This window comes from Telmatherina bonti (assembly GCF_933228915.1).
Source record: "Telmatherina bonti genome assembly, chromosome: 20".
In the NCBI taxonomy this organism is placed as follows: domain Eukaryota; kingdom Metazoa; phylum Chordata; class Actinopteri; order Atheriniformes; family Telmatherinidae; genus Telmatherina; species Telmatherina bonti.
Genome location: NC_136618.1, coordinates 17,879,603 through 18,023,781, shown reverse-complemented (window position 1 = coordinate 18,023,781; position 144,179 = coordinate 17,879,603). Strand labels below are relative to the sequence as shown.

At 39.3% G+C, this 144,179-nt stretch overlaps 7 protein-coding genes across 11 annotated transcripts; 3 read left to right on the top strand and 4 right to left on the bottom strand.

Moving 5' to 3' along the window:
• Positions 1–18,118: 18,118 nt before the first annotated feature.
• On the top strand, positions 18,119–28,164 carry LOC306770902 (xin actin-binding repeat-containing protein 1). 3 transcript variants are annotated; one of them, XR_013771749.1, is made up of 7 exons: positions 18,119–18,238; positions 18,898–19,043; positions 19,734–19,781; positions 20,206–24,805; positions 25,132–25,262; positions 27,258–27,441; positions 27,557–28,164. XR_013771749.1 is itself a non-coding variant. In XM_079259922.1 (5 exons), exons 4-5 carry the CDS (start codon positions 20,206–20,208, stop codon positions 25,149–25,151), a joined length of 4,620 nt encoding a protein of 1,539 aa, XP_079116048.1. In that variant the 5' UTR covers positions 18,119–18,238; positions 18,898–19,043; positions 19,734–19,781; the 3' UTR covers positions 25,152–25,277. The 3 variants fall into 3 exon arrangements, 2 of the variants coding, with proteins under 2 accessions (XP_079116048.1, XP_079116047.1); XM_079259922.1 differs by lacking the exons at positions 27,258–27,441; positions 27,557–28,164 and having other exon boundaries at positions 25,132–25,277; XM_079259921.1 differs by lacking the exons at positions 25,132–25,262; positions 27,258–27,441; positions 27,557–28,164 and having other exon boundaries at positions 20,206–25,080.
• Positions 28,165–29,379: 1,215 nt separating this feature from the next.
• Positions 29,380–34,108, top strand: LOC306770927 (solute carrier family 22 member 13-like; the record flags this gene model as incomplete). The annotated part of the gene is made up of 11 exons (XM_079259947.1): positions 29,380–29,754; positions 31,154–31,257; positions 31,403–31,557; positions 31,757–31,928; positions 32,043–32,163; positions 32,241–32,335; positions 32,421–32,635; positions 32,775–32,883; positions 33,509–33,703; positions 33,788–33,849; positions 34,086–34,108. The coding sequence occupies 11 exons, from the start codon at positions 29,380–29,382 to the stop codon at positions 34,106–34,108; spliced, it is 1,626 nt and encodes a 541-aa protein (XP_079116073.1).
• Positions 34,109–38,675: 4,567 nt separating this feature from the next.
• LOC306770926 (solute carrier family 22 member 13-like) lies at positions 38,676–42,714 on the top strand (the record flags this gene model as incomplete). The annotated part of the gene is made up of 9 exons (XM_079259946.1): positions 38,676–39,050; positions 39,159–39,262; positions 39,498–39,607; positions 40,016–40,187; positions 40,868–40,985; positions 41,620–41,714; positions 41,913–41,983; positions 42,093–42,201; positions 42,516–42,714. 9 exons carry the CDS (start codon positions 38,676–38,678, stop codon positions 42,712–42,714), a joined length of 1,353 nt encoding a protein of 450 aa, XP_079116072.1.
• Positions 42,715–49,032: 6,318 nt separating this feature from the next.
• On the bottom strand, positions 49,033–86,211 carry oxsr1b (oxidative stress responsive kinase 1b). 3 transcript variants are annotated; one of them, XM_079259477.1, is made up of 19 exons: positions 85,969–86,211; positions 76,551–76,663; positions 70,869–70,977; positions 69,661–69,678; positions 65,795–65,936; positions 58,557–58,612; positions 58,248–58,357; positions 57,920–58,021; positions 57,707–57,840; positions 57,315–57,363; positions 56,245–56,310; positions 56,036–56,158; positions 53,200–53,235; positions 52,937–53,122; positions 52,803–52,858; positions 52,654–52,706; positions 52,136–52,204; positions 51,314–51,378; positions 49,033–51,130 (listed from the first exon to the last, which is right to left on the bottom strand). In XM_079259477.1, the coding sequence occupies exons 1-19, from the start codon at positions 86,036–86,038 to the stop codon at positions 51,056–51,058; spliced, it is 1,632 nt and encodes a 543-aa protein (XP_079115603.1). In that variant the 5' UTR covers positions 86,039–86,211; the 3' UTR covers positions 49,033–51,055. The 3 variants fall into 3 exon arrangements, with proteins under 3 accessions (XP_079115603.1, XP_079115605.1, XP_079115604.1); XM_079259479.1 differs by having other exon boundaries at positions 85,976–86,211; XM_079259478.1 differs by lacking the exon at positions 69,661–69,678.
• A 787-nt stretch (positions 86,212–86,998) lies between these two features.
• myd88 (MYD88 innate immune signal transduction adaptor) lies at positions 86,999–90,378 on the bottom strand. The gene is made up of 5 exons (XM_079259707.1): positions 90,002–90,378; positions 89,183–89,314; positions 88,226–88,403; positions 87,860–87,951; positions 86,999–87,769 (listed from the first exon to the last, which is right to left on the bottom strand). Exons 1-5 carry the CDS (start codon positions 90,309–90,311, stop codon positions 87,615–87,617), a joined length of 867 nt encoding a protein of 288 aa, XP_079115833.1. The 5' UTR covers positions 90,312–90,378; the 3' UTR covers positions 86,999–87,614.
• A 285-nt stretch (positions 90,379–90,663) lies between these two features.
• Positions 90,664–98,021, bottom strand: cry-dash (cryptochrome DASH). The gene is made up of 14 exons (XM_079259744.1): positions 97,884–98,021; positions 96,236–96,408; positions 95,780–95,873; positions 95,547–95,677; positions 95,250–95,398; positions 94,710–94,798; positions 94,508–94,581; positions 94,324–94,413; positions 94,151–94,230; positions 93,948–94,007; positions 93,700–93,857; positions 93,365–93,484; positions 93,004–93,180; positions 90,664–91,239 (listed from the first exon to the last, which is right to left on the bottom strand). The coding sequence occupies exons 1-14, from the start codon at positions 97,977–97,979 to the stop codon at positions 91,132–91,134; spliced, it is 1,599 nt and encodes a 532-aa protein (XP_079115870.1). The 5' UTR covers positions 97,980–98,021; the 3' UTR covers positions 90,664–91,131.
• A 1,310-nt stretch (positions 98,022–99,331) lies between these two features.
• Positions 99,332–136,221, bottom strand: map3k22 (mitogen-activated protein kinase kinase kinase 22). Its single transcript, XM_079260020.1, has 18 exons — positions 135,891–136,221; positions 127,078–127,157; positions 126,411–126,455; positions 119,570–119,679; positions 118,077–118,114; positions 113,936–114,035; positions 113,019–113,135; positions 112,621–112,735; positions 111,531–111,664; positions 110,989–111,062; positions 109,963–110,024; positions 108,406–108,477; positions 107,738–107,902; positions 106,342–106,490; positions 106,092–106,223; positions 105,024–105,153; positions 103,588–103,765; positions 99,332–101,427 (listed from the first exon to the last, which is right to left on the bottom strand). The coding sequence occupies exons 2-18, from the start codon at positions 127,094–127,096 to the stop codon at positions 101,199–101,201; spliced, it is 1,869 nt and encodes a 622-aa protein (XP_079116146.1). The 5' UTR covers positions 127,097–127,157; positions 135,891–136,221; the 3' UTR covers positions 99,332–101,198.
• Between the last annotated feature and the right edge of the window lie 7,958 nt (positions 136,222–144,179).

Genomic DNA, 144,179 nt, shown 5'->3' with positions numbered 1-144,179 from the left:
AGCGCATCGGCCCAGCTGTGGGTTGTCTTTGGCACACAGGAAAAAAGGACAACAGTGCTTTTTTGTTCTCACCTCTTGGGAATGCAAATGATCAGACAGAGACATACTCAGAGGCTACAAAGCATGTGTGTTTTAACATGCGATGCCTTGCAATGATATTGTTATGGAGGTCATATAATCCGTGCACGTGAACATAACTCCCTTTGTCTTAAATTCCTAAATGCTTCCATTCTTTAGGAGCTGCATGCGCACAGTGGGACGCTCACATTAAATCAGCTGTTAAATGGTGTTTAAAAACTTTACTGGTTCACATAATAGAACAAAGAGTCCTCATTAAAATCTTAGAGTTAAACTAGTTTGCTGAAATCCACAAAACACTATGAATTTAAAGCCCTAAAAGCATAAAGCTTTTTTTTTCTTCTTTCTTTTAAGGAACCTTCTATCCCCCTCAAACCCACTCTCTGTTCTCAAAATCCCCCGAGGAGGCTGGTGCAAAGTCTGCCGCTGTCTGGCTGTTCCCATGGCAACCACCAGGTGAGCAGACAGGCTTGGAAAGCACGGCGAAGAACATGTGACTCCCTCCACATGCTCAGGCAGCACACGCACTCAAATAACAGGAGGCAAAAAAAAAAAAAAAAAAAATCCCTTCTTTTCATTCAGACTCGCAGGTACTCTGGCAAGTGTGGGAGCTTAACAAGCAGATGACCCGTCTGCCAGTCCGCCTGCTAACTGCTCTCTGTCTGTCTCCCTATGTGGTGTCACACATGCACAAGCATATACATACACCGCGCTGTTTTGTGGAGGTCAGAAAAAGAGGAGGAGGCCACCCTTGAGGAGCGCAGCCAAGATGTGTCATAACTGCTGAACATCAAATGCAGTTGTGCTGCTGCCGCAAAGGGCGAAGAAGATGATGAAGCAGCAGGGGGAGTTGGGCAAATCCACATGAGTAGAGGAGGAGATGTGAGAAAGTTCCCAAACAAGAATGATAACAAGCACAGAACTCTGAGAATGAGATTAAATGAATGTGGCAAACTGATGTTAATGAATACTGACCCAACTTAAAACAAGATCAAACAATCCTAGTTTATGTTCTCAGAAAGTTTACTTGCTTTCTGTTTAGGAAAACAGTATGCTTAAACTGGGGGGATGGAGCCCTTATAACGCAAAATAAAGAGGGATTGGGAATCCTACATTTGTATGATTTAGCATTTAGTGCTAAACGGAGCCTAATATTTTACATCAACAAAGACTGTTGTGATTACTTGGAAAGCGTTTCGCTAAATGGTAAGACACTAATCTCATGATCAGTATTGTGGCATAATGTCAAATTATCTCTGAAAGGGCCTCTTAGAAACTGTAAATGGTATCAAGATGGTGTCATATCAATAGAGAAGTTAAAAAATAAACAGTTTCTAGGAACGTTATATCATCATGGCACAATATGGTTTCTAAAGACTCTGGAAAAAGATTATGAAACCCTGTTTCCCACCAAAACCTTTTAAAGTCTACACATATTTCACACACTGTATGTAGCATTGGCTTTATCAAAAATTTGTGTCACTTACTGTTATAAAGTCAGAAAACCCACATTTAATTTCAATGACAATATTTGACCAAACTGTATTTACTGTATATCTTACCTAAAGCTGAAGAACAACCCAAAATTTTCTACACAACAAAAGAAGAGAGAAAGGCCACATCACTTAAAAGTAATTACAATAAAACAATAAAAAGAAAAAGATTAAAAATTGACCATTATAAAAGTCTTCACACTCTCCAATGTCAGAGGATCAATGAATTTAAATAACCGTTATCAGGTTTGCACATGTCTTCCAGTTTGCCAGTATCGTCCCTTCATACTTGTAAAAGATGCATCTTATAATTTACTAAATCTTTCCTCTCTTGAAGAGGGTCTGTGGCCATTTCTCAGAATAACAGATCAATTGCTAAATATGGCCTGGAAAAGTGGTTAGCAAAAGTTTGTTTTTAGTTTTAGAGCAGACTGCTAGCAGCACATCTTAAGGACAAAGGACACTCTTTGTTAGCAGACACCACTTCTGTGATCCTTAACAGCAAAAGGCCAAATTACTGTAAACCTGAAACTCTTCAGTTCTTCATCTCAGTTTAGAAGAGAAGAAGCTTTTGAGATGGAGGGCTCAGTGTTTCAAAGGACATAAAGTTGTCCACGTGCCTTCATTTTAAGGTCTGATCGCTGCTAACAATGTTCCATCCCAACTGGAATCAGTCAACAGCAGGGACTGGAGCTATATGTCCTCAATGCAATTAAGAAAATGTGGATCACGCAGGTTGGTATAGTTGATAGTCTAGCAGTGTCCCGGTCATCCGAGGACCACAGCAAGTCCTTCCTCTACACTGGTCTATAAATTACACATTAACTTTAATTATACATTCTGAGGAAGACATTAATATCCATAACAATCTATCTAAATGTTGTCTCACTGAGGCACACTTATGAAAGTGTTGATACCAGTGTGGTTGCATTCTGGGAAAGGTTTATCCCCTTTTGGACACACAAAAAACCAATCTAATACCTAGCCATTGTTGGAATATTTAAGCTATTATTATTAGTAGTAGTATTATTTCTTTTATTATTATCATTTCATTCATTTTCTGCACTGCTTAATCCAATTCAGGGTCACAGGGGAGCTGGAGCCTATCCCAGCTGGCTTTGGGCAACAGGCAGGGTACACCCTGGACAGCTTGCCAGTCCACAGAGAGACAAAAAACCACTCATGCTCACATTTACTCCTACGGGCAATTTAGAGTAACCAATTAACCTAACATACATACAGTGGGAGGAAGCTGGAGTACCCAGAGAGAACCCATACATACACAGGGAGAACATGCAAACTCCACACAGAAAGGCCACTGACTGAACCCCTCCCCAGCCAAGGATTGAACCAGTGACCTTCTTGCTGTGAGGCCACAGCGCTAACCACTGTTCCACTGTGCAGCCTTATTATTGTTTGTTTATTTATTTATTTATTTATTATTTATTTATTTGTTTATTTATTCAATATGCTGAGCAGTATGATAATCAATCCTTCACATAATCTTTCTCCCTCTCCTGTTCTTACATAAACTCTACTTTGAAAGACAAATTCAAAATTAAAGTGCTATGAGGGAGATATTGTTCTGTTTCTGTTGTCAGGTGGTGAAACAGCAACACATTCATCAGTGTCCTCTTAAACAGTTGAGGGAATTAAGGTCATTAATGCAATGACCAGTTGTAAAACAACTACAAACTAGTTTGGAGCAAAAACATCATTTGTAGTTAAAGTGTGTTGTTGTCGTGCATGTGGGTTGTTTGCAAACGACCTACAGTGCCAACTGTAAAACGAGGCATTGCATGGCAGCATGTATGCAGACTGGAGTGTAGCTTTTTGTTTATTGCTATGATAGCTGTGTTTGAGTTTTCAACTTCAGCATTTTTTTACCAATACACAATGGCAGGCTTCAGCTTCTGGTTATTATCCAACAATGCAAAGTATCATCAGACTAAAAAGCTGTCAGCGGCAAAAATGAAAACCAATAACCTGCATGTAGTGTCTGGCAGCCTTGTGTGATTAGGATGGACGTGTTTTAGAATGGAAAGATTCCCAATTAACTAAATCAAATTGTTATGAAGGGACACAGCAGCAACCCCATCACAAGCACCTCTTATTAAAATGTCACTGCTGATGAATGAGGAAAAAATCAGCCCTGCTCAGGTCTCTGCTTGGGATCTGTGGAGGGTAGAAGATATTGTACTTCTCTTTGGTGTGGTGGACGCCAACATGAACCCATGTTGCTCTTCATCACTCATTTTATCCTCCTCTTTCTGTTCACGTCCTTGTCTTTTAACTAAACCAACACAAGATGCTCGGAGGCAAAATGAATAGCAATGTGTTTTTGGGTTTGTGCTCTTCTTAAACTATTTGTTTTACAACCGAAAAAGATGTGACTCTGGATTGTAAATAAAGTATTGATTTATGAGATTTGCAAATCATTACAGGCTGTATTTATTAACAGTTCACGCAGTGCTTCAGCTTTTTGGAATTATTTGTACGTAATCCTCAGCAAAGGTGTGTGTGTGTGTGTGTGTGTGTGTGTGTGTGTGTGTGTGTGTGTGTGTGTGTGTGTGTGTGTGTGTGTGTGAAATGTGCAGGAGAGTGACACAGAAAACGTGCCCACCTGCTTGAATATTACATGCGTTTTCACTCTAACAGTCACATGTGCTTCTTTCATCTCCACAACAGCTTTTATCATCTATAACTACCACCAGCGTTTTATGTAAAAAGAACAAAAAAAAGAAAAGAAGAAAGCAACTCTTTCCCTGTCGTGCCCAAATTGTGCTCCTGGCCCCAGGGTTTTCCAGCTTCTTTCTGCGGAGGTGATTTCTGTGGAACACGACTCCAGAATGGGCTGGATCGAGTTGCTGTGGATTCCGCCTGTCCGCCTGCAGAGTCTATAAATAGTCTCTGTCAGATATTTTCACTCCTATGCTGAGCACACTCAGTGGCACAGTAGTGTATTAATATCCACAGTGACCAGAGTCGTGCCTCACGCGCACACCAGAGAGTTTGGTGCGGAGGTGTGTGTGTGTGCGGAGAGAGAGAGAGAGAGAGGAGGTGAAGGGACATACAGTCAGAAGCACACACAACCAGCAGGCTGTTAATCTTTCCTCCAGCCTCCCTCTGCAGACTCCAGCCCCAACAATGACGTTTCTTTGTCTCGCTCTTTGACATCTCTCCTGCAGACACTCGCACATCCAAATGTGGACGTAATCTGAGCCACCTTTTCACCCAGATTATCTTCTGCTGTAACTATAAACAATGACGCTCTTACGCAATCGGATACGATGAAGCCTGCAACTGAAAGAGGAATCAGCTGCACATGCATAGCACGACAGTGCACCAGCATCCCAGGTGCATGTTGACAATCAAAACTGAGAAAGTACAGATGTGCAGCTAAATTCCAAGATCTTTCCACTGGAGGAGAAAAATAAATCAGAATAACAACACAGGGGGTTACGCAGAGGTCACAGAGGATTTCATAAGTTTGCGTTAAAGCAATAATCAAATGTGAAGTGAGCTGATATAAGTACCATTTTACCTCTTTCCACTGATTTTATTTTTATCTGAACTTCTGCTCAAGCGGCAGTAATTAATAATTTCTGTACCGGTCATGTGCTCCACTGCCTTCACAACTCTCTCTCTCTTACACACACACACACACACACACACACACACACACACAAAACACGCACACATCCAATGATTGCCTCGTGTAAGAGGGGGGTGTTCTGCATGTGCGCTTGCAAAGCATCACATGTGCAACAGAAAAATCTGAGTTCATGATACAATATTTATACAGCTACAGAAAATACAGTTCTGCATTTAAACTCTGGATGATTCATACACTACCCCCCCCCCCCCCCCCCCCCCACACACACACACACACACACACACACACACACACACACACTCCTTTTTTTTTCTTTTTTTTTTTTATATATAAACCACAACATGTTTCTGTTTGAAGTCAGCACTTATCTATCCTTATATTTCTGAGTACACAAAGGTGCCTGGCTAAACAGATACAGCAGTATTATGAGATAGTATTCACCACAGTTGCTTTGTGTGTCTCCAGCAGCATGTTGCTTTTAATGAAAAAGAACAGAGGACCTGAGCCCTGCCTCCAGTGGCGGGGGTTGGTATAACCAAAACAGATCCAAACGACAGTGTTACATTTAAAGCCACATAAAGGGAAGAAATAACTTGAACCCACTGAACATTTATAAAAATGAATCGATTGCAAAGCAAAAAAAAGGGAAAGAAAAATAAAGATGCACCTGTATATTGTGTGAATTTTATCTAGATTTTATGAGGTTGTGTTTTGTTTTGGTGATTAATCAAAATGATGCAAAACTGCAAGGTTGTTATGTTATTTTATCGGCTCCAGAATGTGATATGAGTAATGTAATGAAATTACATTTATGCTCATTTGTACCCTGTTCATGTGACTCTCACGGACAAAAAGTCTCCAACACAGCCATTTCCTTGTGAGAGGGACTTTTGTATGTGTGGTTTCACAATGATTAAAAAGAGGGGGGAAAAAAATCTTCCAACAAATCATCTTTTGCAAAATCCATGAAACCCAAGATTAACTCTTGATGTCATCAATAAGGGGGATATTTCTCAAAAGCTTAAACAGAGAGAAGCACAAGATATTACTGTTGTGGTAAAGCTAAACTGATCCAAATCTGAAAAATCACTGAGTTGTCTGTTTCATTCTCTTTTCTTTTTCTTTTTTTTTTTTTTTATCCACATTTGAAATGAGATATAAGAGCTGTGGATAAAATGCAGGCCACACGTAGGAAGAGTGCAAAACATGCAAGGTGTCACAAAGCTTCTCTTTGGCTATGAAATGTCAATATTGTGGCTTCTGATTGATAAGCGCTGCAAATTTGTGCTTATTTGACGGTATTGCAGAACAAAGTGTCACAGCCAGAGATAAGCGATAAGAGTTGGCCTCTGTTTGAGTTTGTTCTGTCTACGCAGGACATTCCAGGAGCCTCTGTGTGACGTCTCATGCAGAGGATCAAATTTCAAAAGGCAGCGCTCGGCTGGACCACAGTCACAGAGCTCCTTCCTGGTGCAGCTGATTACTTGCAAACATCAGTACTGGCTTATTAGATAAAGGCACGCATACACAGAGGAGCAGTTCATTTCTCAGAAATTATAGGGAAACTGAACAGTAACACCCTGCTTTTCCTTCCTCGCATTAAATGTGATTGCACCACTGTATTATATGTTATGTGTCATCTTTGTCTTCAGCTTTACAATATCCTTTTATGTTTGTGTCCTCTTTCCTCCTCTTCCTTCACCAGCCTCGACTGGCGCCGCAGGAGGGTCATCTGGGGCTCCACGGCTGAGGGGAATGTGTAGAAACAACAATCCTACATTTTTACAGAATGAAACCATGAATGAACCACATAGAAAGCTCAAAATGCTGCGGCCAGCAAAAGCACGGCAGCAAAGACCAAGAAAAACTCATTAAACACTTTTAGGATTCATTGTTGCTCACATGCTACCAATTATCCAGACACAGACAAAGGCTGTTTTAACCCCCCTGTGGTAATTATCTCCTGGCAACTCTAAATCCGCTGCTGACAGTGGTTGGGTTGGGTTATCCTCAGATAGCAGCAGAGAGTGGCCTGATGCAGTGCTGCTTAGTGCTGACAGAGGAGGAACAAAGGTGAAGCTGTGAGTACAAACTGTGCACACAGACTGGAAACCTGATATTCCTGCTCTCCACTTGCACTGAACCTACAAGGAGGGGTGGGGGGGGGTGGGGGGGGGGGGTGAGTGCGTATATGTGCTTGTGTGTGATATTGACAGCAGTGAACATTAAGTCTCGCACACACGATTACTGCACATGCTTGTGTGTGTGTTTGTGTGTGTGTACAGCACTTCTGCACCACAATTTATCATCCTCAACCAAACCGCGTCAGAGCAGAGCGGAACCTTTTTCTGCAGATCTGAGCACTAAATGCAACATTTCAACATTTTGCACTTCCAGACCTATTCTTTATGACTACAAAGCAGCTAGGGAAGATAAGCGGTCTCTTCGACTGGAGAGCATGCACAGTTCAGCAGAGCATCTGTGCACTGCTCCTGACCCGGCGCTGTCATGTGAAACCCTGGGCACCAAACTCCACTTCTCAGCTATGCTGTCACCCCCTCCTGGCGTGTTTGAGTGGCCAGTCAGCCTCTGCCCTCCTAAGCTTTGCACAGCAGCTTAGAAGCTCCGGCCTCCTCCATAGTGGTCACACGTGTTAAACATAGGCTACACTCTCACTGACACACAAACACATGCAGGCATGACAGTGCACGCTGCCATGCAGAGGTAGGCGGGGCTTGTCCAGACTCTCAGGGACAAAGGAAGGGATGGATCAGGTCGTAGTCACTCCCACTCAGCTGTACTAAAGCACGTTTTCTCTGGGGCACAGCACGCTGCTCACACACCTGCAGAACAGCATGCAGGACACAGAGGATACACACAATGTACTAGTCATCGCCACTAGTCATCCTCTTTTGGAAAGGATGAGGGCGACTGTTACAGCAAATCGAAGCCACATGTTGGGAGAAGCTGACACTGTGCTCCTGAACTTTGAAAATTGGAAAGAAAAAGGGTTTTTTTAGGTTTTTTTTTTTTTTTTTCTTTCTGGTGACACACAGATTCCCACGTAGATCCTTCCATCAGAGATGGAACAATAATGAGCAGAAAAGAACTTTTAGTTGTTTTTTTTTCCTAAACATGATAAAGCCAGGGGGAACTAATTCCAATCTATTACATGTGGGGAAAAAAGCATAAAAAGATCTCAGACAAGAAAACTAAAATGTACTTTTTTTTTTTTTCTTGAGAAAACACACTAGCATTGACTCAGTTGTTCCCTGCTATTAATTTCTTATAACCATGCATAACTAAACATTGAAGCTTTAAAAGCTGTTGTTTTGTTTTTTGTTTTGTTTTTTTAATACGAAGTAGGAGTCAGTAATGTTGCTTCTTGCACAAAGTAAGCTTGGTGATTTCCTTCAAGCCTCGGTTTCTCTGCGCCTCTCCCTTTGAATTGTGACTGAGCTAAAACATAAATATAAACACCTTTATCACACTCTTTTCATTCTTCCTCCCCTTATTCTTCATCCTTTTCATCCTCCTCACTTTTTCCTTTTTTTTTTTTTTGCTAAAAGAAGAGAGATTCATGAAAATGAAAGACATGGACTTATTCTCAAATGTGGATTTAAATGTGGTGTGAAACACTGAGCATGGCAAATGGCAGACATGGTGATGCTTTACATTTCCAGCACTGATCAGTGTCATTATCATCATCTCAAAAGTTTTTTCTGTTGTTTTTTTGCCTGCAAAACTTCATGAATGTTTACTGATTGTTCAGCATTAACTGTGTAATGCAACAAATTTGCAAACTCTTTCAAGTTTCAATATCAGCTCAGGGTGAAAGAAGAAGTTATACAAATTCACTGTCAGTTACTGATAATGTTACCACAATATCCCCTGAAACTTGCTCCCACACCAGCAGCTGTGTATTTATGCAAATCTGTGTCCACTGTTCAAATAGCACAAACGTTTTGAGAAATTAATATAATTTATAAATATAATATAAATTTAATATAATTTTGATCCAATTTCAGCTCATCTCACATCTTCTTACAAATTAAACTCTTCTAAATATTTCTTATTTTTAAGCTTTTTTTCCCCATCCTGTCTAACATCCTTGATATCACATTGCTGATCTGGCTGCTGTGTTGAGCCAAACACATTTGTAAACTTGGTGTTTAGGTAAATGTTGGTACTTACCGATGAAACAAAATGGGGCAGAAGTGAGGAAAGAAATGAAGAGGTAGACAGGAAAAGAAAAAGATACAAGATACAAAGGATAAAAAATATAAGCAACAACTGTATATATACACTATATTGCCAAAAGTATTTGCTCATCTGTCTTTACAAACATATGAACTCTAGTGACATCCTATTCTTAATACACAGCGAGTTTATATGATGTCGGCCCATCCTTTGACGTTATAACTGCTTCAGGTTTTCTGGGAAAACTTTCCACAAGGTTTGGGAGTGTGTTTATGGGAATTTTTTACCATTCTTTCAGAAGCACATTTGTGAGGTCAGACGCTGATGTTGAAGAAGAAGATCAGTCTCCTCTCTCGTTCATCCCAAAGGTGTTCTAGCCTGCTGAGGTCAGGACCCTGTGCCGACCAGTCAAGGTCTCACACACCAAACTGCCCCATCCATGTCTTTAAAGACTTTGTTTTGTGTCCTGGTGTGCAGTTATGTTGAAAGAGAACCATTCCCAAACTCTTCCAATGAGGTTAGGAACATGCAGTTGTCCAACATTCTTAGTACACTGAAGCACTAAAAGTTCCTTTCACTGGAACAATGGGGCCAATCCAGCTCCTGAAGAGCAACTTCACACCATAACCCCCCCTCCATCAAACTTCACATGGGCCCTGCAATGGACTGCCGACCTGTCCTGGGTATACCCAGCTATTCGCCCAAAGACTGCTGGGATAGACTCCAGCTTCCCCGCAACCCTTAATTGGATGAAGCGGTACGGATAATGAATAAATGAAACTTCACATGGCACAATGCAGTCAAACAGGTGCTATTGTCCTGGCAACAGCCAAACCCAGACTTGTCCATCAGATTGCCAGATGAAGAAGGGGGATTTGTCACTCCAGAAAACATGTTTCTACTACTCTAGAGTCCAGTGGTGTCAGATTTCACACCACTGTATCCGATGCTTTGCATTGCATTTGGTGATGTACGGTATGGATGCAGCAGCTCAGCCATGAAAACCCAACCACCAAGCTGTGCAGGGGGTTAATTCAAAGACCACATGAAGATTGAAGGTCTGTAGAGATTGAAAGTTAGCAACCCCTGCAACTATGCGCCTCAGTATCTGCTGACCCCATTCTAATTTTTCATGTTACCACCACATGGCTGAGCTGCTGCTGTTCTCGAGTGCTTCAGCTTTGTTATAATACTGCTGACTGTGGACTTTTTCACAACTTGGCTTGTTGGTCAGGTGGCATCCTGTCATGGTACCATGTAGGAATTCACTGGACTCCTGAGAATGACCCATTCTTTCACAAGAAAGAGACTGTAGAGGCAGCTATTAGAAGACAAACCAAAAACAAAGCTGCATCAAGACAAATACCACTGGTGCTATGAGCAGTTGTGTTTTTATTTTGTTTCGTTTTTTTTTTTTTTTATTTCAATATTGACCAAAAGTAATCTTGAATATGATTAGTTTTCCTCATAATTGAGCAACTCTACAAAAATGTAAAAGATAACACCAGTGTAATATATGAAAACATGATTGTGTGGCGCTGTGAAGCAACCGGGGCCATTGGAGATTAAACCTGCAGGACAATAAAGACTGTAAAAGTGAGTTTGTTGGTAAATAAGTTCAAATTTAAGGATTGATTTGTCTTCATCGATGATTGCGGTGTCGCAAATGCGACTGTGCCTCCTCAGGGGGTCAGAAGCAGAAGAAGCAGCCACCAGAAGCAAGGAGCCCTGGCAGACTTCAGTAAAAGCCCCCACTTTTTTTCCAAAACAGTAAATCATGACTTGATACATCCTTCACATATTGTAAACATTACTGAGCACAATTTGAGAGCACTCATCTCATGCCCTCCGTTTTGCACAGTGAATTGCTGTTTTGAAACGCTGTTGTTAGAAATACTATTTAAAATCTTGAAATCTGGGGAGTCATATGCAGCGTAAACATGCGTGGCAGTCGTGCGGACAAGTCGAGCATATGATATGCAGAGGGGAAGTGAGCAGTGATGGCACTCTAATGTCACTCTGATGCTTCTACAAAATGTGGAAACAATGAGTATTAGTCAGATCATGGCAAAAAGCAAGAATTAAAGATCATATTATTATTAAAAAGTATGAACAGTATATTGCTGTCTCTTTAAGGAAGACTGAGATCTGAACTACAGATGGGGCTTTTTTTTTTTTTTAACTAATTGGGCTTCCTCCTGGCATCAAAGCAACCTGGCAAAGACATGTCTGCTGAATAAATAAGATGTTCCTCGATGTGGCAGAAATCATTTAAACAAGTAAGCTAAGCAGACACAGTTAGCAGGAGGGAGCTTTTCGTTAACAATATTTTATCATCATAGTATTCAATTATTCAATGTAACGTGTTTTTCACCCACAGTCACCAACGCAGAGTCTGATTTTCTAAAAAGGCTTTGAATGAGCAACGACTAGATTACCTCAATTACATGTTGGGCAGTATCACAAGTAGCAGCATGAATCATAAACACACACACACACACACACAGCACTGCTGAGTCACATACACTCTGTGTGCACCCTGTGTCACGATGCAGGCGTATATCCATCTCAGACAAACTCATGACTACTGGCTGTGTGAGGTACATAGTGTGTGTCTGTCACTGTCCTCCAGCAACCAGTTTCACATGTTCTGTGGAGCCCCGCTGACCTCAGATCCACTTTTCTATGTCATCTGAAACTCCACAGACACACTTTGTTGTGAGTGTTTATCTTATACAGGATGAATTAACTCTGTCCTGGATATAACATCTTGGTCCTGTGTGTGGTAAACAAATATATTAATGAATTCATTGCTGGTCCAACTTGATTAAGCAGCAATGCCCTTATCTTCCCAAACTATCTCTTCTCTGTTCTGACTTGTCTATGTTCTGGGTTATTTTTAATAGCATAATTTGGCCTTGGATAGCCCCACTATCATGTTCCCATATAACCCCAATGTGGTTCAGACACTCAAAACTGTGTTGTAATGGTCTTTAGCGTCACCTGCTGGACAGCATTTGACGTGCAAATACTTAGAAACAAGGTCAATCCCTTGAGGTTTTTTTTTTTTTTTTTTTTTTTTTTGTAGAGAAATGAATGCTCACATTCAGACACAATCAGACAGACTGACACGTCCATGAATGGGTTTATGTTTTTCTCTTTGGAGTCAAATCTGTAGATATTCATTTTAAATTGCACTTAAACCAGCCACTGATCTTCCTCATAAATAGATGGCTAGTGTAATCTAACGAGTTTTAAACCCAGACAAGGCCAGTAAACTTCACTTAATAACACTGCACAGTTCACAGTCTTACGGCGGCACATTGCATATTCCCTTTCATCTCCCTGGTGCTTCTGAGACAGAGACAGGAGTGGGTTTAGAAGGATGAGGGCTTTAGTCAAGAGGAGGGGCAGAGGAGGGGAAGACAGCCAGGCTGAATCTCTCATTTTTGCCCCCGGGGTGTGTGCTACTGCTGTTGCTCTTTCTTTGTCTGAAGACTGATTAACACAAAGCAAGACTAAAGGGAGTAAATAGGAATTGTGTGCCCTGACAAAAGCAGAGAGGCCACTTGAAATGTTGCAACGCCTTTATGTCTTAGACAATCATAAAAATAAAAGTAACATCACATCAGTCTAACAAAATAATGTAAGAGTAATGTAATCCAAGTGTTTCATTAAATACAGTGCTTTGCAAATGTAAAACCAGTTTTTTATAACAGCATAAAATAAATTGTTATGTTCAAATGTTTCTCTGCCCTCAAGCGAAAAAATGATCAAGCACTGAAATTCCTCCTGAAGCGCAGCCCTTTTGGCTTTATTGTAGTGAGGGAGTATCCACTGGATGGCACTGTTATGCAAAATGCTTAATTCTAGCTGCAAACTCCACTTATGAGCCCATTGCAGGTGTGGATCTCAAGCTTTATGGTGGGTTGGTAATATGTGGAGTAGGTTTATACTGCTAACAAAACAAGTAGAAGAAGAAATGTGTGGCCATCGGACTGATTGTTGGTGGTGTAGATGTTGTTAGTGTGACCATGAGGTACCAGACCTTCCTTCTGCTCTTATTTCACCCATGTCACTAAAATGTTTTTGGAAATTCCTGGGTGGAGACAAACTTCTGCAACACTTGTTCCTGTCTTGCTGTTTCAGTCTATAAGACACTCAGGCATTTGAAATGTATTTTTAGGACATAAAAACCAATATAAGAAAAAACAAAAGGAATTTTAATAAAATAAATAAGCATTACAGTCAGATCTTTCAGATACTTTTCTTTCATCTTGCCTCTTTTCTGGATAAAGTAATCATCTATATAGGGGTGTGTGTGTGTGTGTGTGTGTGTGTGTGTGTGTGTGTGTGTGTGCGTATGTGTGTGTGTGTGCATATGTGTGTGTGTTTGTTGTATCCATGCATATTAACAATTATAAATAGTAAAGCAATCTGAGAGCCAAACAAGCATGCATCCAGATTCTTTTTAGACTTACTTTCAGCATTCAGCCTGAGATGAATCATTATAAACTATCAGGTTAAAGTCAACATAATCACCACGATTTGATCTGGTCACTTAATGTGAGTTGTTAAAATTCCTTTTGTAATGGCACAAAATACATCTGTAAGCCACACAGAATCGATCTCAGAAAATCATCCTGAGTCATGAAAGAATTTAAATTACACACACAGAAGAGTTTTATGGGAGTGAATTTTGCACTTAATAAAATAGGCTTTGTTGTAGAATGAACAACAATAACAGTTGTTGGTAAAATCAAACAACTGATTATACTGGTAAAACATAATATCATCCATCCATCCATTTCCTTAACCTCTTAGTCCAATTCAGGGTAATGGAGAAGCTGGAGCCTATCCTCACTGTCCATTTTTAAAACTCTTCTTAAAACCCATTTTTATTCCTTGGCCTTTAACCCAACGTAAGAAAGTTTCCGGTCAGTGTGCTTTGGTTTATTTTTATTATTGGTTTTATTCACTATTTATTCAGTTTGTTTTATTGTTTTAATTCCATATTTCTTGTATGACTTGTTGTTATATTGTGTTATTTATTTGCATTTGAACTGCTTTATTCTGTTTTTATTTTGGCCGATTGTGTACGGCACTTTGTTTCAACTCTGGTTGTTTTAAAGGGCTTTATAAATAAAGTTAAATTGAGTTGAGTTATCCCAGCAATCACTGGGCGAGAGAAAGGGTACACCATGACAGGTCGCCAGTCATGCTATCATTTTCAGCCAATTAGATATCTTTACCATCAATGAGTTCAGTCAATGTATTTTAATTAACTCAACGTCATTTAAACATTGTCTGTTCAACTTGTGTCTGTCTGGGTGAATGAATGGATAAACAAACTATTTAATTAAACCAAAACAATTACCTAATGTTTTTGTTGTTGTTGTTGTTTTGGGTTTTTTTTTTTTTTTTTTTTTAAAAAGGTTAAATAAGAATGTTTATTTAACAAGTTAATCAGTTTTTGAGTTGAGGTACATTTAACCAACAATAATGAATTATTTTAGAATCATGATCTTAATACATTTAGGTTATGTAAGCATATTCCTGTTTAGTTTTTCTTTCGTTTTCTCTTTTCTGCATGTAAGCAGTATTTATTAGACATGTGGAAAAATAATGGAATAGAATCAGAATGAGATATTACTGCCAATAAGTTTGCATGCACAGTTTTCCTGCAGTTTTGGCAACCTTGCAGGGATTTTAATGCACACGGCAGCGCACAACGTTGCACCGCAGAAAATTCGTAAAGCTGGTCTGTGAGTTAGATATGCTTTTGGGGCATTTGAATCTGTCTTGATCTGTTTATCAATAATTCAGTTACGCTGTATCTAATCGTGTAAAGGTTAATCATTATACCAAAAGGCTTCTTTAGCCAAAATAACTGAATTATTTGGGGGAAGTTATTTAGACTCTGTCCAGCTAAGATATCACCATGCAAACTTTGGACACTGACGGTTCAAATTAATTATTGTGAACTGAGTCTATATGACACAGTAAGTCTGTAAATCTGTAACTAAAAGGTTTCTGTTAATCTTTTCCAACCTGAAACTCGGCACACAAAATGTTTCTTACATTTCCAGTGTGTGCTGCAGTTTTTCTTTGTCCAGAGTCAAAGCTGAGGCTGGGATGACCCAATAGTCCTCAGGATCAATAAAGTTAATCTCATTTCATCTTAATGGATGGTGTGGTCCCGCTCAAAGATCAAGTAATTACATCTGAGGCTTAACCTGAAATGAAAAAAAAACATAAAAGATCAGCCATTACCCTGAAAGCTCAGGAGCCACAAAACACAATAATAATTATAGACACTTGATATGAAGATCATTAACCTCATTATTTTAGATGAACACAGGTTAACTTTGTGTTCCATAGCAATGAGGCATTTACACAATATCCAGTTGCTTTCTAGTCATACACCATTTTATATAGTTCAGGTAATGAGGAAGAAAAAGGACTTTGTTCTTCACACCGTGCGCCGGTCTTGTGATGCTGCGGAAGTGCATTCGGTTGCTGCAGCGAACAGAGACTGACTGACATCTGTAAGGTAACGATTCTAATGACAAAATATATCTTATCTCCAAACCGAGCAGCTAATTTCCTCTTCTGCACTGTCGATAAATAACATGACATCCACACTTATTTAATGCTGTTGATTTTTTACATTATTTACTCTTAAAAAATTAGGATACGTGGCTTATATGTGGGATTAAAATCATTGGTAAAGTAAATGAATTAGTACAGGACACGGACAGCTAATCAGATGCACAACAGTCGTATCAGTCCTAATGATTACCTATCATGAGTGCTGGCTAACATAATTATTTGCAAGCTGTGTGACATGACCATGGAGTGGAAAAGTGATCTGAGGCGCACACAGTCAGTGAAGAGCATCCCCTTGTCATGTGACAAACCGACCTGGACAGACACAGGACTGCGGGACAAGACGGCGTCTGTGTCACAGTTAGTGATCAGGTGTGAAGGAGACCTTATCTTTTTCAGTAATTTTCCATCTTTGACAACCACAATCCAGCCTTACAGTCACTTATCCCAGCATGGTGTTTGTGTGTGTGTGTGTGTGTGTGTGTGTGTGTGTGTGTGTGTGTGTGTGTGTGTGTGTGTGTGTGTGTGTGTGTGTGTGACAGGTATCAAACTGGAGTAAAAGTAAACAAAGTGAATCAAGCAACTCCAGGAGATAATGTGACGGGAAAGACAAAGCAAGTCCTGAATGAGGTGAACCCTGTTTTTGATCTGTTTGTAAACCATTCAGCCATACACTCATCCAAACTGCCTCGTTTTCAGATCACACCATCTCCACGAGAAAGTCCAGATACTCGCCTGGGGTCTCTGATGAGGAGGAATAAAGAGAGGGACATGAGCCTAACCAAAACCAATCTGAGCCGTAGTAAATCAGAGAGCAACCTTCCAAACAGCCCAAGGTCTATAGAGACCCTTAAAGCTCTGTTTGAAACGAAGGGAACGGCTCAGTACAAAGTTAAGAGCAATGTTAAAGCTGCAGGTGTCACATCAACTGTCCCTGCAAATATGTCGGAAATGAATGGAGAGGCTGAGGATGTGAAACGGGCTGCAGAGAAACAGAAAACTGCCCCGGAAAAAAACACAAAGAAAGACGCAAAAGAGGATCATGTGACTGAAAAGGTAAATGCATCACTTCTATTAGTTTAAAGGTCAATTTCAGATGATTTTTGATTCCAAGTTTTACTTCTTGCTTTTGTTTCCATATGAATAACGCAATATTATTGTTGGAATCCTTTCCTGTCACCTGAATCTTGAATCCATTTAATCTAAACAAAGCTGACTGATTAAAATAGATCAATTCTTTTCAGTAAAACTTAGTTTTATTCAGAGGCTAACATATATAGACAACATTTCTCTAGCAGTCTCTTAAAGCCAAACTTGGGGGAGTTTTCATGTTTCAAATGTACATTTTAAATATCCATTTTCTGCTGTAGCAGTTTCAACATTATTTTTCACTGTGTAAAATAAAATGCACTTTCTCCTTGGGGTGAATACAACCGCACCATCATGCCGAAAAGCAAACTGTAAGTTTACTTAGTAGCAGTGCCGGTTTGTTATTTCTTTCCCCAGGTGATGAATCAGACCTCAGTGGAACGGGGAAAAACAATCGGGGGCATTGATTTTGAGAAAATAGCAGCATCTCAAGCTGGTGAGTTACACACAGTGTTTCCCTCTTCATGCATCACCAGTTATCAAAGTCTGCTCTGTGATGAACGGATCTTTGATCAATGCATTTTATAGTTTGCAAATGGAAATTTCATTGCCACTAAAAGCAAATAACAAAAATCCAAGAGATAAACTGCAAGCAATCATTATGAATATAAATGGATGCATCATCTGCACACTCGGGTCAAAATCCAGTTGATAAGGCCAAGAAATACTGCACTGCAGACAAAGGCTCAGGTAATAAAGAAACTGCAAATGGGATCAACTTCTCAAACAGGATTCAGTTGTGAAATGTGCACAAGACATTCAACAGTCAGATGAAATAAAACACAATCAAATGAAACAGTTTGTACGGTGACTGTGCAAAGAGCTGTGATTGACTCAGACTGGTGTAGGCACTCAGGCCACTTTCGAGTGGGACAAAAATAGCTGCCAGGCCTCAAGTCCTGAATAAGAGCTGGAATGGGGGGGGGGGGGGGTGAAGGGGTCAGCTGTCTCTGGTGCAGGGATGACACAGAAAGAGGGAGCAAACAGGAGAGGCACAGGCTTCGCTACAGGACTCAAACAAACAGGAAATAAGTCTCATTTCACACAGATCTGAAGCAGCTAAGAGGAAGGAACAGGGAATTATTCATTTTCTGTAAGTAAAGCTCAGTGTTCTGACTGCAGAGAATATACATGTTCTTGAAAAACTGACTAGTACTTAAAACAAACAAAGATTAAAATGCAAAAAACTGTGGCAATTTATTACATAGTATTTAGATCTGTAGTGTTAACACTCCTGGATTATATCCATCAATGTGATCATTCTGTCAAAATTAAAGAACGTAAAGGTGTTTGTTTACCTAAAAGATAGCAGCTACTTCCACTGATTTGCTACTGTTTCTCCATAAACAATTTTGCGATGCGTCTCTTGTTTATGTTGCAGTTCTGCCTTAGTCAACTGTAGCTGCAGCGACTCTCTTGTCCTTTAAATACAGCATGTGTGTCAGTGGAGTCAGGTATCTTTCCTGCTCTACCACAAGAGTACATTTATAACCCAACCACATGACAGCTGTTGCATATTACCTCAGGAAATGCTTTTACTGGGAACCCACACTGGTGCTCATTAATAGTTTGTTGACATAGACATGAACATACAGTTTAAGTCGCCTGTATTGGTTGTATTATTTCTCAGCTGATTACAGCCCTCATTTCGAAATAATCAACATGGATCAGCTACAGCCCTAAATAAAACTTACACCATAGTTCAATGTGCATCTTGATCCTTGCAAAATTGTTTGTGTGGTGTCTCGGCAGAGGACAAGAGAAGGTCGATCGCTGACTTCAGAGAGAACTCCTTCCTCCAAACCAAGGAGACCCTGTCTATCTCTGTCAAAGCCATATCTGCACTCTATTTGTCTAAAGTGACAAACCAGGAATCGACACGCAGTGTTTACAAGCCGGTAAAAATCTCTCTTCCTGTTACACACTGTTCCTTTTTCAGGTCAGACATAAAGGCTCATGAAAGATTATCTTTTAATTACTATTGGAATAATATTTATGTTCATTTATAACGCCGAATGCATCTTGTTTCTCAAAAAGGGGAGAATTATTTAAAAGATGCTATAGTTTAATTCAAGGTAGACAAGTGTTGGGCATAAAAAGCAGTTTAAATACAAAGCAAACATACTATGTTGACATGGAAACTGCTAAATGTTTCAGATATCGCAAGCTCACATTTTACAGTTATTGGTACAATCCTATATCCATAAAATGCTGTAAATTGATGAACAAAAACAGAAACGGAATAAATGAATTTACATATAATCAAAACCCTATAACTCTAAATCCTAGGTGTGAAAGTAAGCGTAAATGGTTGTTTGTCCTTCTGTGTTTGTCCTGCAATGGACTGGCGACCTGTCCAGGGTGCACCTTGCCTCTCGCCTGCTAAGTGCTGGGATAGGCTACAGCTTCCCTGCAACCATAAATTTGAATAATAAATGAATGAACAAACAAAAAAACAAACAAATGTATTGAAACCTCACATATAATTAGAAATGACAAATGTAAACAGTCCTTATAAAAAGAAATCAGGAAATAAAACTGTCTGTGTAACCATAACTTGATATGAATTCATTGTTATTTCCATCCAGGGGCCAGATCAGTCACGTGAATCTGGAAAAAGACTAAAACTCACAAAGGTAAAGCAGCATGCCACTAGATGGTTTGCATGATGATGTGGTTTTTGCGAATGTGTTATGCAGGCTTGAAATGCATTTTCACAACAACACAAACCTTTGCCATAGTGTCATGTTCCATATAACTCAAAAACAAAAATAAAGCATTCACCTGAGAGTAGCTTTGAAACAACTAAACAAATATTAATTGTCTCTGGCTCCACACAAACATGTTTGTGGCCACATTTGCAGTTGATGGTTGTATTGGAGTGTAGCTAACTCACTTAACCTGGCATGTGGAAAGCAAATCAGCCGGCATGAGTCAGAGGGTGAAACACTGGCCCCATTCCTGTAAGTACTCTGGCCATCCTGGAGCATGGTGTACGGTGGATAGATAACTACTGACAAAATGGATGAAATATTAAGAGCATTACTTTGTTCTTCTAAGATGGCAGAAGACTCCCAACAAAGGAAAGATGACCTCCCTCCACTTCCCTCAGAAAGTCATCAACCAGGACTGAAAGACGTCTCAGGGGCACATTCTCAGCAGTCAACACCACCCCAACTTTCCAAAGAAACGCTATATCAGCAACGGCAGAAATGTGAGCTGAGGCGGCTTCTGAAGCACACTCACCCAGAGCTGAAGATGCTGGATGATGTTGTGGATGAGGAGTTTGCTGAGGTTTTGAGCTCAGAAAGTGTGACAGCTGGTGAAACTGGATATGAGGGAGAGGTCCTTTCAAGACGCTTGATATTTGAGAACTGTGGTCTCAGCAACAAAGTCCCTCCTTTCAACCCCAAGATCCATCTGGCAAAGGGAGCAGTAGAAAGATGGGATATCAGTAAAACATCAGCTGTTTCTGAGACATCAAGAGCAGAGCCTCACACAGAGATGGACAAAGGGATCTTAGAGGATAATAAAGGTGTTGATTTAAGACTAGATCTTAACAGAGAGTGTGAGGATGAGATGATAAGAATAGATGTTCAGGCTACCAGAAGGATATTTGAGAATCAGTCTACACCAGATCAGAAAAAGTCTGGAGATGAAACAAAAGCAGTCAAAGCAGAAGGTAAACCATGTGAAGTGTCTTACAGAGAGAATCCAAGCAAAAGAGGCTGCATTGAATTGGAAAAACCACCTCAGATGCCTTGCATTACCGCTGTTGGTCAAAGTACTAAACATGACTTAGCTGGTCGCGAGGAGGCGTCTGCTCACAAAATACTCTTTGAGGAGGAATCTGAAAGCTTTTCTGATTCAGAAAAACACAGTGACATGATAAAAACAAGCGCAGCTCTTTTCAAAAACAACCCTTTCATTTCAGCAAACATGGAAAAAGAGCATTCCCGTGGGTGTACATCAAAAACCTCCAGTGAAGTAGAAGACCATCTGACTGCTAATGTAAAGAACAGAACCCATCTTTTTGAGTCAATGCCATTTGACAAGATCAGGCATCAGAACAAGGATGACATTGAAACGCTGGTGGAAAATATCAAGGAAACTTTGAATTTCCTTTACTGTGTTAACGTTATACATTCAGCTGGGGCAATCATTGAGGTGAATGAGACGATGATCGCCAAAAGGGCCAAATTCGTGCTGTCAGGGAGCGGGCCTGAGATAAGATTTGATGAGGTGGCTGAAGGTGGTGCACAAAACTTCATACTCCAGCTTCTACCGCGGTCAAACCTAAAACCTCAGATCACTTATTTAAAGGAGGATAGTAAAGAGTCTATGGAAGCCATGGTGGTGGATGTGCCGGTTCAACAGCATCACTTCAATACAAACAAAGACAGTGAGTTCAAAACTGCCAATGTGGCACAGCTTGTTGAGGATATTCTAAATCAAGATAATTCTCTCAGAAAAGGAGTTATCATTCAAGAAGATTCAAACAACTGTGCTGATGTCATTGTTTACTCCCTCTACAAGTATTTCGACAAGAAAGATGTGAAGAGTTACAGCCCTCCACAAGTTGTGGAGTATGGCCAAGCTGAGTCAGAAGATGCTGGCATGAGAACCAAAAGCAACCCTGATGAAGCTTCTCAAGACCAAACCCACCTTCTTGTGAGGCCTGAAATGAAAGGGAATGTAAAACTGTTCAAGAATTGTATCGAAAAGGGTGACTTGGAGTATTTAAAAACACTTCATGCTGAGCCAACAGTTCAAACACCTGAACTTCCTCAAAAGCAAACAGAGGCTGAGTGTGCTCATGAACAGAAAGGAGATCCTAATGGAGAAGTCAACACAGAGTGGGTCCCAGTGGATGTAAAGAGACTGAAAAACATGTTCTCTGGAGACAAAAGTCATATCCAGGAAAGTTGTGTCCATTCTGCCAAGATTCCCCACGTGTCCCATCGAAAAGGCCAGCCTTCTACAGAATGTAATACTGATGCATTCTCCCCTCAGCAGGTAAAAGATAGTGCCACAGAGTGTGGAGGCCAAGCAGTAGGGGTATGTAACTTCCAACATGTTGAAGCAGAAGATAAAAAGCTCCACCAGGCTGAGCTAGAAGAGGTTGTGGATAAAACAAATGAGATTTCTGACGTTCAAACTGTAATCCATAACCTCCAACAGACCACAATGGAGGCCAAATCATTTTGTCTTTCATTACAAGAGAAGCAAAAAACCCTTCCTCAAGAATCATCTGACAAATCCATTGTCTCAGTCAAAGCAGGTAATGTAACACATTCAAGAACCAAAGCAGTGTTACCTCAAGAAAAGTTGGACCAAACTGCAGAATCATCCTCAGAGTTGAAGTGGAACAAGTTCTCTTCAGCCTCAGATGTTCCTTTGGGACAGAAATGTGACCATGCAGAGGCACACCACAAAGACAGCAATTCTGAGAAAATGCAAACTGCAGACACTTGTAGTAAAGAGGGTGGAGACTGCACAGAGTTTGTCCAAGAACAAAATATTCAAACTTCCTCGGTGTCTGCACACAGTTCAGATGTAACACCTGGACAAGAAGAGGGTGAGGACGTTGTTTTACAGGGTTCTGTTCAAGCAGCGTTGAAGTCTTTGGAAAGATCCAATATTAATGTCACACAAGGAGATTTTAAAGCAGCTATGCTTTACAGAAACTCTAACAAATCTCATCGAGAAAGATCACAAAATGTGGATGCAATTTGTGCACAAAAGCCAAACACTGAGGAGTCTTGTCAAGTGGCTGAATCTGAATCAACTCAAGGATCACAAAGGCAAGAAGTGACTTCAGAAAATATAGGTGCCATTTCAAAGAAAAGCAAAAGACAGAGAGGTCCAAAACCAGCCATTCCAGCTAAGCCGAAACATTTGATGGTAAAACAGGAGGATAAGGAGAGCAATCAACAAGCACAGAGAAATCCTCCACACATTAGAAAGAATTTAAATGCAACCCAACTAAAAACTACGAGAACCAAAGAAACAACTCAGGTTCCTCAGTCATCACCAGAAACATCAGATTCATACATAGATGAATATAGGCAACACCTGCCAGTGCATCAACAAAGAAATCAGCCTTTGGATGAAGAAAAGCAGATGTTGAAGGAAGCGGAAGCCTCCTTAGAAAGTTGTCAAAAAGACAGAAGCACGATTACAGGACAACAGGAGATAAGTGCTGCACAAGAAGAGAAAACACCCCAGAATGCACAAGGAAGAGACAACGTGGGTGAAACAGATGAAAGTCCTGTGGATTTCCACAAAGCCTGCCAGAAATTTGGAGGTAAAAAGGCAACTGCAAAGAAAATGGCCCCAGCAAAGCCAAAAAGAGTAAAACTTGCTCAGACAAGTGACATCAACCCGCTACATTTACCTGAAGACAACACCAGGGCTGTTTTTGCAAAAGTGGATCCAAAATCAGAACAAAACATCGCTGATGCGTCATTTAACACCTGCGGAATAACTGTGGATGCCAAAAACGAGACTGAAAACATCATGAAGCAAGAAAGCAAAGTTGAAATGAGGGAAAAGAAAGTTCGGACAGAAACAGAGGACGAGCGCCGACAGCGACTTTCGGTCCACATGGACGAGATCATGAGAGGAAACATTACGGCGGCCATGGAAATTTTCGATAACCTGCGAAAGCAGGAGCAACTCCAGAGCATACTCAGTCGAGTTGAAGAAATCGAGCAGGAAACGAGTGAAGTAGATGTCAAGTCTCTGAGGAAGGTTTTTGAGGACGTCCCTGACTGGGTTGTGATCCCTGAGAAAAAGAAACCAAAGAAAAATAGAGCCAAAAACAAAGAGAAAAGCAAGTTATTGCCAAGAGACAGAGCTGAAAACAGTCCTTCAATGGCACATGTTTATGGAGATCTTGAGCGAGCTAGTGAGGAAATAATTAATCTTAAAGAGCAGACATTAGCTAGACTGATGGATATAGAGGAAGCGATTAAGAAGGCCCTTTATTCTGTGTCTACGCTGAAATCTGACTCGGATATTGCAGGTTTATCATGTCTGTTCAAAGAGTCCTTGGGGGCTGTGAAAGGGTCATCATCAAATGGGAATGTTAACAGAATAAGTACCAAGCAGACCAAGCAAATAAACACAACTGCAAAAGCTGTGCAAGGCGCAGGCATCGAAGTGCTTCATGCAAAACAGCAGCCAAGTCCGCCATCCTCACCGGCTTTCATTTCCATTCAATCAGCAGCGAGAAAAACAGATCAAACTGCAGCCCTACCTACGGAAACATCAATCTGCCCAGCGTGTCAGCAGAGTCCGAAACTGGAGGCGAAGTTTCGGACAACAAAGACGCTGACATGCAACAGTCCAGCTCAGAACAGAAAAACAGGCTCCGGAAGAGGAAGGCATAAACAAACCAGTAAGAGCCCGCTGAACTGTAACCGAGAGCTCAGCGTGCTGGAAGTGCAAACTGACAGTGAGGGGAACAGTATCGCTGAGACAAAAACAATTACGGAAAATTATGAGAGGACTGATAACTTTGGAAATCAGTTTTACTCCTCCAAAACCTCCACTCATGTGGATGCTCAGCCAGAAACCATGACAACAGCGAGTCAGGCCGTATTCAGTCCGTCAACATATCAGGTCACAGCTTATCCAGGGATTCAGCTGCCAGGAGGTCAGATGGATACCTATCATCCAAAGTAGATAAATGCTGACTGTGTATTAATATTTGCAATGTCATAATTTTATTTGCTGATAAATCATTTGCATTAGCTGTTTAAGTTTGCTCATTTATAAGTAAAGTTTTAGATTTTCAATAGTTTTTTTTTATTGTCATTATTATTTTGATATAGTTGTTTTTGTTGGAGTTGTGTTTTATTTGTCCCACGAAGTTCATTTACATGTCATTCATTCTTTTCTATGCATTTGTAATGAACGGTTGTTGTGAAAATATATATTTTTTGGTTTTAGTTAAGCTCAGTCTCATTTTTCTCTCATCAGTTTCAACAAACAAGCCATGAGATGTGCTCAGCCTGTCTGAAGCCAGTTTATCGGATGGAAAAAACTGGAGCAGACAAATACATTTTTCACAAAGCTTGCTTCTGCTGTAAAGTGTGCAAAAAAACATTAAGGTGGGATATTAGAAATGTCTACATAAAATCACCAGAAATAATAAGTGATTCTAACTATCTGATTTTTTTCATGATTTATTTCCATTTCTGTCTTTGCCAAAATAGATCATTTACTGTGCTATTTCTCTGATATATATATATATATATATATATATATATATATATATATATATATATATATATATATATATATATATATATATATATATATATATATATATTGTGCTAAAATGGAAAAGAAAATACTAGTCTATTTTTATAGAATAGTTCTATTCTTTAGAGAATATATATTTAATTAAACTAAAATGAGAAGTATTAAAACAGATGAAGTGTATCTGTACATGTGTGTAGAAGTAAAATATTGTACACAAAAAATGTGGCATTAATTTTTTGATAATTAATGCTTTAGAAGGTTAAACCATGAACAGATTATAGGCAGATAAGGATTTCAGCACAGCCTGACCATCATGGTAACAGTAAGACAAATGTTGGGGGCGTGGGCCTACTTAGGAAAATACATTAAACAAGACTTACAACAATTAAAACACAATGAAATATTAGTACAATATCAAAACAAAGAAAACTTACCAAGCCCCAGCATACAGCAGATCATGCAGGAAAGCAGTGGCACCAATCCTGTCTCCCATCAACCGTCTGTGAGAAGAATTGTTGTTGCTGACAGGTGAAAAGTGCCATTAGTTACTAGCAGAAGCTGGGTTTTTTGCGTGGTAATATCACAGTTTTATATATAAATCACCTTAAGAGAGTACTGATGGCCCATCACAAATGGCTGTCTGACCCTTAAACTCTGAAAACCTTTAGAATTTAAAACACCTGTTAATAGTTAATTTACAAGTTTGTTTGTTTTTTCCCATGCAAGTTGCTCTTCATGCCTATAAAACCAACTTCAAACCTTTTTCTATAGGTATAGTACCCAGACTTGACGTAACCAAAGAAACCAGATTCTTTAACAACTCATTGAGCAGCGATCCCCAAGCCTGATCCTCAAAGCCCACTATCCACCTGGTATTAGATGTTTCCCTGCTGCAACACCTGAATCAAATTAAATGGATCTCGGACAAGCTCTGCATAAGTCTGCTATTGAGCCTTTTATGAGGCAGGTGTATTGAAGTAGAGAAAAAAGTCTGCAGGACAGTGGACCCTTAGGACCAGAGTTGGGGATCCCTAATCTAGAGCACAGGTATTATGCTCTGGTCCTTGAGGGCCTGTATCCTGCAGGTTTCTGTTGTTTCCCTGCTACAACACTAACTGAACTTAATGGATCACTGTGAGAACTTGACAACAAGCTGTTGGATCCATTTGATTTGAATTAGTTGTGTTGGAGCAACAAAACAACAAAAACCTGCAGGATACCGGCCCTTAAGGACCTGATTTTGACTCCCCTACAGCTTCTATCTTCACCTTTCTGAAAGAAGCTCAGTTATTGATCTTGTTGTCTCAGTTCCATCCTATTCGATCAGCAACAAAGTAACAGAAGCGTCCCCACTCAGACATCCATACATGCCTGTTAAAAAAGAATTTCTCTGGTATCTCTGCCTTGTGACAACAAAAAACTGACGTTGCTTACACCACTCAGGGCAAAAAAATTAATGTTCAACATAACGGCTCTTCTTAATGTACAAAACCTGTGAAGCTTGAAAGTATACAATTTATACATATACATATATATATATATATATATATATATATATATATATATATATATATATATATATATATATATATATATATATATATATATGTATATACAATGAACGGTTGTTGTGAAAATATATATTTTTTGGTTTTAGCTAAGCTCAGTCTCATTTTTCTCTCATCAGTTTCAACAAACAAGCCATGAGATGTGCTCAGTTCATATATATATATATATATATATATATATATATATATATATATATATATGTAGATATTCAGTTTCTGACCTGAAAAATTGGGGGATTATTTAACTGATATGAAATATTTGTGTCTTTGTAGCATGTACAATTATGCACCTCTGAATGGTGAGTTCTACTGCATATTTCACTACCAACAACTGTTCAAACAAAAGGGGAATTATGATGAGGGCTTTGGATTCACTCAACACAAGAACAGATGGCTTTTGAGGAATACAGCCAGTAAGGTGAATGATGAATCCGATGCCTAAACATACAAAATAAACGTAAGTAGCATCAAGTAATGCTAAATGATTACTGTCAGTATTTGTTGTCAAATTTATGGTTAACCATTTTGGCATCATGAACTTTTAAAAACTTGTTCTGTGATTGTATCCTTAGGTTATCTGGTGACAAAACAGACCATGAAGCTGTGTTCAAGGCACCATAAAACTGTCAGCACTGTCCAACCTGTACATTGTGTTCATGTACTAGCTGGTAATAAATGTAAATACTACTAGATTGCAACTATGTTTGAAAGCTTGGAAACCATGTAGGCAACGTAATGACTGCAGATCAATCACTAAGTTTAATAAAATCTCAATGTGTTTTAATGGTTTACAATTCTAGCAATAAAATTGTTGTAAAGACTTTGTACAATAATTGGATACAAAGTCAAATTGAAAAAGTGGTTGTAAATGTGATTTGAACTGCATAGTCAAGAGGAATCAGACTTTTTTTTAACCTGTCCTGTCCAGCATTCTGACAGCAGAATGATGGTCTGGCTGCCTTGTTGCGGTGAACAAATTTGCTCTTCCGAGAAGAGCCTTTGCTTCCCTTGATTTTTTTATTTTTATTCTTTATTTTATTATTCATATCATAAATTTGTTGGATCAGACATTTAAATTAATGTACAATGGATCAAGTCACTGACATTATATGGATTTTCTTCATGTTTGAAACTTTCCCTGAGAAATATTTTATGTAATTTAATTGACTAGAAAAAAGAGGATTGTACAAAGAGAAACAAGAAAACAATAAACTCTCTACTTCCCTTCATTTGTTTAACTCCAAACTTTTGTAACATTATTGTCTTATTCTTTTTCCTGCTAAGATTCAGCACTGTTTCAAATTGGATTTGTTCCTTTGTTCTTTGTCCCTTCAAGTTTGTCATCCTCATTTTCTTAAAACACAACTCATATGTAATTTCCAGCCATTTTGACTTGTGTTTGTGTCGCCTATGCCCGCTCAAAACAACCACTAATCCAATAATCTGTTCAAGGTATTTCAATCGACAGCCTATCTCTATGGGGGAAGGGGGTCCTGACTTACTCAGTGGTATTGATCAAACATAGAAAACACGTTTATACTGCACTGTATCCCATACGCCTCTTCAGGAGACCCTCTGGTCAATGCCCTTACCCATCAAACGTGCATGGTTAGCTGTTTGCTCTGTGAAAAGCAAAATGTGGTCTCAGATTTGAACACTGGAAGCTACACAGTGAGCAATGTGAAAGTTTAAACAAACATCCAGATTAACTTGCAATGTGACTGTTCAGAAACAACTCAGTATGACGTCTGCAATGTGACGGGAAGCCTATGTGTGGCATTTGAATGACTTAGAAGGAAAAGAAAGAATTATTTACATAAAATACCCATAAATAGTAAAAATGATTTCATTTTAGATTAATGTTTCGTTGTTTAAAATGTTGCAGAGCAGTAAGCTGTTAGAAGGAGATGTGGTTGATCTGCGAATGCGGAAACAGTTGAGGATAGTTTGAATGACTTTTGTAGGGCTGGGAAAATCTGGTGTTTTGCTTTGTTGGGTAATTGTAAGGGTTTCTCATCGCACGTTTGTGTTATGTCAGAGAAGGTCAGCTGTGAAGAGAAAACAGCAGCTGATAAGAGCCTGATAAAATGTCTTTACAATGTTTGAAATCTTAATTCTAAACTCATCAAAAGAAGAACAGAAGAAATTGTTTTCTCATGACTCTTACTGACAGTATCAGTAAAAGACAATGAGTTTAGTTATTTTTGAAGGATCCTGATGAGTCATGTCTAACATTGTAATTAACGGTAGTTTGTTAGTAATTCTACGTGTCATAAAAGGTCAGCGATTCACAGATTAAACATTAACTTGGAGAGATGACTGTAAACTGCTGAGGTTTGCTTAAACCCACATCTCTGTGTTTCACGCTTCACTCTGACAACAGTCAGCCAGGAATATGAGCAACTTTGGGCAGATCCTGAAGGAGATTGGAGAGTTTGGTTTGTTTCAGAAACGCTTACTGCTTGCATTATGTACCACCAGCATTTTTACGGCTTTCGATGTGATCGGCCAGGTGTTCACCGGCATGAACTTCCCTAACCACTGTAACACTGACTGGATCTTGGTGCAAGGACCAAACCTGACAGATGAAAGAAAAATGAATCTCACCATTCCTGTAAACAGCAAGGGAAGGTTTGAAAGCTGTATAATGTTCAAGCCTGTGGATCTGAGTCTGGAAACAATAGAAAAGTATGGACTTAACCTCACAACAAAATGTACAAACGGATCAGATTTTGAGACATCCAAAGGCGCCTCCAGCATTGTTACTGAGGTAAGATGATATAGAATGACCAGTTATAGTATCATAGTGTTTTTTTCAAGCTGAACCTCATTACTCCATATGTCTGACTTCATCACAGCCAGACAGATGTGCTGGCATTACATCAACGGTCAGCAGAAAGGCATGTGATTAAGTTACAAAGTAGCTGCAGCTATCATGCTCCTTAAACTGGTTTGATGGGATTACAGAGAGAATTGCTTCACAGTTGGAAGAGATTGGCTCCAGTCATGTTGTGTAAATAAACAAACAGAAACTCTTCCAAATAATATTTATTTTCAGGTGTTAAAGAAAAAAAAAAAGAAAAGAAGATGAGGGTCTTTCTTTTTTTCTATACCTACTAACGCCAAATCAATATCACATGCAGGCTGGAGCCTGTCCCTGCTGTTAGGTAAGAGGTGGAGGTACATCCAGGACAGGCCACCAGTCCATCACAGCCAACCAAGACAATAAGCTGAATTAACTGAATTTAGATTTACCACGTACCCTTACATTTATGTTTTTTCACTGAGGGAGGAAGTTGGAGTACTAACTAAGAGAACACACACATGCAAAGTCCATAACAGAAAATCCTCAGCTCAGTTTTGAAGTTATTAAACAACACTAGAGGTGCAACTTATAACCTTCACACCACCATCATGCAGACTCCTGTGTGTGCTCTAAAAGTGTGTCCTTTCCAACTGATATCTTCCTGTCTTGTGACTAATTGAGAAGTCTTTAAATACAGACAGTTTCTAGTTTAACTGTTGGCTGAACTGCTCCGAGCTTTATCCCTGATATGATAAGTTGGGAATGGTAGAATGACAGAGTGACTCTCATACTGATAGTGTTTCATTCATACAGTAAAAGGCTGAAATAGTGTCAGTCTTTTAGGGACAGAGCTACTTCTTGTTCTGCACACCGGTTTGCATCACTTTGCTCCAGTCAGCCAAAAACAGGCCGTGTTCCCTGCTGCTAGTAAAAAAAAGACACAAGTGATTATTTCCAACTATGTGAAAAACCTACAATTCTCGCACTCAGTGAATTAGTCGCACAATCTGACACTGTAAGCAAAAAATTACCTTGTCCAAACAATTAATATTTCTACAAGTTTTTCCAGTGCCAAAACCTCCTTTTGCAGATATGCAGAGAAAAAATTGCCTTTTTCAAAAGTGGACACAAGCTTGTGTTTGGTTTTCCAATTATATTCCAGATCTCCATCCAGGCATGAGCGGCTGCTGCTGGTTCCTTCAAATTATATAACACAGATTCTCTGACTTCACTTCTTAAAGGTTAAAGGTGGTCATGCAGATTCAGTGCAAAAATTTGGAATCTGCATCCATGCAAAGGTGTTGCTTAAAGTTTATTAATTAATTTCTGCCTTTTATTTGTACTTTCCTCTTCCTGTTGTCAGTTTGACCTGGTGTGTGACAGGAGCAGCTTTATTGAAGCATCACAGTCCATCTACATGGCCGGGTTACTGGTTGGAGCATTTGTGCTGGGACAGATGGCTGACAGGTACAGGAAACCAGCTTGATGTAACTGAATGAAGTCATTCATTATGACTATATATATATATATATATATATATATATATATATATATATATATATATATATATATATATAATTTTAAATATCAACATTTCTGTCTGTAACTGCAGGCTCGGTCGACGCTTCGTGGTCCTGCTTTCACTCCTTGTCCTGCTGGTGTTCGGTGTTGGAACTGCTTTCTCACCCAATGTCTACGTTTACATCACTCTCAAATTTTTTTGTGGCATCTCCATTTCTGGTATTATTGCCAATGCATTTGTTATAGGTAGGTACAGTGTTCACAGCTGAACTTGTTGCCATCACAAGCCACAGCATGCACTCTATCCTTGCATTAAGAAAACAGGAATTATATTAAGCAGATATGGAGACGTAATAGAAATCAGCTTTAAATTTTTTTGTCAAATCTATCTTGTATGACATTTAAAGTAAATAAAAACTTTCTTTTTGTGCTTTTGCTGTTCAAGGTGGAGAATGGAGTGATTCCTCAAAGTTTGCTCTCTGCACCATTATCTGCCATGCTTTTTATCCACTTGGGCTGATGATATTGTCTGGTGTTGCATATTTGATCCGCAACTGGCGGATCCTGCAGCTGGTGCTCTTCAGTCCTCTTGTCCTTGTTCTGGGAATATTTTACTGGTAGGCAGCCACTCTGGCCACATCAGATGCTTGATACCAAAATCATTGCCCCAGAAAAAATAAATGCAACATGTATATTACAGTTTTGTGATTTTAGGGTTATCTGTCAACTAGGATTCTTCCAGAGTCAGCTCGCTGGCTTATTACTCAGGGAAGGAAGAAGGAGGCCATAAAAGCAGTGAGGAGAGCAGCTAAAGTGAACAAGAGAGATGTACCAGAAGAACTACTAGAAAAAGTGAGTTGCATCAAACACAACTAAATCACAGACAGTAGAGGACCATCACTTATTAACGACACCCTTGAATTCTTTAGCTGGAAATGGAGGGAACAACCAACAAAGGAACCATGCTGGACATTTTCAGACTGTCATACCTGAGAAAACGTGCAATAATAATGAGCTCGGTCTGGTGAGCATTCATTTCCTTCATAAGCTGCTGCCACACATACACCATTATGTGTGGTTTGAATGAAGATTTTGCATCCGCTCAACAGGTTTGCGACGAGTCTGATGTATTATGGACTGAGCCTCAATGTTGGCAACTTTGGGCTGGATATTTACCTCACGCAGTTCATCTTTGGCGCAGTCGAATTTCCAGCACGGCTGGGCATTTTGCCTCTCCTCCAACACTTTGGAAGAAAAGTTTGTCAAGGAGGGGTGCTGTTGTTTGGAGGTTTCACTTGTCTCGGGATCCTGGTTATACCAAGAGGTGATTTATTCTCTTTCATCTAACATGAGGATATAATTTTGTTTTCTTTGCTTGATAACAGGAAACCTAAAAATACTGTAGCACTTCTTTTTTTTTTCCAAGTTTGACTGAGAAATATGCATTTTGCTTTGTTTCTTAGAGCTTCCCATTGTGGTGACAGTCATAGCAGTACTGGGTAAATTTGCTGCCACTGCAAGCTTTGCCACAGTCTATGTTTATACTGCAGAATTGTACCCCACCATTATCAGGTAAGACACGAGAGTACTAAAAAAAAAGGTTTATGTAAAATGTCAACAGATAGCATAGTTTCCAACATAGTCTCACAGCAGAAGATCAAACAGTCCTGTAAATCAAATCTATTCATTCTTATCCAAGTTTCTATTTTTATGGTGCACAATTAGTCCTCTGCAGAGTAACATGTTTGCAATGTTGTCACATTTAGAATGACGCATCCCATTTAATATTTCACTAAGTCTACATAGGGATATTACAAGGGTTTGGAGGGTGATTAACTTAACTTAAAATGTCATTATTGGAATCCATCGTTGTTTCCTTTAGTGTTTTCTACCCCTTTTTCATCAAAGTTTTTCTAATTTCAAACCACTTTGTTCAGGTTAAATATAAAAAAATTACTAAAAACTGAGCCTTTAGAACCCACCCTGTAAAAACTATTAATCACACTTTATTTTATATGCACAGAAATATACTTTCTATTAAACTACATAATAATAACATTTTGCTAAACAGCATTTGATGCAGATGTCTTATTCATTAACATGAATTTACATGAGTGTTGAATTGCTTTCTGTGAGAGGGTATTCTCCCCAGTTACATGCAGTGAAATAGCTGAAGGTTTCTTTTCTCTGCTGGCAGGCAGAATGGTGTAGGTCTGAACTCCATGTGTGCCCGTGTGGCGGGAATCCTTGCGCCTCTGATCCGACTCCTAGATGTTTACCATCACTCCATCCCCATGGTGATCTACGGCACTGTCCCCATCATCGCCGGGGGTCTTTGTATTCTACTGCCTGAAACTCGTAATGCTGAACTTCAAGACCTAGCAGAAATTATGTGAGTTTTCGAGTCATTTTGTGCAGAGAAAGCAAAACGAAAACAAAGGAAATGTAAAACTTTTTGTCTTGTTCACAATTTCAGAAAGCCTACAGAAGAAACTGCTGAGAAGGGATCGTCCGCTCTGGAAAGCACACCAGAAAAGAGTACAAAAATGTGATTACATTTACTATTGTGCTTCGTCACATGCACCAGTTACTGCCATTTGTATGCAGCAAAGTTTTATCATCTGTATGTATCACATCACATTTTATGTTTAGCTTTTCTGTTATATTTTACATTTTTGCCACTCCTACAAAAGTTGTATGCCGTTATGAAACATGGAATCTGTCTGTATAAAATTCTGTATGAGCTGTGAATTTGCTGTGCACTCTGTTTAAAGGCACAGTGTGGAGGAATGACTGAAATCTAGTAATAAAGATAGACATAGAAATGTCTCCAAAGGCCAAGCACAGTTGTGAAGGGACAGTAGTTGTCAGTGACAAAAAGATTTTTCAGGGGCCGAAATCTTCAGGCGTGGTGATGACATGATGACAGCACTGCAGGTAAAAACCTAAGCATTGTGTACTGTGTTCTGCTATGTGCCTTGTAAAGCACATATCCCAAACACACCTATCAAACAACGCTTGAAATGCAGTTTTAGAGCTCAGAGGGTTGTTTGTCCATTCAGAAACACCACAGTGAAAATAGTGGCACAAATATGGCAGCTTCAATCTATGTGGACATTTAGAAAGTAAATATGAATGCCTTATTGTAAGAAAAATGAAAACAAAGTTGTTTTTAGTAAAGTGATGAGATACCACCAGAAATGCTGTTTGTTTGTTTTTCATTTTGTTTGTTTTGTCCTTTAATTCTGTTATACATTGATACTGTAAATGGTCTTCCTTGTTTTATGTTAGATATCAGCCAATGTGTTTTTTTCCCCTATAAACTATACACTGAAAGAAAGCCTCACCAAACAGCAGCAAGTGACAAGATGTATGTATCATTTCATTTGGCTCATATTATCACCACTTTAAATAAGCAAATAACTTAAATTTCCTTTTTTCCCCCTTCACATTCATACACATGTCATCAAGATAATAATAAAAAATAAAAGAGATTTTTGACATTTCATTTATGGGTCTTTTTTTGTCTGAATGAGATCTTTTGGTCATTTGTAGGATATGTCAATACAACCCAAACTGTCAGTACAATGTGAAATCTGAAGGTAAAAAGAGACTAATTACATTTATAAACCGGACATATTAATGTTACATTAGTTAATACAGAGATTTTTACCTCGTTGGATTGAAAACCTACCAAAGTGCCATGATTTATATTACCATGAATTCCATACAAAATCATAGTGTGTAACTAACTATTTTGGTAAATTATAGAGGTTTTCTAGTCATTTTACATCCCATCCAGGTGACTTACAATCAAGTATGAAAATTTAAAGATCATGCCAAGACTCTATAAGGTAAATCCACAATAAATTTATTGTATAAACCCAATTTCTGATCATTTTTATAAAAGAAAAAAAAAGATTACAATGAAAACTATTTTGCCAAGATAAGTCCATTTTTACATCAAAATGATTATGGAGCCACATTAGGTCAACCTTTCAGCCAAGAAGATTTCAGTCTGAAAGAAACAAAAGTAATGAAATGATGTTACCAAATGATGTCAACAAATGGTAACCTGATAAACTAATGATACAAAGCTACTCAGTGTCAAGTATTCAACTGACTTTTACGAATTGATTCAGCCTTCGCAACATTTAAACACTTGAGCTCTGTATGACTCATTTTACTGCTTGACACTCCTGCTTAATCACATGACTTCCATAAACTTGACCCAGCAGCCTGCCTTATCCCCAGCCTTCATCTTTATCTAAACTTAACCTTAAAACATGTCTTCAGCTTAGCATTTAACAAATTGGGTGTGTAGGCTTACGTTGAATTTCACTGGTGCTTACAAGCTGATTTTTACAATTTAGTGACATAACTATATCTCACGTGTAATACTCATGTGATACTTATGGTTGCATTAAATCACGGTTAGTTTAAAAATGAGTCATTTGCTCGAGGGTTTAGAGAGGATAGCATGTCAACTAAAGTTGGATTGGTGGCTTGATATTTGTTAACTGCTGCTGATGCTAAAGTGGCCAAAACGAGTGTCCATAAGATGCTGTTTATTGGGGAACACCTTGCATCTCAGTTTACACTTGTGTTTTAGTGTGTGTATAAACGGCTTGGGAATGCTAAGTACTAGTCCACATACAAAAAATCCAGTCAATACAAACATGTATGTCAGAGCACATGACCTTAATTTGTTTGTCCATATTACACTGCACTTCATTCATGATGGTTTTTAGTGAAACTAATGTCAACTGAGCTGATGAGGAGTTGGGAAAGGATCCAAATCGAGCCCAAACCCAAATGACAGTCATAAAAATATGAACATGAAATGCATGTTAAATATTCTTTAATACATTTATTTAATCTGAATAGTTTTCTTTAGGTTATTTAACAATAACATGATGGAGCTTCATCAAACTACTGAAAGCCTGGCTATCATATAATGTAAGAATGTGATTTAAATTGTCTTCTTCTTGATTTCCAGTCTTCTTCTTACCTCTGTTATACCACTAGGAAATTTTGTTTCATGTTTTCATAAATAATCCTTTGATGTTCCTCCTCTTATCACTATCTCTGTACTCAATCAGATCAATCAGTCATTATTACCTGGTATGTTACTGTTAGAGAAAAATCTCCCAATGAACAATGACAACAGACACTCAGATCAGTGAGAAGGTATAAAAGTTTTACTTGCTGCAAGGAGTTCACACAAGCAAGCAGACCAAGTGACCCCAGCCTGTGGACAAGGTGAACCCACAATCAATTTAGGATTACACCCTTATATACTTTTCCTTCCCCCAACCCCATCTGGGAACATCATCATCACAGTTCTTGGTGTAGGACCCCTAGAGTGAGGTTTGTGACGCCAATCTCCAGCAGGGTGTTAATGTCCTTTGTAGATGTTTGCATTTCCAGAGACACTTTGAAGTAGATAAGAACTTCTCTACATAAACATTATTCTGACACTCTGTCCTCTGCAGAGGCTCACAATACCATAATTACAAGATTTTTCCAAGTTACACCCAAAAGAAGCCTCATGGCCTGTTTGTTTATATTAACATGATCTAGAACCACATTAAAAACTATGTACTCTCTTGAATTTTTTAAAGAAAGTGTCAAAATGGCTTTCATTAAGATGACAATAGTAAAATACAAAGGATTTTGGTCCTATATAATATGGTATTTAATCTTAACCACATCATTTTGATCTCTTGTCTCTTTGCTGGGCCTTTTCTCAGAGTTTCTCAGCGTTGCATTTAACAAAAACAAATCTCATTGCAGACTTGAGTATATAATATTTTTTTTTAAATGTTTTGGACTGGTTTAAGTTACACGATTCAGTTTGTACATGTGATGTGTCCTTGCTATATGGTTGGTTGTGGTATTCCACAGGGTGCTGAACTGAGACCACTGCTGTCCTCTTCATACATGTTTATTTCAGGCAACATTCTTAGGTAATTTGCAATAAATTTCTCTCATGTTGATGATACTCAAATATATCAAATAAACTTGAGTAAACTCATCAGCTCCTGAAGGAAAAGGCTTGTCTTGGAGAAACAGGGGCCCAAATGGCATCTCTTTTAGTTGTTTTTATCCTTTGAATTCACCCCCAAACAAAAGACATTGTTTGTCTCCGAATATATTAGATAGTCAAGCACCTACAGTAATACTGTGAAGCCAATGCCATTGCTTTCAGTATAATGTTGAGGAACGAAAAGCTTACTGCTGATGCTGTGAAACTGTTCCAAGCATTTAATACATCAGTTAGATTACATTGTATCTTGGCGAATGATTCACATAAAATGTTCCATGTTCCAGAGTCCTGCAGCCACAGCACTGACTGGACACACAAAGTGAGATCCCATTTACCTTCATTTAGCCACAGGAGCTCAAAGTAAAATTCACATTGAATCTAAAATAACTTCTATGATGAACAAACCCAGAGCCGGCTCTTGCAGTAGATCATATAGACACATCATGGGGGGGGACTGCAGTGAGACGTCAAAAAGTAAAAGAAGGAATAATAAATATCAGCAAAAGAAAATATCCTCCAGGCGACCTTTCCTCGTGCTCATTTTGGAAAAAAAAAAAAAAAAATAGGTACAGAGAGTTGTTAACAATACACCTTCTCGTTGATTTTCTTTTGATTGATCTGGCTGGAACCTGTCCTGAGACAAATTGTGGGACGAGTTATAGTGGGACGCATCTCAAGTAAGGTTGATACTGACTGAGATAAACAGGAGAATACAGTGTTTTTTGGTGGATTCAGGAGCAAGATCTTTTCCATGTCTTTGAAAACTTGAAAAAGCCTTATTGTTTATGTAACATTCTGCTTTCACAGCTGTTTTAATCTTTACATCTTACTGTAAATCACGTTTATCAAAGCTGTTAATCTTTAAATCTTACATCTTGTTTTACTTTGTCCTTGTTCGTTTCCAAGTTTTGCGCCTGGAAGCACTTCAGTTTCTACCTCTACTTAATAGTGTATGCACAAAACTAAGTTAGGTGGGTTTTGAAAATGGTACATTAGTTTTTACTGTATTGGAATCAAATATGAAAATAAGTGATTAATTTGTCTTTTTTATCATTTCCTCTGTGCTTATTTTAAACTGTAATCGGATTGAAAAAATATTATTGCTATTTTATGAACTGGGCTGATATATTTTATCATTGGTACAACAATGGTTATAGCTGTGGTTTCCTACTAAAAGATTAAGGCAAATACAATAGCTAACTGAATTATGCTTGGTTAAATATTAATTACTCAGATAAATTACAGGGATCTATTTTGGGTGTTTTCTCTCACACATATTAATGGCAAGCCTCTGCAAGTTCGGACACATCTAAAAATGAGCAACTTTGGGCAGATTCTGAGGGAGATTGGCGAGTTTGGTTTGTTTCAGAAGCGGTTACTGCTTGCATTATGCATTCCCAGCATATTGATAGCTTTTGATATCCTCGGCCAGGTGTTTACCGGCATGAGCTTCCCTCACAACTGTAACACTGACTGGATCTTGGAGATTGAACCAAACCTGACAGATGAGAGGCAAAGAAATCTCACCATCCCGGTGGATGTTGATGGAAAGTTTGAAAACTGTGAAATGTTCACACCTGTGGACCTGGATTTGGAGACCATTGAAGAGTATGGCATTAACAGTACAACAGGATGCATCAGTGGCTGGGACTTTGGGACTGGGCCTGGTGTTTCCAGCATTGTGACAGAGGTAAAAAAAAAAAAAAAAAGAAAAAGGATTTTTGTGAAATGTTCTGTGCTTTTGTTACAGTAAACATGTTTATGTCCCTTCTTCCATGTCGACTGTTTTTGTTTACAGTTTGTCCTGGTTTGTAACAATCGTGGTTTGACTGAGGTGTCCCAGTCGATCTTCATGGCAGGTCTTCTGGTTGGATGTTTGGTGTTTGGGCCCATTTCTGATCGGTAATAATACACCCACCTTTCTGCGTTTTTTTCTCTTGTGTGTTTTTCTCACATTTCACCTCAAAACAACATGCTTCACCATTGGGTCTGACTTTACAAACAGAACAAATAATACTGGTTTACTGAGGATTCAAACTCTGTTCATAAAGTACATACCGAGAAAAATCAACTGGGATATAAATGCAATGTTTCTACAATATTAAATGCATTTAATCTGAAACTGTCCTCTTTCTAGGTTTGGCCGGCGGTTTGCAATCCTGCTGTCAGTTCTGCTCCAGATGTTGTTTGCTGTGACCACTGCCTTTTCACCAAACATTTATGTTTATATGGTTCTCAAATTCTTAAGTGGGTTTTCAAATACTATCATAATGACCACATCTGTGATGGGTATGACAATTCTCCTTGTTTTTTTGTTGATTTTTTTTTCTTTTCTTTTCTTTTTGTCTGCCAGAAGTATTGAATATTAATCTATAATCATTCCGTATTTATTATAATTTTTTTCTTTTTCTTTATTTCTTACTGTTGTGTGGCAAAGTTTGAATATCATTTTTGCAACAAAAATTTAGATACTAAAAAATTAAGTGAATAGAAAGGGAGCTAATTTTCAAAAGCCCAAAATTTAAAATAAAAACTACTTAAACATATTCAATCCAATTTTTCAGTTCATATAACATTTTCTTTTTCATGTCTCAGACTGAAGAATGTGTAATCAGCTGCTATGAAACTAAACACTAATCCTGTCCTGTGTTGCAGGGGTGGAATGGACTGATCCGTCAAAGTCTGCTTTTTGCACCATATCCATCATAGTTTTCTTTTCACTTGGACAAATTCTGTTATCTGGCATTGCCTATTTATTTAAAAACTGGAGGATCCTACAACTGGTGCTTTTCAGTCCTCTGGTTGTTGTTCTGGCGGCCATGTACTGGTAAGTAGACACTGTTATGAAATAATAGTGACACATTTTCCATGGGTTATTTAGGACTGCAGTAAAGGGGTGGCTAGGGTTGACCATGACCACAACCTACCTAAACCTGGTAATCTCAGGCAACTGATAAGAAATTATTCATGTAGGCCAACTTAGAACAGGAGTTGCAGCTAGAAAAATCTTTTGTATTATTAAATCACACTTTATGCAAGGAAAGCATGATTTAACGATAGAATAAGAAATTAAAGGACCATAAAAACAGAAACAATGTTGATGGATGAAAAGAAAAACTTCCCAGCCCTCAGTTTCACACTGTGAATAGGCCTGATGGACATTAGACATAAATTTAATTTAACAGAATGTAAAGAAAACTGTATTTAATGAGCTGGATTACAGATAACATGAAGATCAACCATACAATAAAATAGATAATTAATAAATTAATAAATGAGTAAATAAATTCGCTCATGCAATTTCAGTTTTCATACCTCTCATGACTTTAATCAGTAATTCAGTGAGTGTAAGATTAGAAATAAGTCCAGCTAATTTTTAAAACAAGAAACAAGCTTTTCTACGCCACCCTGATGGCCACAGCCTGGCCACTCCATTTCTGGCTCTTTTCCTGATGCTTCCTCCCCAAAACTCTGCTGGAAAGGTCGTGACTGAACTTGTTTTAACAGGTTTCTCCCAGAGTCAGCACGCTGGCTCGTGACGCAGGGCAGGATGGAAGAAGCTCGAAAGGAGCTCAAACGGGCCACCAGAGTCAATGGAACTGAAGTCCCCAAAGATTTGATGGAGGTGAAAAATTCTACAAACCAGTCATGCAAACAATGAAGTGCCCTTTCTTTCAGTTTTAAGCACAAAATTAATTAATGCAAATAAGTAAATAACATATTACGCTGTGTCCTTACTGAGCCAAATTGCAGAAGCGTGTACTGTACATGTAAATTTACATGTAAATCCAGTGACAAACAAAACGTGTCTGTTTACCTTCTAATCCTTTTGGAAACAGTGACTGATATTTGTTTTCAGCTGACTTTGTTTCTAATTTGTTTCAAAATCAAAAGGACATGGTACACCTTATATACTGATCTCATAGATCTGTCAGTCTATGTATGTAACTTTTTCTTTATGTTTTATTTATGGCCTCTGTGTGTTTTGGTTTAAGTTACATGTACAGTATCACACATATAGTATCACACAGTATCATTTATGGTATCTGTGGATTATTAGCATACAGATTTTTAAATCCTGTCCCATTTAGATTAATAATTAATCAGTTATTCACGTATAAAGCATCTAACTACTTACTACTATCAACACATTTTTTATTGTATCCCCGTAGTTGAAATCCAGAGGTTAAAAATGTTTGTACCTTGTTTTTCACAGCAGCGTGACACCTTGTTTTGCAACTTGTCTTTTGCTTGTTCAGGTTAAAATGGAGAGCACACCAGACAGAGGGAACATGATAGACATCTTCCGAATACCATACTTGAGAAAGCACACTGCAATAATGGGCTTTAACTGGTGTGTCAACTTGAGCTAAGAAAATGTTCACAAGCTTGTCTTTTATGACTTCACATATGTATATATAACTAAACGCTACCTCTGATTCTAGGTTTGCTGCAAGCATTCTGTTCTATGGACTCAGCCTGAATGTTGGCAGCTTTGGCTTAAATATCTACCAAACATAAGCAGCTAGAGTCTGATTCAACGCTTTGGAAGGAGAAAATGTGAAGCCTGTTTTCTTTTCTTTGGTGGGGCTTCATGTCTATTAGTCCTTGCAGTTCCAAAAGGTATATTTCCAAATATTGAACATGTTTTTATTTATTTAAGTTCATTTTGAAAAGTTACGGCGACACTATTCCATTTTGTCAATTTGTTTTTGGTGTCATTACCTTTCAGATCTATCTGTAGTGGTGACAATCATAGCTGTACTGGAGAAATTTGCTGCGACAGCTGCTTTTAGTACAGCTTATGTATACACAGCAGAGTTATATCCAACCATTTTAAGGTAATGGATCTCTTTTATGTCCTCCTTGTAAACATAAAATCCATTTTAAATAGCATCTTTATATGTATATGTTGCTACTTCTCTTGTGGGCAACACAGTGATGTAATAGGTGAGTTTTCAGCATGTGTTCCTGATTTAGAAACACATTGCATTATGAAAATATTTAGTTGTCGCCTGTAATTCTGCAGTAAAGTCAAAACAGTAAATATGATATGAATTTAATGTATTTTTACTTAACAGTCATGCTGTAATTTACAGGTTTTAATATTAAGCGTCACCCAAACCAGTTCAGTCCTGACTGTGCATTCTTACAGGCATACCGGTGTGGGTCTGAACTCTATGTGTGCTCGTGTGGCGGGCATCCTCGCACCACTGATCAGGTTCCTGGAGGTGTACCATTACACTGTTCCCATGCTAATATATGGCATCATTCCCACTGCTGCTGGTGATTTCTGTCTGCTGCTGCCTGAAACCCTCAATGTTGAACTTGAGGACCACACAGAGCACAAGTAAACTTATTTTTAAAAAATCTATCTAGATGCAATTGTCACCATTTTATATATTAATGTTGTTGTGTTTGCTCTTCTTTTCCAAATTTAGAAAACCAAACAATGAACCAGAGGAGGACAGATGCTGTGCTAAGCAAGTCATCACAGACCAACTATAAATTGCAGTAAAATCCTGAATGTCTGTATTTATTTATTTTCAGGTTTTGAAATTATGAGATGAAATAAAATGCTTGCATATATTATTTTTACTTTAACAATGATTATCACTTAAATAGTTTTATTGAAATATTTTAAATCTTATTAGATTGTTAAGATTTTCTTTTAAAGCTTCTATTAGCTGTTGGTTTCTAACTAACTGAACCATTTCTATTATTTGTTCTGTGAAATCGGAAACATTCATCTGCAATAAAAGACTTAATTCTTTTTGTCTTAAGGCAATGTCAACCTGCGAGTCTGTCTGAAATTCTGCCTGGTTATAGCCCACATGTATGAAGATTTGTGGGGAAGTGAGAACCAAATTGTCCCATTTCATACCTGCATGTCTGGATTCATACTTTCAAAAACTAAAGCCTATATTCATTTTTTCATATTTTCAAATTTTCACTCAATGCCTCATTTTAAAGTCATCATTGTACCATATCATAACTGAGAAAACCCTGCCTTTACTTTGTAATCATGTAAAAAGAAAAAAACTCTTCTTTCTATAGAAATTATGGAAAATAAAAGTTTAAAAGGAAGCAAGCATGGGGAGTCATTAATGGTAGATTGGTAGAAGAGTATTCGTTCTGCCTGCCAGTAATAAAGCTTTTTCTTGTAAGTATCTGTCTGGCTTGGCAGTGGTGAGGACACAAGAGCTGGTTGAATTAGGAGGCAGACGGGATGCAGGAACATGTTTAATTTGGATTGAAAGACAAGCAGAATAACATTCTAATAAAAGCATTTTAGACATGTTGATGTTTAGATGCATCATTTTGTGACTTTTGAAATTCAAGATCAGGGTAATGGATCATTGATCAAGTGATCATTGATCAAGTGATCATTCACTTGATCAGTACATCACAGTGCATTTACCTTCATATGTTTTCCTTTTTAAACTAATTCATTATCAAGTGCCTTTTTATCCTTTTAGGTCCAATTGTGGATAAAAGAAAAGGAGTTATTTTTTCAGCAAATAGTTTTACCATCTAATATTTATTTGCTTTGTGTTTTAACAACAGCTATTTTATAACCATTACAATGGCAGCATCATATCTTTTTAAAGGGGTGACCCAGCAACAAATGGGTGGCAAAAAGTGGTACAAATAAGGACTTGGAGGAGGAGGAGCAACAATTTACGTTAATTAGTCCGTAACCTGATTGGGTAAGAAACAAAACACCTTAGAGAGCCAGAAATGAGGGGAAAATGCAGAGAAGTTCAGCAATCTGCCAAAATCAGCCTATACAAATCGTGAACTAATTCATAAGTATGTTCCTCATTATAGCATTGCAGCAACTTTAAACATGTCTCCTGCAGTAGAAAGGAAGTGGAGACATCTTTGTAAGCAGGGTACATAGCTGAAGACTAGTTGGGGATATTATTTGTTTGATCTCCAGCCCTTCAGGTAGTATTGCATAAATAAGAAGTAGGAATCTGCCTTGGAAATTCCTACAGGAGCTTAGGAACGCAGTGGAATTAATCTAGCAGTATTAACCTCTTTATTACCACTGAGTAACCAGTGATACATCACCATCCAGCGGTAATGAAGAGGTTAACCCTAAACAATGTATTCAATATGCTAAAATTACGACGAGACTGAACTGATGTTGTTTGTTGTGAGAGCTACAAATTTAGAGATGCAGATCTATAGAGCAACACTGAGATCCACTAAACTCTCTGGATACGTGACTTTGGTTTTGAATAACTTGAACTTAAGCAAGACCTCCTGTTAGTGGAGAGGTGGATGTTGTTAAGAAATTAGCACACAAACAGCTTAATTGGTTAATTTAGAGTCAAACCATGTCTCTGCAAAGCAGCACTAAATTCCAGTTGTTCTGACTACCTGATATTAGCAGAAAATCTGAAAGAAACAAGAAAAGAGCTGATAATTACCAAAATAAAAATAAGAAAATGTAAGATGCATGTGAGTAACTGAAAGGGAATATCTGATGGGAGGAAACAAAGACGCATGATGTACAGTCTAAATTATTGACAACCATTAAATCTAGAGTGCAAATAAGTTTGCTTAGTGTAACTAAAAAAAACAGGAGTACAAGAGGACTTTTTAAATTAAACAAGTAATACAACAAATGCCTGAAAATGATGACATTTCAAACCTTCAGGAGAATTTGCAGAGTAAGAAAAAGTCCACTTCACTAGTCAAAACAATGTGTTTATTCTTGAGCCTTCAGTGCGTCCGGACATCCAGCCTGCTGACTTCAGCTCATTTGTACGCTGTGTCTGAAAAGACAGGCCATGAGACACTGGTGTTCAAAGGTGAAACAAAATTTTTTCACTTGTTTTTAATTAAATATTAATCAGGATTCAACCATAAAAGTTAGTCATTTAAAAGAACATGTCTTGCTGTGAGGCAGCAATTATAACCACCAAAACACTGTGCAGCACTTAAGATGTAAAAATCAATGCTGCCACAAGGAAAACATTTAAACCAGATATGGTAAGGAGTTAACTAGCTTTTGCACCATTAGAAAGAAACATATAAGTATCACGTGAAAATGGCTTCAACTGGCATTTTCCTATGGTCATTTTATTTCAGTCCTGTGGGTCCACTTTCACAAATGCAGAGTGGACATTCTTCCATTCCTACACCTAAAACATTTAGTAATTATTGATGTTCAACATCACACGGTCATCAAACAGCTACAAAAAAACAATACCTTAGTCTTATCTAACACTGTTATATTAGTCAACATTTCAAAATTTAGGATTATGGTTGTTAAAAATCAAGGGAGAGCTTTAATTTAAGAAGGGAATTTACCCAGATATGTTGCTTTCATCTGCGAAGGGTCATTCACCTTTATAACAATATCATGATATCAAGTTCTTCTTCCCCTTTCTTGTTAGTGTGACCTGGTGTGTGACAGAAGCAGTTTTATGTTGATTTCACAGTCTGTCTACATGTGTGGTTTGTGCTGGGGCAGCCGGCTGACAGGGACTAAAATAAATCTCATCCCACGGTCTTTTGGATATAAAACAGGAATGAAATATCATTAAAAATGGTCAAATATTCACACTGATTCACAGAAAATGAAGTCTTAAAACTACCAGTCAAGGTTTAGTTGTTAGAGCTCTCAGTACAGATAATGCTTCTACGCCTGCCATTATGTAACTGTAGATACTTGTAGCTTCGTGATGTCAATCTGATGTTGTACCTTACAAACTTTATTTGTTAAGCACTTTAAAGCAGACACAGCTGAAACATAATGCTGCACATAATACTAAAAGTATGTTAAAATAAAATCAAACAGATAAAAACATCAGAAACCTGACATCAGTACAATAAAAATTTTATTTTAAAACCCTATATCCCGCTGATGCTATAAGCCAAAGAATGACTTGAACAAGCCACATTAGCAATATTTAAGATGTGTGAAACTCTGACGTTATCAGGTAGTTTAATTGAATGTCTTTGGACTGTCAGTTGTTGCAAATGAAGATAAGAGGAACAGACAGTTCATACATTCTGTAAATGAAAACCTGTTTTAGCACAGTGGCTTTCCATTCAGACAGCTCTAATAAACCAGTACACAAAGGTCTTCAAGCTTTTCAGAATCTGTTAGTGCTGAGAGCAGAAGGGGATGATGCACTTTCACAAGCTTTCTGTTTTCTACTAGAACCCAGAGCTTCTTAAACGCTCTGTTATTTCATGTGGTAGATACCAACTGTTTGCTATCTGATGTTTGTGCCTTGCAGACACAGCAGATGGTGCGTCCCAGGAGTACAGTGATGTTTCTATGCCTGCCATTATGTAACTATAAAGATGCTTGTGGCTTCATGATGTCAAACTGATATCGTGCCTTATAAACTTTATTTATTAAGCACTTTAAAGCAGACACAACTGAAACTTAATGCTGTACATGACTTAATACTAAAAGTATATATATATTAAAAAAAACCGGCCAATTAAAACTGAGGCAAAAAACAAAACGGTTAATTCAAATAGACCCACAACAAGATTCTAAAAATATTAAATAAACTATTTCATTAATTTACTGTGATATATCACAGTTTCTTTCTCAAATTCAGCATCTGTCAGAGGTACAGGCCTGATGATCTCGGGTTGTTTTGCAAATGCAGGGCCTGGATTCCTTGTAGTCACTGAGTTGACAATGAAAAAGCGACAGAATCATTCAGTGTAGCTTGTTTTTCACACAAAGTTTGTGCATTTTCTTTTTAGGTTTTAATTAATTATGATTATTAATAACAAGCAACTAGTAATGTTTACCAGCTGTGACAATGGGCATCATTGTGTGTGTATATCGTGTATGTAACGTATTAGTGAGAAATGAAAACCAGGGTCTGACTATATCTGTACTTCAATCAAAATACTGGATTATACTCAATTTGTAGTTTATTATTAGTTTTTATGTGAATTAATCCTTTGTTTTTAATTTAGATATTGTCTGTAAGCACATTATACCACCTGAGATTTGCATTTTAGCCATAGTTTTCTTTGTTGACCACTTGTAACTTCCTAAATGTAGTAATTGAATCTTGTGTTGAAGTCTGACATATTTTATATATGTGACAAAAAAAAGAGGACTTTAAATGTACATAAAAATGTATCTTTAACCATAGAACAAATATCTAGAAATAATGCCAAAGCAAAGAAGATTTGTTGAAATTCATATTAAACTATTTACATCCATATAGTTTCCTGTAAAAACAGGATAGTAAACCCTTAATTTCAAAGCCTCAATATTTGCATTTGTCAGTCAGAATTAGACAGGTGAGTAGTCATAAATACACATAAGTACAGCTACTGATGTTTTAGGTTTTTTTTTTCCACTTTGTGCTGGTGCTTTATTTAGACGTTAAAATATTGCTGTATTTATAAGCTAAATTTGGAGAGGGGATACACAAGGTTTACTCTTAGTCCCACACGAGGAAATTTGTCCTGGATGTTTACCTCAAACCGCAGATACAGACTGATGGCAAATAACATGAGTCCAAACAACTAAAACTCAACCATATAAACAGAACAACAGATTAAATATTACAAAATTTGATCAAATATAATACAATTAATCCTGCAGACTTACTAAATAAACTTTAAAGCAACAGAATCTTGCTCCAGCTTCCCAGCGATCCTTACCTAAGCTAAGTGGTTCAGAAAATGACTGACTTAATCAGGAAGCAATATTGTTTATAGGTGATTATAAGCAACTAAAAAAAACTTGAAACGTCTAGAAAGAATCATCGGATACTAATATCAAAAGTTTATACTCGTTTCCTTTATGGTTTTAATTAAAACAAGCTGCAGGTTTTGAGGTTTCTGGCTTCCATGTGTGTCTGCATGAGAAAAAAATATGAGTATATTCTTGATTGTTCATTCTGGACCACAAAGAGCCTCACTAAAAACCACCCTTCTTTTACTAGATTTCATTTTCCAGTTTAGATTTGCAACCGAGACTGAAGAAGCAAATCCAGCAGGAAACTTAAAGTTTACTTCTTTCTGCAGAAAAGCATTAAACTGCATGAGAGAAAAGAGCATTAGATGCACCAATCCTTTGGGATCCGTTCCTGTGTTATTTTCATAAAACCTTTGCAGTTGCTTTACTGTCCCACTTTTAAAGACCAGTTAGTCCAGATTGATAGTTTTAAAAAATCTAAGAGGCTGTTATGTTCATTCTTTATTGATTAAAAATAATTATGAGAAACATGCTTCGAACTCCAAACTAGTAAAAATAAAGAGCAAATGGAAAAAAAAAGAAGAAAAAAAAGGGAAAACCCTTAAAAAAAAAAAAAAATGTGGAAAACATTCAAACACGTTACAGCCTTGATTAGGTATTGCCTAGAGAACTGTGATCCGAGATCCATTCAGTTGCTGCAGTTCTGTTAGACTGCATGTAAGCAGCTCAGAGCAGACTGTTGGAAGCAGATAAAGCCATTAGATCTTCATCAGATCTGAAAGTTGAGATGAAACTAATAAATGTGCACACACACACCATTCCTCTCAGGCTTCATACACTCCGATCACGTCTATTATCTGCTGTCAGCTGCAAACTCCATCAGGAGAATGGCACCTAATATTGCATTTTCCAAAGTAAAGAGTAACATCAGGTGTCTGTCTTCGTTGCTCCTCTCAAGGAAAAAACACACTTTTCAATCTTTATTTAGGGTATCTTCAATACATTTCAAAGACAATAAAGGTCTCAATAAAAACCTTAAAGTCAGAAAAAAAAGAGAAAAACTTACACTTGGTCATTTTAATCTTAAGGCTTGCATAAATTTAACATCATCATAGTCAAAATACAAAGTTCTTCTTAACATTTTTTTTTTTTATCAGCAACCAAAGAAATGCATTCAGTTTAGTTTAATATGGCAACTGGAAGGTCATGACACTTTATCACATCACCAAATTAAATAATAAAACCTCGCTGGCATCTCATATCTTCACATTAAAGCCGACTGCTAGATGAGCGCCCCTCTCCGAGACGCACATCTATCATCAGACCGAGTCATGAATGCAGATGAATGCACGAAAAACAAGTCAATGAAAAGGGTGTGTAGCATCTGTGCTGATAACCGCCTTTTTTTGGTTTCTTTTTATATCTGAATTCAAAGCAAATCTTTGACTGAACTTTTCTCATTTGAACCATTTATCTAAAACATGGCAAAGCAGCTTCATCACCTGATGCGTTGGTTAGAACTAGCGACTGTAAACAGGCTCCACTTCGTAGTTCATAAGTGTTGGAGGCAATTTGGGGGGAAAGCTATGTGGCGCATCAGGACAGCTGTGTCTCTGCAGTAAAATATAATTGAAATCTTCAAGGGCAAAAAAAAAAAAAAAGAAAGAAAGAACAAAAAACAGTAAAAGCAGAAAAATATTCGAAGCGTAAAAGTGAATGAGCGTCATGTGACACACAGTCAGGAGGGAATTCAAAGCCAAATACGCAGCATCGTCTCGCTTCAACCCACAATCGTGTCATGAGACCAAAAAAAAAAAAAAAAAAAAGGCAGCGTGAAATACAGAGTATAAAACAAATCAAAGCCAAAAGTCATTATTTACATACTAGATGTCAAATCAAGTACTCATTTTTCATTCACATAAACAAATGTGCACTTAACTAATTTCTGTTTGTTTTTCTTAAAGAATTTGTGAAACTGATTTTAAAGACACAAACTAAGACAGACATGTGGTTTCAGCCGCTGGAAAACGGTTTACTTCATTAAATAATCATGAGAAGGAAAATCCTGTTAGATTTTCTTCGCAGGGCTTCGGCACCACTGGAACTGCAAAAATCAGACTGGGCTCATTTAAACTAATTTGTTTTTACTTTATTTTCTTTATTCAACACATTTGGTTCAGATTTTGATGTTTTCTCTCCATCAAATCACGCTAATAGTAGCAACACCTACCTGATGATATTGATGAGTGTTGTCTGTCTATTGTAAACTATTCTTTTGCTTCGTATCACTTTGTTAAAACTAATTTATAGCTTTTATTATGATTACCAAACCTGCTGTGGTTTGATTTAAGTCAATCTAAACAAACATCCTGCTGCTATAAAGCTCAAACGTGTATAAATCTGCTACTGAACATAGATCATGCCATTAGATTTGCTGATTTACTGAGAAAGGGGAAAAAAGAGAGAAAAGAATTTTATGTTTACTCGTTAAAAAAAAATATTTTTTTTAGCTTACCTCCTTGAAACCAGCAGCTGAAGCCACATTTGTGCATTTCAGACAACATAATGCTCCACATGGTAACAGGGGACTACCCCAAAAAACGTGCATTCAGTAGTTCTGATGAATATAAGGCATTGTTACACTTATCAAGGGTGTTAGTTCAGATTGTGCAAATGCATCACATATTAGATAAAAACTAACAGAATGAGGGAGATCCGAATGGTAAATGGAAACAGTTTGCTGTTTGCTCCTTCAGATACACTGTAAACTTTTGAGTGATTCTCAAACTTGGTGTTCTGATACTTCAGCAGACCACCTAAGTCAACAAGGCGGTATTATATAATCCTATAGGTGGCAAAATGGTTCTGTTTTCTTTGGCAGTAGTGGTTTCTTTACAGCCATTGAAAGAAAAAAACGCATGAAACTATTTTTTTTATTTTTTTTTTTAAATTTTCACATTTTTTAGGCAAGTCACGGTCCCAGGTAGAAGAACGGTTTAGCTAATGGTGAGCTGAGCAAAGCCCACCAACTTGACGTCATCTGCTATTTCAGATCCCTCGATTCCAGAAGCCTGCGAAGAGGAAATCACATGGACACAGACAAAATGCAGGTTTAATAAAAATGTTTGCAACAGAACTTAAATTATTTTTCCTATTTCAAAAGATTACTTATCAGATGAGATCCAGATGACAGAATTACACAGAGACTTAGTCTGGAGCTGGAAAAGAACTGAGTCACAAAGAATCGCACTCACCAGTTTGAATGTGACATTTTTGTTGGCTTGAGGCTCGTCAACTATCTTCTGCAAGTGTGCAGCAACTAGAAAAAGAAATTTGGTTTCAACCCAATGCAGAGGAAAATGAAAACAACAACAACAAAAAAAACCCAATCTGTTCAGAAGTCAATAAAAAAATAGAAGACATGCAAGCGGACCCCAATCCCCATTCCCCCTATTCCCCAATTATCCCAAACCTGGGAGACTAAACTGGTGTGAATACACACTAACTTTCTGCTGCACTGGGATGGATTATAACTCGCTTGCTGTAATCTGATACATATCAGTACCTTTATTCACCTGCCTGATGTCTTGTCATGCTGAAATGCTAAAATGTCTTCCATCTAAACTCTGCACAGACACTGATGTGCTGTTTTTTCCTGCATATTTCCACTTTTAGAAAAGGTGTTGTCCCAGCAGCTTGACGTTTGATTATTCATTTATTTATTTTGATGTTTCTTTTCTGTTTGGGTTATTTGCCTAAAAACGAAAGGAAATAAATTCCACTAACATTTTTAATATTTAACAGGAAAAAAAACCAGCTAAATAAATTTAAAAAAGAAAGACAAAGACAGACAGAAAGAAAATAAGAAAAACAAGATAGAAAAAGAAAAAAGAAAGAAAGAAAATGACATAAAGAAAGAAAGACAAAAAAAGGCAAAACTTCTGTACGGATTTTTCAAAGTTATAAAATCTATATTGGTAAGTTAAAAAGATCATCCTGTCCACCAGCTGATCCACGCAGGAAGCCCAGTGACAGTCTGTACTGTAATTCAGCTGGGGAAACTTCGTGCTACTGACCTATTACTAAGTCCCTCCCGTCCACCAGGCCTGCAGACACCAGTTCCTGGGACACACCGTCTGCTGTGTCTGCAAGGCACAAACATCAGATAGCAAACAGTTGGTATCTACCACATGAAATAACAGAGCGTTTAAGAAGCTCTGGGTTCTAGTAGAAAACAGAAAGCTTGTGAAAGTGCATCATCCCCTTCTGCTCTCAGCACTAACACATTCTGTAAAGCTTGAAGACCTTTGTGTACTGGTTTATTAGAGCTGTCTGAATAGAAAGCCACTGTGTTAAAACAAGTTTTAATTTACAGAATGTATGAACTGTCTGTTCCTCTTATCTTCATCCATAACTTTGCAACAACTGACAGTCCAAAGACATTCAATTAAATTACCTGATAACATCAGTTTCACACATCTTAAATATTGCTAATGTGGCTTGTTCAAGTCAGGGAACACAAAGCAATAACTTCAAAATTAAGCTTTGACTACAAGAAAATCTTTAATTTAAACATGATTAAAGATCAACTAACCTCTCCCGGGCATGAATTCAAAGCGGATGTCATTTAGCTCTTTCTTTGAATTTCTAAAGTGGAATAAGAACATCAAAAAGAAACACAACTGAGGTGCAGAATTCATCCAAATGATAAATAAATTTTCATATGCTGATAAAGAAACATACCTTAACCTTAATACCAAACTAATGGGAGCGTTAACATCGCCTGAGAACGCTGGAATCTGTTGAGGGGGGGATTTAATCAATTAATATGACCAAATTAAAGGTTTACATTTTGTTTGCATGCCTATAAGACTAGCCTGGGTGGGAGCAGCAGGAGCAGCAGGAGGAGGAGCAGCAGGTGAAAGACTTGCAGCCGGGGCAGTGGGTTGAGTGTTGACTGGTGTGGGCTGCAGAGGAACTTGGCCTGCAGCCTGAGGTAGTTCAGCCTGACCTGAAGCCATTGGCTGGTGTTGACTACTTAAAGGCTCAGGAGTCTGGAAAATCTGCAATTTTAACAGGTCGTTAGGTCCAACTTCTGGCAAAAACACATCCAAAGGTCGAAAGAAAGACCTGAACTCACCTCCGAATTCTGTGATGCTTCCTTCACTCGTGGTGACTGTTGGGGACAGAAGAAGAAGAAGAAAAGATCAGAGCGCCGCCTCGCTGTGACGACTTTCTCGAAGCAAAAACAGCACGCTTGGATGCCAACAACACAAAAAGGCGAAAGAAGTAAACAGATTTAAAAAGGGTCCACTCGTTTACTTCCCTCCCTTATCAACATAACTAGTGAAGCATGATTTCCTTTCAAAGATACAAGCAGTAAAGGAGAGATTTAATGCCAACACTTTCAACTCATTTGACTAGTTGTGATTAGAAATACATTATATCAATCAGTTGATATCAAAGGTATCTCGTTGTTCTCTCCGTTTGTATTGTGGCTATTTTAAAAAGAATGCCAACCTATGCATTTAGGCATTAAATTAACCGAAAAAGCATCAAAACAACTTCTACATATGAAAATTTCTTGTTTGATATTAGTTTAATTTATTGTTTCAGCACTGAATATACACTGAAGCAGTCACAAAATTAGAACCACCAGCATGAAGCAAAGTATGCTCGAACACAGATATTCTTTAAAAACAGGGCTCACAAGACAAACTAAGATTAAGGACAATATTAACTAAATTAAAACACCTCAACTCTCTTGTGTTTAAATAATTGCAAATTTGAGTGTGAAATGAGTCTGTAGCTCTCTGTAGCAAATCCTTACAATCCTCTGATAGCGCTACAATGAAAGGGTGCATATGGCCTGCTGCAAGGTTTAAATGTCTAAGAAGCATCCGCATGAATGTCAGTAGCACTGCTCAGAAAACTGCATTCTGAAGCCATATTTTCCCAGGTTAGTTATACTCAAAACCACCAGTGGACATAATTTATCAAACCCTTTATTTCTTTAGTGGGCCAATTCAGATGCTTGTACAAATTAGACATCATTTGCAATGGACAGGGAGGTTAGAACAGCCTCCGTGGTTAAGCTATAATGTTGAAACTCTGAATTTTTCCATTATCAATAACCTGTGGATGTACAAAGACATTTACTGATTCTTCTGCTTGGAGTTTGGTTTTTCCAAACTACAGCCTGCTGCTGAAGATGCTCTGATCTGTCCAACTAGCCACTGCAACCTGGTCAGAAGTTTCCTTCTTTTGATAAATCAACTCTGAGCTCCGTCCAGGTTTGAATTTCTAACTGGCTGCTTGAATTCTTCCACCTTATGACACATCCATTCACATATGAGTGGTGTAATGCTGTGACTGATCAGTGTAAATATAAAACTAAAAAAATAATTGAATCTGAGTTGTAAACGAGTGATGGCTCATATTCTACAGCGCCATTTGTTTTTAGTTGGAAAAGCAGAAAAGCAGAATTTCAAACTGGGTGAAAGTCGCAGTAATACGCAGTCAGTCTGATAAACTGAGGATTACAAAAAAAACAGTCCGTTTTATTGTGACAGGGAGGAGCACAGAGACAAACAGAGCAGAAGCGCTTCTGGCCAAATGCAGACAAACTGGCATGACTGACAGGACATGATGCAATGGCTGGTCAAATGTCAGGACCCATATCAGCGCAGGAATCTGCCTCCTGACTCATAACAACTGACTGGCCATGGAGTCTGCATCCAGGAGCTAAACCAGGCTCCCATCTGGAACAACAGGTTTCATTTCAAGACATAAAAAATTTATTTTGATAAATAAGTATGCATTACTTCCTTTAACATCGCTTCATGATGGTTTGGAAGTGTAATATCTGCTTTTAAGAGCAGGATTGAAGTCCAGTTTGCCAGCATGTAGCCAGTTACAATGCAGCATGAAAGGAGGCGAGAAACAGCTGAATTCTGAGTCTGATGAGAATGAATCTGTTGTGCAAAGACCATTACAAAGCTGATAAGTAAATCGTGTGTTTCTCTTCATTAAATGTGATTGGGTCAGTATAAACACAAAATATATGAGTTAGAAAGAGAAATGGAAATACAGATGGCTTCCAGGAAAAGGAACTCTCACTCCCTTAATGAAACAATATTTTATCAAAAGTTGGAAAAAAAAAACTGGAGATAATTTCTCTGTTATCCGATCAAACTGCCTTTCAATCTGCCAAATTGGACTCAAACTACATTCTTCCCATGGGATTTTTAAAACCTCATTATAAAAAGTAACAGCTAAGAGATAAAGATGAGGATGTTTTGTGGGTCAAACTCAACTCACATGACATTTTCCTCCCAACAGCTCTGTTGCATAATAATCTGGTAATTACTAGTCCTCACATCTTTTGTGTTAACTTATACAAAGTCTGTCGGAAGGATTGGAGCAATTACTCTGGGGGGAAAAAAAATTAATAAATAAAATTATTTCTGTTCACATTTCCAACATTTTCTTTTAAAATGAGAACCAATATGTTTTGTGATAACTCTAAGGAAAAATGTTAAGGTCTATATATACACACATGTCTAAAGTTTCCTCTGGGTTTTTCTACACTGATAGCAGGTTAACTGCCTATCATGCTCTCTCCAGCTGTCACTTGCTCCCTGCCCGACATGTGAGGGTCCTTCCTTGTTAAGGGAATGCCATCTGTATCATGGTGGCAAGTGAACAACCCTGGATGCAGGCAGCTCGAGTGGGTAGGAGAAGCGCACTTGTCGCCTGGGGGCACTAACAGGCTTCACCTGCTGCTCCTTGGCCGTCAGACAAAACATAGACACAGGGGAGACTCAGTGGAGAGACAATGGACAAACATGCTACTGCACAGACACGAGAATGACAATTTCAGCACAGTACAGTGACTACATTGACATGACAATGTGGCGTAATGATAAAGAGTTAATGTGTACGAGTGAGGGGCAAAACACGGCGCACCGTCTCACCCTTAAAGCCGCGACGGCTGCTTTGCCTTCTTCGCTTTCTTCATCGAGCTCATCGTCGCTCCATTCCCATTCGCCGTCTTCCGTTTTATGCAGCCGACCACTTGAGCCTGGCACTCGACGTACCTGATGGGCATACGCGTACACTGCTAAGCTCACCTTCTTACATAATCAGTAAATCATAATCACTAGATTTAAACGTGCCCACTTACCTTTTTTGATCTCTCTGTTATTGTGGGTGCCCTCTGAAGTAACTTTTCATGTAAGTACTCATGGGTCTGTCAAAAAAAACAAAAAAACAAACAAAACAGAAATACAATAAAATATGGGCGTCACTCAACAATCCTCTGCATATGCAAGTTTTTGCTTTATTTACAAGTTTAAGTCCTAATGGACTTTGCCATCCTTTAGCATTAAATTCAAACATTTTTCAGTGTTATGCAACTTGGCTGTTATACATATCCATGAGTTGCTGACCCCAAATAGGTCTGTGAGGCATTCGGGTGATCAAAACAAGGGTTTTTGCTTGTAATCTGCTCAAAGTGCAAGCACTGTGCTGACCAAGCTTTTGCAGGTCATCAAACTCCCTCTGAGTCAGCAAGTATTTTACCTTTTTTTCTTTTAATCATGCATTTATTTGTTTTTTTATTTCCTTGATTTTTCCCTTTCAGCTTTTCTGCTTCAATTTCTTGATTTCTTTGATTCAATTAATAAAACATCAAATAAATCCTATATCTATTTGACCAGATATTTCCATCACTCCTGCAGACTGGTGCAAGCCCTTATGTTTATTGCATTTATCTGAAATAACGATAAAGCCTGCCATCTGCTGCTTACACAAAGTGGTGCAGCTGTGGAGGAGCAGATCCAGCAAGCCAACCAGGTTGGATCTGGGTTGTGTGATTTGCTGAGCCTGCATTCTAGTCACTCCTGTTGCTATGGTAGTAGGCAGCCGGAGGCTGGTGTTAGACTGCTTATCCCTGCCTTTGTTAGAAACAGCTATGCATCTCCAATAATGAGAGGAATGCTGCAATGACCTCAGTTTAGGTCAGACACATTGTCCCATTGAAGAGAAACCTGAATCACACAAACCTAGTGGGGACAGAATTCATTCGTTTTATTTAATCAGTAGCAAACTGCTCATCAGTTCATTAAAAATGCCATAACAGCATGTTTTTCTTTGCATTATGAGGCACCATCTGTAGACAGTTTGTAACCTGCTCCCAAGAAGAAGGATGATGCGAACATACTGTCGAGCTGATTTCCTGTAAAGTTCCCCCACCTTTGCTTTCTGAAAGAATTTGTGTTTCAGCAGCTCTGAAGATGTTGGCCTGAAAAACAGCAACATGAGACAGAATCAGTTTTATTCCGAATGTAAAGAGGAAAAGTTGAGGATATTTGTTAAATGTAGCTCCAGTATTCACATCTGTTATACGCAAGTTATACTGCATGATGGAACAAAGTGAGCATGCTCAGCACAAAAATAGCTAAATGCTGCTTTCCTTCACATGTGTTGACATTGTAAGTCCACTTTGTACCATGCTTCTTTTTAATAATAATTATACAAAATCAGACAAAAACGATGATTTGGTCAATAACTACATATGTACTGGAAGCCAAATGAAAGACATTTGTGTAGCATAAAACTTAATGTAAGGGCAACAAGATCTGCACCTTTTCTCTGGGTCCTTCTGTAGACACAGAGAGATCATCTTCCTGAAGGACTTGCCGTATTTCTTTACCATCTCTTTGTCAGTGATGCCAGTTTCCAGAGTCGGTGGGTCATTTTGCAGTGTCAGCATCAAAACCTAAAGTCGAGCAGAAGCACTTTTATGAAAACACCAGAACTTTTGTAACTTCTGGTGGACTATCCGATGGTGCTCTTACCTTCATTGGTGGGTATTTGTGATAAGGTGCAGCTCCTGTGGCCAGCTCTATAGCTGTGATCCCAAAACTCCATATATCTGCTTTGAAATCATAACCCCTCACCTGCACAGGGGAAAATATAAGAGTTGCACAGACTCTCCCAAGGTAGAAGAGGCTATTTTCTCTTATTTGTCTTCTTTTAAAAGTAATTTACCAGCTTACAAACTCTAGCTGCACAGCACTGATTTCTAAACAAGAATCAGTATGCTGCAGGTGTAATGTTTACTGTTTCGGCTGCAAACAAAACGCTTTCAGAGCACCATCAGTCTTCATGCCAAAAACGACTGACCTGCTCCATGACCTCTGGAGCCATCCAGCATGGCGTTCCCACAAACGTCTTGCGCACTTTGTTTCTGGTGATGTCACCACCTGCAGCTAGAAAGGCACTGACGCCAAAGTCTGAGGGAAGACAAAAGGAGGTAAAGTTGAAGGACTCGACAATGGATTTGTCAAAAGTTTCAACAAACTGCAGTGAAACTGGAACAGTGCCAGCTGACTACAGTAACGGGGGCGGGCGTAGAGAATGAGCTTGCAGACAGGGAAGGGAAACATCTTAAATAATCTAGATGGTAGATGGTGTCAACGTTTGGATAAATACCTGCAATTTGCACTGAACCATCGTCTCCAAGGAGAATGTTTCCAGCTTTTAGATCTCTGTGAAACACATGAATATTTCAATTAAACAAATTTTTAATGAATGTCAATGAGGCCGATGTTTAGACGGAATAATTTAGAAAAGAGACAAGTTCCCATTTATTTTTAAATGTTACTTGAGTTAAAAGCCAAACATGCTCCAGCTCCCGTATTTCCCTTTATACTATATTACTAATGCAGAGTCTGTAGTTAATTTGTTCATCCTTGCTCAGCCTCCCCCGGTGGTGATAAGAGGATGCAGCAGGGACAGCTGTCTGCCTCCCTCCGTCTGCCACACAGAACAAATACTGCCACTTCGCCAGTCAGACAGAGTTGTCATAGCAACAGACTTTCAGAGAGAGAGAGAGATGCAGGGTCAAGCTAAAGGCAAGAACATAATGGTAAGGACAGCAGCTCTGTCACACAGGACCTTCGTTCTTTTCTTCAGCCTTTTGGTAAATTAATGCACGTTTTAACACAGAATGACATAAAACAAACAGAATGCACATCGAGCAAATTTAAATCACTGTCAGTCTTTACACCCCTTTCAGAGGGACGTAGCCGATTTGGTTTACACAAATTAATCTCAGACAGGTCTTAAAAACGTCCTGGCAGACAGTCACATAATTCAGTTGACGCAATCTAAACCACAGAGCAGTTCACGTTGCTGCCAGACGGGGGCGCTGCAGTTCTGCAGCTGTGGGATCATTCCAGCAAACAAACTGGTCTGAACAAATGTGAAACATAGAAGAGTCTTCTGTATACTGGTGTTAGACATGACACACTTTTAAAGAAACTCTAACACCTCATTGAGGATACTTTATAATTCAAGGGATATAGACTTGAATTAGACAACAAAAGTCATAGGGGGAGGAGGGGGGAGGGGGCAAATGCTACAGGAAGAACTGTGTTGGTTGGAAAGACTCGAGCAACCTCAAATGCATCATTAAACTTTCACCGGCTGCTTGAAATCTCGGTGTTCCTCAAATCTCATTAAGCAACAATTTAGAGGTGAAACCTTCACAAAGAAGCTACTGAAGACATAATCTGCTGAGGGGAGCTAAACGTGTTTGCAGACAGCAGTTCACGTCTTTGTGATGCATGCTTTACTGGAGAGGCCACTGCTAAGGAGTGATTCAGTAAATGATCACACACCCAACAGCTCTCATAGTGACCGCTGCAGGGAGTGGCAAACGCTGAGTCCCAGGAGAGCCAAAGCAGCATGTGGGACAAATTGGGACCATCGGTTGACAGCCGGAGACGGGGATTCCCAATGTACACTACACTGGATGGGGTTTGAGCAGCCCGTACAAACAGCTTCTGTAAATAGTGTGTGTGCTTTCTGTAATTGGCTCAGACAGAAACAGCTGTTTGTGTGCTGCGTGCGGTAAAACTTTGATGTGACTTCACGTCGAGACAAGTCTAATTACACAACTGTCATATTGGGGAGGATTCAGTGGATGGAAAATGACATTCAATGCAAACAGGTTTGTAACCACAACCAGAACGGTCTTATGGACGTGAGAGCTCTTCGTCTTGCAGTGATGTGGTGATTTTACAAGCTGAAAAGATGCAACCAGCTCACACCATCTTCCAGGTTTCAGCACTCGCTCTTCCACTAATTGTTGTGCAACGTGTGGGAAAGCGATACTTTATGTCAGGTCATCTGAGATGTTGCTTTTTAAGGGTTGAAGGGAAGGTGGTGACTGACACTTGAAGTTTATAGGCAAGGTTATGGAGGGCCCAAAATACCTCCCCTCATTTACTCCATCATGTCTTCTGCTGATCTAGTGACTCAGGGTTTGGCTTGAGCCAGTGACATGCAGCATTTGTATTGTGGGTTCAACAGAGATTAATTAAGGCCCAAGTTCTGCCACAAAATGTCTCAATGTCTTTGAATGGAAAAAAAGAGTAGCTTTAGGTGAGATTAGGGGGAAAAACTAGGTGGTTAAACTGTACAAAATGAAAGAAACTAACACTGGTTGTGAGCAAAGTCCTCGCTTTGGCTAAATTGGACGGTATCCTGCTTCATGGGCTTCATGTTTGTACCCAATTGCCATAAATCTCTAAGGCTTATTTGCAGTTTACCACCTATTAATAAATGCTTAAGAGTAATCAAATTAAAACTCCTGAATTAAAACATTTGCAATTTACAACCATTATTATCACAATTAACATTTACAAATCAAAACACATCTGACAAGGAAAAAAAAAGATGAAGTATTTGGATTTTTCATCTTTTTTTTCACATGCAAATATTTTTATTTAACAAACTGTTTTTCTTTTTTCTTTTAATATATTGAGCTCCAGGTTTTCCATGTGTGTGTGTGACACCAACACTCTCCAGCCAATTTTTAGAAACACCTGCGAATTCTGAAGCCATCTAATAAAACACTTAAGCCAGAAATTTGATTCTCAAGAAGCTGCTACATGAAGCTATTGCACCTGCAGGAAAACTGCAGGTTGCACGTGTCTGTCTGTCTGTTCTCTAAATTATGTCGTCCTGTTCTAAATGCCCATATAAACATCATAATTTATTCAATACTTTTATGTGTACGCACGGGTTTAAGAAAAATGTGTGAAATTAAACTATAGAAGTGTAGTTGAGCCTTTACTGGTAAATCTCAACCCAAGAAGAAAAAGGAAAGAAAAGTCTTTTTTTTTCTTAAATCTTTATTTGGTCCTTAAAAAACTTTCTATAAAATAATTAACAAAAAATCTTTCATATTTTTACTGTTTATTTTGGTGCGACATGCCTATATGATTACAGTATCAAATATCAGACTGTGGACAACAGCTTTTTGAACAAATATTTTACCATAATGTGATATAATAGTCCCAGACAACATGTGTATCAAATATGATATATGTAGCATTATAGGGTTGAAGGAACTTGTTATGATTGGAGCAAGGCTTCATGATTATTGCTTAGAGATGGAAAACTAAACTGTCAACACTTAAATAGTAGCTTATAACATGTTTAAGTTTTACAAAACACTTAGCATGTAAGGGTTTGTTTCATCACTGCAGTTAAGTGCAGGGAAACTTACATTATGTTAGTCTCACTTTGCAATTAAAATGCAGTTTAACTAATAATCGGTTTAGCAAATCGCTGAGCAATGCAAGGGATTTGTTAAGAAGCAGCCTTGGTATCATACTTGCCTACTAAAAGGCTATTTAGACATGTTTGGTCGTGGTGTTGCATTTGGTAATCAGTCATTTAAACCTTTCTCTTTATAGAGGTTAATACTCAAAGTTAAAAAGAAAAAGTTGTGTAGCATTTATATTGCTACTCCTACATTTAAGCCTTAATTTAATCATTATTTCTCCATGTTTAATCATCATATGGTAATTAAATAGACAGTCTAACCTTGTGGTCTGAAACTCCAATGCTTGAGGGGCCACAGTCTGGCAGGTCTTCTGTGTTACCCTGGTCTAACACACCGGACTGAAATAAATGGGTCATTCTTCACAAACAGCTTCTTGTGAAGACGTTGACAAAAAGATCCATTTGATTTGATTCAGTTTGATTTGGGCATGGTAGACCAGAAAAAAAAAACAAAAAAAACACATCATCATCATCATCCTGCCGGATTGCAGTCCTCAAGGACTGGAGTTTGAGATCCCTATTTACCCTAACAACAAGTTTTGTTCCATCTTATTTTGTAGATGTTTGGATTTTTTATGGGATTAGGTCCATGTTGATCCATTCAAGTAGAAAACTAAGGAAGTGGGATGAATAAATGCTAAAATCTCCATAGTTGTCGAGATGTTTACCATCACTAGCTTAACAATATCAGGATATGAATCCAAATGTATTTTCTGAAGTTCTTAAAACATAAATTACTTTGACTCAAAGACATTTATAAGATCAAACCTCAGCATAAATGATCTAAAAAGTCTAAATCTTTGCTTGGATTGGACTTCTCAGTTATTTCAGCATTCATTGTCTCTCTACAGATCTCCATGACATCATCCTTACTACAGTAAGAGCATGTTGCTATTCAGCTTGTATTAATCCGCTGACTAAAATGAATGTCTCGGAAAAACAAGGCTACCTTAATAAAGAGTTTTATTTTAATGGGCTCCACGGTGATAAAAGACAACATGTAAAGCTAAATCATTCACAGAGTGATCAATGCAGACTGAGTGCACCCCCTGCATTCATTCAAGTGCCGTGGAGGCTACGGTTCACTGCAGCAGATTGAAATGCTCTGAGAAAAAGGCTGCAGAGTGCACACACTCATTAACATTCACAGGAGAGGAAGGGGAGGAGGAGATAGTGACACAATGCACCATGCAAGTTCAAAAGGAAAAAAAAATGTGACAACATTAGTCTCAATTTAACCCTTGATAGCCAGCCTGCCATATATTAATGGAATGTTTTATTAATGGATGTGTGTTAAACTGAATCAAATTCAAAGGTTGAAACGTTACCAGAAGCTAGAGGGTGTTATTCAACCCAATGATACCAAAAACTGGACAAGATATGCGTGGTCTCCTCATATTTATGACGTACTGAAATAATAGCCAGCTAGTGGTCAGGTGGGAACAGCCATGGTATGAAACTGTCAGGGAGATTTATCACTCTCATCTGGCAGTCATGCACCTTGCAGCTCCACCAGGTCATCTCCGAAGACATTACATCCTAGTGCCAGGCTCACAGAATCCCTAACAGGGTTGTAAAAGAGGGTTTATTAGATACCTTGTGGGTCTCCTCTGAGAATGAAATACCTTTTCCATCCTCTCCTCTTAAGAATACCAATATGATCATAAAATGATCTTCACTATGTAGTAATGTTTTGATAGTTTTTTTTTCTTTCCATCCAACTGAATTTAATCCTCATATGCACTTATCAGGATTTTATTTCCTATTAAGGAAACTTTCCTCAAATGCACAGTAAAGTATCTCTGCCAGACAGCCCTCACCAGTAATTTGCCGGTGAAAGTCCTCCTACGCACAGCATCTTTGTGTCAAGCAACCTGCTTCACCTGGAGGCGGGTTTTTCTTCAACTCTACCAACTAAATTTGGTTCTCATATCGTGTGCATGATGTCTACCTGCTGTTAAAGTTAGAGGACAAGTGTCGCCTTTGAATCATGACTTTCTGAGCTGCTGTGAATGAGGAGGTGGAGCAGTTCGCCGTCTTGTGGTAAATGTCTCCCACAGACCAGGCCATCAGACTCTAATTGCTTTCTGCCGTCCCTGTGCTGGATGGAACATCTCATGTGACGACTTCTCCCTTTCCTCCTTGCTATGGAGCCTCAACCCTCAATCTCTCTCGTCATCCCTGCCTTGAGGCGCCATCTCATATGGTCCAGCTTACACGGGGTGAGCATGCATAGATGCAGGCCCTTATTTACAGCAGTGGATAATCAGATGAAGGCAGCCCTTCCTCACAGTATGTCAACAATTTTCAGTGCAGGGAGATTACCTCATTTTGTCGTTCTCACAAATCACTACTAAGAGGGAGGGGAAGGAGTGATCAGCTCAAGTAACGAAATAACATTTTATTAATGCCCTAAACAGGGTGCAGTGAAAAAAGTTGTATTGATGCAGGAAAGAAAGGTTCTTCGAGTGGCAACCCTGTCACGCACTAAAAATCAAAACATAAATACTACATAATAAAAACTGTATTCCAAATGTAAAGCTTAATAACTAGCAGTGTAGACCTATCACTACTGCCCACTCCTCTGGAGCACTTGCTGCAGTCTCACTGGTTGAAGATACTTCTTATTCTGTGTACAAATGCAATGTTGTCGATCACCTTTACAAGTAATCTCACTATTGTTTAAATAAATTTTAAACTCTGCTTCAAGACCAACATATAGTAAAATTTACCATCTAGGTGACTTATGTTAGTTTTCCAGGCATGTATAGCTCGTCTAGGAGGTTTAGAAATCAGCCACAAAATGTAGAGTTAATTCTCAGATGCATGATAACACCATTATTTATTCATTTTTGTAATAAAAAATATATAGCTATCACTACTATGTTGCTAAGAGGGTACGAGAGAACTCTATTTTGACATGGAAATTATGATGAAGCCACTTTTTGTCAATCTTATAAACCAATTTGATAGCTTAAAATGTCTGTACTGTCCAATCAGGAGTAACCAAAGATTAAAAATGACAAGAAAATTACAGTTGTCTGCAACAAAGAAAATATTGGTCCTCTATGGCTGGAGTTAAGCCAAAAAGACAATGTGTTGAAAAAGCTGTGTTGACGGCTTAAAACGGTTTAGGTTCTACGTGTATTTTTATACTTTTTAAAACAACAAAACAAAAAAACAGGTGGATTGAAAGTTGCAAAAAAAATGGCTTAGAGTTTTATGGGCTGATAAATCTTCAACACCAGACATTCAACAATAAGCTAATGTCCCCTTTTTAAACTTGCTTTCTTACTGGACAGACAATATCTGCCTTTGCCATCATCTCTGAAACGACTCATAATGAATACTATGAGTTTACATTTTTCCACCTTTTATCATACATTGTTTTCCACACAGGAGGGACAGTGTGAGATGAGGAAAGGAAGCTGCCATGGGAACCAGGATGTTCAAACAGGGAGGTAATGCGAGACAATGCGTTTTTTTCTGGGGCGCGGGGCTGAACATAGGACAGCTGCATGAAGAGGGACTGGGTGGACTGGGTGGACTCCAACTGCTGCCTCATGTATGGAATAACAGACGTGACTACTACGGCAAATTTAGTTCAATGGCTGTGTCTTTTGGCCTTGAATTAATAAATAAACCCACAAGGAGCAACATCGACAAAGTTTTTACATAAGGAAATCTCATTAAGCTTGAAAAACAGAACAAAGCTTGAATCCATATATTACACACAATTATAACAGTCTGATGTTTGGTTCCTTGTTAACATGCTAATTTATTCCAAAAACAATTTAATATACACCATCTTTTTCATATTAACAGCCTGAAAACACAAAGTTTGATTGCATTTACCAGAATGTTTGCACTAAAAATAAATAAATAAATAAATAAAAGAGGGGGGTGTTCAAAACAAACCCAAACTGTCCACAAGGAAAACTCAATATCCCATGTTGTCTAGCTGGGAAACTTAAGACTTACACATTTCCCCTTCATAGACTGCCAAGGTGAAGCCTGATAAAGCATGTGTAATTGATTGTGATGAAAAGCCTAATGTCAGTTTTATTATGGTACCAGTGTGAAGGTCAACGTACCTGTGGATTTGTCCATTCTTGTGTAGGTACTCCAAGCCCTCGAGCACATCCTTCAACACAGTGGCTATGCTGGCCTCGTCCAGGACGCCCGTCTTGTGCTCTCCTCGTGAGATGATATGCTTGATCACATCCAGCACTGAGCCTGGCAAACAATCCGACCAGAACATTTGATTAAAAAGTCTCCCTACAAGCTGACACTTGGTTTTTCTTAGATTATTTTGCTATTTTTCCATCAGAGATAAGAAATGAAAAAGCAGTCATCTTACTTTGATTGACCTGAAAACAAAAAGCCATCAGTGATAGTCACAGAACAGCATTTGTGGTTTACATTTGTGGTTATTGTCTAATTGTTGCCTTTGTCCTGACTGAAAGGGGAGCCAGCGTGGCTCTGTGAACTGACCTGGCCCGTTTTAAACTAAAAGAGACAGGTCACCAGGTCTCCCCCAACATGGCTCCTGCTGCATAAAGGAGCACTCTTGCTGAAAAGTCAGACTTCTGCCCGTATACCGTTTCCTTTGTGCCACTTTTCACAGAATAAAGAGTAAGTCTTTGAGAAAAAAAAAAAAAAAAAAAGTTCAGTATTTGCATTTGGTACGACAGAAAATTGTGTCGCACCGGTGAATGGAAACAAAGCAGAGAAGCCAAAACAATGCCGCTTGCCTAACAAGCTGTATTGTGTTGCAGAGAGACACAAACACAAACATCACACTGCCATTTCTACCATCCATCGGTCCCTTACTTTCTTGCTCGCACAACTTCGGCTACAGCAAAAACAACAACTGGGAATGGTCCAGAAATGCTGCTGGACACAACTTCAGTGTGAAGATTCTCATTTGTTCAGTCTTTTCAGGGCAGCCTCGTCAGCAGTATGAATCCAGCACTTACGGCATTACCCGGAGAGCTGATCACGATGGGCCACCTGAGACTAGACTGTTATTGTGGAGTCATCCTTGCAGTGAGACAGAAAAGCAGAGTTGAATGGGTTCTTTGTGCACTGACGGTGCCCACCGGTTAATGTGACTCAGCGTTGAGGAAAAAAAAACACAAAGCCATTCATAGAGACAAGGAGAGGTGGGAAAAGCATCCTAGGTGTGTGTCAGATTGTATAAAATTGCAGGTGCACATGTGAGCAATGCTGAATAGACATTTAGTGAGAGAAGAGAGGAGGAAGAGTGCAGTTTTGTGTCTCTGATGTGACAGCTTTTTTTAAGTTCACCAAGAGAAGGCTGTGTGCCTGATTTGTGTTTTCCTCTGTTCTGTCTTCGTATAGTTCCTTTCTCCTCCTAGTGCTTCCGCACCCTGCCTGATTCTTATTTTCATATCTGAAATGGCTGAACGCAAGAGAGGAAATCAAGAATAAGTAAAGGATGCCAGTGAAGAGGGCCGCGGGGGATAGAAAGGTAAATGAAGTTCAGATTAGGCACACTGTGGTCCGAATGAGTTCACCAATTCATCTGTAATTACTTGTGAAAATGACTAAACTCTTCATGTGCACTACCTTACCTTTATTTTACCTGGATACAGCCACGGTGTCTTTATGCTCAGTATTAACCTACTATCCTAAAGGCAGCTAAGCAAGGTTTAAAAAGACTGAAAACAGGCAACAGAAGCCACCTGCTCTAAGATACAAACCTCTGTAACGCTACAAACGAACATGTTGCATCGCATTTATTCATATTTCATTTTGATTCCAACAAAATCTTTAAAACAGTTTTCGAGCTTTAAAGGTAGAGTATGTAAGATTTTCAATATTTTCAAAATAAATTAACTAATAAAATAACTACAACCATAATTAGATAGTTTTTTTAAACATATAGGTTCCACTCTGTTCATATTTGATGCGTTATTAAATTACAAGTTTAATTAATGACAAATGACAAAAAGCACCTTTTTTTTTACTGGTAGGCAAACATTTAAGAAGGGTCTTTGTCATTAATTAAACTTGTAATATAATAACACATCAAATATGGACAGACTGGAACCCACATGTTTAAAAAAAAAACTATCTAATTATGATTGTAGTTATTTATTTAGTTAATTTATTTTGAAAATATTGAAAATCTTACATACTCTACCTTTAACCAAAGACATACAAAGTCCTAAAACACACATTACTTGCTTTGAGAGATCAAACAGGAAAAAGGTGTGCAGAGACATACACACAGCATGACACAGCCTTTTAAAGCTTCCTAAATGCCAACTCTGTCAACCCCCTTTCACGTCTATCTGATTAAACTTCTCCAGCCTCATTTGGGTTATTTCAGCAAGTTAACACTGACTGACTGTTAAGCAATCCAAAGGTTTATTTTGCATGGGGAAGGCAGGTACCTGTTGGCTTTATTTGAATGGCACTTGGCTTGTTCAAAGCCCCGGAAGAAGAGTTTATACAAATCACAGGCAGCAAATTATGTCTTGACAGGAAAGTGCACTGTAGTGCATGCAAATGCTCCAAAAAAAGTGCCAAGTTGTCATTTCAGTTACATGCTGGATTAGGTATACCACCCTTTTTCTATAAAATCCTGAGAAAAGGGATTTTATATAAATCAACTTCATCCAGGAACATCACCTTTAGGGTTTCTCTGTTCTTGTTGGGGCAGGAGCTTTGAAACCGAGAGAGGATGAGAAAGTAAAAGACGAGGGAGAGGGGGGAGGATGAGGAAGTAACGAAGGACATGTGAGCTGGTGCCAACTGTGTTAAAGGCCTATGTGGAATGCCAAGAGAAGCTGGTGGAGGAAATTGAGGGTGGGGCATGGGAAGGGCTATAAGAGAGGCGTAAGGTAAAACCAGCGTTGTTCGCTCAGGCTGAAGGAAACTTTTATCTAAACACTTCAAATAACGTCATTTTTATCATGCTGAAAACCAAACATGATGAGAAAGCGAACAAGTATAAATTGCTTATTGAACAGAAACCAGCTTTTTAGATTCACTATCGGAGCTCTCTCTATTTGGTGGGGCCAAAGACCACATGCATTATGAATCCAAAGCTTTTTCATAATCTAAACTCAAATGGTAAAAAAAAAAAAAAAAAAGTGTTTTGCTGAAATGAGGTGTGCAGCAGCTGATTGCAGGTCAGGAAAAGTTGCACATTCATCTCTTGAGAAGGCATTTCTCTGCTTACAATGGCATGACTCATTTTCTGTCCCTGTGGGTTTTGGTGGACGTCTCTCCGATGTGAACTCAAGTCAGTGAATGCAGCTCTTATGAAACACTTGTTCACATGTCACATTAAGAACAGGAATTTCTTGAAAAGCTCTACGCCTGCAGCGCATTCGCTTCAAAACTCAGTGATCCTGCTTTGACCCTGAAAGGATTTGTCGGCAAGATGGTTTGTGTTAAGATTAGAGCACTACTCATTTGGGTGAAGAGCATATGACACAAAAATCCATAATATGAAGCAGAGGGAATCAATAAATGAATTAATGCACAAGCAACATTCGGTTAGCATGATGGTATATTCAAGCAAAATGAGATTATTTTGACATGCAGCTGTCTAAATGCTGCTTCTGGAGGAACCAGGCAATGTGTATATATATATATATATATATATATATATATATATACACATATACATGTATATGTGTATACACATATACACATATATATATACACACACACACATATATAAACATATATATATATATATAAACATATATATATATTTATATATATATATGTATATATACACATATGTGTATATATATATATATATATATATATATATATATATATGTATATATATATATATATATATATATATATATATACACACACAAGGTGTGAAAAGGTGTGAAAATATTTCTTAACAAGCGTGAGTAAGCTCTACAGAATGTAGTCTGACATCCTTTTTGTAAGAAATGAGACTTACAGGAATGTACGCCAGTGTCTTTACAAAAAAAAGAAAAGACAAGAAAAGAAAAGAAAGTCCGCTGTCAGTGTGAGAACATGGCAGGGCTTTGTTTGATCAATTGTCAAGCTATTAGCAGTTTTTCAAGGGCCAGAGGCTGGTGGGGGGGTGGGGGGTTCTTACGCTCTGTCAAGCCAGAGGATAAGACAAGAGTTGGCCTTCCTCAAGTCTGGTATGCTCTGCCCTGTGGAGTGATGGTCTATAAACTCGACCTCATTGAGTCCGTCTCCATGGCAGACGCTGCCACTGCCATCATTTAATTACTCCGCATAATAAAAATCTACATCAGCAGTCTCTGTTTAACTAGGGTGAGGGGAAGGAGCCATCTTAAGTTGTATCTGCCCCCGCTGTGAGACTGGCTGCCTTTTCAGGCGTCGCTTGGTGGGCACAGCACCCTGGATCTAGCTGCAAGGTGGTTGCCAGCTGCCAGGGGAGCCAGGCAGGCCACCTGGGCATTGGGCAGTGTTTTCCACAAGAGAGGATAAAAACAGAGAGCAAAGATCTGTGTGTCACTTTTTCTGTCCACACTTAAGATTTTATAATTGTGTGTGAGAAAGTAAACTAAACCCAATGTTTCTTTGGGTTTTTTTCATCAGTACCGCTCCATCTAAGAGCTCTAGCGGGTCAGCTGTATGGGTTCTTCCTTTTTACAGGTGGTGGAGAACCACAATTACTTCAACAGCTACTATTATTTAATCATTTTATTCATATGTTCCATGTAAAATCAAAATAAAAGAAAGTCAAATCTGACTCAGAGGCAGTTGTTACATTTTGATGATTTCACCATGGTGGCCTCCTCTTCATGCTCCTCTCACTTGTTAATTGCAGCGCTGCCACATGGTTGCCATGTGGGCTGTTATTACCTCAGCCATGTCATTAACTCCAGCTCTGCACTGACTTTAAAACCCAGGGAGAGCTGCATCTCACAGGGGAAACAATGAGAACCAGTATTGTCACATACCCTGTAATAACAGTTAAAATCACAGGCAGTAAGTCACCCTGCTCTTCCTGCCGGCCCACTTTAATCATGATGGCCCACGCCAAAGAAATCTGGGCCCCCCTAATAAAACCAAAAACAAAAATCTCCTTTTTTTTTGTCACGTAATCATAAAAGAGAACCATTTATTTGTATTTCTGTGAAGGAAAGGCTTTAAGATGCATGCACTTACCACCACTAAGAAGCTTCATAACCAACCACAGCTCATCTTTTACAACAAAGGAAGTGTAGTAAGACACAATATTGGGGTGGTGGCACTGGCTCATGGCTTGAATCTCTTTCTGTTGGAGGAGAAAGCATGAAAGAGACAAAAAAAAAATTAATCAGAACTGCATTCATTATTCCTACTTGATCTGACAAAGTTGGTGTAATTTGGTAATCCATAATCACATTATTATTAACTGAGATGTCATGATCGAGATCATTTTGTGTCTGACTTTCACTATGTAGTAGGAAAACACCAATTTTAGTTTAAAGACTTGTTAATGGTGAGATAAATAAGAACACACAAACCAAATCTTCCTTATGATTCTGTAAGGAGAAAAACCCCAGAGAAGACAAGCTGAACTTGACTCATTCGACTCCTTCCACAAGGTATTAAGAGGGAATAAATCGAATGCTGACACAATTAATGCTTATGCTTGTGATGCTGCAGCTATTCTTGAAATTTAGTGCAGAGCTTGAAATCCAAATGACGCAAGTAGTCAGAAAGTAAAAAAAAAGTAAGGTCAATGTAATGCATTGCTTTGCAAAAGCAAAATACAGCAACTACTCAGCCGTTTACACGCTTTAAGGCTTCATTTCATAGTGTGTGTGTCTGTGTGTGTCTTTGCAAAGCAGGAAAGCTGAGGTAATGCTGGCACAGATGTCTAATTCATCACTTCACCACCATAACCGAAGTCATCCAAGGATAGACTGGTTTCCTACGGGAAAGAAAATCTGCCTTTTGATGGGAGGGCAAATGCTTCACAGAAGTTTGGCTTTTGTTTTTGTTCTTAAAAACTTGACTAATGACTGTTTCTGTGACTCCACTGTAGCAAACCCACAGTCTTTGTACCTGCTGTCTCCATGAATTAATGACAAAGATGCCACTGAAGTGAGTTACTAAAGAATCAGGATTGAAGAACTAAGTAGTGATAAACTTAGTGTTTTTCTAAAAACAACATTGTAAATATGTTTCCATGTTTGACATGAGATGCTTGTTTAAATACACTCATTTTTAATTTTTTACATTTTTTAAAATAAAAATAAAGAAAAATAAATAAATAAAATAAACAAATGAATAAAATTGAAGATAAAAATGATAAAGACACTACTTTTGTTGTAAAAAAAAAAAAAAATGGTTTAAAAGCGCAATAAGACTGATCTAATCAAAGAGAGATTCTAAGCTGTTTGATAAACGTCAGGCTTCACTTGGACTTGTAGCCGTTCTCTTTGGTCCAAGTTGCTTATGCACCATACACGCCGTATGTTTAGCATGTCTGTCTTGTGGATCTCAATAGCTTCAGCAATAAAGGTTAAAAAAAGCAGTAACTTCAAGTTTCTATATTTGCCTACTGCTTTAATAAAATTTAGAAGGGAGAGTCATATAAACGTCACACCTGTAAAGCCACTGTGAACATAAAATGAGCTTTAGAAAACAAACTCCTCTGTTTGCACAAGGCTGGAACATCTTAATTCCTCCTGTTAAGTTTCACATGGTTGTCATTTGACTGACTTGCTCTTAAATCTGGTTTTAAGAGGCTATGTGAGCACCATGGGTCAGAGGCTAAACACTGATTTTAAACTACTTGACAAAAAATCTAAAACATGTTAAGTTTTAAAAATAAAGAAAATATTTCTAAATTACATTCCTCACTTTTTAACAGGACAATTAATTAGGATTCTAAATTTTCACCAGGATTGACACAATGAAAGAATGCAGAATCTCAATCAAAATTATCTTTATAACTAGAAAACAATGAACATCTAATATCTCTAAACAAAGGCATATATGTCAAATCTAGTGCTGTTTACCACTGATGGAGGCAGGTGAGCAGTTTCTCCCTTTTACAGCATGTCATTGTTGGAGACACCAATGCTCAGTCCCCATCAATATGCTTTTCCAAATATAGGTTTTTACCAAAAACAAATACATTTCCCACTAATTTCAAAGACTTGTATAAATAAAACTCTTTTTGAAACCATGAAAAATGCATTGCAGGCCTGTCAAAAGAGAGATCTTAACTCTCAAGCTAAAAGGAAGCAGTGGTCAAGACATGTCTTCGGTTAAATAGTATGAAATCAAAGTCAGATATTCCATCAGCATAAATGCTCAGCCTGCACGGCATGCATTAGCTGCAGAAAGACTCCTGCAAAGTCATCACTTCTGAACCAGAAATTCTCAGTCTGAGACTTTAACTAGAAATGCAAGCGGCCAGCATTAAAAGGACTTAGTGATGTTGAGGACACTAAAGAAAAAAAACAAAGAAGGTTACGAGCATGAAATGAGTCATAATAAGGGTGGATACAAAATGTCTGGAACAAAGTCTTTGGACCATGACAGGTATAGAGAAATGTGTGCAAAATTTCCAAGACAAGCCAATCAAAAAAAATGAATTAACCAAACATGTTCATGAGAAATTTACAATGTCCGACTGCACTCAGACTCATTCAGACCAGTTAAAACCTGCACATCAGTTGTTGTTCGATGATCATTAAGGACTGAATCATTTCCAGCATGTTAGGAAATCTTCCTTCTCACCACAGCTCTGTGGGGGTGGCAGACAAGGAAAAGAAATACAATGGGATAACAGGGAAGATATTGTGCACTGGCAGTTGGCAGGTGTTCCTATCGTTGCCAGCAGTCTTTGTGAGAATGAGACAGGTTCTTTGCTTAAAGGATTAAGTCACTGTAAACCTGGGCTACAGCAAAGATCCTGGAAACTTTCCCATAATTCAAAACCATTCATACGACTTCTGTGTGAAACTTTTGACATTTTCTAAAAAATAATATTTTGTAGATATAGTTCAACAAAACGTTCTCTGGCAACCTTGGAGTGACAGGTGGGTGTCACAGTGACTTCATGCTAATACAAAGGCACTTACAGCAATATTATTTAACTCCACGCACTTCAACCAGACACACCTCCCTGTTGACTTCTGCACTGGTTTTGTCATTTCCTGATGAAATGAAGTTAAAGTCATTTAATTAGCCAATGTAACCTGGTAACCAGTGCAGGCCATTACTGTAAAAAGGAATGAGATAATGGCCATCTGTGTTCTGTTTAGGAGTAGCATTTCATTACCATCATACATGTCATTCTTCCCACTACTTTTGCACAAACTCTATAGTTTATAAGAGATTATTAACCCTATAAGGCCAAACATTTCATATTTGATACATACAGTTTCCAAGACATTTGGCATCACTTTATGGTAAATACTTTCCTTAAAATCCTGTTTGACACAGTCTGATACTGGTCTTCTGCCCCCTAAACAATATCGGAAAGCAGAAGATAAGAATGATTTTAACATATCACATAGTAATAAATGATAAATATCTCCTGAAAAGTGGTTAATTTTTTGTTACTTTTTGTTAAAGGGCCTCTTTTTCCAAAGAGAGTTTTCACTTTTTAAATTTTTTTCATGGGTTGTGCCTTAAGGGGTTAAAAAGATTTATTTAATATCTGTAGCTCTTCTTGCTCACTGTTACTTTGTGAAATCTGGATGGTTTTTTTATTGTCCTTCAGGCGTTAACATTTCATATCTAGTTAAACATTCCCCTCTCAATAGATGGCGACGTATTTTTGTTTAATACAAAAAAAAAAAGAAAAGAGTCAAATTCTTTGACAAGTGAAGTTCACTACAATCCGTAAAAATGACAACAGAGTACTGGCAGGCAAAAGGGGAACTAACGATCAAAGATAAACGACTGAAATAAGGAAACCAGAAGCCCAGTGAAATGTCACACACATGAGGCGCACCTCTATTTTATTTATTTATTTATTGCATTTGTTTTTATTAAAAGAAACTAAACTGGTTTATTTCAAATTTTACAAAAATGTACAGTGATAGCATGCTAAACTGCTGGGAAAATACTACCTCCATTAAGCTGGTTTCACTTTAAAATGAGTGAAGGTTTCCCAGGAAATAGCCCCCTCCAAAGCAGTTTTCTGTTTTGAGCCTGATCCATTTAGTATCTGCATGTCTGAGGACTTTGAAACTGAGCAATAAATAAATGTGCTATTGTAACAAAGTGAATAGAGTGCTGGGTCACAAACTGGTGCCACAGAACCGCAGGGATGGCACACACACAGAGAAGCCTCTATAGAAGCAATGTTACGTCACTATTGGTTACTCAGAGCCTCTCTCTCTCTCACACACACACACACACACACACACACACACACACACACACACACACACACACACACACACACACACACACACACACACACACACACACACACACACACACACACACACACACACACACACACACACACAAGTTCGCTATGACTCAATCTCGCCACAGCTTGCACACATGCACACTAAAACCAAATAAAGAAATTGCAGATCTGTAAATCATGGCAATGTGTATTAATGGATGATCTTGTTGCCAACTCGTTCAAGTTCACAGACATTCAAACTTCTTGCCAGGGAAGCATCATTTCTCTCAAGTCACTTCAAGGTTTTCCAAAAACCTTATTGAAAATCCATTCCCACTGCATTAAAATGCTGATATCAGGAACAGCCAAAGTCACTCAAACGGACTTGTCCATTAAGCTTCCAGACCCAAAGTAGCTATTAGAAGCCTGAAATATGTCAAATTACATCTCTTCTGCTATCAAAGGATTTCAGAGACAAGCTTAAAAGCCTGTGGCCTCCTTTAAGACTTGTTCTATCCTCCTTTAAAGATACTTTTTAAGAGAGGCAACCTGGGTTTAATTTAATGCTTCCTTGCAATTTAAGCGGGGACCCAGCATGCTGTGGAAATGTGGGGGGAACCGCAGGCAGGAAATCCGATCGCGCTGTATTCCATGTGACCGCCTACTCCGAGAATCGGGGAGCAACATTCTCCTGATTCATTCTCAGTTTAGTATTGCCAGTGAGTAGTGAGCAACCTGCCAGCGAACTCTGGCCATGAACCTCGATGGATGCATATAGGCTTACACTGTATTTATTTTCCATGGGTTACTATTGCAGACTGGGTTCTTGGAAGAACTGGAAAAACACATCAGTCACGCTTCAAGTCTTAGAGTCGGACAACCTAAGATGGTGCGTGCTCTATTTTTTTGTGTGTGTCTTATTACCTGATATCTACAAGAGCTGCTTCAGAATAAGGGAACTGCTAAGTAAACATTGTTTTTGCTGTAAAGTTACACACAAATACAAATTACACTTCTTTACAGTGACAATGCAAGTATAAGACCCGCAAACAAGCGCCGGATTCCTTCTACATGCAGAGGAGCTTCAACGACATATGATATAAATCTACTTTTCGAGCTAAATCATAAACCACGTCATACTGCAAATGATGTGCCGAGCTGCAGCACAAGATTGCAATGAGGGTATAAAGACGGCGCAAGTGTTCAGGAAGATGTCCCACAGTGTTCTAATAGTTTCCTGGCAGTAAGTGGAGCCGTCCTTCTGCGAACAACTAGAACAGTGTTTAAAGCGACAGGGATGATTGGATGAGAGGATGCTCTGAGAAAATCACTAATGAAAAGCAGAAGTAGAAATAATCTTATCCACATGTGCAGAATGCAGAGACTGGAAATGAAATCTTGTCGCGTTTCATCACACGAGGATCATCCACAAAAAAAAAAGTTCCATTTGAGGTGCAATTGCTTTGCAGTGCTGTATGGCTTACCAGGAGCTCATCCATACTGGTCTGGCACTTCTCTAAGTTGATGCGCTTGATAGCCACCTTCTCCTTGCGTGGTGCACAGTAGGCTGCTTGAACCACTGCTGTGGCCCCACTCCCTGAAACAGGAAAAGAACACACAATCACTGTGGTTAGCCTTTTATTCATCCAGGTTTTTCCTTTAGAATTGAATTGGTCCAAGCAAAAGGAGCTCGCCTTTCAGATTAGGTGAAATGCATTACAAACTCCAGGCACCTTACAGGGGTTCCCATTCACAAGGATAATGCAAGGAAAGCTCAACTGGAAGCAGCCCAGAAGGCATCCTCATCAAATTTCCAAAACACAAAAAAGCAGTGACTCTACTTCAGAACAGCTGAGTCATATCATAGCAGAGGAAATTCGTTCGTTTACTTGCATTTGTGATGTCACTCTTTAATCATCAGCCGTTACCAAACGTAACAGATGGAAGTGGCATGAAATCAATACAAAGATCTTGGTTATTGTTTTTCCTCTGCTAGGGCAAGATGCTTAAAATGACAGAGTACAAAGGAACCTCATTTAATTAAAGGAGAACGAGGAAAAATCAAGTTTAGATATGCAAGCATGCAATGTGTTTGTGTCGAGCCTGGATGGCAGCCAGAGTGCTAATGGCCATTAAGCAAATCAATAGTATTTGGTATAAAAGACATGAGAGTCTCAGCTCTCTGCACAGGTGAAAAGAAATACAGGCCTTGGGACTCATACACCCCTTGAAGTGTGTTTCTCTGATAGTCCAGGATAACATTCAGGTCAGTTTATGGGTTCCACATTTATGAAGGATCTGTTTAACAAACCATATGGGATTTTAAAGGCGACCATGTGTTGCCACTGAAACTATGGCAAAGGTACGGGTCATTCCACACTCCCCAAGTCTTCCCACACGACCTTTCCTCACACCAGGATTGGTAATGTACAGAACTGAAGTTACAGTAACAGCTGTTTCCTTTTCTTTCTTTCTCTTTTTGCTTATGGTTCGTCAATGTACTTAAAAATCCCGACCAGAAAGGTCCCACATCGATTTGTTTTATATAAAAAAAACATAAGCAGTGGTTGTCTTTCAACTCAACAATAGATTTATCAGAAGATTATTTCTGCTGTTAAAGCACAAAACTTTGCACAAATCCCACATTTTCTAATGTGCTGTATGTGTTTTAGCCTGCTTATAAATGGAATATTCACGGCAGCAGCAAGGTGGGAATTAATTTTTGTTTATGACTTCAAAATCCTCAAGAGCTCCTAAAGGTTTCACTGAGTTCTGTTTAGACTTGGGTTACATTGTGTTCATCAATTATGAATCAGCTTTCCCAAATCCTGCCTAATGAAGCAGTCCTGATGGAAGGATGATGCTGCTAAACAAAGCTCGGCCCTGGGGAGCTTCGGTAGGAGGTTCATGCAGCAAAGGTTGGTTTTTATGCTGCATCGAAATGTCACTTCTGCTTTGTGAGTGATATCCTGTTAAAGTTAGAAAACGTTGCGAACAGATAGTCATTTTTTTAAAATGCAGTTTTGTAGTTACTGTTTAGCTTATCACTTTAAATTAGCATTAAAATGCAGCTTTAAGATTTTGACAGGATTTTACCAACAGTTTGATATCTACCCAAAAAACTACAAAACACAGATGACAATTTTACGTAACCTATTAAACCACACAAAAGTGGACATTAAATCCTGCATTAATGCGCTGATCCCTGTTCTGTATAACATCACATGGATAAAAGCTTGTAAACCCAGCCTAGGGGAGGTAAACCCATTGTTCCTGCATCGTGTGAGGTCATTCCTGGTATATATGTGACACTGAGCAGTGCTGAAAACACTCTCCTGTGGAAAAGGACTTTTGTATGTATAAAAGGAAGCACAGAGTTAGTCCACCCTCCAGAAAACTTTTCCTAAACTCTTCTCAACTCATATTGGTTATGGCCAAATATTAACAAAGTGCTCATTGTTTGGAGTTTTGATTCAGTAAGAGGTGCTCTGAGGTTAAAAAATGGAGCTATATTTAAAAAAAAAGAATCCCTGGTTTTAATTAAAAAGTAAAGTTTCCCCGATGGATATGTCAATTTTTTTATTCAGTTGTTTTCATTCTGGATAATTATTACTTCAGGCTATTTGACAGGGAATTAAATAACTAAATTCTATTAAAAACACAGATTCTGATTAAAGACAAACTTGTTCTCTCCAACAATCCTATAAGACAGCAATTTCCTTGTAATTTCCTGCAACTAATAGACAGAATGGTTCATATTAATCATCCTAAATGAACAAACAGTACATGAAACTTTGTTTCTAAATGCGGGTGCCATCTATGAACTGGAAGCTGCTGAACATGCGGTTGGCACTGCTCCGCTCTCCAGCGTTGAAGTAATCGTAGATTGTCCCACCATCGCTCAGAATTGAACAGCGCCTCACCCCTCCCGTCGCCATCAATACCAAACAAACCTCTGAAGGCTGGCTGGTGATGGGGAGCTCAGCTCAAGCAGAACCCCAGGGAGCCAGTCTTCCTGTATGCAGTGGAGTGTAAATTCCTCCACACAAACAAACAGCCAGTAGTCAGGAAAGCCTGGACAAGCTCGGCAGCACGTGTGTTTGCTGCATGTCTGTTTAAAGGATGGAAAAGGAGGAAAGAATTGACTAAAAATACCAGACCGCTGGAGAGGGGGCTATTAGCTAACGGGTCTACTTCTGTGACACTTAAACTTTATACATATAACAGCTTAAATATCAGTTACAAAAAAGAAAAAAAATGAAGAGTCATAAGAATGCTGAAAATATTAACCTACATTTAACCTTTCAGAAGAATAACAATTATAAAAAAAACATACATTTTAAAAGTAATTTAAAGCAAGAACAGGAAGAATAAGACTTGTAGCTGATGTCACAAAAACCACAACCTGATATTAATTGTTGCCAGTTGGCCCAAAAACCTGAGATCTGAGTCTGGCTGAACAGAAAATCTGCAGTTGTTTGACTGAAAACAAACAAGATGCAATAATCTATTTTTCTGTACTGAAAACTGCCAACCAATCACAGTCTGTTTTCATGACTGCTACACCAATCAGAATGGCGACAAGCAATAACACTAAAATGAAATGCAATAAAACATGAACATGATGTGAAACAAAAGAAATTCCTACATATTTGGTCACAAATGTTTCTGTGACTATGATCAGAAATGAAACAAAGGTCTTCATTTATGAGGAATTTACAGAGAGCAGATGGGAATATGTGTTTGTAATCATAAAGGTCATGATGTGACAACAAATAAAAATCCCATAAACTCAAACAGGTGCTGGCCTTACACCCAACCAAAGTAAACTGATACTACAACACTCATTTTACTAGTTAAATATTTAAAGTTCAACTAGGAAGAACATATGAATCTGACATGAAATATTGATGTTTTTAAACAATCAGTGATGACTGTTCCAGTAATACTACTGTATATTAAGGTCATGGCAGTTTTTTATTTATTTATTTTTGTAAATTTAACTTCACTAGCATAATTACAGTCTTCACACTGTGTTTTTATCAACCTGCTAGTTAAAAAGCTAAATAGCTGCCTTTTCACTTATGTGTGCAGCAGACATCTCTACCAACAATGTACAGGATAGATGAAAGCAGAAATTAACTTGTCAAAAAAACTGTTTCACATGAACACTTTTGACAAAACGGGCTAAAAAAAAAACCAAAAAAAAAAACAAAACCTTGCCATGTTAGTCTGTCGGTGGCTACAGAAACTTTACAGGTTGATCCTCATTACTTTTTTCATGATGTGAAGCTAAAAGCAGCCCCCTAATTTTAAAAACAGAGTGTTACTGAAGCCTGAAGAAGATACTCAGATACTTATGTTAATTACCTTAAACAGAGCACATCGCACTTGCAAAAACGAATCACAGCTGCAATATGTTTTGTATGCAAAAGACCTGATAACTGTCCAAAGCCATGTTGATTTTCTTTCTTTCCTTTTTTTTTTTTTTTTTTTTTTAAAGTAAAAATTCAACCATTGTTTTCTATTTCAGACACATTGGTTTAGCTAGCTGGGCATGTAAGGTAAAAAGCTAACTTTTAAAAACTGCTGTATACTCTCCCTTTATGTGAAGAGGGAAAGGACAATGTCCCCCTCTAATTTGAAATATAAATTTTCTGTTGTTGCCAACTATGACTATTGCAACTTCTATCAAAGGCTGTGGCCTGAGTTAAAAAAAAAAAAATAATACAGTGGAACTATAAAGGATCTGATCCTGCAAAAATAAAATACGCTACGCACTGTTGCATCTCTGTTGTCACAGACATCAGTCCTATTCTTTCTGTCAAAATGAAAGGAAGCACACAAAGGCGCTCCACTCACAAAGGCGAGTGCTGCAGTAGTGTCCCGGCTTTGAAGAACTGAGGTCAATATCTAACCTGCAAAACAGTCTGGCTCTGTCATAAAAAGCTGCATGTAAACCTACAAAATTTCTCTAAAATAATAAAATCAATGTGTCGGCAGTATTTTTATCAACTGCACAAATCAAAACAAACCCTTCTGTTCTTGCATATTTTCTATTTCCAGATGCAAAACAACATTTTGCTTGTTTTGGAAGTGGAGGACTAAATTACATTTCTATATTAAGTTACCTCATTAGCCTAAATCTAATGACAGTGATCTGGCAGCCGGCTGAAAATATGGCTTGGCATATTATGTAAGCTTTTTGCTTTGATTTCTATTTGTTTCCATGGGAGAGTTTTTCTGCACAGACCAGATCATGTCAGGTGCATTTTGCAGCGTCTGCGACATTTCAAAATGTCCCACAGAAAAATATCATTACAAATATGTATTCTACTGTTTTTTTTCTTAATTTCTGCCAGAAATTTTGCCAAAAACACACCCCACCTCTGAAGAAAAAGTCCTTTGTCAAAAACTATCTTCAGTTTGGATGACTGCGGGTCAGATCCAGTGATTAACATCTATGATTATTCCAGTAAGGCAAGTGCCGACACAAATCCCTCAAGTTACTGCAAAGATCAACGTGCACATTTATGGTCAGCCATTCTCTATTTTATTGAAATGTGACCATTGAAATTCAACATGTTTCCCTAACATGTTGTTTTAATATGTGTGACGACCTGTCGCAGTCTCAGACTGTAAATGAAAACATTTGGAAAAGGTGTGAAACTTCGTAATTGCCAAAACAACAATGGTCTTTAGAAAGAGCAGCCAATGTTTTCTGTAAGCATGTTTCCCCCCAAACAGATCATGCTTGACATGGCAACCCTGAGGACCATTATATTATTGTCTGGCACTGCCTGAATGAGCCGTGAAAGACTGGAGATCTCTCCTCAGCATGGACTTTACCATTTGAGCCTAAACCACATCTAGCCAGGGCTTAAACCATAAGCCAACATGTTTGCTCATGTGGGAGTGGACAGCTTACATTCCTCCTTTTCTGCTGCATTTCCACAAAGTCTATTATATGAGTAAACAGCAAAACACAGAGATATAATGAGCAGAATAATGGACTTAAGACACAGACATAACTCTGAAGCAAAGCACTGAGATTAATTCAAATAAATACAGCAGCTCAGGGGCCTATAAAAATACCACAGGCCAATTTTACTCTTGTATGTTTGTAAAGCACATGATGTTTCAGTGGGTTTATTTTTCTTATCTGTCCAAGGCATGTACTATTTGTTTGAAAGTTTATTCTGTACCTTTAAAAATTCCTTGAACTATTTTTATTACAATAAATCTCTATATTTAACAGTGATTATAGACCGTCCCGCTCATACAACGCAGGCCAACAACAGGAACTGTCATGTTAGAGGTCAACTTTCGCCTGATGAAAAAGGTAAAAAACCATTTAAGTACAAAAAAAACTCATTGTGAACTAGAATAATATGTTATCAAATTAGACTAGTCTTGAATTAGTTTCTGACTGGAGCAGGTCACAATGTGAGGGCCTGTGTCAATATCTTCCTTTGTGAGTTACGTGCAGCAGTGTGGTGACAGCATGTCTTTCCTGCCCTCATCAGGCCAGTTTAGTGGCTGACGTCACGTGTCCTTCATTACATTTCCTCTGCATACCTGGCTGACGTCCCACATACTAGCCAACAAAAAGCGTATAATATGAAATTTCATAAATAACTTGCAACCACGGGATAGGCTCCAGCTTCCCCGCGACCCTGAATTGGAATAGGCGGTTTGGAAAATGAATGAATGAATGACTTGCAACCACACTGGTAATACTACCTTTCATTATGTACTCCTCAACTATCCAGGATGCAGAAATCTAAAAACTGATGCAGCCTCCTACAGGTTAACAAAAGATAGAGGGCTTCTCTTTCTGCAGTGGTTACTCATTTTCTGAAGCTGTTTGATGGCCAGAGCAAGTAAAAGGGAGGAGACGCAGTTGCCAGTGGATACAAAAAGTAGGAGCAGAAAGTTTCCAGTCCAGATCTGCCAACACCAATGATCCAAATATGATCAAAGATTGGAAAGAGAGCAGCACTATTTTCCTATGGTCTTTGTCCAGTATGATCCGGTACTCAGTGGGGTGAAAAAGAGCGGGTGTGAACCATGTAATAACAAGTCTTCTTTCCCCTGGGAAGTTACCAAAACAATAGCTCTGCTGGACACACTGAGTATGGAGAGCCATCCTCCAACCACACACACCAATATAGAAAAAAAGAAAGAGAAATGTAGGCAGCATGTGCCTCGGGTGAAACTGTTTATACAGTTTATACAGTATCAACCTAACGGTTTCTGAGGAGAGGAGAGGAGAGGAGAGGAGAGGAGAGGAGAGGAGAGGAGAGGAGAGGAGAGGCTGGCAGACAGGTTCGCTCTGCTAATTAATACCTGTTGAGACTTGCATATTCAAGAAAAGGTTTTTAAAAAAAAAAAAAAAAAAAAAACAAGTCGAGAAAAAAATATTAACGTTTAAATATAGATTGGTTGTGGAAGATTTTTTTTTTTTAACAATGAAGGAAATATTTTCAGTTTCTGCTTTTTAATGGTGACCATTTTTCTGCTTTTGTTTGTCAAAATCCTGAAGATTTTCTTGTAAACTGTCCATTAAAAGACCTCAAACGTCAGCCTCTAAAAAAAAACAATAAGTAATACATAAATGGAAAGTAATTGAAAGCCTTAAAACCCTAAGCTCTTAAAATCACTGATATTGCCCTTAAGATTATCAAGTATATAAAAAAAAGAGAAAAAACATCAACAAGAGGAAAGTTTAACTTTTAAAAGGCAGAAAAAGCTCCACAGCTGTGTTAGAATGGTTAGCATTAACCTGAATGGAGGTAGATGTCAAACAGGAGCAGTTTTCCTGCTTACAGGGACCATGGGGACGGATGACATACCAGGAAAACAACTTCTTTCAGATTTAAGGAACAAAACATCTAATCAGCTTCAGCTAATTTGTAAAATGAGGCGAAGAAACTAGGCTAACTCCACAATTAATGTCCAAATCTAAGTTGATAATCATGATCCTTTGCTCTAAACTCCGGTGAAGTAAGCATGCAGTTCAACCTCTGTGGTCCATTTGTGCTAAACACAGTGTAGGAAAATGCCACAAAACTGGTTTCTATACAACAGGGGCTTTATCTCTGTGTGCAAGCAAAATTGCAGGGCGTTATCTTGAGGGGTGCCCCAGTCAGAATTTTCCAAGAAACTGCAGGGAAATGTAGAAGGAGGTTTAAGTATTTCCAAAGTACAGACAAAAGATTGATTTTTGGCCAACAGAGTGCACTTTATATAAACATGGGAAAGAAGTACAGCTTGGGTAAAACAAACCAAAACACACTAATTAACTGATTTAAGAGAACAGGCTTTTGCTGATATGTTTATCAGTCTTTTGTTGTTCTCTTTCATCCCCACAGTTTGACTATACTGCATAGAAAAAGTGGTCATACTCAAAAGGTTTATCTGACCAATGATTATTTATGAAAATAAATGTTCTACTAACATTTAACTAACCGTGCTTTAAGCTCAGACCAGGTTAAATAAGACATTACTGATTATGTTAAATAGCAAATGTCAAATGATTTTGCCAGAATCTGGTGAGGTTAGATGCCCCATAATTCGGATTAATCCTCTCATAAAAACTCTGGCATAACTGGATTAATTCAGCCAGTTAATGGCCCAAAAGCTAAGTCCCGCCTTCAGGAAGTTCAATCTCTGGCCTTACAATGGCATCATAACTGATTCAGAAAAATACTGCCCAGTAGTGTACATTAACTTCATTTTAAAAATTAAACTTGCTCCACTATAGTATAGTTATTGGACAGCTTATAATAAATGACACCTTACAAAATCATTGTGCAGACTGAGTCACATTTAAGGTGCTTTTAAACTGTTAGTAAAAGTGATTTTTCTATTAAAACCGCCCACATAGTTGCACTTTCAGCAGCTTTAAATAATCCAATAACTCAGAAGATTACAGAATGGAGAAAACCTAAAAAAAAAAAAAAAAATGTGTGGATCATAACTTTGCTTTTACATCTTCACTCCCTCTGCCATTATTCATCAGAGGACCCCCATGATTTATCTAGTATCACTGTATGTAAAGGAGGTCAAATCAGCTCCAGCAGTTACAACACCAACATGATAGTAACACGGCTAAATTTCAGTATTAATAATCTAATATCATATATAACACAGTAAGCAGAGTGACAAACCAGTAGTTTTAATACTTTATATTACTGTCAATAATACTACCAAGATAATAAAAAAAATCCCAATTCTAACTGTTGCTGTATTGGTTTTACTAGTTAGGTAAGAGATCTTAATACACAACTATTTCGAGTGTATTTTACAAGGGAGATGGGCGTGAACACATACAACCAGTTGAAGTTCCAGTCTGTTTTATCTGACTGCAAAAACGTGATGGCTGATTCTGAAGCCTTTACGGTGAACTGTCTTCCCCCAAGCTGATAATACCAGACATTCACTGTAATGACAAATATATTTTGAAAGTATTTGGGGATGTTGAATTCAGTCTTCATAACCACGACTAATTCAAGTAAATTGAAGAAAATTGCGGAAATTATCTTTCGTACAGCACTTCATGAGCATATCCTCAATGAATGCAGTTTTTCCCCCAGCAAATAGCCATAGCCTGACTACACAGTAACGTTATTCAGCTCGTTTACAGCCTCGGCATAGCACCGGTGGACGGGGTGACCGCTCTCACTGGTAGCGTTCCACTGTTTCCAAGTCATAACACCGCCCGGCTAGATTCGCCAACTTGTCAAACGTCTTTGACTCAACCTAGCTGAAGAAAAGGACATCTCCTGCTTGTCTTTTCACCAGAAACTGCTGCCGAGCTTCGCTTTAAGTGAGCTAACAACAAGAAATTCACTCAGTGCCGGTCACATAGGTTAAGCTAACAAGCTAATGATCACATACCAATCACCTCGTTTAGCTCATAATCATCTTTGTTGATGGACCAGGGTTGGGAGCTCAGGTCCTCCGACATGGTTGAAGAGTGTGCTGAAACCGAACTATGTGTTGAAACGTAGTGAATCCAGAAACTGAGCGTGAAAAGGAGTCAAAGTAATCCAAAGAGAGACAACCAGGGCGACACTTCCTCTTCTTTTCGAATCCTGCAGCACTCCTGTCATTCCCAAAGTTTGACACTAGCCTAGCAGCCCCGCCTACCGCATTCCTCCTGAGCAAATGTGGACCTTCGTGGCGGACATATTGAGTGGTGCACCGCACGAGCGCCGCAGTCCTGCTGTGGTCAGTTGGAGGAAATTAATTGCCGTTTGCTGGTGGCTGAGCGGCCGTTAAAAGCCGATGCGATAAATGGAGATAATTCAGTTATTTGATATTAAGCTACACGGAACCATTAAACAGCTATTACATATGCAATCAAAACGCGTTGTGTTGTGTAAACAGAAAAGCGAGGCGCTGTTGAAACGTTTAAAACAAGTTATTTATGGTTTCACGCGTACTGTCTACGTTTATATGGACTACTCTTATTCCCAGAGTCTAGCCTTACAGGCTTGAGTCACACTCATACACCAAATAAGCTATTTTTTTCCAGTTTATTTTTTTCAAAATAAACTCTTACTACTTCCATATTTATAATGATATAACCGTTGCTTTATGGACGGTTGACTGGCCAGGTTGGGCAGTGCTACCTGCCCGTAGTCTGTATCCAGGGCACACATAACTAAAGTTTATGAAGGCGTGCCCCTACGGAAATATCCTCTGATTGGACAATATAACCCATGCTACCTCGTGATTGGATGTAAGTGTTGGCAGTGAAGTTCCTCTTTTTTGCATTATTTGAGGTAGACCTCTGGTGGTAGAAGATTTTTATCCAACACAAGACTTACAATCGTGCTTTATATTTTGTTTTTCCATTGACTGCACCCATGTAAAATAAATAAACAAACCTTGTTTATTTTTTATTTATTCAAAGTGAGTTTCTTTTATTTTTAACAAAAAGACAATTATTTAACTATTAAAAAAGCTCCAAATTAAAATGCAAAATGTGGAAACAAGTTAAATGACAGAAAAAGACAAACTGTGTCAAACTGAGCATTTAAAAATATCAGTCACAGTGGCTTATCCTTTTCAGATTTAATCTCATCTCGAAGTTGACAAAGAAGAAGAAGGAAGTGGCTCACTCATTCTCTCTCTCTCTCTCTCTCTCACACACACACAAGCTTTTACAGAGAAATAAGTACATTTCACCTTACATATAAACAGCTCGGCCATGTAAAACACACATAGGAGTGGTAGGCAAGCAGTTGCTTTTACAGTTTCAGTAACATAATAATTAAGACTTTGTGCAGGAATACTAGCTGATATGTAGTACTCTCATGAAGCCTGAATTTTATAATCACTATATACAAAAATTTGTAAAATACATAGAAAATGACCATAAAAAAAGTATTAAAATGTACAGGACAATTATCACTTGATTCTAATGCCAGCAAAATATAGATACAAGCTTCCTTGAACCTATAACATTTGGAGATTGTTTAACATGACATATGCAATGAAACAAAAAAGGCACGTTTACAAATGAGTTACATCCATGATTAGGGCAGTGAGAGAGCTTTAGCAAGCCGTACCCAGAACCAGGCCTGGGTACACGGTCGGGTGTAGTCACATACAGTCAGGAAGCGCAAGATGCTAGGGAATGGCTTTGTCATTGACTTGTAGATGACAGGAATGAGCCGTTTACTTCGAGCTCCTGAAAAAGAAATCAAGTTGATTAACATGCATGCACAGGCAGATGTCAGGAAAATTATTATAAAACATTAAACAGAAATGTCTACTTTACCGGGACAGAGGCTGAGAGCAAATTTGGTTTGAAAGTCACAAGCATCGCTGTCGAGATATTCATCAGAAATAACCACCACCATCCTCTTACACCTACACAGATGAACAGATGTAACAGTCATTTGCAAATATGAGATGACTAAAAAGTTAAAGAGATTTTGAGAAGGGCATGTAGTCTTTCTTAATGGTGGCTTTCTATATCTGAATTTAAAATGAAAAAGTTTTTCAACCAAATTAGTCTTCAATAAGTTCACTGAAACTTACATGTTGCAACAAAAATGTTTCATATTCGCACCTGGCGCTAAATGCCCGTGTTTGCTTTAGTTATATAAGAGTTAAAAAGGAAAATTAACAAAGAATGATGCACCTCCTTTCAATGAGTTCACTGGTGATGGTCCACACACAAGAGCCTGGGAGGACATCTCTGTCAAACACACACAGTTTCAGCCTGTACTCGGTCTGTTCCAGCTCTCGAATCATTTCATGGACGAACTCAAAGTCACTCTGGCAGTAGCAGATGAAAGCATCGAACATCTCAGGAGTACCTGGATCGATTCAAGCAAAGAAGTTTTTTTTTGTTTATTATTATTATTATCATGATGAAAACAGCTTACAAGCTAAGACTATGTGTACACAAAGATGGAAAAACCAATTTTACAGAGAAGTGACTGTTCGAAAGTGAAATGCAGATGCACAAGAAGGAAACCACAAGCCTGTTCAGGGAAATGAAGTGGAGCAGGGGTGTAAAAGTGCGATCACCAAGGATAACGCTAAAGTTGAGTTCAAGCTTTTCCTGTCTAAATAAGTTAACACAAACAGAAGCTGTGATACCAAATTAGATCTGCTTGAACAAATACACATGCTGCAGTTCTAAAATTAAAGATGAAGAAATGAATTAGAACAGCAAATGCAGAAGATTTAGCTAATCCAACAGACAGTTTTCAGGGGTTTTTTTTTTAAACATTTTCTAAATCTGCTGTACAGACTGTAATCTTGTTGAATATTTAACATCTTATTTCTGACAGAGTAAAAGGTACTCCATCACTACTTCCTCTGTTTCAGCGAAATTAGCTGATACATCCTGGCTTTAGAAACTGGTGATCTATAGGAAGATATGCAGTACCATGTGGCAATAACATCCTCTTACAGAAAAACAATTTAACTTGTCTTAAATGACATACAGAATGTGCAGTTGAGGCTATCTAAGTAACAATAACAGAGCTGAAAGGCAGATGTAGACAACACGTGTTGAACTCGTGATTTTGACTCATATGTGTTAGGAGTAATATTATGAGACAGTCAAAAAGTTTATATGAATGCTGACCTTCCGGATCATCCTCCACTGTGATCCCAAATCTCTCTGGAGTGCGCGGGAGACAGCTGTCAACCTCGGGAACCTGAACTGGAGGCTCAGATTTCTTTTTCAGAGTTTCAAGATACTTCCAAACATCTTCATCTGGCATAAAAAATAAAATAAAATAAAATAAAAAAAAGTGAAATAATCAGTACATTTTTATTTATTTATTTTGGTACAGACACGACGGTCCATATAAACAAAAGAAAACACAAACAAACACAGATGCACAGACAACACACAATTAGTTCACATTATAAAACCACACACAAAACAAACAGACTTACTACAAGGAGGAAATGATTCCAGGATTTAACACAGGCTATTATAGAAATACTGAGCTTGTTATTCCATTTAAAAGTACAATGTCTCTTAGGACTTCCTGGATATGTGCAAACAGATTTTTGCGCAAAAAGGGAATTTTACATCCCAAGTGGTCAAAATGGCTTGGCCCCTTTATTGCGCAATGGCACCATAGGAGAAGACAAAGTTCAAGAGCGGATACTGAAACCAGGTTAGTATGTCGCCTTGGTTTAGATTGGTTAAATCTGACTAAATATGCTGATGTTTAGCCTGGATCGACCTATACTTGCAACCATCACTGGGCCAGATTGGACTCACCGGAACACACACCAGAAACCTACTTAAGCGGTCAACAACTGCGCTACTTCCTTAATTGAAGGGACGGAAAACAAATTCAAGATTGCCAATTTTTGTAAATATGAGCTAGTAGCAGTACTAATAAAAAAAATAATAAGAAAAGTTTGGATTTCAGTGAGAGTGGCGCACCTATGGCAGGACGAAGATCTTCCACAATGTCTTTTCTGTCCACCTCCTCGAGGATTGACAACAACTTTCCCACCGAAGCACTGGTGTTCCGGGCCTGCCAGTCCTCCAGGACGGTTTTCGTGGGGTTTTTGAACTGTTCGTAGTTCTTTATCTCCAGGTACGTGAAGCCAATGGCCTCTGCAACAGCCATCCAGTCGGCGGCCACCGTGTGCTTCGGGTTCAGATAAAGTCCCAACTTTTTCCTCACGGTCATGTTGAGTGCAACCAGAGGAATCGTCCCCAAGTCCACATCTGAGTCAAGACCAGCCATGTTCGCAGGAAATGTCCTACACAAAAGAAACTCCGGTTAAAGTAGGAAAGAACCAAACATTGCAACGACAAACGTGATTTGGGAGGGCGTACCAAGCACTGCCTACCTGATTTAGGCATAAGGAAGTGATGCGCGAGCTGCTTTTACTGCTGCTGCGTCACACGGGGGAGGAGATGGCCCGTTTACTTTCTGCAGCCTCTGATCAATATGTTCTCTTTCACGTATGTTACGACAGCTCAAGAACATACCTGACGGGAAACAGGTGACTAATAGGATAAATAAACAGCTTATAGCGGTGCCAAGTTGGTGAAAATGCAAGAAAGAGGCGTGTTTAAGAGTTTCAGTTCCCCTTTGGCCTTTATTTAAGGTGTTCGACTTTGTCAAGTAAAAGCAGAAATGACAACCTTCAAATGAAGGTGTATTTTAACAATAAAACAATGTACACCAAAAAAAAGAAAAAAAAATTCAACATTTTCTCTGTAACATCCTCTTATAAGCAGAACAGGAGCATTAATACAAAGTAACAACTGCATAGAAGAAAACAGTAAGGCCAAAACAAGCTTGATAACATAAACAGAACTTTGTAACTGATAAAGACACTCTTGTAGTTATTTTCACTGTTGTGGCTGCGCAGCAGGAAATATCGTCGACACTCCAACATGTGTGACACTTTCAAGTAAGTACTGAGAAAAAAAAAATCTGACATTTCCTCAAAATGTCCACAAACTTCCCAGAAAAACAAATATAGAGTGTAAACAGCACTGATTTTAAAGAATCAACCCAGGATCAAAGCCTCTGGAGCGTGCAACCCCTGCACTGGTTACAGATTTTTGCTTCTTGAAAAATAAAAATCGATGCCTCTGTCCCGATGCTGCTTTGGAGTGTGTGATGGACCTTTCTTTCCTCTTGGTGTAGACCCTGAGCCACTCTGGAATAAAACAAAAAAAAGGACAAAAATGTTTTGCCTATTAGTAAAATGCCTGTTTTCAAAATTTTCATTTTCATCTCATTCTCATCTTTATACAAAAGTAAATGTAGGAATGCAACTTGTTAAAAATGCTTGAATTACAGCATTATTGCTAAAAATTACATTGAATATTATTAGTAAAGGTAGTGCTTTTGCACAATAGTCTAGAAACTGGGGACTACTTTGGAGCCCCCAAGATGGACTGTTATAGGTGTACCGTACTCTGTCACCTAGTAGCTTCTGGCTTGGGTTTCCACCCATCCCGGGACCTTACACTAGAATAAGCAGGTATAGATAATGGATGGATTAATGGAAAACACATGGTATACAACATAGTTCTTAAATATGTGTGTCTTCAATCCAAGGCTACTTCAACTCCGCTAAAGGACCAAATTCAAGAGGTCAATCCTGCCAACATGAGCAATGACTCACTTAAGTTGAGACGAATTATCCACACTAAAGCTGCATAATATATTGTTTGATCATCGTCACTGCAATGTAAATGTGTGCAACAGTCACATTGTTCGTCCTGCAATGTCGGAGGCAAATTAACTTGATGTTCTCATCAATTTCAAGGGTACTTGACTTTTTTTTATTGCGAATGGCAATAAATAAACCCTTATGGTAAAACACAATTCATGTTTGCACATTATAGAAAGAAACAGGTACTCAGGACTTAGCACAATAAAAGCAAGCAATAAAAAATAACCAAAATAACTGTCATATACAGAGAAAAACCACACTTGTAATATTTACAAAAAGAGGTATAAGTGCAAGTTAAGTGTCAACAAGATGACAGGAGTGCAGCATAATTTAAAATACTATTCAAGTCAACTGTAGATAATTCCAGTATTTCATCATATTGCAATATATTTATCGCAGGATTAGAAAAAAAAAAAAAAAAAGAAAAATCGTAATTTAGTTTTTTCCATTATCGTGCAGCAATAATATGTGTTTTCTTCTTTTTTATTATAGTGTCATAGCAAATCTGAGGTGTCATGAGATCCTTTTTTTAAAAAAAATATAGTTGAATTTAAAAAAAAAAAGTAAAAGAAAGGTAAAATCAATATAGCTAGACAATGAATCATGAGATGTTATTCTAACCTTACATCCATTTTCTGTACCTGCTTATTTAATTCAGGTTGCGGGGGGGGGGGGGGGGGGGGGGGGGCGGACGGACCTATTGCAGCAGCTTCTATACAAAAAGCCAGGTTCACCCTGGACAGGTCAACAGTCCATCACAGGCTGTTGATAATTACACAGACCCCTGTTTCTCTAAAAATAAATAAATAAATAAATATCTGCTTGAGCAACAAAGAAAGAAAAGTATGTCGACATTCAGATGAGTCCAACTAGGCCTGTTTTTGAAAATAGTATAATTAAGTTCAATATTTATAACATTCTATTTTATCAGTTAATGGAAAATTATTTTTGAAAAGTTCATTGTATCAGAATAGAAGACCCATGAACAAGTTGTCCTCTGAAATGTACTAAAACAGTGGATAAATAATGATTTTAAAAAATTCCCCAAATATTTTATTTATTTAATTCTTAAATGAATTTACTTCTATTTTACTACTTTAGTTAGAGTCATTATGGTGAAAAAAAAACTATCAGAATGACCCTCTTTTACTTCTACTAAGCAACACTAACATTAATGTAACACACTTCATACATACTCCAACCCAATGTGCAATATTCACTTCCCTTTTCTCCAACACTCACTGGTTTCTTGTTAAAGTGTCTGCTCCATTCAGGCGCTATGACGATAGGGGTAGGGTAGGTATCACCAAGGGACACACGAGCATGTGACAGCGAGGCTGAGCTGAGGTTCCAGGGTGTGTGCACATCTGCTCCTCTGATATCCTTCAACTCTGGAACCCATCTCCGCACGTAGTCGCCCTGAAGCACATGAACATGCTGTGATTAATCAAATCAGGGAAAATAGATTTTTTTTTTCCTTCATTTATACTCATGATACCAAACCCTTCTGAAAGAGTTTCTCATATTTTTATTGAAGTGCAAAAAATAAAACTGGAAAAAAAGTGAAAGGAAACAAACGTTTAATTTTTTTTAAAAAACATACATTACTGTCGTAGTCGAGGCCTTGTTTGATCATGTTGAACTTCCTGTTCTCTCTGGGGTCATTTCCAATCCCAGCACTGTAAAGCCAGTTGCCGTAGTTGCTGCAGACATCGTGATCAATCTCAAGAGGAAAAAAATAGTTCTGATGATGTTGGAGCACTGATGAAAATCAACATTTAACTTTTTTCAATTTCCCTCTTGGAACAATATAGTCAATTTAATTTATTAAAAGAAAATAGATTCTGCTACTCTGCTAAATCTTGTTGATTAAATACGTTTTGAATATGTACATTATCGTAAAGATAATGTGCTCCAAACTCAAGCTTCACTTCTTACCAGAAGGTATTCAAACCACTCAGCTCCCATCCTCCAGTCGAGACCCAGATCCTTCGTGAGGAAGCTTGCAACATTCTGCCGCCCTCTGTTGGACATGAAGCCCGTCATCGCCAGCTCTCTCATGTTGGCATCCACAAAGGGCACCCCTGTGCATCCCTCTATAAATGCATACAGTTCACACACAACTTCAGTGCATTTCTTTATAAAGAGAAAGAGATTTTCATATAGTACATTTTGTAAATACAAACCTTTCCATGCATCAAATAGTTTCATGTCTGTTTTCCACGGCACAGATTTGTCCTGAAGTCCTGAGTTTGAATTATGAAATGAATGTCAGTTGTGATTATAAAGTTTTATTAATTAGTATTCATAATAATTAGCAGTAGTAATGATTACTTATTAGTAGTAATAATGAAGATAACTATAAAGTGAAAACATGAGCCAATAGTACCTTTGATCTGAAACATTTTGTTTCCATACTTCACACCCACAAACTTGAAGTAGTCCCTCCACAAAAGCTCAAAAATGACCCTGTTGCATAGAATATTCAAAATAGTCTTTACAAAATGCACATTTTCCAGTTTCTGTTTACTTTTTGACAATAAAAACAACATGCATACTAACCAGTAGGTGCTCTGATTGGCTGTCCGCTCTCTTTCGTACTGTTTGTTCTGATGATAGATATATCTGGGAGAAATGCAGCCCAGCGCCAGCCTGCAGTGTTCCAGTGTCACACCATTAGAGATATATTAAGTCCGACATAAGTTTAACTCGCATCAAAATTCTGCAAGGACTCAATATTACTTACCAAGAAGAGAATTTAGTGGAATAATCCATCCCAATCAAGCCGTTACGAGTCTCTTTGTAACTTGCAACTGCATCCTACATTAAAAAAAAAAAAGAACATGCTATAATTATTTACAAAAAAACTTAAACAATTTCCTATGTTTATGTGTTATTAGGTTTATGAACAGCTATTAATTTCTCTTAGGGATGGATGTGGCACTCACAGTGTCCCAAAAATAATGTTTAAGTCTGGCCAAGGCATGACTTTCACCTCCACTACAGGGGAAAGCAGAGCGAGGATCAGCCACAGGCTCTGTAGGAACAAACAGCAGGAGCATATCAGGGTCAAGCTGGCTCATGCATATTAAAACCTTCACGGACGTACATTAAAACACAAAGAGCCATAAAAACTTAATCATATACATGGAAATCCAGCTGTTTCGTCTCCTTGTAGGATTTTAATGAGGAAATCTGTGCACAGCAGTTCCCCTATGGAAGGCTGGAACAGATTTGATATGGATTTACTTCACAGCGTCACTACATACTTTGGGCAATCTGTGCTTCCGTAATACAAGCAGCATGAAGCCATTTAAAATGCACATATCATAAATGGAGCGGCATGCGTGTTGGCAGGAGGTGGTGTTATAGTCGTGTTGGTAGAGGCATAGGGTAATCACTCTACGCATTCAGAAAACATGAAGGAATAAATGCAGAGAGCATGACGAAAACAATCTACATTGAGCAGATGAGACACTTATATTCACCAGTCTGTTGCAGGTCTTCTGCTGAAGGAATAGCTCCTTCTTCAAGTCCTGGGGGAAGGGGATTTAGCCTCTCAGGAGTAGGAAACAGAGGCCTAACCCTGCTCTGGGTCTCCACCGCCTTTCTGAACTGAGTGTACACATCAGGCAAGCTAACAGAACAAGAGGAAACATTACACAGCATTCCCAACACTTCTTACCAAGCGCTATGTCCTAAATAACAATATTACTTCCTCCCTAAAGAAGCTTGTCCAGCAGAAATCGGATGTTTTGTCACTATTAAACAATATCCTCCCACACCTGGATATGTGGTGAAATGGCAGATCATCTCTGTGGTACAGTGTAGAGCCCCAGCAGGTGTGAACTTTCACCTTCATCTGAGCACAGACTTCCTTCACCTTTTTCTCCACATTCAGCTCTTCTGAAGCAACCTGGGAAGTTAGAGCAACAGGGTAACATTGTGTTTAAGTCACCAAACAGCCAGAAAGTTAGGAATATTAACAATGATAAAGGAAAGCGGAACATGAGACTACCTCCTCGTGGAATGCCACACCGCTAACGGAGCCAAGTTGCTTGATGAGGTCTGCAACTACCTCCTCCGGCTTACCCCTCCTCACCACCAGATTGCTGACACACACACAAGCAGACACACTTTAATGTAAGTTTACACTGTGCCAAGCAAGCTGCATCCTGGGTAGAGGGCTAGTTGACCGGAAAAAGCAATGGGAACAATGTGTGCAGCAGCTATGTCAACATAAACATAACCCCCTGTGTGTCCAGGTGTGTCCTGATCCTGTTACATGTGTGATTCAGTCCTAGAAAGCTTAGAACAAGTCGTATACCTATATGATGAGTGACAATGACAAGGCAAAAAATGTCATAATTGTTTTCTAAACTGCAGAACCTTGTCACTTGATCAGAACCAGTAAATCTGTAAGAAAAACACAACAAATAAAGAGGTGTAATACAGAAAAAGACAGCTAAATTACCTGCCCTTGTTGAGCAGTGTGTTTCTGAGGTCGCTAATACTTTCCAATAGAAAGCGCAGACGAAAAGGCCCAGTCTTTGGCAGGTTGAAGTTGTAAGTTCCCACATAGTGTCTTGGGTCGAAGCAGTACAGGGGAACTATGTGCTCAGCGTTTTTTAGAGCCCAGTGGAAAAGCTGCAGGTTAAGAATACAATGTAAAGATGGGAAGGAATCTCTTGGAAAACAAAATTAAGAAAACAAAAAGACAAACTAAAAGCAATCAAAGACTAAATACCTGTGCTATTTCATTGTAATTACTTTTTGCAGTAAATGTGGGCATTAAAAACAGAATGCAATGATTTGCAAATTTAATAAACTAACATCTTGGTCCCAACAGAACATCAACATATCAGATGTATAAGTGGAGACACTTTACCATTTGGAAAAAATTAGTTCATTTTCCTTCTTTTAGCAACAATTTTTTTTTTTTTTTTTTTTAAAAGGGAATGGGTAATGTTTACCATTGTCCTTTTTCATACCTGTCTGCAAATGTGTGTGTGAAATTAATTTGATGTACTTTCAGGGAACAAATGTTGTTCCATACTTGTCTGAAACAGTATGTTCACTGCTCAACAGTCCTTGATACCAGAGTTTGATTTCACAGAGCACCTAAATTTTTCTTTTGTTTAATGGTTTGGACTACAGGAAGACCAAGTCAGCTTCCAGGACCTCATTTCTGTGAAGCCTTGATGTTGTGATAGATGCAGAATGTGGTTTAGCATTGTTTTGCTGAAATGTGTAATGCCTTTCCTGGAAGGGGTGTTCTGTGTATAGGAGCAGATGTTACCTTTAGACTTTTGAGCAATAATTCAGCCTTAACATGGCGTGGCCAGTACACTAATGCAACCCTATACCAGAAATGTAGACTTTTGACGTGTCCACGAGTAACAAACTGGATAGTCCCTTTCTTTTCAGTCCACAGGACATGGCATCTAACAATAATCCTGCAACATAACTGTTACCATTAAACCCAAATAATTGTCAAATGTTTTTGTATTTGATTTGTACCAATTACATTTTAGCCTTTTGTTGCTCTTCTTTTTAAACTTTTACAAAAATTGATGCAATCTTAAATTCAAAATAAAAAATATTTTCCAGGATACCAATGTTTCTCAATTCCAGTCCTCAGCCCCCCCCCCCCCCCTGCATGTTTTACAGGCAACCTTACTTTAACACACCTGAAAGAAATAAAGGGCTCCTTAACAGGCTGCAAAGAACTTGATGAGGAAGCTCAATAATCTGACTCAGGTGCTTTGAAGGATGATCATGTCTAAAACAGGCAGGGCAGGGGGGCCTGAAGACCGGATTGAGAAACACTGTGCCAAAGTATCTCATTTGCAATGTCTGACATCGTGTTTATGCTTTTATTCTGAAGAAAAAAGTGAACCGGAAGTGTAAACGGGAAATTAATTGTGGGTCATGTCTGTCCGCGTTTAACAATTTCTGACTTGAAGTTGATTTAAATATAAACTTATGTGTGTAATAAAACTTAACATATCCTAAAAGTCCTCCATGAATGTGTAAAGAAACGTGTTAGCTTAAGTTACGTCTGCAAGTGCTTTGACTTAAATAAAGCCGGAATGCATATCCACGCGTTTTTATGTTCTTACCTCATTGTCGTGGACACGCAAGTCGTTCCTCAACAAACATATTACCGTACGAGAGGCGGACATGGTTGTTTTGTGGGAACAAGCAGTAGTTTGCATCTGAAAAGGCAAAAACAATTCGGTCCGTGTTGGAGAGCGACGTCCTCTGCTCAGTATTGCTGCTGCTACGTCAGTCACGTTTTCAGCCACGACGTTACGAAACGGATCTTTTGTAAGATGGTTTTTTAACACCTGTTAAAACATAATTACTGTAACAAGAATTAGTCACTCATACATTTCAGTGTAGTGAATTAATTTGGCTTAATGCTGCTATCTTGTGAGTTTCGTTTGTATCACCTCTATAAATTACGTTGTTTCAGCGTTTTTAAATAAATTTAAGTTTTGTATGTTCGGGCTTCTTATTCATAAAAGATTTTAGGATCATTGTGTCTGTGTTATTGTGTAACAGATTCATAAAAGTAATTTCAAAGCAATAGACTAGCTCTGGGAATGACACACAAAATATGCCCAAACTGGTGTTGTATTTTAAATGTTATCCCCCTTTGTATGTATGATATATATATATATATATATATATATATATATATATATATATATATATATATATATATATATATATATATATATATATATATATATATTTCATTCTGTATATGTGCAGATTGAAAGAAATTTCAGATTAGCATCAGAAGTCCTCAGAGAGCCTGAGAACATCCCCCCCACTATGGTAACCTTTTCTAAATATTTACAGTTAAATTAAGAAAAGTGAATTCTACTTTTGTATAAAGCAGGCCTCAATCAAGCAATCAAATAGTTTAATCCTAAAATGGGGCAACATGTTGCTAAACATAAAACTGTACCTCCTCTTTACAATAATTATTACACATTGGAGGGTGTTCTGTCAGAGACTTCTTCAGCAGCACTCCTGCTGAAAACAAATCTTTCACAGCTGTATCTCAGGAGGAAGGGCAGTTGTCTAGCAGCTGGGGAGTCAGACATCCCCGACTTCCATTTCCTCTGACTACATACCTAAAAGTGTCCTTGGGCAAGATACTTAACCTTGATGTGTCTATCCGGGTATGACTGTGTGTGAATGGTTGAATGTGATATGTAGTGGAAAGCACTTTGAGTGACCAACATGACTGAAAAAGCACGATACAAGTACAGATCATTCATACAATGTTTTTTTGTTTTTTTTTATAATGACTAATAACTCTGTTGATACAACAGTGTAAATATCCTTTCGGAGTGAAAAGTATCATTCAAGTCCCAGTAACCAGTATATAATTCTAAATTGAAAAGAATTGAATAAAATAACATGATTCATTAAAAAAATGTATATGAACTTTATTTTTTTTAAAAATAAGAGTAAATGCAGATGAAACTCCAAACAGGAACAAGTGATTTTCTTTTGCTTTAAAACCCTTTATTGATGCAAAAAAAAAGCACATACAAGCAGCCTTAGACCTTTGATTTATTAAGTTAAATGTACAAAAGATCTTGTTACATTTCATGTTTCAAGGCTTTGTCATTAAGACAAAACAAAATTGTCCCAATCAAAAGCCTCCCAGTCTTTTCATACTGCCAGCTCTCATAAAGAAATTATACATACTCCTGTTGAAATCACAGTACAGTCTACTGTATAACGTAGCTATTTTATCAAATTTGTATATAATGTAAAAGAAAGTTTGTATAAAAGTGCAGAACAACATGTATTTACAGCATTTTTCTCCAATATAAAAAAAGAATTTCAGCAAATTGTTGGTGTGCTTTCTCACTTAACAGCTGCTCACCTAACCTAAGGAAGATCTTCGCTTTGGCAGTGAACATTTGTGTTTACAAGCAGGTTTAGATAAGGCACTGACAAGGGTTAAAAAAAGATTTGATCATTCCTTAAGTGCCAATGTATTACAGCCAGCCGCTACTTCTCTGACATCCCCCTCCCCATCATCATTCTCTGAAGACTGCAGCATTTATTTCCATCTTGATGCTCTCTGACAGTCTGTAATGTAAAGTGTCGGCTTTGCTGACATTACACAGCGCAAGATGTGCTGCAAAGTGAGAGGCTACATAAAGGCATGGAGTAAGTGGATTTATAATGAACTTGCAACAAGAACGTAAATGAAACACTTCCTTAAATTTGTTTTCATGATGGTTTTAAAGCAACTCAACAATGTCGATGTCTCCGTTTTGGTCAGTGCAGTCTACAGTGCACAAAGCTGCCATAACACAGAAAAGGCTGTCAGGTTCTGAGGTGAAAAACAATGTCCAATGTGACTAATACTGCACATTAACTTTAAGCTGTCTCTCTCAACTATTTTTTTTTTCTTTGGCCACTTTTAAAAAAGGAGCAAGGCTTGCGACATGGGGAGGTGGAATGAAGATTGCCATCTCCAGCTACAGAGATGCTATTGCTTAAGAGACATTGCCCGCTAATGCAAAAGTTTGGCTTTCTTTTTCTTTACATTGGAACACAGTACTCACTATGACGTTATAAAAAAATGCATCAAATAGAAAAATATCTCCTCGGTTGATTATCTTGCATGTGTAAATGTGTCGATGCATGATATCAAAAGTGCAACGTTGACAATCCTTCTGAACGGGGATGTGAGTGCTATGACAGCAGGGAAAGGGCAACTTTAGAAAAACAAAAAAAGACATTCTTACTTACAAACTCATTGTAAGGCGTTGACAAAAATACACTTACATTTTGTCAAAGGTGACGATAGAAATCTCATCTGCCAAGATGGCTGTCATATAAAAATATTTTACCCTCTTAAGTCCACTTACAGCTATTTTAGGCTGTTGGGTAACTTACAGTACTATCAGGTGTCGAAACTGGTCTCCAGATCACTGGGACACTGTGATCTGGAGACATTGAACTGTGGCAGTAAATGTGTGTGATGTCAGACCCAAAAGAAACTTTAGGCACCACTGAGCTCTAATTCAGGCCACTTTTCTTTCTCTTAATAAAAGTTAGCAGTTTGTAGCTTGTGAAACTGCTGCCTTCTTGTTGGTCCCCCCTCCCCAGTGGAACACAGAGCGGCACCTTGAAGGACTGGGTGTCTGACAGTGGTCAGCCTTGCCTCTCAGGGAAACAATCTGGATTGAGCTAGTTTGTGAGAGTTGCAAGGGTCCTGACAAGGCAGAGACGGGTGATCGATGGCAGGGCAGGGAGTTGGAGTGTTGCTGAACCCTGGAACCAGGTGAAGAGAGGAGGGGGCTCGAGGGATGGGGTGAGCCGGAGTGGAAGGGAGGCGCTGGGACCATGGAGGCCTCACAGGCAGGGTAAGGGACAGGGGTGGGTGTCCATAGGTCTCAGAAGCTGCCTTGAACAAACGGGTGGCTGAGCAGTATATCCGCAGTGGGCCGCCACTTCTCCTCCACGAAGACTTGCCTCAGGAAGTCCCTGCATGCATCGGACACACCCTCTGGAAGCATGGGCTTCGTAGGCTGGGTGGCAATTTTAAAAATGGCTGCCATGGCCTCGTACTCGGCCCACGGGGGTTTCTGAGTCAACATCTCAACAACGGTGCAGGCAACACTCCTGAAGAAAAACAACACAGTAGTTTGTTAGTTTGCCTGCAGTTTATGGGTCATTTTTAAACAAACTGTGTCCTCAAGATCTGCAATCCTGCTGGTTTTAGATGTTTCCCACTTCTAACGCACATGCTTTAAATGGAATGGATCCATCAGTTTATAAATTTCTGCTCTGTGACTCATTGATTTGAATCAGGTGAGATGAAACAAGGAAAAATGTAAAATTTGCCAGATTAGGTTTCTTGAAAACCAGCGTCGTCTAGCCCTGTTTTATGCAATCTTAACAAATGTAGAATGTGACTTCAGTAACACCCAGAAAACACTGGAAGAGATTGGTGTTTACAGTTGTGTTTCATCACCTGTGCTTTTAACAACACTTTTTACATGGTTTGTGAACTGAGGATCCGAACTGTTGGAGGTATTTGTGTCTATTCTTCAGCCTCCCAACAGTCTGACTCGCCTCTTCTTAAGGTGCCATAAATATAAATAAAAGAAGAGCTGAATTGCAGGTAGGTGAGTCAGGCAAATACATTCTCTCTCTGTTAAAACAGTCTCTGTTTTAAGTCAAGCAGCATTGTCCTGGTGAAACAACCATGGACCTCCTAGAAAAGGCACCACCTTGATGGGAGCTTACTTATGTCTCTGAGACTGCAATATCCATCCCTGTTACCGTCACAGATTTCTAAGTCATACATGCCAGTGAGACTGATGTGACCCCCAAACCATCAAAGACTCTGGCTGTAGCAGTTTTTACTGATAACAGCCTGGTAGGTCTTTCTTACATTTGCCATATAGAATAAGTTATCAGATGTTTCTCAAAAGCAGCTGAGACTTGGACGAATACGTCCACAGAACATGTCAGCTTCCTTACCATCTGAGATGACCGCGACCGACTTTTTACACAGCTACCTATTGTTTAAGTTGATGGTTTTGGCTGCAGTGACTCACTTAAAACAACAAAAAGTTGTTTTAAAAGGTGATGCGAATATACTGTGCAAGTGGTATGATCCTTTCAAATGCAGTGCTGCCAGGGGGCTTTTATGTCACATTCATTCTGCTGGTTTCCATCCTTGATCTTTATGCACTGAGATTTCTCCAGATTTAAGACTCCGCAATATTCAGTTCTGTGAATGTTGAAATAATTAACTTTATTGCAATTTGGCTTTTATTGTTTTGTTTTACTTTTTAATCTTTTGCAGAGGTCGGTATAAAATGGTGAACTTTTTATTATGACCTTCTTTTATATCAAATCCTGACACTCTCACCTGCCACTAATTAATCTAAATCCAATGAAGCTAATGCAGTGAAAGTCAAATTAATAAAATGATTCAGACAAATCAATAAGATACAGATTGTTTTCATTGCATATTTTAACATCTCACCTTTATTGTGTGATAAGATTTGGACAAAGTCATTGTTTTAGTAAAATATATTTTGTATACATCATGGCCTTGTGCACATGTTTAAATATACTGCACTGTAATGTAACTACTCCAACTATTCTGCCAGATTTGATTATTAACCTGTTATGCTGACAATGCAAGCCACATGCATTTACATCAGTCCGTATCATAAGTCTGGTGAAGATAAAATAGGTTGTATTTTACTCATTCATGATATTCTAACAAAACTTGAGCAGAAATTCCCACACTTTTGCCATAAAAGTTATTTGACAGCTAACACAATTTCATTTAAAAATATATATATATATGTCAACATTTTTCACTTATTAAACTACTTTCTAACATTATTTTTGCTAATTTCAAGTGAAATAAGAACTCATCTACTAATACAGAAAGTAGTTTACATGTTCGTATTTGGTACTTTCTAAAGTACCAGCAGCCCTTCATTGTGCCTACGAGCCACATGTTTAAACAGTTTATAGCTGAATTAAATGGAACATATAAACTACAGAAATACATTTATTGCTATTGCACTGGATCACTTTATACCTTACAGATGTTCATGTAAATTTGTTCAGCCCTGCCCTGATTTAATATTTCTGTTATGGGACTAATTATGGCCAAAATGTGTCCAGTATTTGTTTACACCATTCTGATGAGGTTATTTTATTGAATTCAATCTTACTGCATCTTTTTAATGCTGCTAAAGACTCAAATCCCCTCTAGGCTTAATTTATTTTATTTCTCTCTTATAGCATCCTTACCATACATCAGCTTTCCGGCCGTATCCCTCCCCATTAATGACTTCAGGGCTCATCCAGTAGGGGGTGCCAGTGACGGACTTGATTCCTGTACCAGACATGCAGATGGTCTGGATACGTTTGCTGGCTCCAAAGTCTCCGAGCTTCACGTTCCCTGAGGAGTCTCTCAGGATGTTAGCACCTGGCGGAACCAAACACATGGAGCTCAGAGTTATTCAAGAGTCTCCTGAGAGCTGTCAGCCTTTTTTAAGGGGTACAGCGAGTTTGGCGGTTCAGTTAGTGGGGTTATGGATTTCCTGTGCCAGCACTTCAACGGACTTAGGGGTACTTTTCCAACATCTTGACAGGTCCTGGGTGGTGGAATACTGGCAAACTTATCCCCCCCACCCCAAAAAAAAGCCCAAAGAAGATTTTACAGCCGTCTGTAAATACTATATTCCTTGGACAACTTACTTTACTTTCCTCTCTTGGGGTAAAAGTTGGTGCCAGTTTAGTTTACACAAATATAAAAACTCAAATAATAAATAAACTGCTCCATGAGAGGAATGTCAGACCTCAACAAACTTTTTCTCTTCCTTCCAAAACAATTTTCCAACACGTAGCAGCGTCCATCCCTTTTCCTTTCAGACACACTGTGTTGCTTGATCAGTGACTAATGTGCCCCACTTGCCACTCACCCTCCACACCCACGAAGGGATTAAACTGCTGCAGAGAAGAGACTGGGAGACTAAAATTGCAACCTTTACAGCTCACTTCTTCAGCCTGTTTCCACTGTTTGAACATTTATTATCCCGTATATAAAGCATGTAGGATGCAAGAGTCTCCAGTAAATCAGGTGATTACATTTGCTTGGCTCTTTGGAACATAAATTTCACAGAAACCGGTGTAATGTCGTGGCTGTGATGCCAAGCTTTAGTCAAAAACCACGAGCTGACATCTCTTTTAATGCAAGAAGAGGAGCTGCTTTGTGGAGAGGCGAGTTAACGTTGTATATTACACATGCAGCGCAGATTTAAGTGGAAAATCCCACCCACAATCATTCTCATAGAGCCAGTCATGTATCCCGTGTGACCCACTATCTTTTTTCCCCACCAGACGGTACATTTCCCCCTTTCTTGGCTGCAACTTAACGAAGCAGCGACTCTCAGAGCTGCGGGCAGCTAAACTAAAGCCTTTCCGTCCGGTGTGGAGCATTTTTAGACCGGCCAATTTCACCAGCGTGAAGCCTAATATATCTCAAAGGGGAGTTCAAAATAGCACATTTTTCCAGGGTTGTTCTGAATAGCCGAATAAGGAAATGCCAACCGGGATGAAGAATAAATCTTTAGCGTTTTTCAGCAACATGAACAACAGCAGTCATCAAACGTGTGAGTGTGCATTGCTCACAAATCCAATTAAAATCCTTCTCTGACCTTTCGCTGCTGTGCAGTTTCAGTTACCTTTGATGTCTCTGTGTACAATCATGTTGCTGTGCAGGTAAGAGACTCCCTGGAGGATCTGTCTGGTGTATCTTCTTGTCACCTTCTCTGTCAGGGCTCCATAGGCTTTTAACTGGTCCTTTATTGAGCCCTGGGGAGACAGCAAGAGAGAAAAGGGGTCAAAAGTTTTTAAAAGAACATGCGGATGTGAGGTTGGAAAAAGTACGCTGGCTGAATTACTCACTATTACTGCTGACACTCTCAAGAGGAGTTATTTTGGTGTTTGGAAAAGCAGCCTTCAAGCCAATTTTCAAGTACAAAAACCAAATATATAAACACACAACACGCTGAAAGAAGTCTGCCTCGTGTTGAGTCCGAACTGCGCGGCGTTTCCTTTCATTTCCCATCTTAAGTTCCTCCCGAGGAAATCTCAGGAGCGAAGACATGATCCAAAAACACCTGTGACGCACTTTTGGTGAAACAAAACGTCTCCCTCCTTACTTTAAGCTGTCAACAAGACACCTTAGCAGCTTTCTGCCTCTCTCAGAGGGATACCTGCCCCTCTCTTCCCACACTGCCATACACTACACCCCGCCCCCACGGGGCCACTTGAGTGTTATCGGTCAGCAACAGCAGTGCAGCCGTGCCGCGCGGTCACACAAACCCTTGGCTCTGTCAACTCCTTTCTTACCTCTGCCAACTCTGCTGAAACATAAACATTTCCAATTTCCACACAATGTGTGACTAAGACGCTGAACCGTGCAGAGAAATAAAAAAAAGAAGAAGAAAAAAAATCAGGAAATATTGAAAACAGGCTCAGGGTTCACAGGCGACAGTCACTTGTTAAAATCCTCATTTAGTAAGAAAATGACCTCATAAAATGAACTGCTCTGCTCACATTAACCATTGAGAGCATGCTCAGTGACAGCTGGTGTCACTTTCCAAACTGTTTTCGAGCAGATGTGGCCAGTGTGGGTTTGATGATGTTTGTCCTTAGACCTCTGTCCAGCTAGCCTAACAGCAGAAACTGGAACTTCACTTATCATACAGCATACAGCAGAGTGTGACATTATGCTGCAGAATACACACCCCAGGCATAAATTCAACAAAAATGGTGAGTTTTCTCTGTTCGAGGTCCCGAAGGCAGCCGTAGTACTGAACGATTCTATCGTGTCGCAGATTCTTCAGCAGCTGAATCTCACACTCCAGAGCATTCACTTCCTGCAGAAAAAGAAATCACCTATTAAATATATGGATCCATTTCCTTACGGCGCATGCATGCAGCAAGAGGGCTAATTCCAAGCAGATGGGAGGTTTTCCCCTGCAGCATTTGTCTCACCTTGCTTGTTTCCTGACAGTCGGGATCAAAGGGCACCTGCTTGGCGGCCAGCTCGCGGCCCGTGTCTGCGTCGTAGCAGAGGTAGACTTCCCCGAACGCCCCTCTCCCCAGGAGCTTTCCCTGTCTCCAGTTGACTGGCGCCCGCGGTGCTGCAGAAACACAACACCAGATGATGAAAGCCCACCAGCAATTAATTTTTGTAACCAAGCCCCCCGAAGACAGTCACCAACATTTTGATTTACGGATTTGAGCGTGCACCAACGCCGAGGCTGTAAACTGTAACTCACACAGTAAACCTCACAAGACAAGACGTCAAATGTACCGCAGTTTTCTCAACAACTCCCACCGCAGACCCTCTCAGACTGGGGGAAACCCCCAGATATCACAGTCAGGCCGTCAGACCGCAATCCACCGACACAAACTTGTCAAAACTTAGAAAGATCATCTCAGCAGATCTGGTCCTCTTAGACCCAGACTCTGAGACGTTGGTTTGGACTTAGCAGGGTTCTTTGTGGCTGCAATAAACGTGTGTGGGCGAGAGAGACACCAGAGACTGGGAAGTCGACCACAGAGTGCTGAGCCGAGCTCTGGCAAAGTGACAAACACAGATTTTGGGCAAACAGCACATAAGAACTGAACAAGCGCAGATGTCATCAATGAGCTGGAGACGGTTGGATGATGAGAGGAGAATTCTGTCTGCCGCCACTTACAGTATTACTCTGCATCACTTCTCCTCCATCTTACTCTGCATAACCTAAAAATAAAATGTATCTGACAGCCATTGGAAAACAGATTATCCTTCATTTGCTTTTATCTAAGATGGACAAATACATGCACACTTTTCTCTGTTTCAGACTTTTGCCAGAGAAAATGGCATATCCCACCGATTCATTTATTCCAGTAGATTAGTTGTTACTTGGCTTGTTCTCCTGAAAAGTGTTTTTATAATCCCCTCTATAAACTGCTATCCAAAAAAATAAGCCTAAAGGTGTAAAATAAGCCAGATATTTACATTTTATCAGGAATTATTCAGTCACACTCTTAAAAGAAAAAAAAAAAAAAAAAAACTGAACTAATGTGTCCAGTAGCATCTGTGTCTCTGCAATTTTTACTGCCAGTTCATGATCTTTGTTAAAATTCTGGTTAATAAAATTTTGACTTTTTTTTAATGATTATTTTAGGGATAAATGAAGTAATTTAATTTCATATAAATTTTTTAAAAAGCAAATATGTTTAATGCTTGTTATTCTGTGCTTCTTTTTTGCTGTTTGTCATCAAAAGTAAATATGTCACAGTCCCACTTAGTTAATATAATAATTCACATCTCTTCCACTTCCATTATTCAAACGAACCAGATAAATAGTCGCAGCTTAGATTTTTAAATTAAAATACTTACACTTTGCTGTACCGCGCTGGCAGCTTTTATCAGTAGTGCGGCCCAGCGAGCGCAGGTCGCTGTACTGTAGCGTACTGTCTCCGTTATAACTGCGTGTGCGACTGGAGGGAACCAGCTGAAAGAGGTTCTCCTGCGGCATGAAGCTGCGCGGAAGTGTCCTGCGACCTGAAAACACACATACATTTAGAGAGGCTGCACATGTATCTTTATTTACATTGTGATGACTGCTGCTTTATAAGGTTTGTGCGTATAGTGGTCAAGACTTCAGGCTGGCCAGAGCCTCTCAGCACTCCGTCCCACTTCCCCTCAGACAGGAAGCAGGGTGCTGTGTTTTTACACAAGTTTGGGTTCACCACAGGGAGACGTAAATCATTGCTCGCCAAGGTTAGAAATTACTTGCAGCTGCATGGATCAGCAAGGCTACACATATTGTCCCAAATCTACACAAAAATACACCACAGCACTGTATTAAATTCTGCTAAACTTTATGTGGAAGTGGCAACCAACAGAGGCTCAGTAAAAAAATAAATGTCGCTCCTAAGTTTAAGATAAACAATCAGACCAGATGGTGTGTTTGTGTTATACTGTAGACATGGTAACATGTCTGTTTCAGCTGCACAGTAATGATGTTATTGTTGTTATTGCTCTAGTAAAACTGGTTTTCTTACGATCTCCATAATCCTTGCTGCGATTGGGCAACTGGAACTGGCGTGGGAAAGTCCCTCCTTTCCCATGGCGACCTGAAAAAGAGAGCAATGAAGCAAAAACTGCAAGTCAGCAAAGAAACGGCTTGATCCTGAACAATTAGTCTCGAATTGCACTTCATCTCGGCACGCGCAATACTTCTGCGTTCAAAATTATATGTCTATGCGAGTCCCGGGATTAACAATGCAGCTTTAATTCTGCAGGAAGACATATTGATGCCTAACAAAAAGAGGCTCATGTTTCCATAAATTACATCTGACACACACCAACACTAATTTTGCACATCTCTGCATGTCAAATCAAAGTTCAGCGGCAGAAAGGAGCAGTGCTTTTCGCACATGGAGCAGAGCTGTTGTATCGCCTCACTGCAGCCAAGACAGAGACTGAAAACAGCTCAGACCGCGCTCCAAGCACAGCGGAGCGATAACTAAAGGCAGGTGGGGAACGCCGCTAACGCATGTGAGCGTCGACACTCGCAGCGCACGCACTAAATGGAGAGGACCACAGCCACTTGCAATTGAAAGCAGCTGTTCTGTCAGATGACTGCCTCCTTTGCTGTTTTTTTTTTTTTTTTTGGCCGACTGTATCCCATGGAGACAGGAGTTATTTTTTCTGTTTGGCAGTGCGGGATGGAGAGGAAAAATCTACTCACAGAGAATGATAAACAAACAGTGGAGCCCTCCGCAGGAAGGGCCACACAACTTTGAGAGCATGAGTGTGTGCAAGCATGTGCATGAGAGTCCAAGAGAGTCTTCAAGTGCTGCTACAGCTATATGAGACTCCCATGTCTCATATAGGTGCAGCAATCCCTTATTTTAATTTACAGAAGGGTGGGTGGGAGGTGGGGGGGGCAGGAGAAAAAGAAATGAGCATATTGAGAGAGGCGCTTTGTTCAGAAGGGTTAGTGTTGCGTTATCTGTCATCCTGCTCTATTTGATCTGCCTTCCAAAAGAAAAGGGAACAGACGGGGACCTCAGGGACGACAGAAAGACAGAGCAAGGGGCTTCAAGGGGGAGAGAAGTGCTCATGGAAAGGCGACGTCTTCTCAAGAGTGGTTTTAAAAAGGAGAGATAAAGATGTGATGTGAGGGGACAAAAGGTAAAAGAAAAGGCTGGGAGGAGTGTCCACAGAGGAGAGTGCGAAGAAGGAATTATGATACTATCAAACTCCCTCCTCCGCTTCACAAAAACACAACTGACATGAACTATATACCTCATCTTTTATTTTAAGTACATAGTCGGAAAGATAAAACTAAAAAGAAACACTATAACCTCCTTACAGTAAAGTAATCTTCAGAGTATTTTTCGAAGTGGAACACATTTAAAACAGAGATTTTCTTGTAAAATTACCATAGGGGGGGGGGGGGGGGGGGGGGGGAAAGTCATAACAAAAAACCTTTTTGCACCTTTCTTTGTCTTTTTATAGTGTTTGTTTTTTTTTCCCTTCTTCTGAGTTAATTTTCTGTTCAAACATTTTTTTTAAGAAATCAGAGCGCCAGCTGCAGATTTGTCCTCTCTTACCTTTGTATTCATAGTTGAGGTTCAGGTAATTATTGTCACGGTTGTTCTGGGAGAAAGGAGGACTGAAATGACAAAGAACAGACGGAAAAAAGTTGTAAAATGGTTTGCTATTTCGGGCGGTAATTCTCCTTATCTTCAAAACGGAGTTGGCTGGCCTGCAACTTCAGAACGGCCTCCTCGGCACTGCAAAATGCCTCGAGATGACTTCTGCATTCAGAGTAGTTTTCTGCCAGTCGCGCTTGATGTTTTACAACAGTGAGCTGAATTGGAAGAGATAAGCTGGGGGTGAAGAGTCTCTGTGTCAGCAGTGAGACGGTTAAAGTGAAGTTTGTGCTGAACTGGCAGTGGAACTAATTGTACAATACGGCACCAAGTGTGTATATGCGTTCTCCCACAGGCTGTTTGCAATCCGCCCTGTCCCGACGACCCGTTGGAGAGTGACGTTTCTGTTGACCGCAGGGCGACGAGAGGCCACGAGACCCTGGATAAGGGGCACGCATGCCTGTTCGCAGGGAAAAGTTCCATGCACTAGTTTCCTGCTATTGTTCTGCAGCCTGATAAGCCTCGTGCAGGTAGAACTGTTTCCGTCCCCCTCTCTCAGCCTCGCTCTTGCTCGCTTTGGATTTGGACTCTGGCTTCTCTCTCTTCGGCTTCTCTGCTTCCCACAACGACTCCTCTCATTTTCTGGCTCATCTTTCGTCTCAACCGGTGTCTCCTTGCTTGCACAGTCGCATCTCCCACTCAGCCACTGCTGCGCCCGCTTTCGTGATAACAAAGGAATCCACACGTCCAGATTAGAGGTTCTGTCGCTATGACAACAGCAAAATGATCTGATTCCTTTTCCACACAGTCAGCTCAGGATGGGTCAAAGAGCTACAGTGGCCTTTAACACCATTTACAATCTTCGCAGAGAATTTACTTCTGCGTTTACAGAAAACACAAAAGCAAATATTCTTTTCTTTTGCAGCGTAGGTGCTTCCATCGCAGACAAGAGCTATAAATCACACACCCTGCCTGGTGACTCACCTGTCCAGCGCTTGATCAATAGATTGACAGCTGCTCGACAGCGAGTTGTCTGCACTCCCGAAGGGATCCAGCATCTGGCAGAAATAATAACACAGAGGGACAGAGGGTCATATAGTGTACAGCCATGCAGGGAGACATGAGCAGTGTAGAAAGAGTATCAACATAGTACTTATGACAATCAAAATATATTGTACTGCACTATAAAACAGATAATGCAGCACAAATATTCCTGAAAGTTTAAAATATAATCAAAAGAGATCAAAAGAGATCAAATTTAGTGTTTTAACAGCATTAATTTTGAAAAGGCAAATTAAAATGAGCCCTTATTTAGATTGTATGTAAAGATGCTTTTATTGCTTTTGAGAAGATCACACTCAAAGAGCTTCCTTGTCAAACAATTCAGACTAGACTTCAGATCTTAATTATATTTAAACCCATAATGATACTTTAAAAGAAATATTTTAGAGCTGAGCTGATTATGTCATTTTTATGCATCAAGTCAAGCTTCAACAAAGATTTAATAAAAGAAAAAAAGGTTTTACATTCTGGTCTGGGGTCTCTGGGATGAACTCCCCTTCACTGTGGATGCTGGTGTAGGAGCCTTGGCGGGCGATCTGCTGCTGCTCCTCTGGGACGCTGCCTGGAGGAGGGGATGTCCGGCCCGTGTGGAGGGAACCTGGGAAAGTTGCCATTTAGAGGAGGCAGCAATTGTGGTGAGGGGATGACGGGACAAGAACAAGAGGAGAAGTAAAGGTGAGGATGAAAGAAAGTCGACAAGGAGACAAAAACAAGGAGCAGAGGGGAAAAAAACAGTGTCGTAATGTTATTCGCAGCTTCGAGTTCAGTGGTATCAGGACTACAAGAAATGATTTACTAAACCACACTGCTGCCACCTCTCACCTCTATTACTGTGACAAACGCTTCCCTGGCTGAGCAGCAGCATACACTGAGCACTCGACCTTGTAACAGCGAGGAGACCTGCTGAAACTATCCCTGGCTGAGCTGACGGCGAAAACTGAAAAAGTGCTCAGACGCTGAGAGGTGCCAGGATGTATGCCAAATTCAGAAAATATGGTTGGAGTAAATAGTCAAAGGACCTAAAATTACACACTTATTCTCCACAGTTTAGCTTCTTTCTTCCTCTTCCCCTCACTCCGTCTTCTCTCCACTGCCCCAGCTGTTATACGTCATTGAGGTACCGAGCTCACGCCTCATCTTCACTCAACCAAACACTGTGACTGCTCTCCTGTCACCTCTCATCTGCCACCACTCCTCCTGCTTCTACCTCAGCCTCTTCCCCTCCGCATCTCAGACTTGTAGCAGGCAGATGAACTGATAGAAAGCATTCATCTGACTATGTCTATGTGAGAAAGATCAGCACAGGAAGCAATCATACTTTCGTTTTTTCGGCTCATGCTTTTCAGGTTTGTTTCTGCTCATGACCAAGATGAGGATATGACCGAATCACTGGCATCCCAACTGCAGGAACATGGCTGGAGGCTACAGTATCACCAAAGCAGTGTGGCGTCACATGAATCCATCTAGAAATTGTCTTGTTTTCAAGCATTTCTAGGTCTACCGTGACAGCCTTAAACGCCACCTGTCTGTGTGTCCCTCTGCATGGCGGCTCACCTGTCGAGTGTTTGCGCACCCTCTCGGAGCCCTTCAGCAAAGACCCCTTCAAGTCTCCTAGTGACCGCGATGACTTCATCTCGCTCTGTTTGTCCCTGCTGTTCACCTGCAGATACTGCGCAGCAAGCACACAGGAAGTAAGAGAAAGAGGTCAGGTTTCAGGACAGGAAGTAAGAACAGCATTACATCATTGTCCTATGACATCATCGTGTTTGTGGAGATAGTTTGTTCCCTCTGATAGTTCAGCAAACAGCGGTCGTGCTGCGGACGAATTCATTGAATGTCACATGATTTAAACAAAACATGACTGAGTAACTTCGCTGATTGTTATCATGGTCGTCGTGGTAACAACCGATGCTGTGAGCTACATGAACAATGGACACAGTGAAGGGACTCACATGGTTGTTTTTGGGGGTCTTAAGCAGTATCCTGAGGAGACTATTGGACCCAGATGTGCAGCTCAGTGTCAACACAGCCTGATCCAGGTCCTCCTGGGTCTTCAGGGGTAGCAGCAACTGGAATGATAACATAAGCGTGCAACTTTTTACTGCCTAAAAAGATGGCATGTTCATGTAGTAGCAGTGTTATACCGAAGAATTAAGTCACTTTAAACTGTTAAAATTTAAGTGTTAAAAATAATGGCGACAAGCCACCATCTAATTAAAAAAGAAAAGAAAGCAGAATTTCTGGCACTGTGTGGACCACCATGCTGGATGATGAGAGGTGGTGCAAACTAAAAAAGAAGAACCAGTCACAGATGATGTTAAACTGGATTTGATGCAACAAAATGAAAGAATGACTCCATGTGGAGGCAGCTTCTTGTAAGTCATCCAACGCAGGATGAACCTCCCCTAAAATGTGGCTTTTGCTGACTCGTGATATCTAGGAAAGTCCAGAAGGGACTGCTTTAATGCACCAACATTTTAACTACAAACTAAAGCACACAAACTTGTCATTTTTCTCAATAACTGATTGATTATGTTGACATTTATCGCGTATTCCTACTTTATAATTCCATACATCATGCAAACAGTTACACTGCTGGCACTTGGCTGTACAACTTATCTGTCAATCAAAAAAAGTTTTACTGCAGTTTTGATATTAAAAGCTTAGCGAAACATATTTTATGCAGCCTTGCAAATTCACACATAATTAAATGAAAACTCGCTGCTATCAAGATTATTATTCACCACATTAGTTGCAGCATTTTGAACATGATACTGATATATATATAATTTTTTTTTTTTTTTTTTTTTTTTTTTTTTTTTTTTTTAAAATGGCACAATTTTCATCATCATGATTTTTTTTCTCCAACCTCTTTCTCCATAAAGAACATGTCCATCTGCTGACCAAAGGCCTCAGTCACTTTCTGTAGCAGCTCCTTGATCCTCAGTGGCCTCTGAAATGGGATGATTCTAATGAAAAGAAAAGGGGAATGCCAGCAGGGTCAGAGGTCAGAGAAAGAGGGTCATGTTGTGTCTGCCGACGGCTCTTGTAGTTTCGCCACAGATACGAAGTGGCCTTTCATTTCTGGTCCTTCTGGTTTTTTAACATTTGTTTGCATTGCATAACCACAGGGGAATTTATTTTTCAGATGCTTTATGACGTTGTTTCCATGACAACAAGACTGAAAGATGGATAGGTCAGTAGGGTCAAGGCGAGGAGTGAGCCAAGCCAGTGAGATGCAAGAAGAAGATTAATCAATGCAATGAAAACATAAAAGGAAAGGAGTAAAACGCCCCCCCCCCGGTGTAAATGTAGAGTATGTCCGTGCTTATCTGCTGCAAGCCTACGTGCACACAGCGTAGACGCTCTTTCTGTCTGTCCGTCCATCTGAGTCTTATGAGCTTATCAGCTCGTGTTGCAGAGCTAGTATACATGGACTCCTGTGTGTTTGTAAAACTCTACATGCATGAGTGTGTTTTCCAATCAGTGTGTGCATCGGTCACTGTTTCAACACTGCTGGGCCTCTCTCCACTAAGCCAGCACAAAGGCAGATGGGAAACTTCCTGAGAGGAAAGGGAGGAAAAAAAAAAAAAAACTGGAGCGACAGCAAAAGCAGCAGGATGTGTGTCTTTCCCTCCTCTTTCAAAGAGTGACAGAGTGAAAGATACAAAGACGTGAAGATACTTTCAGACTGTGAGAGGGGAAATAATGGAGACAGCTTGAAAAAGTAAAGAAAGAGTAAGAGATTCTCTCCGGTGTTTCAACACCCCCCCCCCCCCCCTTCTTTTATTTAAACAATCTCCAACCATGTTCAGCTTTTGAAGAATCTGCAGTCCACTATCTCTATATAGTATCGTGATAAAGGGCTTGTTTTTATCCCATTGCTTCCTCATCAGAGGCCAAAGCTCTGCGTATCTTAATGACTCCTCATTGGTACCCTCATTTGAGGAGAGGATTCTGGGAAGAGAGAGGCCTGCAGATCAGAGGCGTGCAGCGGCGCGGCTAAACGCTCTCTGTCTCTGTTTAGATTCAGCGATGATGTGTGTGATAAAGGGCTGGTGGGATGTGGGGGGGGGTAGTGGAAGGATGCTGCTCCAAAAGATATGGCTTTCCTTCCTCTGCATGTGAGCAGGCATGTGGCAAACTGAGTTGAGAGGGAGGAAAAGAAAAAAAGAAAAAAAAAAGAGGGATTTGCAGAGTTAAAAGAATGCTAACACACATCGCAGCACACTCGCTTTCTCTTTCCTCTTTCTCTGGCGAACAAAATCATGATCGTACACACACAAAGAATAAAGGTCTGGCTCTGCTCCTTTGCTTTCTGGCAGGAGACCCCTAGGCAGAGCCAGGGGAAGAGAGACACTCTGTAGCTCCTATTTCCTGCCCAAAACCTTCATTGCTTGCCAATAAAAAGAACAACCTTCCAGTTTGATTCCATTGTGGACAGACAATGTGATTTTCCTGACTCAGGGACTCTGAATGCCTCGAGTGCAGCAGACGCTGCTCACTTATAACATGTTATTCACACTGGTTTTGCAACATTAGATTCTCTTGTTCAAAATCCGACGAGAGCAAGTAGAAAATAAAGTTTAGCATAAAACAAGTCTAAACAGAGAAACATACGGTGCTAATAGCGCTGCAACAACTAAACGATCATTTTATTAATATACCATGTTTGAGTTATGCTAATGCTAAAGTATGATATTGACAATATTGATAGATTACCCTGAGCTGATAATATTTTTAAACCAAAGTCAAACAAGAAAAAGTTTTAGCAAACCTAATATAAGGAAAGCTAAGGGGCGGCATCAAGTGTGAACTGCCATAATGAAAACAACTGCCTTTTCAAATCCATGAATGGTGTCTTCCAGAGTGAGCTGTCTTCTCAGCGAGCTGTGTGTGTGTGTGTGTGTGTGTGTGTGTGTGTGTGTGTGTGTGTGTGTGTGTGTGTGTGTGGAGCTCATGAGAAAGAGCAGAGAACCGTGAGACGGAGAGGGAGCAGAAACGCAGAGAGACAGGAACATGAAAAACTTGTCTCGTCCTCAGCAGCAGCCAATTAGGACTGTGAAGAAGTGGAGAGGCTCAGTTTGAAGCTGCAGAAAATATGCCGTTGCCCTTCTCTCTCTGTCTTTCCTCTGAGCCTGTGCTTTTCTAACCACCGAGCCGATGCCTGTTACTTTGGTCTATGTGCTGCAGTATCAATGCAAATATTCTACTATCTGTTCAGTTTCCCTCCGCTTTTTCACAACCTGAATGTTGTTAAAGGCAGAAACAACTACTCAGAGATGAAGAAACAAATGTTTATGAACAGAGAGAAGTGCTTTAATAATTCATGTAGAGTTGTCCATGTTTCTTTTTATAGAGAAAACAGCTGATCAGTCATGTAATTTAAATGTTTACTACAATAAAAAAAATAGGGATACAACCAGGAAACAAACTTATATTCATTAACTTCCAATTTTTTTTAAACTTCCTTTTTATTCATTAGCCACCGGCAGGTTGCACTTAGGGTCAAATTAGCTCAAACCGAAACCGAATCTGCAAAACAGATACCCGCAGTGTGATGTTGATGGTCCCCGCAGCCCTAATGCTGATGCCCTTACTGTGCCAAAAAACCTGCAGAGGTAAGGCGCAGTACCAGAACAGCCATGATGAAAAAAAATGGAGGGATTACTTCATTTTAGGGATACCAGGCATTGGTCCAATACTATGTGGGTGTACTCGGGCTCATTATGTTGATAAGATAAACTGATTTTGGGCATATAGGTGCCTTGTCATAGCAGTCAACTGAATCTACCAAAACCCACATTATCCTCCTTATCTATGAAGATAAAGATATTTTTCAAACTTTATATTTTTCATGGCTGTCTGTCAAGAAACAAAGTTATAACTGGTGCTATTTAATAATAATAATGATTGGCATTATTTCTGCGAGAGGTGTCTTGTGACAGAAATGAACCAAACCCACCCAAAAACACTTAAGGCTCCTTATTTATGAGGATTCTAAGATTTTTCAAGGCTTGTATTTAGTGAAAGACCACAGCATGACCTAGTTAATATATTATACTGTTAATCACGCAGTTTCTGGCATTCTGGTTTATACTTATCACCAGTAAACTGTAGTGGGATTTATTAGTACTCAAAGTTTTTTATAATGGCAAGTGCTTAAATGTTTTACTTGTACTTTGTTTGAAAAAAACACTACTGGTGACTCCCTACTTCATGAAGCAAATCTTTATCTATATCATATTGTATTATGGCATATTATATCATGGAAAATATTTGGAAAACTGTGGAGGCTTTTTTTTTTTATTCAATTTCTGCCATTTCCTTTAATCCTCTTTCATTTGACACTTCAAAAATGCATTAAAAAAAACACGCATATTGTGATAAAAGTGCCTCTGACCCTTTCTTAGCCTGCAAACCTTAAAGCCAGATGTGTAAAGCTCCCAGTGTCCATACATGGAATAACAATGCAGCAATTACAGTTTTGGAAAATAGCACCAACTAAAATCTCCTCCATTCAGAAGATCTGTTATTTATACTGGCTGCTCCAACGTGATAAACAAACTGTAAAGCACCTTGTAAGACTGTATCCACAAAGCTTTTGTTGCTGTGCTCTGCCTACTGAAGCTGGCAGTGTGAGAGGGAGCGAGACGAAGAATGTGAAGGACAGAGAGAAAACATACACAAAAAAATCATGAAAAATTAAGTCGGGGAGTAGCTGAAAGACTGGACACTGAAGTGAAGCACTTGGCGCACTCTCTGTCTTTTTTAACACTCCTCCCCAGCACACTGTGTTTTTTTCCCCCTAGTTAGTCGGAAACACAAGGCCCCAGCTAAATGTCAATGCAGGAATTTTCCTTTTCTTTATGCTGCTCTGACATGTAGCTGTGATTTCCTCCCTAAAACACAAAATCCCAGGCATGGCAAAGCATAACAAGAAAAGATCCGAGCTACACAGTTAAGGCTTGGACAGGAGTTGAAAAAACAATACACAAGTTCCAACATACCGTTTTTCTCTCTCATGCTCCAGCTTGACTCTTAAATCCTGTTGAGAGGAACAATAACAACAGAGGGGAGTTATGGAAGTGGAAAGTTAAAATGATTCATGGCTGTATGAGAGATTTGGCAAGCTTAATAAATGAAAACGATGAACTGGACAAGAAATAGTGGCAAAAGCCATGGCAATGCATGGCTTCTTTTGCTGGTTTAGTTCTGCAATACAAAGGTATTTTCCTCCAAATCAGCTTCAAGGATGGCACGACACGTTCCACTTTCTGCATTCGCTTCAAAGTCATTACCAAAGGGAGCAGGAATCTGGAGGAGCCTGTAAGTCTGCATGAGGTCATTGTGATAAACTAACACTGTCACCATATCAGTGCAGGAGATTGGGTAAAAAGTAGGGGGTTTACCCCGGCTCGCAGAGGAAAGCAGCGATCGGAGCGGAAACTCTCGCTGCTCCTCACTGTTTGTTTATGTCTCATCATAAACTTTGCTGCTTTAAGAGGTTTTGCCAATTATCATTCCACCAACAAGACCCTAAATGCACAAGGAAACAACTTCTGAGAGCAACACAAGGTGACTAAAGGGTCTAAATGAGACACTGAAGTGTCTCCAGAAAGGAGAAATGATAAACTGTCCAAACTGTGTCAGCTTGTTTTTTTTTTTTTGTTGTTTTTTTTTTTTTGTTTTTTTAAACGTTGCTTGTGTAAATCACCTTTTTGAAAGTGACTGAAATAAGAACTAGCACAGCTTTGATTTATTTCAACCCCCACGCAAATTTCTGCCTGATTAAAATTTCTGCAAAACAAATTTGGAGTCGGATCTGGTAGCGAATGAACTCAATGACACATTAATATCATTAGTGCAACGTGCTTGTACTACACTCAAAATCAGCTGCTTTTTGCCTCATACTCTCCAAAAACTACAGTATAACCTTCATTTGACTTAGACAGCCCACAAACTGTCAGTCTAAAACAGATAGAACAACAGCTGATGTATTGTGACTAAACCTCAAATGACAGATAAGGGCAAAAGAAGCTAGTTAACAAACTGCAACTGGATCAGAGATATTTTAGGATCAAACATTCTCCCAGCTTGAAAGGTGCCTCTTAAAGTTTCTTTGCTCAAATCTGTGTCCAGACTGAACTCATATTAGCCACAAATTAATCTACCAGTAAGCTGAAATTAGTCACTAATTGCTGATTAGCTGGACTTCGATTCAAATGCGCCGGAAAAAAAGTGCACTTTTTAAATTTATTTCTATCGTATGATTAAGAACGATGCAGAAGTAAAGTGCAGAGCAAGATAGCGGACCAAAGAGGCCACTAGTCAGCCCGCTCTGAAACACGCATAATGCAGCTCTGTGCTGTTTGGACAGTCCTGTGTGTAAACCATGTTATTTTTGTACACCTCCAGTTATTTGTCCAGCTATTTTTTGTCTGCAAATGACCAAAGCTTGAGTAAAAGCCCAAATTTGATAGATTTTTTTGGTGATGTCTACCTGTTTGTAGAGTAAAGTTCTGCTCTTGGGCTTGTGGCTGTTGTGCTGAGTGTAGCAGCGGCCCAAAGCAGCCAGGTCCATCATGATGGAGTTAAGCGCCTCCTCGTCGTCTAGGGAAAACAGATACACAGTCGTTACAACCAAACTCCACAGAGATGCTTCTTTATTGTTTAATTTCAGCTCTTAGCTCACTTGACAGGTTGAAATGGGGCAAAAACATGACATTGTTTGTGTTGTGGATGAGCTGAATTCCATCACTTGTCATGTCGAAGCTTGTGTTGGCTCAGATCAGGCAGTGAGGCAACACCTGGTCTGTTACTTCCTGTTCTCATACCATCTGTGGAGTTTCCACTAATGGAAACCATCCTGTTATACCTCACTTACCACATAAGGACTCTTTTTTTGTTTTTTTAATCTATTAAAAAAATAGAAAAAACAAATAAACAAAACAACTAAAAAGTTTTCTCTGCATGGTAAATATGAGGGGAGGAAATCTGATACTGTAGATATGTCTGGCAATGCCGATCACTCAAACTCTGTATTCTTCGTGCAAAAGCTGTAAAGCGGCAAAGATGTTTAATAATGCAAGAGGTGTATCAACTGCACGAGCGCCTGTCACACAGGGCAATGTGGTCGCCTGGAGCTCAGTTATTAAACATGTCGATATTTCATCGCAGATACCACAGGAACAAAATTCAGACAATTACTGAGCCTCTCTTTTGTCAAATCCTCACTAAAGGATAGTCAAAGTGGCGGCAGGCTGAACAAGAAGATCAAGTCAAAGACATGACATATTTCTAATTTAAGCTTTAACCAAAAACACGTCACGTTTACAGTCTTCACTCATATCTTCACATTCATTTTGCAACCAGCAGCGAGCTAAATCTCTCATTTTTCACTTCCCTTCTCCCATTGCACAATTTCTACCACACAAATAAACTGACACACACACCCTCACATGAAAACAGGGCAATCATGCAGATGAGCATGTCAGACATTACCATATCAAGAGACTTTAATGGAACCAATTATCTGAGCGGCGTGCTTATGATAAAAAGAAGAGGTCGTTGACCCCGGCCCCTGTCTGCCTCTCAGATAAATGAGTAATGAGTATATGCATTATTAAAACTCACACATACGCAAGATTTTTTCCTTTTTTTTTTTTTTTTTTTTTTTCTTACTGTGAAACCAGCTTAGGTGTGTGCAATGCAAACAGCACAGACAGGAAAGACCACATGGCTACTTTAAAATGAAATACATCTTTGTGTGTCTCTGTGTGAAAGACCACTGGGATTGTCTGGAGCTGGAAATGGTGAGGCAGCAGATAGCAGATGGGGTCTGAGAGAACATTTGATCTGGTTCTCACTCTACAGCCAGCTGTTGGCTGACAGTAGGCCAGTCTGAGTTCATCCGTGGGTCACAGGACACACAATCAAAAGATCAGTTTACAGATGCACCGATCTGACTTTCTCCCTCTCGCAGTACCTGAACAGCTTATCAAACACCCAGACTCTGTCTCCCGCCAGCTCAGGTCTGATCATCTGAAACCATAAAACTCACCAGGACCATTTTCATAAGAAGTGATGTGATATTAGAAGTCATAGAGGGAAAAAAACTGCCTATCATGGCTGAACTAGCCCTTTACATTTTGCTTAACACGGACATAGACTTGAAAAACAAGGTGCCCCACTGAGGAGATGTTTCCTGTATCTGGTTTCATGTGGTTTCCTCCCCCTGACACGCTCCTTTACGAAAACAGTGGCAATTTCTACGTAAATTCAGTTCCTTTGGGAAAAGTGAGGGTGAACACAGATTCTGATTGATTCTTTAGTTACAGCCTCTTAGGGCAAATATCTGACCCATTTTACACAAAAACTGTATAACTTTGAACAATCTGACACTCATTCATTTGGTTTTTTACAAGAAAAAATTATTCTTAATTAGACTGATTTGTTTTATTTGTGTTAAAAGTCAGAGTGAAAATCCAATTTTATTTTTGTCTAATCTTAAACTATTTACAGCTTTTTTAATTGTACCCACTTACAAACTAAACATTTGTACCATTACATCACCATAAAGTTTTGAGCCCTGTGCCTATTTTATGCCACTGACTGACAGTAGCAAAGACAAAATAGATCAAGTACACCTCTGAAACCACAATTTGTATACTTTTATAGACACAATAAAATAATAAAACTTGTGAGATGTGTGAAGATGCATAAATATCAGTATATGTGCTACAAGTGAAGAATAAATGAAATGCCAGAAAGGAAAAAAGTTTCAGGCATCCATTAAATAAATCTTTAGAAGAACAGAATTAGACAAGTTTTAGTACAAATAGTTCACATCTATTCTTAAAGTCTCTGAATTGGAAGAACTTGGCTCTTAGAAGGTTGAAAATGTCAGAGAAAGTTTGATCTTTGACTAGGTGGACATCTTCAAGCAAACACCTTAGTGTCGGTTACAAAGAGCTAGCATTAGCTAGCATTAGCTAACTTAAGCTGGTGTAGTAGCACATTTATCCCAAAGCTTCACCTATTTGGTGTGCTTATTTTCAATTAAACCCTACATTTCTCTAGAAAACATCTTCCCCAGCAAGAACCAACTTTCAGTTCTGGTCAAAGAAGCTCTGTCTACATTAGCCAGCTAGCTTAAAGTGAGGTCATGCCACATCAGCACAAACACATATGTGGAGGTCTTATTTGACAATCCCAATATAGCAGCTGGAGTGAAGTAAGGAATGCCGTACAACTCTGCATACTCCCTTCACTCTCAGTGAAACTAAATAATGCAGAGTGATAAGAAAAGTTACACCCACTGTTTCTCAACCTCCTGTGCAAACAGTGGAAACAAAGAGAAAAAGAGGGGAGCACTGATCTCTCTGGAGAGAATGATCGATCGATCAAAGTATTGACTGCTTAATTGTGTCACGATTGGCAACAAATTCATTATATTAACCTCTGGTCATGTTTGCCTAATGAGAACATTATAATTTATGAAAACACTGATAACTACAACAGACAAGTCACCTTTGGTACCTCCCGCCCTGACCGTGTTTAAGAAGTAAAGCACATGAAGAAAAAGAAGAAATCTTAAAATCCCACCTAAGCATATAAACAACACAAACTTCCATAGGCAAAGTGATAGAAGGTAACTTTCCTCCATCACCCTGCAGTTTTACTCTGAAAACTCCCTGTTCCAGCTAACAAAGGAGGTCGGACTTGTAATAATGTATGCTGCCAGCAGCAATGGACGACTAACCGCTCAAATTAAGCCTGTCCTCTTGGAACAGGAAGGAAGTGAATCACTGTCTCTGCTCTGAATACAGAGCTGGACAAATCACATTATTACTCCACATCGCATCAGGAAATGAATGGAGTTCTGATTGACTCAGGACACGAGGGCAAACAGTGGAAACAATGCCACGTTGATTACATGATTCTAATGAAATATGCAGATTTCTGTTTTGCTACTTTTCTCGCAAATGACTTATTTATTTTTTTAATGAGCATCGAGCTCTACCTGATTATCGTTTCCATTAACGCCTCATTTTACCATCAATTCTTCAGTGAATCAGTTGATTATTTGGAGCACAAAATATGATGATAAAAAGTCCGAACTTCTGACAAGAAGTTTAATCTTTTTCATTTAAAATAGACAGTGGATGGCAAATTTAATAATTTTGTATATCAGAGCTGCTTAATCAATCCTGCAAAAGTAAATCAAATTCAACAGGAACTCTTGCAAACACCTCCTCTACCTGCACCCTTCATTATCACTGCCTCTCTCTGGTGACGTGTCATTTCAACTCTGCCTCCACTGCCCCAGAGCTCCAGACTACCCTGGTGCACTCGCAGTCAAGGATACAAAACAAACAGAGGCCTGCACGTGTATTTCTGTGTGTGTTTGTGAGTGCTTGTGTGTGTGAGGCCTGTTCTGTAGCCTATGGATAATAGCAGTGAGGGAAGAGTGTGAGAGTGTGCTGGTGACTGGGGCAGTGAGAGTGTGAGAAATGCGTGGTGCTGCACAGAGCTGGTCTATAAATGAAGCTATTACATCACACAGGCCTGGTCCACGGCCACTGCCGGGCTGAGGCCAGCCAAGGCTAACCACCAGCACAGTGGAAAGCGACCAGCTTACACACCAACAGCGCATCTCTGCCAAAACAGCCTCATGAACTGGGTTCAGCAGCTTTGGGGACGCCATGCGATCCAGAATTATTTCCAGCATTTGGACGGGTTGTGATACCTGCAGTTCACTTCCTGAGCTTTGTGTTGCTTTCTGGGCAACATGTGACTAGCATAAGAAAAGGGGGAATTCCAGGAAGCAGGGCAGAATGAGCAACATTACACAATAAAAGACTGATTGCAGGACATTGCATCATCACTCTGCATCTTTTTCTTGTCTCTGGCTGACACTGGGAACTGTGAAAGTGGCAGGAGATGAAATGGAACAGGAACTCCAATCCAAGACAACTGATATTAAAGGAGACAGTCGGCTGAAAGGGCCGTTCAACCTGAAACAAGTGCAGCTAAAGTTGTTTGGAGAGGAAGTTGCAGGCACAGACTACTGCTTCTTGTTGGTTTAGAGAATAGCTCTGGTTTTAAGACACCAGTGCTGCAACTCGAAAGCCAAGAGAGTGTAAGAACCAACAAGGCAACGGCTGTGAGTTTGAATGAGCCAAGCTGCCTCAGTGAAGACACTGAGGGGATTTCCTGATGCCGAGAGACACATCATGGCAAAGGCATTCAGTAGGATTAGCAGCTGGAGCCAAATGTGTCCTCATGCTGCAGCGGCAGTAAGGTCCAATTTCTGACGCAGAACACACACAAAGAGGCACACACGCCTGTCATCATAAGTGAAGTGCAGAAGAAACATACATCTCTGCATATCGTGCTGTTTGCTGAAACTGCGGTGCAGTCAACACCTAATTCAACACCTAATGGATGTAATGTTTAAACCCTTAAGGTTAATCTTTCGCCAAGAGTAAAAAATCTGATGTAATGCAAAGTATTGTAGGTGTGTGACCATAGTTGTGCAATTATTGTTTGCACAAGGTTTGTACTCAAAGTTTTGACAGAGGGGGAATGTTTCTATTTAATATGAAGGCTGAGGCATTCCTTCCCTAAGCCTGAAACTGCATTCATTACCCCTCCTGTAATGGAAAGGTAATGTAATGGAAAGGAGTTCTTGGCAAACATGCACATTTGCTTTTTGAAGAGAGACATTTTTGATACTTCAAGGCCTATTTATAGTATTTTCACTGGAATGTGTGGTAAATATAACACATACAAGGAAAACAAGGACAATTTTGGGCACATTCACATCAGCCTTTTGATTTGAATCAGTCTGTGTACTCGGAAAGTCCACTTGGTTTGGGGAAATTTGAATTTGCAATACGAAATCCCAATTGGATCGAAGAAGCAGACTCAGTCTGTTTCCAATGGACCAAATGCAGGAAATAGACTGCAAACTAAGTGCATTGTAGGTTTAGCGCACAACCAAAACATATGTGTGTGGAATAATAGAGGGTTTTGGTCCATGAAAAAAATTTCCAAATCTTCTTGGTCAATGTCAAACAGCTTGTTCTACAATTGACTGCTGTTCAGGCACTTTATTGGCAGCTGATGAGCAGCATCTGTGAGCTCAGACCTCGTTACAATGGAGTGTTGGATGTCTGCTTTGAGCATGCCATCAACAAATTGAAGTTTAATGGAGGATGTTAGCTAAAGGCCTTAAAACTGGCATCTCAAGAAGACGACAACACGTGAAAATACACCCAAACCCTATCAGCACTTATGGAACCAGAGGCAGCAATATATTGAGATGGGGATTCTGCAACCAGTGGCAATGCCATATCGCCACAGCCTAGGACTAAACTCTGGTCACTAAGATGACAAAGCTCACTCCCACAGAGCAGGATTTATCTGAGACAACCTACAGAATTTGGGGAGAGAAGACAAAGAAATGGCTTGCCAAAAAAGATTTTGACCTCAACCCCATTTAACACAACCACATTGGCTGACTTGCTACAAACACTGGTTGAAGAATGGGGTATCAACCCACAGCAGTGTGTGAGACCAAACTGGTTACCAGCATGAGGAAGAGGTGCCAGGCAGCAGAGGTTGTACCATCATTTCTTGGCTATAAGCAGCTAGTTTTTTCGCACAATTTAAATCCTGCGGCCTAAACAACGTTGTAGCTAGTTTATAGATTTTACTGACTAACGAGTCATTTTGTTCTTCAAATGACCTCACACAAGAATCAAGAATAGCAGAACAAATTATTCCCTCTTGAAGTTAGCATAGTTTATCGTATCTTAACTTGGTTTGGCAAAAAGACAACAAACTGTGTTACCCATCACACAAATTTATTTTCCATACAAATGAGCCAATATTTAAAATGGAAAGAAAAAGACTTTCCAGAGGTGTAATTTTTTTTTTTTCAGGAAGCATTGTTACAACAAAGAATAAATCCACCAAGCATTAATTTCCTAATCTATATGTGCTCAGTTCAGTTCTCAGGGTGCTTAGCACAATGTAGTTTATCTTAATTTGGCTCAGCATAAAATCTAATGGTTAGCAGCTAAAAGTTAGCTGTGCAAAAGTTTTGTTAATCTGTCTGGGCTCGCTGAAAAACCAAGAATTTAAAAGGTAGCTAAACTTTTTTTAAATTTGTTTTAGTAATCCTTTTAAAAGGGTAACACTTTGATTAAGGAACTATTTAGGTCCATACAAACCATATCTACCTTATATACGCTTTATGAAAAAAGAAAAAAAAAGATGTATAATGCGATACCTCTGACTTAATCGACACTTGTGTTTCATTTTTGTGTATTTACCTTGTGTGTTCCTGTGCTGTCCAGGTCCATTTTGGAGACCGTCATCTGTAGAAAAAAATAAAGAACATAGTTTTGGATCACACTGGAAATAAGCTGCGTTATGAATACTGGTCATGCACATGGGTTCTCCACAGAAAGAATGGCCAAAAGATATTGGTCTGATATTGTGGGTTTTGTTTACACAGCAACCGGCTGAAACTCTTATAACTTCTATGTCTTGCACACACACACTTATACCACAAGATAAAACATATTGTTTAGCTGGCATTGTATGGTGCAACACTAAATGTGGATGGCTACGTGACTTTTTTTTTTTCGCGGAAGTAGGAGTGGATGAGTGTGCTCACAAGTACTCCTACTCTGTTTATTTTCAGTTCCATTTCAGTGGTGTAAAGATTAATAAAGGTACTTCACAAGTATTTTGTGTATTATCCATGTCTGTGTGGTATATAGTGCCAGCCTTTCAGTTCCAGGTAAGTTTCCACATGCAATCACTTTTTAAAATCTTTCAAAAAAATCACTTTTTTGAGGAAAACCCCACACTTTTTCTTGCCCCAGTGAGCATCATTTTCAACCATATTGCTCTTTCTGAGGTGTGTGTGTGTGTGAATGCACACATTTCAGTACGTACACATTTTACAACTACCTCTTTTCAAACATTACTCACCCATATCTACTGTCATCATCAGGAAGTGACCTTGTTGAACTTGAGCACAGAGCTCAACTTCTCTCGGAAAAGATTTCACCCTGAGAAACAAACAAAGAATACAAAGTTACATTTTTAACATTCACAAACATTTTTACACAAACATTTTCACCAAGATGAAGGAACCACATTTGTTATACAAGTACAACATAATGTTTGACTGGCAACTCTCACCATTAAAATGATAATGTGCATTTGTAACAGGACATCAGTGGCAACACCAACACAAAGCTTAATTTCCCTGCTTTTGTTATTCATATTTTAAAAAATTCTTTAACACGCTCTCTTGAGATAAGCATTTTTTTTCTGAAATATATAAAATAATCCAAGAGCTGCATTTAATACTGGTAACTCCAGTCTTTTTTTTTTTGATGCTGTGAATTGCCACGTTTAAAATGCACCATCAGAGGGAGAATTTTTTTGCATTTGATCATGGAGGACATTCATGACACAGCAAGGCAGTAGGTGTGAGTGTTTTCAACAGCAGTTCCCTCAGGTGAAGACCGTTTGCTTTGGAAAAAGAAAACAAAACAATGCAAATTCCTTCTTTGAGCATTTAGTTACTGACAGAAGAGCAGAAAATCAGCAGTGTCGTCCATGACAGAAGAATTATTTTCTTCTCACGGTACGTGCTTCACTGTTCACAACCAAATAAATGGCCAAAGAGAAAACTTGGCCGTTTTAAAAGACTTTTACATTAAAACCTGACCTGCTAGCAGATTTTTCTCACACAAATGCTTTGGGAAACATTTTGTTTCTTCTTTGAATGCAAAATTAGAAAAAGAGGAAGAGAAACTGCAGAAACAGCTGCACTTCTGTGTTGTGGTATTGTGGTTATGAGCTACTTTGCTCCACATTTACAGCATCAATCGAAGGTTCATATTGATTTTTCTGGAAAGATGATATGTAGGCTGGATCTTGAGACACGTGGGTTATTCTGGGGATGTTTTAGTATTAAGGTTTTAGCTAATACTAACCAATAAACTGTAATGGAACAGAAACAGTTACAGCGGCTAATGACTGCTTGTTGCTACAAAAAACACAATGACAGCTACTGTCGTCAGTGGCTGAAGTCTATCACGTACGATGTCACGGAAGCAAACATTTGATGCCAGTACTGCAGAAAAAAACCCCTCTCTTCTACTGTCGGAACAATATTTTATGCTTCATTTTGCAACGAACCACACACATTCATATGATCAACTGCTCATCCCTATTTAAAAGCCAAGCACGTCACTATCAATGGGAGATAGTGAGAGCACCTTCATACCTCATTTACACCTCAAAGCAACAGAAAACAGACAAACTAATCAAAATTAGAAAAGAAAATCCAATTTCCCTGACAAATGTAGCTTCTCAAAGTTGCTTGGCTTTCTCCGGTGTTTACGCCGCATGTTTCTAAGTCAAACAGCACCGTGTATGGTATGCATCAATGATCCAGCTGCTCTGCAGAGACATAAACACTTTCTGCTTTTGTCTTAGCCAGAAAACATATCATAAAAGCAACCTGAAGGGTACAGTCACAGGGTTCAAACAGAGTTTGGATAGGATTACACAGAGTCAGTGCTTGTAAGTAATGATATGCGATTTAAATGTAATATAACAAACAGGCATGCTTCAGTAGGCCGAATGATAATGTAGGCAAACTTGAATCAGGAAGTGGTTGTTAAAAAGGTGGCATAGATGCAAAGGGAAAGAAATATGTCACAGCTAAGCTCTGTATCAGGCTGTGCTTGTATGCTGCTTTTGACCACACATGAAAGAAATGAAGAACAGCAACAAGACAGGTGGCCCTCCAGCACCATGCCACCCAGTCTGTTGATGCTCCACACACACATACACACAGGAGCCTCAGTCCTGAGCCAGCAAGTCACCAGATGGCCCATCTGTTTCGCCCCTCTGTCCAGAATGATGCCAGGCTAGTGGTGGCCACTGATCGCCAGCCCAATTCTCCTCACACTTCTTGGCGGACGGGCAATATGACAGCCCTGCTTGTTGAGGATCAAATGGTAAATCACAACCAGTTCCTGTTGCTCAGCAGCAGTGCGTCCTCAGTGAGAAGACTGCCTGTCAAGTGTGTGTAAGGCAAACCTGCTAACGCTATGCACATCCAGGAGTGTTCAAACATACCTTACTGTCTAATGTGGCTAAAATCACCTAAAGGGCTCTTGTTTCAAACAACTTGCAGTTCATTTAGAAAAGACAAGAAGAGGACAGAGCAGGATGAGAGTTGAGGTGAGGCAGGTGAATGAAATAAAACATAGTGAATAGTGATAAATATATATATATATATATTTTTTTTTAAAGCAGAGTCAAAATCCTAAAAGCAAACTGCATTTTTTTGTTTTTTATTTGTGGAAAGACTGAAAGGAGATTGCAGCCAAGACTACACAAGTCAGCATGTGTATGCTTGTGTGCACACACTGACATCTTTCAGCTCTTACATCACTCCATAACCAAGTAAACACCGTGACGTTGGACTTCGTCTCCAAGGGAAACACTATCCTTTTAGACCAGAGAACTGTTGGGTTTGCTCTCCAGCTGCCTGCTGGTCTCAGCTGTATGAACTCATGTCTTACATCACTCATGTGGAGTCCCAGAGAAGTCCCCATTTCAGGGGTCAAGCTCTAAAAGTTTTGGGGTTCATTGGGTTTTCTCTGTCCATCAGACACCAGAACAGACAATCCAAAAGACAATTGCAGCTTTCAGTAAGTGTCGATCTATGGAAGATATGCAGAGTGTCCGTTTGTTGCTCCCTTGGCGCAAAAAGCTGATTTTCATTGGAACCAACTGTGGAAAATCCATGTTGACAGTTAACTTTTTCTTGGAAAATCTGCTTCTTATCAATGACAGGGTGGCTCCAACTAAGTGACCAGCCTGTAGTCATTCACGAGAGCGCTTTGACATTTTAAGAAAAACTCTGACTCTCTTACTTGCAGAGCGTTAAAATAGGAAATGAATACCCCTCCGATATCGGCACAAGTATGGAACTAAAACAAGGAGTGGCTCATTTTGATTTGACACGGAGATTTGAAAAACATCCAAATTGAAGATAAAGTCTTAAACATTTTTTTCTTTCATCATCAAATAGGATAATGTGAAAAGACATGGATCATCTGGATGGTAGTGGAAGGCCTTAAAAAAAAAAAAAAAAAAAAAAGATGGTAGTGGAAGTCAACACATCCAAACTGACATTAGACCGAAACCATTTGCTGCTGTCTGAACATATTTACATGTGTCTGATGTGATAAGATCAGGTGAAAATACAGGTTGTAACGAGGCCTCACACAATGCAGGCCAGACCTGACGTCACAAAACCAGTGGGCTGCCTGGATGGCCGCTCAGTCAGGAAATGAAGGGTGATTAGTGAGCCATAGCTATTTAGGTGACTTACTCTTTTTGAAAAAGGTCAGCGCTGGGGGTGTCGTGTCTGATGAACACTTGCCAAAAACTGAGCTGTGGCCACCCAACATGAGTCAGAAGGGTCACACTTGCAGATTCTGGGAAGTAAGACAATACAGTGTGTCGTCTTGCTCACTAATAAGTCCACTGACGGCTTTCTAAGCTGGGACACCCTTGAGGACCTGGTGTTGAGAGTGTGTGGGCGGGAGAACATCACTCCATGTATGGGCTTAAGTGCTCATTTATCTTAACCTTGGCTCCCCTTGCTTTGTCTCGCAGGATTTATTTCTGAGAGGAGATCCAAGCTTTTCAATGAGATAGAAGGCTTAATGACTCTTTCCTACAGCACATCAAGAGAGTTCTTCCCATCGTCTGGCACAAAATCCATGTTTTACTTCAAATAAAGGATTCTTTCTTTTTTTTAGGTGAAGTCATTACTCATACAGCTGGGTTTAGCTCAAGTTGACAGAAAGGCAACAATAACTTAAAAAAATGTGTATATATATAGTTACACAGGCATGCTGCGGAGCACATTTGAATGCATAAAATACTGAAGCATGAAGCACATTCGTAAGAGTGAAAAACTGAAGTTAAACAAAAAATTATTTAAAAAAAAAACAAACATAATTGTGACCACTTTTTCTACTGCAACACTGAGATGATAAGAGAAGAATTTAGCATTGATAACAAGACAGGAAAGACTCTACTCAGCATTACATCTAGAATCCAGGCTGAGGTTGTTGCCAGAGTCTAACTGAGCCTTATTGATTGCCATGTCTTTCACTTAATGAATTCATCATCCTCTAATAGATACTTTCAGCAGAATAATTTGCCGTGTCATCGAGCTCATTTCATACTTAGTACAGGGAAAACTCTCTGAAATCCAAAAGCCTGTAAAGTTACCAGATCTCAGTTAAATATAACTTTCAGATAGTGGTGATAAGAGATTAGGGTGCCATCTGCCAATCTGCAGTAAATGCATGATGCTGAACCAAAACATCTAAGGGAGAAAATGTTGACAATCTCATTTTGGCTCGGTTAGAACCAGAAAACGGTTTGCATGTCAGCCAAATTTCTGGCACGACTGGTCAACCACACTGACATAGACCTCACCTAAAAATCTCAGCCTTTATAGTAAAATGCCATCATCTTTCATTAGGACTGGCCTGCAACTCACAATTTTTCAAAAATTATTCTGTGGATTATTATTCTAACATGGCAGAGGTGTTGTTTCACAGAATAATATGGGAAGTCTTTCGTCTGGAAAAAGGCAGGTGGCTGGATAAAGCATCTCTCTTTCAAAACCACAAGTAAAATTCAACCAACTAAAAAAACTCACATTAAATTAAACAAGCAACCATTGCCCATTGTCTTCACATCTGTAGTTAACATTACTAATGGATCTGAACATTTGGTTTTTTCAAAATCATAGCATCAGAATCAGAATCATTTATTGTCCCAGCACAACAAAATTATGCCAATCTGGTTTCAAACATGAAGCACTGGAATCTACGAAGATGCAATAGCAATGTGACAATAAAATAATAATTATCTTGTAATAATTATCTTTTTCCACTTAATTTATATCAGGTGTGTTGAAGAGGGAAACATCTAAAACCCTGGTAGATAGTAGTCCTCAAGATTTTAGTTTGTACCCCAAAACACACAAAAAAAACCCATTACTGTTGCAAGTTAGATTTATTTCAAGTTTAAAAGCAAAGTAGCTTACTGCATTTATGATAGTGAACATTATCCAACAGCCTGTGATTATACTGCCGTTATAAGTCTATTAACCTTGTGCTGGTTTTTGCTTTTACTTAGTTTTATTTGTCTTTATGTTATAGCTGTTTTAAGTTTTTATGTTTCATTGCCAAGCACTTTGTGATATTTACCTTGAAAAGTGCGATGTAAATAAACATTTATTTACTTACTTACTTAAGCTAGCTGTAGCTTAGCTGCCAGCTAGCAGCATGTGATTATGCTGTAGTTAAAAGTCTATTAACCTTGGGCTGGTTAAGCTAGCAGCTATGCTACAACTGCTAGCTTAGTTCAAGTTCGATCCTGTAGTTGTAAAATTAGGTTCTGAGAAAAGCATGCAACATTATCAAATATAATGTTAACAGTTAGCATTGGGTTCATGTATCCTGTTCTTCTACAGTGCCATTCAAAGGACACAATAGTAGTAATTGGACAAAGTGGTTTAATTATATCTCAAATAGTGGAGCTGGATGCATTATTCTAACTCCATCCAATCAGACTCCAGTGTAAGGGGATCCATTTCAGAGAAACTAATGGCTCTATTAGCACAGAGATAAGTTGATCTGTCTGAGAACCCTCATCATCCATGCAACACTAGCTAAAAATAGCCAAATGAACAAGTTATTCTCCTGTTGTCGACAATACACCTACTCCCTGGATCACCACAACCATATTCTCCAACAGAAGGGAATCTGTGTGATCTGTAAAATAAGCCATGTTTTTCATTATGAGATGACTTGCTGTTACAAGCACATTCACTCATTGTGTTTCTCCACCCAAATGGAGCCAAGCAGAGACGTAGTTTATTCACGTCAATCCATTTCACAAGGCAGTGTTTCAAAAACAGCTGTAGTTCACAAGGACGCAAGAAGCTCTTTCAGCTTCACCACCAGGTAGCTTATCTATGTATATCTGCCTTTTATGAGACTGAGTGATTGTGACAGTAAAAATCTAACAAAAAAATTAAAAGCCTTTTTCATGGCACAATTTCTCCCCTGTCTGTTCTGCAAACTACATACTCATTTAAATCCTTATTTATACATTAATATAAGACATTGGCAGCAGGCAGACGTGAAAAACTGTGGCGACTGATCTGTTGCAGTATTTTACATAATGACATACATACACTTGTCCTCTGTGTTACTGCATGAGCCACCCTGACTATATGTTGTCTATCCGGTTATCCTTGCAGCCTCAGGCTCCACTGCTGATCATGGCATTGTATTTACGGCCAGACAGGCCGTGCAGACAAAGCTCAATTGGGACAACTTCCTCTGAGTTTCTAGAGCGGCGGGGGCTGGACTTTTCCAGATAAAGTGTGGTGACCCAGACTGACTCCATAGAGCACTCAGACTGTTTCACTTTGTTCACATTCAGTCCTGTTGTTCGGGCAGTTTGTGCAAAGTAGTAATAAAGAACCACTTATTGCAATTAACATGCTCTGTTTTATGTCCAGAAGCACATTATTTTTTTACTTCACACACGTCTGTCTACCATAAAGATCTGAATCCTGCAGAAATTCTGGATCCTCTGCCTGCTCCTTACTTCCTCTGACTCTCTCAAGGAGCCAGTCAACCAGTTAGCACAACACAACCTCAGAACCAGTAATCTGTAAAGCAAACAGATGTATTTCTACAAAAACAACAGTCACACACTCCTGGCTGGTGGATTGTTTACTTACACCAGTCTAGCCCTCCTATATTAATGATGTCATCATGATTAAAGCTCAGGTCTTACTGGTAATCCCAAACCAATGGACAAAAAGTCAAACTCACTAAAACTTTGTCTACAAATGAGTGCTGAATCAGTTTGCTACATTGGATACACTGGACTTATGATGACTATGCTGATTATGATACGTCATCAATGTCCTGATAAAACAGGTCCTGAGCTTTAGCAGGACATCATCCCTCACTTCTGGACCTCACTGTGTCTCTGCAAAGATGGTTTTTAAAATGAACTTGGATGCAAAAAGACAGATTAATAAGGGTACTGCAATGAAAGTGGAAAGAAATAAGCCAGATAGTATCCAAATTTGGAAATGTGAAGATTGAAAAACTTTTAATCCAAGCTTTATGACTCTTCTTTTTCTTTCCACAAAAGCATCTCTGCTGTGCATGTCTTTACCAGTGATTTATTGTGTCTAATGACTTAAAATCAAGCCTTCGGTTTTCTACTCAAAAGGCAACATCTTGAAGAGAGTTTTGAGGAGAATATAATGATTCACTCCACATGATTCATTGTAACCTTTGACCAGCAGCTCTCTGGTCAGTGGGCGTCTGGCAAGTCGTCAAGCTTCTGCATATCCAGCATATGATAGCGCAGCTTCACAATCCTTCCAGAGCAGACAGCATGAAGGAACCAAGGTCATGTTCGCTCTCATTATAACGCTCAGCTAATGACTTGCATGGAAACTAGTTCTGAGATGTGACAGCAGGATGTTAAAGAGTTATCATTCCTTTAAGCAATCTGTTGGGGAGTAAGAACGTGGCTTGTTTGAAAGGAATCTCAAACACATGATGCATTTCTATTTACTGCTCTTAAGAAGTAAACACACCCTAAAACTCTCTTCCCATCAACTACTCCTGCAACAAGTCAACGTTTACTCTTCTTGCCACTTTCTTCATATGTCCAATCATAATACCATTAATAATCACTTCATCTTTCTGTGGTGGCATTTACTGTGGGATCCAGTGTTATTATCAGCTCAGTGGATTGTTTTATCAGAGGCACACCAACTCCTATCAGTGGGCGGTTTCCACCTGACAATTTGGCTCCTGCTTTTATGGTTGTTCCTGAGCCCGGGGGCCTGCCAAAGCACTGATAAACTCATCCATCAGTTTGCTGCTCTGGCTCCGTCTTGTATCTCAGGCTGATTTGATCAGATGAAGTTGATGGCTTGATTAAATTCATTTGGTACATGGTCTCAGAGATTCGCCGCCCTCAAATACACATGTGGAGCGCAGCATCCTTGTCACTTTTACTTTACAATGGCCTCAGCATGAACCCAAAATCTTTGAAAATGCAATGACCAGATTAAAGAGGGAAGAGGAAGACCGTTTAGATGGATGGTAAAAAAAAAAAAATAAGTGTGAAGCAGTTTTAAAGATTCAGCCAGTTTAGCTGGTGATTGAAAGTCAGAGAAGTCATGGAGGAATTACAACAGGTCATAAGTCTGCAAGCTTGCAATGACGACTTTCCAGAATTCAGTCCCACCTATAGATGCCAATGCCATCTAATATTAAAACTATGTGTTATTATCACAATGCACTCTGAACAAGTTTAACTTCATTTTTTTATTAAGAAATACTGATAATGAATCAAACATTATACCTGCCTTCTGTACCCTGAGCTTCTCCATATTCACATCTACTAAAGAAACAGTGGCATTAACACCTATTGGGATGTCCAACCAAGTGTTTTCACTTCCCAGAAGGCCTGTAAAGTAAGGCTGCAGCCAGCAGGTTGCTGCACATGCCTCTATTCTGATTTGTTACCGCATCAATTCCGACACTGATCATTAATTTTATCATTTTACTGTCCAGGCGTTGAGACTGCTGCAAAACAGGAAACTGTAAAAGCAATGGGAAGAATTCTTTTTCTTCAAATCTTACCTCGCTGTGTGAATGTGTCCATGTTCCTGTTATGAATGCAGGATTACTGAAGCTGGTTGGGTTTTTGTGCTGCAATTTAAAACAGTTGAACAGCAGAGAGAGACAAAAAAAATTCCAAACAGATGCAGAGCAAATCTTGCCGAAACAGTGGGCTGAAATCCGGAAACTGCGCTCAGTACTGAAGCGCAGAAACAACCTGAACAAGCGCTACTTTAGGAAGAAGGAGCTTCAAAGGTGCATAATCCAGAACGAGAGGTCGCGTTTTCCCGACGGAATAAACTACAACGGCAGATGGGATGCAGGGGAAAGTTTTTGCGACCTGCGCTTTGCTTGTCTCAACACACACTACACAACTGAGAGGCTGAGTTTTTTTTTTTCCCGTGGAGTCGAGCTTCTGATGTCAGCAACAACGTGAGCTTCAGGAAGTAGTGACGCTGTCCGGTGGTGCGTTGCCATGACAGCGGCGTCAAACTGGTAGAATTGCTGCCTCCTAGTGGACGCCTGTGGGAAATACAGGCCTTCCAGCCAACTCTGCTCTGGAAATCTCAAGTAGCACAAACTAACTAAAATACAGTTTTGCTATAAAACGGAAACTTAAAAGTTTGTTTAATATTTGTTGAATAAGTTTTAATAGGTTGAGCCTTGACCAGATGTTTCTGACTGACTTCTTGTATAAATCATGGTTGATAGAGTGAATTCAATTGAAAAAATTCCCAGAAGAGACTCCACTTTTAAGCAACACCCAGTCTGCATTTCTTCCCTGAAGAAGCTCAGTCTTTAATCCAGAAGGGTTAAAGACTGAGCTGCAGATTTTTAAGAGTCTTCCCTTTTACTATTCAGTCCACTTTGTGTAATTTGCAAGAGCAGCTCTGTGCATTTTAGGGCCTTTAATATCACAAACAGTACGCTCATATCAATCAAGCAAAGCTAGTAAAAATGGTGGCACAATATGGCCGCTGTCACGTATGTGGACCTGCTGAAAGTAGATATAAATGCATCTTTCTAAAAACAAGAAAAACCAAAACAGTTCATTTTAGTTAAGTGATTAAATATGAATAATTACACAGTTAGTGATATAAATGATATACTAAATATTTCTGTCAGTGGCTTTTGCTTTTGTTACAATCTGCACCTTTAAATAAAAGGCTCCCCTTTATTTCAACTCAGTGCTCTTTCAGGCTTTTTCTTTGTTCATGCCAACTATCCGCAATGTGCGTTTTGGAGCTGCCATAACAATGTAAAATTTATTTACTTTTAGACAGTAACAGTGTGTTGCAGCAGCTGCAGAAGATAACAGGCCTGTGTTTGTTTTTGTTTTGTTTTGTTTTTTTCAAAAATCAAATTCCTCTTGTTTGATGGTGACAGTTTGGTGTAAAGGACCTGTAAGTAGTTATGACCATCTTATCAAATTTGACATTATCTTGGTCCATTACGACATACTGTGTGTTTAGTCAGGCTAATAAGTGCTGTGAAACATTCATTTATATGTTGGCACTAAACAGATACCAGCTGCTGTCAAGTATGGATGATAGTAGGCCAAGAGACATTGGTAAGTTTGCATACATCAGAACCACTTGATGAAACATTTAATGGGTTTATCAATCTTTTTCTGACTGAATTTTTACAATGTGTTGATTACAGAAAACCACTGTCGGGACAGCATATGGCAGCAGCATTTTCCCTGATAGTGATTACTTCATCAATTCCTATACACTTCATTGTTTGTACAGTGTTTCTGCTCATTCCTAATCTCAGTGGGTTCACGTAACTGTGTCTGTCAAGCATCAACAAACCCTCTCTTGCCTAGAAATAAAGTTTGGATGGCTGATATTTTAAAAAAAAGAAAGAAAAACAAAAACATCATGTTTACTAAATCCCATCAAATTCCTCAAAGGCAAAGCTCCTCTGCAGATGCTCTGTCGTGATTCAAATCTGTGTACAACAAACAGGAATGTTTAAAGCTGTCCAGTCAGCACAAAAATTATCTGATGGAAGGAAAAGTGATGCCACAGAGGAAATCATTGACTGGGCTGTTTTAGCCACTCGTTGCTTTCACATTGGCCTTCTGCAGCCTAGAAAGGAGGCTACCTAAGAACAACAATTTTTTCATAATATGCACCAAAAAATGCAACCTGCTGAATAATGAATGCTCCACTGACCTTGGCCCCAGCATCCCTTGCCTTACATTAGTTCCTCACAGCAGTTTTCTTGTGATCAGTCAAGCCCTTGTTCTGTGTAGGACTGCTTGAGTGCAATGAATTTCAATTGGAAATTTGCATACCTCTATGGATTTGCAGTGCTTGCAGATGTCTGTACTGCTAAACTGTGCTGAAGATGAGCACCACAAGCAGCTGTTATGAACATTGATAGCCTGTGTGTGTGTGTGTGTGTGTGTGTGTGAGTGAGCGAGAGAGAGAGAGAGAGAGAAAGAGAAAGTTTAAAGGGGTCTTCACTCGGATATTGAACTTTTTCAAGTTAAAACGTTTGTATTGGTGTTATGTGGACGTGTCAACATTTCTTTCTTTTGAAGATGGTTGAGTTTCTCAGTCTGGGCGCTTTGTTTGCAGCAAAACTGTCCACAAGGCTGAAGTCTCGCAAATTATTTTTTTATTTGCCCCCAGGATTTTGTCATCCAGGGGAGATAATTGCATAATTGCAGAAAATGACATCTTACTGCTTTTTTTTTTTTTTTATTTCCAAAAGCATCAGATTTTTATCACTAAACCGTTACTACTAACCATTAATTTCTCTAATATAAGCTGTGCAGGATGTAACATTTGCGGATAAATTTTACTGGTAACACTGGGCAGAAATGAGCATCCTGGAGGCTGAAGCTGGTGAACTGTCTGTGGTCCAGAGGCTGTAGTGTGTAGTCAGTATTTACTTTACTGCTCCTGTAAAGTCCAATGGTGGACTGCATGTTACCGCTGAGGTGTGGACAGCGTGTAAGGATCTGAAATATATGTTTTGTCACATTTGCATCAAGCCAGATATTTATTAATGTGAATGCCCCATGGGCATTATTTGAAATCTTTGTAGTTTTTGAGATATTTAGCATTTTATAAAAATAAATTCAGCCTTACCTCCCGTGGGCTCACCATCTGCGGGAGGAGCCGTAGGGGTCGAGTGCAATGTGAGCTGGGCGGCAGCAAGGGGCGGGACCCCATAAACATGAATATGACAATAACAAAGGCAGTAGAAGAAATCTTATAGAGCTGATGCAGGCACATAATCAAGGACAGGTCGAGTTGATTGAAGCATTTAATCATCGGAAAAACTCAGGAATTCTTTTCTGTTACCAGCAAACCAGCAGCAACACCTTTCCAAAACATCACAAACATGACATCCTCTGATCTGTTCAACAGTAATTGTACAGAAGAGCAATTGCATGCTGCTGAGGTGAACACACGCAACTAATTTTTACAAAGGATTTCTTATGTTATTCTTCCAATTATGCATGTATTGCAGAGGAGCAGAATAAATGGATACACACATTTCCATCACCTTAATTTGTACACATTCAAAAAACAACCACAAGCACAGACAACAAAGCCAAAGGGTTCCACACCTGATCAAAATCCCAAAAGGCCGAACAAATAAAAAACAAAACTAATAAAAACACAACAAACACAAACAAAACAATAAACAACTGAAAAACACAAAAACAAAACACAAAAACACCCAACCAAACAACAACAAAACAAAAAACAACAAAAAAAAAAAACCAACAAACAACCAAAAACACAAAAACAAACCAACAAAAAAAACAACCAAAAACACAAAACAACAAAAATGATCAAAAACAAAACACATAAACATAAAATAACAAAAAATCCCACAAAAAACAGAACAACCCCAACAAAAATAAATCCAAAGAAAACAAAAAAACAACAAAAAACACAAAAAACAACAAACCGAAAAAAAACAACAAAAAACAACCCAAATAACACAAAAAACCTAAGTCAATAAACAACCAAAAATACAAAACTCAACAAAAAACAACAAACAACAACATAAAATAACAAAAAACACAATAAACAACAAACAAAAAAAAACAAAAAACAACCCAAAACAAAACAACAAAAAAACAACAAAAATGTCCGGTCGGGAGGTCGTAAGCTGTACAGTTTGAGAACACCCACAAGGAAGGATTAATTGCTGCTATGTTCTAACGATGATGCTGCGACCTCCCGATCAAACTTCTGGCATGTCAGAAATTTTCGTCGTCGCTCATACAGTGTGAGTGGTGTTACGTCACGATTCTACGTTCGCACCTGCGCAGAAGACACCGGTGGAGCTTTAAACAATGGCGGGCAACCCCAACTTCAGACGTGTGCAGTGGACACAGAAGAGAGATTTGTTGAGATATGGAGAGAACACGAGGTTTTCTTTTTTTTATTTTGTTTCAGCGCACAAGACAGCGCACACAACTGCAACAACTTGCTCGCCATCTTGTCAGGCATGCTGTGGTTGTCATAGGAACTAGGAACCTTTGTTTTACGTTGTTCACACTCAAGCACGTCGTACCGTCACACACCGACTGACGCCGACAAGTAGTCGTGGTTGTCAATAATCGTGGCAGACAGCAGTCGTACAGTATGAGTACACATGTCGTAGGGTCAAATAGAGTACGAGGGACAAACCCGGTTGTGCAGTGGGAGTATTTCCCCGACAGTCAGATTTCTAAAATTGCACAGTGTCCGCCCAGCATAATTCTAAGGGAGAGCCCGGCCACCCTGCAGAGGAAACTAATTCCAGCCACCTGTATACAAGATCTCGTTCTTTCGGTCACGACCCACAGCTCATGACCATAGGCGAGGGTAGGAACGTAGATCGACTGGTAAATTGAGAGCTTTGCCTTTTGGCTCAGCTTCTTCTTCAACACGACAGACCGGCGCAGAGTCTGCATTACTGCAGACGCCACACCGATCCGTCTGTCGATCTCGCGCTCCATCCTTCCCTCACTCGTGAACAAGACCCCAAGATATTTAAACTCCTTCACTTGAGGCAGGACCTCACCCTGACCCAGAGAGGGCAATCTACCCTATTCTGGCTGAGGACCATGGTCTCGGATTTGGAGGTGTTGATTCTCATCCCAGCCGCTTCACACTCGGCCGCGAATCGCTCAAGTGAGAGCTGGAGATCACGACCCGATGAAGCCATCAGGACCACGTCATTTGCAAAAAGCAGGGACCCAATCCTGAGGCCACCAAGCAGGATCCACTCAACACCTCAGCTGCGCCTAGAAATTCTGTTCATATAAGTTATGAACAGTATCGGTGATAAAGAGCAGCCTTGGCAGAATCCAGCCCTCACTGGAAATGAATCCGACTTACTACCTGCAATGCGAACCAAGCTCTGACACCTGTAGTACAGGGACCGGACAGCTCGTACAAGGGGGTCTGGTACCCCATACTCCCGGAGTACCCCCACAGGAGCCCCCGGGGGACACGGTCGAAAGCCTTCTCCAGGTCCACAAAGCACATGTAGACAGGTTGGGCAAACTCCCATGCCCCCTCCAGGACCCCAAAAAGGGTATAGAGCTGGTCCACTGTTCCGCAACCAGGACGAAAACCACACTGCTCCTCCTCAATCCGAGATTTGATAATCCTCTCCAGGACCACCGAATAGACCTTACCAGGAAGGCTGAGAAGTGTGATTCCCCTGTAATTGGAACACACCCTCCGGTCCCCCTTCTTTAAAAGGGGGACCACCACCCCAGTCTGCCAGTCCAGCGGCAGTGTTACTGATATCCACGTGATGCTGCAGAGGTGTGTCAGCCAGGACGGCCCCACAGCATCCAGAGCCTTAAGGAACTCCAGTAGGATCTCATCCACCCCTGGGGTCTTGCCGCCAAGGAGCTTTTTGAACACCTCAGCGACTTCAGCTCCAGAGATAGGAGATTCCACCCCTGAGTCCCCCAGCTCTGCTTCCTCATCGGAAGACGTGTTGGTAGGATTGAGGAGGTCTTCGAAGTACTCCCTCCACCGACCCACAACGTCCCGAGTTGAGGTCAGCAGCTCCCCATCTCCACTGTACACAGTGTTGACGGAGCACTGCTTCCCCCTCCTGAGCCGCTGGATGGTTGACCAGAATCTCCTCGAAGTAGTCCGGAAGTCTTTCTCCATGGCCTCGCTGAACTCCTCCCATGCCCGAGATTTGCCTTGGTAGCCTGTCGATACCCATTATCTGCTTCGAGAGTCCCACAGGCCAAGAAGGCCTGATAGGACTCTTTCTTCAGCTTGACGGCATCCCTCACTGCTGGTGTCCACCAACGAGTCCTGGGATTACCGCCACAACAGGCACTAACGACCTTATAGCCACATCTCCGGCTAGCCGCCTCAACAATAGAGGCAGGAAAAACAACCCATTCGGACTCAATGTCCCCTGCCTCACTCGGGACATGGTTGAAGCTCTGCTGAAGGTGGGAGTTGATGGGTGACTCAGCCAGACATTCCCAGCAGACCCTCACAACACGTTTGGGCCTGCCAGATCTGACCCGCTTCCTCCCCCACCATCTGAGCCAACTAACCACCTGGTGGTTAGTTGACAGCTCCGCCCCCCTCTTCACTCGAGTGTCCAAGGCATGTGGCCGCAGGTCCGATGATACGACTACAAAATCAATCATCGAACTGCGGCCTAGGGAATCCTGATGCCAGGTGTACATATGGACACTTTTGTGTTGGAACATGGTGTTTGTTATGGACAATCCATGACGAGCACAGAAATCCAATAACAAAACACCATTTGGGTTCGGGGGGGGGGCATGCCTCCCAGTCACTCCTCTCCAGGTCTCACTGTCATTGCTCATGTGAGCATTTAAGTCCCCCAGCAGAACAATGGAGTCCCCAGAGGGAGCACCCTCCAGCACTCCCTCCAAGGATTCCAGAAAGGGTGGGTACTCTGAACTGTTGTTAGGTGCATAGGCACAAACAACAGTCAGAACCCGTCCCCCCACCTGAAGTCGAAGGGAAACTTTTCTGCCAAGGTTTGTAGTCATCATAGGGGTCTATGAGCCGTGCTTGGTCTGGTCCCTCCCCTAGACACCTGTTTGACATAAGTGACCCTACCAGGGGCATAAAGCCCCAGACAACACAGCTGCTAGGATCTTCAGGACACACAAACCCATCCACCACAATAAGGTGACGGCTCAGGGAGGGTAACAATAACAACAACAAAAAACAAATAACAAAAATGATCAAAAAAATACAAAAAAACAACATAAAATAAAACCCCCTACAAAACAACAACAAAAATACCAAAAAATGAACCAAAAAACAACTAAAAAAAAAGAAATCTACCCAAAAACATTAACAAAAAACAGCCAAAAAACTATGAATAAACAACAACAAAACAACAAAAGACAATCACAACAAAATAACAACCAAAAAACAACAAAAAACCAAAATAATATTAAAAAATAAAAACTCCCTCAACAAAAAATAAATAATCCCAAATCTACACAATAAATAAATAAATAATATGTTTTAATTTAAACATTTTAAAAACAAGACAATTCCAATTAAAAATACAAGTGCTTTCCAGCAGGCCTAACACAAAGTGGTCTTTCCTGCAAAATGTTTTAAAAAAGCTACTCCTCCATTACCTTTTGTCTCACTTTAACCATTCAAGTATCAGACTTTTCAGCCCATTCAGGAGATATGTGATAAGACTTTTGGTCTTTGGAACATTTAAACTTTCTAAGTTATTCAAGTTTTTTTCAATGTATTGAAATCCGTTCCTGTGATTGGATAAAACGGAATTCAGCTCAGCAATTGGTCCATTTTGTGCACCGGTACAAAGGTACACATTCAAGGCATGGGTTCAAATGCAGCATTTAACATTTAGCTTCCTTGTCATTTGTCTGCTGTTGCTTGTGTGATGGTACGTAATTCTGTAGTCTGCTCACCGTGAACTATTGGTCTCAGCTGCGCACTTCAAGGAGTAAAGGAATTTATTTGCAAATGTCACAGTTATGTATGAAGGATTTGTTGCAACATTTCAAGACCTTTATAAATCTTAAACACATTAAACACAGTTTTTCACACTGAACAATAAAGTCTGTCACATCTTTATTGGAGTTCAGTTAAACCTTGCAAATGTTTTTGCAATCCCGCTAATTACACCCTGCTGGAAATGAAAAACAAAGGCATTCCCATCCCAACTGGAAAAAGTTTCAATGCTATTTCCTAGCTGTAGTAAAGCACACTGGTGGTGTATTGAGTAGGTCAGTGTACTTCAATAGAGGAGTTCTTGGGTTCAAATCCCTATGTGGGGTAGTTACAAAAT

Coding starts and splice junctions, on each gene's coding strand:
- cry-dash (XM_079259744.1), bottom strand. CDS start 97,979: ATGCAAACTACTGCTTGTTCCCACAAAACAACCATGTCCGCCTCTCGT. Junction 94,799..95,249: donor AGAAGACCTGCAACAGACTG/GTGAATATAAGT, acceptor TTGTTCCTACAG/AGCCTGTGGCTGATCCTCGC. Junction 93,858..93,947: donor ACTATTTGATGCATGGAAAG/GTTTGTATTTAC, acceptor ATGCATTTATAG/AGGGATGCACAGGGGTGCCC.
- myd88 (XM_079259707.1), bottom strand. CDS start 90,311: ATGGCTGGTCTTGACTCAGATGTGGACTTGGGGACGATTCCTCTGGTT. Junction 89,315..90,001: donor AGATCTTCGTCCTGCCATAG/GTGCGCCACTCT, acceptor TTTTTATGCCAG/ATGAAGATGTTTGGAAGTAT. Junction 87,952..88,225: donor AGTGAACTCATTGAAAGGAG/GTGCATCATTCT, acceptor TCATCTGTGTAG/GTGTAAGAGGATGGTGGTGG.
- oxsr1b (XM_079259477.1), bottom strand. CDS start 86,038: ATGTCGGAGGACCTGAGCTCCCAACCCTGGTCCATCAACAAAGATGAT. Junction 70,978..76,550: donor CCAGTATGGATGAGCTCCTG/GTAAGCCATACA, acceptor CTCCTCCAACAG/AAAGAGATTCAAGCCATGAG. Junction 53,236..56,035: donor CAGCCGTCGCGGCTTTAAGG/GTGAGACGGTGC, acceptor TGTCCCCAACAG/TCACCACGAGTGAAGGAAGC.
- map3k22 (XM_079260020.1), bottom strand. Junction 112,736..113,018: donor AGACCCCCAAAAACAACCAT/GTGAGTCCCTTC, acceptor CTTGCTGCGCAG/TATCTGCAGGTGAACAGCAG. Junction 111,063..111,530: donor CAGAGACCCCAGACCAGAAT/GTAAAACCTTTT, acceptor TATTTCTGCCAG/ATGCTGGATCCCTTCGGGAG.
- LOC306770902 (XM_079259921.1), top strand. CDS start 20,206: ATGGCAGAAGACTCCCAACAAAGGAAAGATGACCTCCCTCCACTTCCC.